General features: G+C 45.8%; 5 protein-coding genes across 7 annotated transcripts in view; 4 read left to right on the top strand and 1 right to left on the bottom strand.

Moving 5' to 3' along the window:
- Positions 1 to 2,103, top strand: part of LOC119403263 (uncharacterized) — a 2,705-nt gene extending 602 nt beyond the window's left edge. The window contains exons 2-3 of the mRNA XM_037670206.2: positions 925 to 1,083; positions 1,711 to 2,103. Coding sequence (XP_037526134.2) covers positions 925 to 1,083; positions 1,711 to 2,085 — 534 coding nt within the window. The 3' untranslated portion in view covers positions 2,086 to 2,103. The remainder of the gene's footprint in view (positions 1 to 924; positions 1,084 to 1,710) is intronic.
- Positions 2,104 to 37,517: 35,414 nt separating this feature from the next.
- On the top strand, positions 37,518 to 50,165 carry LOC119402014 (receptor-type tyrosine-protein phosphatase S-like). The gene is made up of 6 exons (XM_037669048.2): positions 37,518 to 37,620; positions 39,091 to 39,124; positions 39,959 to 40,279; positions 43,954 to 44,265; positions 47,640 to 47,942; positions 49,834 to 50,165. The coding sequence occupies exons 1-6, from the start codon at positions 37,549 to 37,551 to the stop codon at positions 50,163 to 50,165; spliced, it is 1,374 nt and encodes a 457-aa protein (XP_037524976.1). The 5' UTR covers positions 37,518 to 37,548.
- Positions 50,166 to 70,731: 20,566 nt separating this feature from the next.
- LOC119402012 (glutamine-dependent NAD(+) synthetase) lies at positions 70,732 to 105,544 on the top strand. Of its 3 annotated transcripts, none has more exons than XM_037669045.2 (19): positions 70,732 to 70,847; positions 71,463 to 71,553; positions 71,647 to 71,707; positions 72,649 to 72,765; positions 74,234 to 74,287; positions 74,425 to 74,566; positions 75,783 to 75,871; positions 76,664 to 76,781; positions 77,771 to 77,902; positions 78,990 to 79,064; positions 81,225 to 81,349; positions 84,889 to 85,040; positions 86,785 to 86,953; positions 89,813 to 90,055; positions 93,782 to 93,913; positions 94,628 to 94,697; positions 96,444 to 96,572; positions 97,258 to 97,434; positions 99,994 to 105,544. In XM_037669045.2, the coding sequence occupies exons 2-19, from the start codon at positions 71,469 to 71,471 to the stop codon at positions 100,300 to 100,302; spliced, it is 2,379 nt and encodes a 792-aa protein (XP_037524973.1). In that variant the 5' UTR covers positions 70,732 to 70,847; positions 71,463 to 71,468; the 3' UTR covers positions 100,303 to 105,544. The 3 variants fall into 3 exon arrangements, with proteins under 3 accessions (XP_037524973.1, XP_037524974.1, XP_037524975.1); XM_037669046.2 differs by lacking the exon at positions 70,732 to 70,847 and adding an exon at positions 70,979 to 71,038; XM_037669047.2 differs by lacking the exon at positions 70,732 to 70,847 and adding an exon at positions 71,202 to 71,311.
- A 6,163-nt stretch (positions 105,545 to 111,707) lies between these two features.
- LOC119402015 (cleft lip and palate transmembrane protein 1 homolog) lies at positions 111,708 to 135,968 on the bottom strand (the record flags this gene model as incomplete). The annotated part of the gene is made up of 13 exons (XM_049418471.1): positions 111,708 to 113,329; positions 114,297 to 114,464; positions 116,071 to 116,206; positions 117,291 to 117,401; positions 119,434 to 119,609; positions 120,339 to 120,571; positions 122,134 to 122,236; positions 123,596 to 123,713; positions 124,298 to 124,383; positions 128,367 to 128,480; positions 129,422 to 129,584; positions 130,799 to 131,032; positions 135,897 to 135,968. Coding segments are annotated over 13 exons (1,920 nt in total), but the record flags the coding sequence as incomplete, so codon positions are not given.
- A 611-nt stretch (positions 135,969 to 136,579) lies between these two features.
- LOC119402017 (cytochrome c oxidase subunit 7A1, mitochondrial) lies at positions 136,580 to 140,854 on the top strand. Its single transcript, XM_037669052.2, has 3 exons — positions 136,580 to 136,733; positions 137,262 to 137,372; positions 140,636 to 140,854. Exons 1-3 carry the CDS (start codon positions 136,719 to 136,721, stop codon positions 140,774 to 140,776), a joined length of 267 nt encoding a protein of 88 aa, XP_037524980.1. The 5' UTR covers positions 136,580 to 136,718; the 3' UTR covers positions 140,777 to 140,854.
- Positions 140,855 to 144,179: the final 3,325 nt, after the last annotated feature.

Here is a 144,179-nt window from a genome sequence, read left to right as displayed (position 1 = left end):
GCATATTTCTTCCTGTGTCGTTCTGAAATAAAATTAGTTGCGAGTGTAGCGAGGGGTCGTGTCTTTCTTGTCCGCTTTGTCTTGTCAAAGTTCGCTACTTCACTACGCGGTATGACGACCAATCACCAACTAGGCCAGCTTTCACCCCTATTGAACCGTGTGTTACATACGCCAAAGGGGACACGGGCAGACTACTCACGCCTAAAAAATGCTGCGTCGCCATGCGCTTCGACCACTGCACGTGTGTGACTGCTGCCCGGCCGTCACTATAAGGGCAGTTATTGAATTGACGTTCTCTCACCATTATTGAAAAGTCTGAACTCTCAAACGGGCAAACCTGTACCCAGCAAAAGACACTCACAGTAGTCATAGCGGTGAGCACGGTCGTCGATCGTCAACAGTCTGTCCCTTGGTTGAAACGCGTCGACTGTTGTACATGCGTCATCGTGGATTCCAACGTTATCGCTGGTTCTCGCGCAACTAAGTTCCAGCAGGTGCGCACATTTTCGCTTTACGCAGGCAGCATATTGACAAATCATTATAATATTCGATAGCATTCGAGAATGTTTCGATACAGTCAGTCGCGGCTTGCGCCGAGACATCATTTAAGTACAACTGCTCCGGACCCCACGCAATATCACGCTGAGTGCTAGCGCTGCCGAAGTGTCCAGCCCTTTCCCACACTTCATGAACGCATCAAAGGACATTCCTAGTCGTCCTAATCTTACACGTTCCTAATATTTCTAAGGTCGAACATTCCTAATGGTCTTAATGTGGGGCATGCCAAATAGCCCTAATGTATTACATTCAAAATGGTCCTAGTGTGGCACGTTCCTGACGGTCCAGATGTGGGACATTCCTAATGGTCCTGATGTGGGACCTTCTCAATTGTCCTAATGTCTGACATTCCGAATGGTCCGACAGGTGAGGTACGACCGTACCAGGAACATGCTGACCGTACCCCATGGCCTCATGGCGGTCATGGTGAAGAGTGACGATGAGGAGCCCGTGCTGGCTGGCCCCGTTTCGGCACCCCTTATGCGGCTGCTGCTACCACGGCCGGAGGGACCGTACTCCTGGAAGGTGAGCTCATTGGCGTGCACACACACACGTGTTGTGTGTGTGTGTGTGTGTGTGCGTGAGTGTGTGTGTGTGTGTGTGCGTGTGTGTGTGTGTGTGTGTGTTTGTATGAGAGAGAGAGAGAAAGTTACAGTGAAAAGCACCATTTACTCTGGCGTCGGTCCCCGGCCGAAAGCTCAGAATTAATGTTATGTTTTTCACTCTGACATTCTTTCATATAATTAAACCAATATCCACGAATATTCTTTTGAAAAAAATATATATATTTATTATCTAATCACGGGGATCACGAACACACGGGAGTAACAGAAGCGGGTATATTACAATATTCACGAGTAGTTGTGCCGCCGAAGGGCTGCCAACATCTCGCGCAGCATGCCACCTTCTTCTGTGTCTCTTTGTCGCTAGGTTGTCTCCAACGGCGTGCTCGTGTGCAATGATGCCTCATAACAATACATATAATCGCACCATGTACTTTTTGCTTGTTTTGCTGTCGTGCTCACACCTTGTCATATCTTTCAATTCTCGCGTTCAACGTTCATGCTCCCCAACCTCTTTTGTAGTACCATGCCATGGCAGTTTTCTGGAAGTATTCAAAGTAAATAAATAGATGAATAAATAAATTCGCAGGACGGTCATGACCAGCACCTTGCCTACGTCAGAGAATGCTTGCGGTCGGCGCACAACGCCAGCTTGGACGTGGAGGGCGACTCGGCGCTTCTCGAGGAGCTCATCTACGAAACCGCTCTGCTGGGGCCGCTATTCGACGTCTACCGCATGACCATATTCGAGACGTTCGACGGGGACGTGTACCTGCACCCGGATTACGACAACTGGCAGCTGTTCTATGTCATCTGGACCATGACGCACTGCGGCGAGCCTCGACGAGCCGATTTGGTGAACGCTGTGCTGAGGAACTCCGTGCGCTTCACGCGTAGCTTCAACTGCGGCCTCAAGGACGCCATGTATCAGAGAAGGAAGTGCAACTTCTGGGTTTACTGGTGACCAATAAGATACGGGTGCCGTCTGATATGTGCGACATTGCCTGTCTGATGTCACTTTTTTTTCTCACACACATGTTTTTTACCCTAATTTTGTAATGAAATAGTTTGTAGCAATTAATAAAAAACAGTCAGTGCATGACATAACACTTTTATTGCATGTACATTCTAGCCCAGCTGCGAGAGCGAAGCCTGCTAAGAGGGACAGCATGGGTAAAGCTAAGTGGGCGAGAGGGAAGCCTCTAAAGTGGAGCAAGTTGAGCCTGGTATAGATAAAGAGTAGCGTGTGGAGAGGGTGAACCTGGGTAGAGAGGAAGAGAGCTAAGGCGAAGCTGTGGCGGGAGAGGAGCGGGTGGTGTGGGGAGGGCGAGACAGCAGGAGCGCGATTGGCTGTGCCGGTGAAAAGAGTCGACCAACGGTAGAGCGCGCTCGAGCACAGGTGATGCTGGTGAGAGAGGAGGAGTCCTAGATGCGATAACATGGTCCCGCGCGTCGTATGTTCCATGTGCGAGTGAAAGCGTGCGAAAGCATCCAACGATCTCGGCTCAAGCGGAGAGGAAACGCGCAGTGCACCTTCCTTCGAGCGAAAAGGCACATGGAAAATCCTGGAGGGGGGCTGCATGGCTCCGGCAGGAACTGCGTACATTAACCGGCCGGGCGCGGTCGCGCGCACCCTGTCTTGACAGGGATCAACAGGCGATTCATGTGTTTCAAACGAGAGATGGAATGAACGTCGCATTTGCGTTCTGCAGCGGTCGCGCTTTTTCAGTTGCACCCAGTATGATGTTTACCTAGTTAACTGTTAGTTTTACATCATATAAAAACACAGTTTGCTGCTACAGAATACATTATCCGCCCCTTCGGCGAAACTGACTTGTTTAATCACGTGAAGGCCGCAAAGACGAAGTGAAGGCGCATATCGAACACACGGAGACATGAGGCGTGCAGTGGCTTCCTTGCGTTCGATGTGTGTTTCTTTGTTGTTTTTTGGGTCACACGCAGGGTCTTTTCGCCACCTCATTTTTCTCATAAGACATATAAGGCTTTCACCTTAAAGATATACGTGTAGGCGAGCTCTGTTAGCACTGTATATATTAGCAGGCTATACTTTTTTCACAAAAACATTTGATGTTAGCTATATGATTTACTTTAATGAGTAAATAAAACGGCCACATTTCAAGAGTAAATAAAACGCGCACTTGTGTGTGACTAGCAACTTCACGTTAATATATTGACATAGCTTTCGAGACAAAGCATTTAGAGTACTTCCAAGTAGAATACCATGTTTATAGACCCTTTTCGAAAAATGGCGCCCCTAGCGCCGCGCACGCAAACTACAGTCCGCCGCCATTGTGAGGGCACCGCAGCAGACGACACAGGCTTCGGCAACGTGCCAGTGCGTGACATTTCAGCACCGCCTAATCGTGAACAGTCGTCAACGTTTTTCGTAGAGACGGCGTGCTGCAATGGTGCAGACGTGCTGCGTTCCCATGTGCCACCATCGAGGATATCGCGACGAGAACAGCGATAAGGTACGCGATAAAACTTGAACAAACGCACGTGCTCTCTCTCCGTACTTGATGTGAAACGGACGTGCGGAAGGGCGCCGTTTTGTAAACGCGCTACAGAAACGGACGTGCTTATTTCACAGCGCCATGTGTAGCCTTTTACGAATGAATAGTCTTCTCCCGAGTGCCTGCACGCGGTGAATTGCGATAGATTGTTTGTGCAGAAATACTGCGACGGTTCGTAAGGCCAGCCAGAAAAAATAAAAATGAAGTTGCGTACCGTTCATTTAGTAGCGACAGTACTCGCATATCGTAAGCCACGTGTCAACATTTTTTAAACAATTATATCGGGCCAGTTGGTATGGATTTATCTTGGTAGGAAGCGCACAACTTTTACAAAGGACACGAAAGAAGAGACACAAGCGCTTACTGAGGTGCTTCCGCTGCACAATGAGCAACATACCCTTCAACGGGTTGGACGAGCAGATTGGCTCGACTGCCGCGGTTGCGGGACCGTGACCACAGCCAACTCGCGCGCGCGCCCGGACCGAAAAAAAAGGCTCGCCGAAGCTACAAACTTCTCACCGAAAGCTACAAACTACAAACTTCTCACCGAAGGAAAGGAAGGACGTCACTGTCGCGGAACTATGCGACCGCAACCGGTGAAAATCCTGTCTGCCGCAAGCCACACCACGCAACTATTTTCTGGACGCCTCGCGTTGGGTATATTTGTATGCAGCACATCTGCACTACTGCACCAAGCGCTTGTGTCTCTTCTTTCGTGTCCTTTGTAAAAGTTGTGCGCTTCCTACCAAGATGAACATTTTTTAGTACAGACAAACGGGCGTAGGCAGAAGTGTTTTCGGGGCGGGGGGGGGGGGGGGGGGGGCAGCACCACCTTGATCTTAAGTGGGGGCCGGGCAGGCAGATGTGGTTGAGTGTCATGTTGTGATCTGTGTGCCATGTTAAAAAAAATTGGAGGGGGGGGGGCACGGGCCCGGTGTCCCCCCCCCCCCCTGGTTACGCCACTGCATACAAATATTGTCACGTAGTCGTGACGTCGATGAAGACAGCAGTCAGCAGGCCCGAGGTGAAACTGTTTATTTGGCCGAACTTGTGGCCGAGAAACTGATAGTCAAACTACAGCAATACACTGATAGCGGCGGACGGAACGTCGACCGTCGATCAACTGACAAGCGATCAAGCGCGTCGGCTTTTATACAGGCGCTATCGAACTTTCCAGCAATATCGCTGGTGGCGGCGTTATCTCTAGACAAAGCTGGAACATTCGCGTGCGGGGCGTAATCTTAACAAACCGATCTACTACAATCGCGACGCTTCTAGAACACTACTTCGCGGACAGCGTCGAGCGTTGATAACCGTCCCTGCCGGTCAAACCCGAATACATCAAAACAAGACAAGAAGTGGGCGTGGCAATATACCCAACGCGTGGCGTCCGGAAAATAGTTGCGTGGTGTGGATTGCGGCAGACAGGATTTTCACCGGTTGCGGTCGCATAGTTCCGCGACAGTGGCGTCCTTCCTTTCCTTCGGTGAGAAGTTTGTAGCTTCGGCGAGCCTTTTTTTCCCGGTCCGGGCGCGCACGCGAGTTGGATGTGGTCGCGGTCCCGCAACCGCGGCAGTCGAGCCAAACTGCTCGTCCAACCCGTTGAAGGGTACAAAATGTTGCTCATTGTGCATCGGAAGCACCCCAGAAAGACCAACGGAGAGTACTAAGAGCTCGTTCAAGCACGCAAATGGTGAGATTTCAGCGGATGACACGGAGAACTAGCCGCCAACACAAACATCACAGCACTCACGCATTTGACGGTTCGCTTTCCATGCTCTCACGATGGCGCTGGCTATCCCACGCTCCTTTGCGAAGCGAAACTGACGAAAAGCCCACCGTCAGGTGGCGTATTTATGTCGAGGTGGCAGAAAAAAGGCAAAATGGTTAGAGATTGAGGAACAGTTAAACAAGGAACAGATAGGTGTTTATGCGGTTACAGAAACGCACCTTAGAGACTTGGAAGAGCCACCACATATTGAAAATTATGTTTGGGAAGGATGTAACAGGATCACATCAGAAAGGAGAGGTGGGGGGGTTGGAATGCTAATTCATAGCAGAACAAAATGGGAGAGAGTGAAACAAACGTGTTCAGAGCACATGTGGGTTTCGGGCACAGTAGGTGGAAAGAAAACGTGGCTAGGTGTAGCTTACTTGTGGACAGGGAATAACTGCAGAGAAAAGAATCTGGAGATAGTGAAATGCATAAGCACCGATATTAAAGAATTTGGTCATGATGCCGAGATAATCCTTCTAGGGGACATGAACGCTCACATTCATGACCTTGACGGATATTCAGACACCAATGGCAAGTTATTGCTAGATCTCTGCGAGCAACATAGTCTTGAGATAGTTAACGTGGGGCCTAAGTGTGAGGGGCAGATCACGTGGGAAGTCAGTAACAGGCAATCGAGCATTGATTACTGTCTCATGACAGAAGGAATATATGACAAACTTAGAGAGATGAGAATAGACGAAGAAGGCATTAACAGCTTGGGTAGTGATCATAAACGCATAATATTACAAATGGGATATAAAACTGAAAATAAGAACACAGAATCAAAGTTTGGCAGCTCGTATCTAAATGACAAACAAATAACAAATATAGCCGCAAGAGTCGAGGAAAAAGTAGACGAACTACCAGGCAAAGACTGGAAGTATAGTGAGCTGCTACATGTAATCACGAAAGAAATGGAAATAGAGAAGAAAACTATTTGTTGGAAAGGAAAGAAAAAGCCAAAAAGTTGGTGGAACAAAGAAATCCGGGAAGCAATCGAGATGCGACGTCAGGCATCACGGGAGCACAGACAGGCAAAAAAGGAGAAGTGACCACAGGACGAAGTCAACCAAATATGGGAAATATATTTAGAGCAAAAATCCATTGTGCAGAAATTAGTCGAGGCAAAAATTAAAGGTGAAAGTGAACGCTGGATGACAGAGATTCGCGAAAAGAAGAAGGCCGCGCCTAGGATATTTTGGAGCCACCTAAAAGCGCTGGGTAGGAAGTCTGTCACAATGCAACAGCATATGGTAGATGAAGGAGGAAATAAATTGGAAGGATATGAAGCGCTAGGTTACATCCGAAAGATAACAGCCGATTCGTTTAAAAAGGTCCCCCAGGGGATTCCCCCGGTGAGTAAAAGTACGCAAAGGAGTGCAACCGACGAAGATGTAGTACTAGAGAATTTCAATTGGAAGAAGGCCGAAGGAAAAATTCCTAAGCGCACTACTCCGGGCTTAGATGGGGTTCCCGTCAGCCTCATTAACGAACTCGGACATAACACTAAAGAAGCACTGCTGAAAGCCGTAGAAAAGTGCTTACAGGAGAGGGAAATACCAGACAGTTGGAGAAAAAGTAGAATGAACTTAATCTATAAAGGCAAGGGAGAAAAGGATAACATTCGCTCGTATAGACCGCTAACAATTACATCGGTGCTATACAGGTTGGCGATGCAGGCAGTAAAATTAAAAATAGAAGCGTGGGTAGAACAAAATGATATTTTGGGAGAACTTCAGAATGGATTTCGAATCGACAGGCGGTTAGACGATAATCTGTTTGTTCTTACCCAGTGTATAGAAATATCTAAAATAGAAAACAGGCCCTTATACGTAGCTTATCTAGATATCACCGGGGCGTATGACAACGTTAATCAGGAAATTTTGTGGGATATATTGAAGGAAGTGGGCATAGGTGACGACTGTGTACAGCTTTTGAAGGAAATATACCGAGAAAATACAGTTTGTATAGAATGGGAAGGAATAAGTGGCAAGGACAGCGTTGAAATTAGCAAGGGGCTGAGACAGGGATGCCCTCTGTCCCCGCTGTTATTCATGCTGTACATGGCGAGGATGGAAAAAGCGCTAGAAGGTAGCAACATTGGATTTAATTTGTCACACAAACAGGTCGGAGCGATGGTTGAGCAGAAGCTTCCTGGTCTATTTTATGCTGATGATATTGTCTTATTTGCGGACAGTCAAGATGATATACAGCGACTGGCAGATATATGCGGAAGGGAGTGTGAGGCTCTAGGACTAGGATTTAGTGCAACAAAATGTGGATTGATGGTATTCAATGATCACGGAGACCATACGGTCTTAATACAGGGCCAAAAAATACCGAGGGTAAGCGAGTACAAGTACCTCGGAGTATGGGTAAATGAGGGGGATAGATATATGGAAGTACAAGAGAAAGCATCGGTAGCAAAGGGAAAGAGGAATGCTGCAATTATGAAGCACAGAGCTTTATGGGGATACAATAGGTACGAGGTGCTTCGAGGGCTGTGGAAGGGTGTGATGGTTCCGGGGCTTACATTTGGGAACTCAGTGGTGTGCATGAAGTCAGAGGTGCAATCAGGAATGGATGTAAATCAAAGGACGGTGGGCCGCCTCGCGTTGGGCGCTCACGGGAAGACGACAAATGAGGCGGTAAAGGGTGATATGGGATGGACAGGCTTTGAAGTGAGGGAGGCGCAGAGCAAAATGAGATTCGAAGAGAGGCTGAGGAAAATGAAGGAGAGTAGATGGGCAGAGAAGGTTTTCAGGTATTTGTATAGAAAAAGCGTTGACACGCAGTGGAGAAAAAGAACTAGGAGGCTCACCAGTAAATATACGGCTGGCAGTGCGGGCGATATGGCAACAAGGAGCATTAAGCGGAAGGTCAGAGAGGCGGAGAAGACTTATTGGATGACAGCGATGGAAAAGAAGCCGGCTCTGAGTAACTACCGAAAAGGAAAAAACGAAATAAGGAGGGAAAGGTTTTATGATAATTCAAGGGGAAGCGCTTTACTGTTTGAAGCAAGGTCGGGCTGCCTTAGAACGCGTAGTTATAAAGCGAGATTCAGTAACGAAGACGAACACTGTACATGTTGCGGGGGAACTAAGGAAACGATGGAACATGTACTGATTGAATGTGGCGATATTCACCCAGGTATACTTGTGGGCACGAGTCTACAGGAAGCCTTGGGTTTTAGGGACAAGGGAAAGCTGAACACGTCCGCGATAGAAATAAGTAAGAGACGGTTAGAGTATTGGTGGCAGAAGAGTAGAGATAAAGTACAAAAATAAATAATGGGGGGGGGGGAAAAAATAAGGTCATTCTGCCTTAAGAGGCAGAGAGATAGACCGTGAATTCATAAATTTTTTTGGTATAATAAGATAGATTTAATCAATGTAGACAAGGTATTAGGCCAGCATAAAACAAGGAAGTTTTTTTTTCTTTTTTCTTCGAGCATGGTGGCAGACATGTCACCGCCCCGTTATAAAGGGGACGCTCATAGCATCCATCCATCCATCCAGAGAGGCAGCGTTAGGACTACACCAGAGGGCAGCACCACGAGCAGAGTGAGCAGAGCATTCGCGATGCTGCGAGACGGAGGCACGTCTTCATCTCCGCAATTACTCCCGCAGAGAAAAAAGCCGTGGTGTTACACAAGAGGTTGGAGACCAGGGTGTATGGTAGTGCTTTAGACACGCCAGGCAAGCACCAGCATAGCAGCTGCTGCTTGCCATCGCCAGCAGCTGCTGCTGATAATGACAGCAGCTGTGTTTCTCTATGAACAGAACGAAAGTGAGCTCCCCTTTCAGGAGAGCGGTGTCGTGGGGCTTAAGATGGTGCCGTATTCCTGCTTTTGTCAGCCTGCGACTCACGTAGGCAACGACGTGGGGGGAGCTGCCGGGCTTTCGTTGGACGAGGTCGGCGCGAAGCACGACGCCGCTGGCGTTTCTGTTAACGTTAGTAGCAGCTGTCGGGTCGAAGTGGCGAAGAATAGATGAGGAGGTGATAAGGCGATGCGATGTAGCAAGCACGATATTGCATTCGCATGGGATCAGCAGAAGAGCTCCACGCCACCGCAAGAGAACTGGGTCACTGGCAACATGATCGACGTGAGACTTGGTGCGAAGCGACATGATCATTGCGAATTTCGTAGATGGCAGTAGGCTTGAGGAAATCCACGGCTGCATAAATCCGACGTCGTTTACGCGCCATATGAAAGTGAACAACGACACAAAGATGAAAAGTGCACAAGCGCGAATGTTCTTGTTCCCTTTGATTTGGCGCAAAAAAAAAAGGCCAGGCCTGCGCTGAAACCGCAGCACAGTCACAGCGAAAGCTGGAAGAGCGGCGTTTCTGATGATGATGATGATGATGTCCTCGTCTTTATGGCGCTCACCCACAAAGGGGGATGGGCCAGGAACCGGGCGGCAGGATGCTTGAAGTAATCACTAATTATACTAAACACATCTTTAAATTTAGGTTAAAAAATGTAATTGTTGAAGGAGCAAGCGAACAGACTATCGTTTCGGTAGTTTCTAAGATAAATAATAACAGATTTCGAATCAAGATTATGGACAGAGATAAATAGACTAACACGGTAATCTTTTTGTTTCATTGATGTAATCGAACACAGCAGAGCAGACATCCCTGTGGCTATACCCTAACAAAGTGCCGCCAAATGATAAAATTTCTGGAACATTCATTGCTAATCCTAACTTCTTAAATGGCGCTACAAGGTATCTTTTTCTCTGATTAGAGTAGCGGCGACAAAATAAAAAGAAATGGTCTATTGTTTCAATTTCATTGCAAAACATGCATAACGAGGACGCCTTGAGGCCAGCTTTATGTAGGTAATAATTCAATTGCGGAATCCTGCATCTTAATCTGGTGTATGAAACTTCTAATTGGCGAGATAAACACCATTGTTTATTCCAGCCATATCTTAGATGTGCGAAGTCTTTAAATTTATCCAATGAGAATTTGCCTATTTCGCTTTGCAAACAAGCACTTCTGAATCTCAGTGCTGTCGCGTAAGCCGTATGTGGTAAAATTGGGATGAAGGGTCCACTCAGGGCGATTGTGGCTAATGACTCAGCCATTTCGTTCAAAGTTAATCCGCGGTGTCCTGGTACCCATAACAACTGAACTTTTTGTAAGTTTGCCGGTATTAGGTGACTAAACAAACGAATGAGTGTTAAATTTGTTGTCGCAGAAAATGCAGTACATACTGAAAGAGAATCTGTAATTATCACTGCTGTTGATTCACTTGAGGGAAGTTTGCGTAATGCTAGAACAATTGCCAATAATTCTGCTATGAATATAGGAGTATAATCTGGCAGTCGAACCGAAAAAGACCAGTCAAGAAAAGGAGAGAAGATGCCAACCCCCGCCTTTTCCTTTGATACTGATGCATCAGTCGCAATTATATTGCTTATTTTCAGGTGAGCTATATAATCTTCTAACTGGTTATTTAGATACCGAGATGGCATCTGTTTCGCATTAGAAGGGAAAATATCGTGAAATTGTATTTGAAGATTTGAATTAGGATTACCTGTTGAGACAATATGTTTAATTTTTACATTCAGTGGTTCTAGCAATGCTTGTACAAATATAATCTGTGGGGTGTGTAGTCTCGACCAATGTTTTTCAAAGAATAAACTCGGTTCTTTAATGAAAACGTAAAATGATCGTCTCTGAGGCGAATCGTATATCTTAAGGAATGTTTGAACAGTAAGTAATTTGAATCTACTTAACAAAGAAGGTAGTCGCGCCTCCATATACAATACATTGTTAGCAACAAACTTTGGAAGTCCAAGGCACAAACGCATAGCTTCCCTTTCCAATAGTACTAGGGGTCTCATTTTATAAGTTGCGCTGCCAGAAAATAAAACGCACCCGAATTCCAAGATAGGCCTCAAATACATTTTATAAATCATTAACAGCGTATCTCTTCGCAATCCCGTTCTACGGTTACCAAGCTTCCGCAGCCACCCCATTGCACGTGTTGCCTTACAGTAAACTTCTTCAATATGGCATCGCCAGTTTAATGTTTTATTATATATGATGCCCAAATATTTAAGGGAATCTACCTGTGGAATGAGCTCTTGGCTGTAAATCAGCGAGATGTTGACAGGCTCCTTAAAAGAGAACGCAAGAAGCGCGCTTTTCTTGACGTTCAACGTCATATGAATATTTTGAAGCCATGATTCTAGCGTATTGAGATAGTTTTGTAACGTCAGATATAGTGAGTGCAGATCATTATTTGACGCGAAGAAAGCAATATCATCTGCGTACACATACAATTGAATATCCTGATGAGTAGGAATGGAGCTTAAGAATATATTAAACAATACGGGCGACAGCACGGCCCCTTGTGGTACGCCACGTTTCTGCCTATATTTATTAGATGAACAGCCATCTTTAAAACCATAAAATTCCCTTTCTCTTAAAAACTCTGAAACCCACGCTGTTATGTAGTTTGGAAATCGGTAATTTTCCATCTGTTTAATGAGTATCGAATGCTCAACCTTATCGTACGCTTTAGCTAAATCCAGAGTAACTAACGCACAGTATTCTCGCCGACGCCGAGCCAGCTGTATGCGACTCTCTAAATCAACATGCGCACACCATATTGAGCATCCAGCTCTAAAGCCAATTTGACTGGGGTTTAGTATGGATTGATCATCTATATATTTATTTAACCGGACATTCAAAACTCTTTCTATGAGTTTAACCAGGTTAGACGTGAGTGATATTGGCCTTATATTGTCAAGGGCAAATCCAATTCCCTGTTTTTTAAGTATCGGAATTACTTTGGATAGCTTCCAATCTGCAGGTATCCAAGCATTTTTCAAAGAATAATTGACCAGATTAAGGATTTCATTTGGCGATATTTCGAATATTACTTTGATCATTGCAGAGGTCACCCCATCTGGTCCAGGTGCTGCAGGAGCTAAATGCCTTATTACATCCGCCAGTTCTTCTACATTAACCTCATCGAAGTCCTCACCTGCAATTGGGTTCACCATGTATTTTGGCATAGTTGATGTAAATCTATCTTCTAATCCTTTAGCAATATTTTCTAATAATTCAGAGAGTTCACGTGGTGAAAGAATTGTAGAGTCTATATTTTCTGACGGTGGAATCATTTTTCGGGAACGTAAAAATCTAAAAAGCGCTTTTTTATTCTTAGCCCGAGAAAGATAACTAAATTTGTTAATATCGTAGTCATCTCTTGCTTTGCGTACAGTGCGTTTGAAATCAGCGGCTATGAATTTATAATCACACCAATTTTTGGGGCATTGGTTCACTAGCAGTTGTTTCCACGCAGCTTTTCGTTTTCTATAAGCCCTCATACATTCTGCGTTCCACCATGGACTAAAAGATCCTCCTGTGCCCGAGTTTAATTTAAAAGTTGAGTTTTTTAATGATCTTTTCAATACTGCATACAGGCTCATAGCCCTAATATCTTCGTGCATGTCTTTGCGAGCAATCAAAGTAGCCTTTAAGTCTTTTTGTAATTTTACATAATTAACAAATGAGCCAACCTTTTCGGCGAAACATATCCTCGGAAAGTTAATGTCAAAGGTAATAGGCAGATGATCACTATTTGTAGCGCAGTCTAAAGTTTTCCATGAAGATATACTTAAAGAGGAGCTCGAAAATGTCAAGTCTATTGCCGATTTAGACTGACCTCTAACAAAAGTAGCAACGTGCGAATTCAAGCAAGATAGATTATTGTCAACAGCCCATTCCCACAAGCGTCTTCCACTTAAATCTGTTCTGAAACCCCAAGACACGTGGTGTGAATTGAAGTCCCCAGTCAGTAATATGTCCTTTCTGCAGGAAGCTAACATGACGTCTAGGCATCTCGTGTCTTGCACTCCTGCCGGAAAATATACGTTAACAAAAGAAAAAGGAGAACAGTCTGGCAGTGTTACGTCTAATACGAGAATTTCACAGTCAGTAGCCATACACTGATAAGATATCTTGGCTCTGTGACTAAACTTATTTGATACCAAGAAGGCAAGTCCACCTCCTCTGCCAGGTCGATCCAATCGAAATAGTCGATAATTTTTTAGATAAAATTTTTGACCATTTGTAAGCCAGGTTTCTTGGAGAGCAATGAGGTCTGGGGAAAGTTGCAAAGAAATGTATGATAAATCTGTGGCTGCCGAAACAATCGATCGGCAATTCCACTGCAAAATGTTTAGGGAGCCTATTTTGATGCTAGAACAGTAGCTGAAACTGCTTGATCCAATATATCCGTTTTCAAGAAGTCTTTTTTAGAGAGGTTCTCAAAGTAGTCTTTCTTTGACAGGTACTTTTTTGATTTCGACTTATGAGGAGACATTTTTTCAGGGGGCGACCTAGTACGCTTCAGTGTCTTTTGAGAGTCCGCGTCCATATCTGCAATATCGTCGGAATCATCTGTTAGGGTTTCCAGATCAGCTTGGTCCAAGTTTTTGGAAGGTCCTGCTTGAGGAGAGCCAGATCGCTGATGTGCTGTCGATTTTTCCATCTCCGTACGCTTTGGAGTCACAAAAGCCTGAGACTCCTGATCTCTCGTTGATACTACACCAAGGATTTGAGTCACTTGATTTGATAGCATTTGTGCCAAGGTTTCAAAAAGATTATTTGCCAGGCGTTCCATTGCCTTTTCGGTAGCCTTCTCTATGGCCTCTGCTATAGATTTTGCCAAAGATGCATCCATGGCAGCGGAATGACGCGCTGTTACGCCTGCATAGCCTTTTGATCTGTCCTGCAGTTCCGCAACTGCTTCCCTACGGGAGCAACGCCTTCGTTCCACAATTTCAAGAACCCCAAGTTCTCGTTCTCTTGCCACACAGTCTACAGAGTCAGCAGGGTGGGCCTCATTACATAAACAGCACTTCTCTTGTGCAGAGTTGCAATCGCGGCTGTCATGATTCTCGCCACAGATACGACATCTAGCAACTGACCTGCACCCTTTTACGCTATGGCCATATCGCCAACATCTCAAACACTGTAGGGGTTTTGGGGAAAGTGGCTCTACCTTATATATGAGTGGCCATGCTTTAATTTCTGATGGCCTAACTGTTCCTACGAAGGTTACTATCACCGATTCGGTCGGTGATTTCCTGTTGTCAATCATTCGGGTGCACCTGTAGACTGAAACTACACCGGCTACCGAGAATAAATCCAGTATTTCTGCAGGTGTCATGCTCGTATCTACACCGCGGACTATGCCCTTCGAACATGCAAGATGTGCTGGAATAAACGGGCTCACCGGATGCGCTGCAAACTCGGAACAATTGAGGAGGTCTCGAACGCATTCCTGATCTGCAGAACAGCACAGAATACCTCCACGACCAAATTGGCGAACCTCGGTAATCTGCTGGTAATGCGAAGTGGCTTTACGAAGCTCCACTTGAAGCGCCTTTGGGTTCTTCATCGGTATAGTACCCCCATTGTTAGGCACCAGAGCCACAGGGACGTTGCTTACTCCACTGCGCAAAACGGAATCAATAGGCCAATCCTTGGCCGGTATAGAGGCTAGCCAAGGGGAGTGCCCTTGACCAGGAGAAGAAAATGACATCGAGATGGTCTGACTCGCTTGAGCCCAGAAAGACCGATATAACTAGTACCGGTAATAAAATGAGCAAGAAAAACGAAATAAACTCTCAACGAGAAGAAGGATACTGCCGCCCGATCCTAGCCCCGAAGACGGACAGCACGGCAGGAGCGTCGAACGCTGGTCGTGGTCTCTCAGTCCTGGCTCACGAGGGGACAGTGCGCGCTTCTAAAGCCCGTTAAGCTCTCTTGGGGCTACAATACAAGTACACTAGAAATGTACCCACTACGTCATAAATCACAATTTTTGTGAACTTGGGAAGCACCTACTAAGCCATTATTCGTCATTCTGCGGAGAAGCGAGGCACCAGCTACACGTCTGTAAGGCATTATGTGCACTTTGTTGACGCGACGACTGATGACAATGAAGAATTATGGCTCAGCCCTTTGTAGTGGGTTGGAATCTTTAAACGGCCCATCAGATATGTAATTTGCATTGGGTGACGCCCGGTCGCTATTTCCCTCTCCCGTCATGCTGTATAACATACGTTGACATGGGAGAGAGACGGGGGGGGGGGGGGTAAGAAGAACTTTACTGAGACCCCGAGGAAATGGATCGTGCGCTTATGGGCTTCCTTGGCAACCAATACAAGTGCACTTGCGAGGAACCCATTACGCTATAAATTATTGTAATTTTACTGAGACCCCGAGGAAGTGGATCATGCGCTTATGGGCTTCCTTGGCAACCAATACAAGTGCACTTGCGAGGAACCCACTACGCTATAAATCATTGTAATTTTTTAGAAGTAGGGCAGCAGGTACTGTGCCATTTTTCGTCATTCTACGGAGAGCGTTGGTACCTGCTAAACCCATGTAAGGCATTATGCGCACTTTGTTGATGCTGTGCCTGATGACGATGAAGAATTATGGCAGAGTCCTTTGTAATGGGTTGGAAGCATTCAACAACCTACTCGTTGCGCAATTCGCATTGTGTGACGCCTGGTTACAGAATTCGCTTGTGCGACGCTTGGTGCTTATTCTACTCTTCTACCACGCTATATTGCATATGCTAATGTGGTTCCTTCCCGACATGAAGCCCGTATAGGACCTTTTTGCAAAGCAGTTTCAAGCACCGGCATGGCTCAGAGGTTGAATACTGGGCTCCCACGCAGAGGGCCCAGGTTCGAACCTCGTTCCATACTGGAATTTCTTTTTTCTTATTTCGTTTTCTTTCTTATTTCGAGCGATACTGGTTACGGACACCGGCGGCGGCGGACAACTACGGCGCCAAAAACGGCCGGTGATGATCTCATAACAGCTTTCACTGTAAAACGACGTTATGGATCACCGACTCCAACTAGCCCCCCCCCCCCCCGCCCCTCCCCCGTGGTTGATTGAGCCATTCCTCTAGGAACCAACCAACCAACCAACCCAAACAGGGCGTAGGCAAGGTGGGGGTATTCAACCCCCCCTCCTCCCGAAAATTTTCAATTTTGCATATGTATAATGCACGCACACATACTAACGGACGCACGAACATGCATAAAGTATGGCTGAACCACACCCCCCCCTCCCCCCCCCCCAAAAAAAAAAATTCTGGCTACGCCTCTGAACCCAAACCCATACCCATACCCCACGCAGTGTCTGATAAAACGCTGTGCTCGGACTCCATGTGGCATAGGATGATCAGCCTCCATGCGCGAAGCGGAACTTCCTCAGGCCGAGTTGCAAGCCAGCGTTGGTTTGACATGCCAAAACATGCCTAAGGGAATGTGCTTAGGAAGGTGAGCTGAGAAAATCGCGACATCGTCTAGGTAACATATACGCATAGATCATTCGACTCTACGCTTCCTATTGTCCATGAGACGTCCAAGCGTGACGAGCACGTTACACAGGCCATAGAGCATTACGTTAACATCATGCAGGCCGTCAGGCGTAATAAATGCAGCTTCCTGACGATAGGCTTCACTCACTGGGACTTGCCAGTAGCCAGAACGCGCGCAAGAGAGAATACACATCTTTACCTCCATTTAGCTACCTTCTAAACCTTAAGAAAGGATGCCATGAGCTCGGGAAGCGTCCTAGGCCATGCGACCAGCCTTAGCTGATCGTCGAGGTTGGAGCTGGCCAAGGTTCTCTCCCAAAGTTCGTGGGTGCGGTAATGGTTGGGGCGTTCGGTTGGGTTGAGTTGCGTCTAGGGACGAGAACAATACTGCTCCTTCAAGGCAGACAGGGTCATCGTCTACGCGTGGCATAGGATAGCGTCTGCGTGTCATGCTGTTTGAACGATTGTCGTCGACGCAAGAGCGAATAGACCAATGTTTGTTGCGCACGAGAATGGCAGGAGATGCCCAGGGACGGCGACACTGTCGAATAACGTCTTGATGAAACATACCTTAGATTTTATCGTTGATGACGTGTACCTGTTTTGCGGAGCCGTGATATGGTCTTTGACGCAGCGCATGGTGTAAACCGGTTTCAATGTAGCTCTATACCTCCGACGCGCGGGCCAGCAGCTGCGGTTGTGAAACATCGAATAAACTTCGGAACTGGTGCATAAGATGAAGCAGCTCGCGGTGTACGGTAGTTGTGAGGGTATCAACGATGGCACTGGAGAGCATATCCCGAGAACACGTAAACGTCTGCTGTAATGCACTCGCCGTTTACGCTGCACACTACATCCAACTATTCAAATGCAGTTCGCAAGGGGAGCGATGCTTGAAACATCGTCAGAACAACGAACGTCTCCTGGATGGAAATTACAAACGTGTTTTAAATGTTGTGAAACTGCGCAAATGCAACGGAACGCTCCGGGAATGCAGGTCCCTCGGCGCACGGAGAACGCTACCTTCACCAAAGACGGGAAGGGTATCGCACGCGATAACAACGCAATAAGGCATTGGTCAGAGAATAAGAAAAAAAAATTACACCATCTCCCGCTAAAGGGGACCATGGGTAGATGCGAAGCCGGAGCACTTGCACGATCGCGTACCGTTGGCGTTCGTTGGGCATGCTACCGAGCTCGCGTCGTGGAACGCAAAGAGCGACGCTACGCGCGTCGTATCTTCCATCTAGCCTGGCCGTTAATTCTCACAGGGCGAGCGGGGAACGCGGTCGACAGGCGGGCGAGAGGGGGCAGCGTAGGAGAGGAGAGAGAAGGGAAGGGGACGCGGATGCGCTCGAGCTCATCGCGGCGTTGCGCAGGAGAGAATTTCGGCATGTCTAGCCCGCGTTTCAGAGGAAGAGTGGAAAGGGGGAGGGGAAAGTGGAAGTGGAGAGGGGTATGAGAGAGGGAGAGGGTGAGTGGAGAGGGGAAATTGGAGAGGGTAGATGACAGAGGGAATGGAGAGGAGGTGTGTGGAGAGGGTATGCGCATGCGCAGTAAGGGTGGTCACGCCGCACACCACCACCGGATTGAGCTCCGCCTTAAGATACTTCGCATCAAATAAATGCTTGCTAATATTAAATAATGCTCGTGAATAAATGTTCGCTAATACGAGCTTTGCTTCCCAGCAATGGCATACAGCGAAAAAAAACGCATCGAAAGGTATTTACAATTAAGGTACAAAACACTAAAGCGTGGTATGCATACAGCCGGTTTCGCATGAGTTCTGCAGCCATCCAGATTCATTGTACAATATAATGGACAAAAATCCATAGCTGGATCTCATAAGGATGACAACTCGTCGCAGAAATACGTGTTCTAAAATGCTCGAAAGTGGCGTAGAAGTCATCGTGAGCTACAACTCGGGTACTAAATACTAAATTGCGGTATGTGTACAGGGTTCGCGTGGTTACGTTTGATAACAATACGCCCAGATTTCAGATAGAGGGCGTTTGTCTCAGTTCGGTGCACTCTGATATCCCCTCTTTCATTACCCCTGTGGCAAGCATTGCTGCGTGACGAAATCGTCCCTGGATGCGCAGTCGAAGACGGTGCCGAACTCGGGCATGTTGTGCAGCGCCAGCAAGCAATTGGCGCGCGGAGTTAGCGGGCCCGTGCTGCGACTCTGGTCAGCGTCGCACGAGAGCAGGCAGTATCGGGCGAAGAACTCGGCTTGGGCCTCGGGCCACAGCTTCTGCGGGTCCTCGCTGTCCGTCACGGACTTGCCCAAGCTCGCCAGGAGGGCGTCGTACGCGAGCCGCAGACCCTGGGCGCGCAGCACCATCTCGTGACGCTGCCGCTCGCCGCTGCCGTCGAGTTGGCCCTGCAGGCCCAGGCGACTGTGCATTCGTTCGAAGCAGGCGGCACTGATGCGGTACTTGCGCATCGCGCCTCGGGTCCACCAGGCGTCGGAGCGCCGGTGGCCGCCTCCTCCCTGCGAATCGTGACGACAGCAGCGTTTGCCGTTTTATTGCGATGGCAATTATACGGACAGTCTCGGCTGATTTTTGCCGTCACCGTCGCCGCCGTCATGCACCGTATATATATATATATATATATATATATATATATATATATATATATATATATATATATATATATATATATATATAAAAGCCACAAAGAAAAATAATTCAGACAAACTTTGCGACGCGCTCAATCAAGCGGGCGACCTCTCGCTTCGCAACGCACGGCGTTAGACGGTTAGGCCACGAACAGTACCGTCTTTCAGCCTGCTAACGGCGACCTATTTATACACGCCATTTACTTCAGCGTGCTTTCTTAGTCACCACATAGATGGCGCGATGTACGCGCGTGGCGCACTTTAGAGATCGTCGCCCTGCTCCTGTGAACGCCGTTGCTCTTCGCCCTACAGGGCACGGTCGCCTTCGTGAGCTTATCTCGAGGAAAGAAGGGGGCGGTCGGGGGGGCGGGTGAAGCGGGGGTTGTGTGTTTTGTGCTTTCCCCGCGATGTCCACGCTGATGCCACAAAGCGTACGAAGGTCACTTCGCTCGCTGCAGCGGCCGCGTTTGCGAAAGGAGCGCGCTGTTCAAACAGAAATAAGTAACAACTGTGACAGTTAGTTTGCGCTCGTCCTTTGTGTACCTGTTCGTTTTTTTCGTGCGCCCTGCTTTATGTCTGAGGAGTGCGCTTCAAGTGCCGAGCTGTGACGCATGATAGTTCGCGCTCGTCCTGTGTGCGTTCTTTTCGTGCGTCCTTTGCTTTGGGCTCGAGCGACGCGCTGGCAATTTCAAGCTGCTTTCCGTTCTTCGCGTTACATTCCAGTTTGTTGCTATCGCATTCATTGCTTCGCCGTTGCGGGGAAACTGTGACTTTTTTTATAGAACTTTACAGCGAAGCTGTATATCGCTAGCAGATGGGCAAGTGTGATGGTCCAGAGTGCGCAGATTCTATAATGAAGAAGTAACGCTAACATACGCTACATCTAAGGGTCTTCGCGCTTGCACTGGTTTCTCTTCAGGTTTTAATAATAATATCTGGGGTTTTACGTCCCAAAACCTCTCTTCAGGTTTTGTCAGCGTATATAGCTAGAGATGATACCCGCCGCAGCATGAATCGCTACCCATAAAATCCATTAGGTGTTCTTAATGCCCTTTAGGCTGACGTCATCAAACAGTTTCAAGCACGCATCTCTTAAAGGGCCCCTAACCACCCCGAATTCAGAGACGGGGGAGTGGTTTCTTTCTCGCCTTCGCTACCCTTCCTTCAAATGCTGATATCTGCTCCTCGCCACCTATTTCTTAAGAGCACGTTGTTCAATGCCAGCACTAAGCGTGGAGCCTATCAGGATTTCACGCTTCTCGGCTACACGCCGCTATCTTTTCTTGCGCAGTCGAAAACACACAACACGAAGTGAAATCAGTTGATCGCGCACGATAGGCATACGAGTGAGGAAGAACAAGTGGACCAATGCATCTCAAAGCCGGGTGGGAGACAATTCACAACTTATATTTTGCGTATATGGACCAATCGAGAGTATCTACCGTAATGACGTTACGTTAATCACTGTTCTTGCCTCACGCACTGCGCCAGAAAGACGTGAAACGCCGGGAGAGAAGAACGGGCGGTTTTTTTTGTATTTTCACAGGCTGATGTGGGGCTCAGTGGCAGTGTACAATGCTCGATTTTCGCGTCAACGTAACGGGGTGAACCTGGCGTCAACATCTGCCGCCGCTGGCTGAAGCGAACGCTGCGCCGGACTATAAAGGGCCCTTAAGAGTCCCCTAGAGTGCTCCACGCACAAAGTGTCCCTTCGACCAACGCACGCCTTCTCCCAAGCCTCGCAGGTTAACCCACTTCCTCACGCCCGTACCCAAGAGGTATGCGTTGCGCTGTCGCGAGAAGCGTGGGCAGGCACGAGGCACCGCAGACGCTAACAGATCGGAGCGCGGCTCGCTGGCTCTCATGGTGGAAAACCCCTTGAAGCAGTCACTCTTTCCATCTCTTCTGTCCTCGTTAGCTCTATCAGTTACGCCGACGCCAACGGCGACGCCGCTCAACTTAGGAACGGGCGTCTAAGAGCTGCGCTCTAAAGTATACAACAGATGACACGTACATAGACCCCAGCTCGTGACAAACAACGGGGCGCCGCTCGTTTCAGCGCCGCTGGTTACCCTTGTGTACGGAATGCTTGGGCGGTGAATTTTTTAAGGCGAAAGCCTTAGATGTCTTATCAAATGCTAAAATTGACCGTCGGCGTTGGCGTCAACATGAGTGATGCAAAAAATATTTATCCCGTGAAGACGTCACCATATGAAGTCATCATGACGTCATAGATCGCCAAAACTTGTGCCGTTATTACGAGGTCATCATGACGTCATCAGATGACATCGTCGCTTGGTCAAAGGTGGGCCAATCACGGAGACAGTGCAAAACCAGGTGAGCTGAAGAAAGCTTCGAATGCCTCCGATACTGGATGCAGTGGAAAACCACGTTAGGTGCAGGAGTATCGCGGAGGGGGGCAGGGGAGGATCAGTGCATCCAGTGAGAAGAAAAAAAATCACAGCATATCCACGGAGTGAATGATGATGAGTGGGCGAAGCTGCGGAGGTTCATCGGTAAACCGTGAATCTTCCGTGAACTCTGCCCAGTACATCATCACCGACGTGAGATCGGGCGCGTTTATACTAAAGGTTCGATGAGTTATGACGACTTGCAGCTCACTTTAATCTTACATGTACCCTGTGAATTTTCATTGTTTAGAAAACCATTGCTTTAGAAAACATCTGGCGTCTTTCGTTAAGCAGCTGGCGTCTTTTCGTTTTCCTTTAGAAACATCTGGCGTTCTTTCATTTTGCTTTTACAAAACATCTGGCGTCTTTCGTTGGTTTATTTCATCAATCAACGGCGTTTTGAACAAAATTTTTATTGTTTAATCACGCACAGGAGAAATCTCACCAGGCACTACCTTGGAGGTAAAGAATGGCTGCTAATGGGAATGAGAGACAGAAGAAGTCGGCTTTTAGCTAACGCTGCGAATTTTTTATTGTTCAACAACGCACAGGAAAAGTCTCCCACCGGCACCACCTTGGAGGTCAAAGCGTAAGACTGGTTACGCACTACGACTACTACTACGAGGGACGAACGGGTGCCGCCTTAAGGAGCTTCGCCCCTAAAAGATTACTTTCACATCGAGTCGTCCTAACTGAATGCAAAGGGACCAAATCTTAGCGTACCGCTCCGCCCCGTCTCACAATATGTGAACGGTGATCATCGAGCGTTGGCGACCTAATCTACCGTATTTACTCGGACACTAGAGGTGCTACTATCACTGAATAATGCTCGCTATGATAAGGCTAGTTTAACATGTCTCGGCTATTGTCGGCGGTTTGCTGAATGATGGTATGTGACAAGTTGTTGTTTCGCGTGCCACGAACATGACATGATAATGAGGCAAGCCGTAGTAAAATACTTCGGGTTAATTTGGCCACCAGGGGTGCTGGAACGTGCATCTAAATTGTTTGAAATTCGCCCCGATCGAAACTTAGCCGCAGTGGCCGGTAATGGATTCCGCTTCCTCGAGCCGAGCGGCGCCACGCTTCTACTGCTACAGGATGGAACAAGAGAGAAAAATCACGGACATTGCGCCTGCGCAGTGTGCCTTTCCTTTAGAGCCCCGGTTCCCCTTATTACGAACCTACTAGCATCAATGTCATTTCACGAGCGGCAATGCATTCAAAGAGATAACATTGTCTAATAACGACATCCGTACCGTCTCAGTGGGTGGCGAAATCACCGGCGCGACTGCCTCTACGATCGCAGTGGCCAACAGCGCCCCGGCCGTGGCGTAGTTGAAGTGAGCCGGCACACCTATCGGGTAGAAGTATGGGGCGAGCTCATATAGCATCGGAACAATTACGGACGTCGTGGTCCAGGAGTATGCAAGCTCGCTGCGCTGCTCCCAGCACGGGACTTCGAGCTCCGCGCGCGTCGGTGGACTGCGGACGCGAACTCCGTGGACTAAGGCCATGACCTTGATGTATAACTCGACGAAGCTCTCGTTGCGCTTGGCGAGTTCGTTGACCAGTCGAGAGTAGCGGTTCGTGCCGTCGTTCATCGTTGCGGCCATAGACTGCGGTGTCGTTGACAGCGAGAAAAGGTTATGAAGCAAGCCTGAGCACCGCCTTCAAGAGTAAAACGCGATTGCGTAATTGGGCCCCATTCGCATCGACTTCTCATTCGCTCGCCAGGCTTCTCTGCCAGGTGGGCACCTCAACGGTGTCACGAGGAAAGAAACGTCTGTACGCATAACATTTTATGCGTAACATTGGCCGCGCTCAGCTATCGTACAATGCCTAGGTCAAGCAAAATTACGATGTGCCCACATGGCAAATTAGCGAAGAACAAATCAGCGAAGTACGTGGGCTCAATTTCGGCTCGGACCTCATTATTATTTGCATCCATCACGATTTCTCGCTTTTGGACAACGCCGGTCTCTCGCTCACAATCAATAAAGCCGACACCGACACCGGAATTTCTGCGAAACAATCTCTTCACCGCTCTCGCCTTAAAATACTTTCCAGCAATGTCACATTGCACGTCTACGTCTCCACAGTCAGATCACATATCTACAATGCAATACAACACAATGCAATACAATACATACAACACAATGCAATACAATACAATACAATACAATACAATACAATACAATACATTACAGTGCAAGTGGGGTTTCTGCAACTGCCCGTTCAACTCTTTCAAATATACCTTGTATTCCTTCAATTTTAACGTTTGTACTTACCGACATACGTCGGGAAGTAACGACGAGCCCCACCAGTCTGATCCGTTGTTGAGCGGCAAGGCGCATCGGCGTGCTCAGCCACTTGAGCATGATGGCTCCGTGCGACGCCTTCTTCAACTGGTCGAACATGGCCTCTAGAACGAGCTCGGTCCCGGGAACCTGTAGCACGCTTGCCGCGAGACGGGGCCACGAAAAGGACATGGTTCTCTGCAAAAGGTCGATGCAAAACCGCGTCGCATCTTCGTGCACGGACGAAAGCCTGGCCCTCGACAGTTCCAGGGACAGTATCTGGGCGTCCAGATGCGAGGCCAAGTACAACGCCACGTTCTCGAGACCCCAGTTGGAGGTAATCTCGCCGAAGGCTCGTCGAAAGCGTGTCGCACCGTTGGCCGCGGCGACGTCCGACAGGAGCAAACTGTTCTCTCCAAAACGCGACAGCACGCCTAGAATTTCCCTGATCCATCCCGTCGCGTTCACGTCCGGTACGAGGTCATCCAGAAATTCCTTCAGGGGTCCATCGACGTCGCCTTCTTCGGTAGTACCGGAGGAGTTGCGGTCGCCCTCCAAGGCGGCGCTTACGAGGTCGTCAATATCCAGGGTGTTGTTGAGGTCGCTCTGTTCGTACAACGCGGAAAGACGCAGGGTTTCCTCCAGGTCTCGCCGATCGCCGGTTGTCGTGAGCTTCCGGAGCAGCGAGGTGCCGCTCGAAAGCCGAAGCACGGCGTCGCTGTCCTCGGTGAGCAGTTGGAGGACCAGCACCGTGTGGAAACCGACGAGCAGCGAGGTGCGCACCAGTAGTTCGACAAGCTTGTTGTAGCTGGGCGCGGTGCGGATCTCGGCCCAGTTCAACTGCTCCCGTGCCCTTTCCAGCGGGGCCGCCAACGCCGCTGTCGGGGATCTCTCCGACGCGTACCGATGGCACTCGCGGTAGAGAATGCGCATGAGGCGGAAATCTGCTGCGTCACCTGCGATGGCGTCGAGCCGAACGTACGTTGAACTGAGCATGTGCATAAGTGTCCATACACATAAACTATTCGTCGTCCAAACTCGGGCTAGCTCAAAGTGCAATGCACCAACCGCAGCGCCACAGAGAAAGGGAGACATAAGACGGAGCATAAGGTGATGCAGCTGCTTTTGCAAGTCAACTGCTTCCGAGGCCGTTTGGCGCCTGTCTGAGCAGTAGCTATCGGTAACGGCCCGGCCATCCAAGCTTGACCAACTACTTAAAAGACCGCTTGCTTCGCAACTGCTTTTAGTGACACCTGTCGGGGTGATGGCGTTCGAGGCAAAAGCCGCCCTTGCAAGAACATCAAGCTGTAACACTTCGCTGTTTTGTCCCATTGATCCCAACAAACACATATGTTTGCTTTAGACTTTGGTGATGATGCTCTAACAGCGAAATATTAGAGACAGCCGACCACACTTTCCGAGATACAACCGCCCACTAAGTACAACCTCATGGGTACAACCTTGCGTAGTACAACCGCCAGTTGGTACAGCCTCCACAACCACTGCATAATAATACCTGCCGTGGTTTTAAGCGCCAGGATCACGATATTCTTATGAGGCACGCCGTAGTGAGAGACTGCGGATTAACTTTGACCATCTGGGACCCCTCGCTGTACTTTAGATATCGCCCCCATGCAAAAGCGCCCACCTAGGCCGCGAATCGAAACCTCGCCCTCGGGCTTAGCAGCACGACACCTTAAGTGCTAAGCTGCCGCGGCAGGTGCGTCGCTCGAGCAGCAACTGCGACCTTTGCTCATAAGAGCGAGGTCTTGACAGGCGTCAAGACGTATCGCATACGTGCTGTTGTCTCAACGCTTGCTTCGCGTTGAGACGACGGACAGCACAAAAAAGTCACAATTTCGCCGCAGGGGCGAAGCAATGAATGCGAGGAAAACAAGCAAACAAACATTGTCGACACTTGCAGCGTGCTGCTCAAGCACATAGGCGTAACAACTGTGACAGTTTTTAATTCACGCTTGCCCTGTGTAAGCCTGTGCGTTCATTTAGGGCGTCCTTCTTTGTACTTCAGCGGCACGCTGCAAGTAACGAGCTGCTTCTGGTTCTTCGTGTGACATTTCAATTTCTTGCTACCGCATTCAATGCTTCGTCCTTGCGGCGAAATTCTGACTCCTTTTCTTTGAGCCTTTTTGATATACATGCATATATATACATATCCGGGACATGACGGTGACGGCAAAAATCCACCGAGAGCGTCCTTATCATTCCTATCGCAATAAAAGTGCTTCGCTCCCTGGAGCAGCCGTGTACTTTTAAACCAGCATTTTGTAGAGTTACGCGACATCAGATCCAAAAGAGTTGGCTGTTAGCCTTTCTTCATGTAACATTCCGATTCGTTGCCATCACATTCATGGCTTCGCCCTTGCGGCGAAGTTGTGATCTTTATTTTTTTGATCAGGTTTTGAAATTGTCACGTGACGCTCCCCTCTGATTCTCTTCCTAATTGGAACACAGCCCAGATCGAGCGAACTTCAGTGTCAACATTCCGCGCCAACGCGGAGGCATTTGAGTATTTCTGCGACCGGAAGACGAGTGCAGTGGGCCGCGTTAACCGCATGCGTTCACTTCCTCCCGCGTTCGGGCGGCGTCCTGTATGTGCCGCTCGAACGCAGCTAGGACATCGGCTCAAATGAAAAAATTGAAGGACACTTTGTAAATTCCAAAGTGGGTTCGCCAAAAGCATGGGGCCATTCGACTGACTATGCCATGGTATCGGTGGAATCCACATTCTTGGGGCGCTTGTCCGAACCGCTTGCCGTGGAATCATCACCGGGCTGCTTGAAAGCCATCCGACTAACTCGTCTGGATGCGGTGTCCAGCGGCGCCGCCTACGGACGCCACCTCTGGACGCCGCCGCCGCGTTGCGGAACAGTTGCGACACGCGCGTTGGAAGGAGCAACGCGCAACTGTTGCTATGCGCCGCTGCGCCATCACCTGATTGCTGAGAGAGTGTGAGGGGGAGAGGCCACAGCCGGCATGGCTTCAGAACAGCGCAACAAGGAAGACGAAAAGACGAAAGATCACATGAACACAAGCGCTGGAACACAAGCGCTATAGAACACAGGCCTTGGAACTGTGCCACCTGGCACTTTTCCAGGGCACAGACGGACGGACGGCGGACACGGCGAGTAGGAGACATTAAAGGCTTTCGCCTTAAAGCCGGCTTGATTGGCGGTGAACAGCTCTGTTTTGGCCGCCGCCCTCCGGAAGGTCGCCGCCGCCTCTTCGTCGGGAAATCGCCCCATGTGGGTGGGCTTGTGGTGACGGTCGCGCGTGTTCTTGTTCACGTCTGTGTAAATGGTTCCAGACGAAATACATTTTGTGGTCTCACGTACAGCATCGACATCTGTCTGCCTGTTTCCACAAATTATGTATTTAGTCTGGAACCATTTACACAGACGCGAACGAGAACACGAGCGACCGTCTCGTGCTGGTCGCTTCGTCGTCGTCGTCTTTTCCTAGTCGGATTCTTGTAGCCCGCGTTAGTGCGCTACAGGCTTTCATAACGGAAATGTTGTTCCTACCTTCCGGCTTTTCTTGGCTCCGGAGAAACCCGTTGATCCTGGCGACGGACGCCTCGACGCTGTCACGGTGAAAGCTACCGCCGTCCCTGCCGCGATCGACCCACGAGTCGCAGACGTAGCCGTAGAAATTGCTGCACGCGTCCACGCTGGCGTTCAGCAGGCCGGCCAGGTAGGCCCGCGCCGCCAAGCACTCGGCCGTCACGCAGGCCAGCGGCGACTCGCCGGGCTTCGCGTAGATGATGAGGGCGACGGCGGTGACGACCACGGAGAACATGACGGCGCACACGCAGATCACGACGCCGTACACGAGGCGCTGTTCGCGCCTGTCCACTTCCGTCAGGAACAACACGTTCATGGCTGCGCGCGCAACGCCTGCCGCCATCAGAGTCACGAAGAGGTGTACCGTATCAAAGCTGGGAGCTGGGCGAGTTAGGTGGGCATCCATCGTTAACAAAGAAACAGCGCGAAAAACAAATGCATACGTGATCTCAGTGCATTATGTGCGTTCATATTTCGGTGCTCTATGAGCAGTTATATTATGAGTGATATACGTATACGTGTGTGCGCGCGTGCGCGTGTGTGTGTCAGTAGGCGCATATTTGATATATGCAGTGTAGATGAGTGTATAGTTTGTGGTTACGCGAGTGCATGAAGGTACAGTTTAAGATCAGTATGTTCTAAAGAGTGCTCACAGTTGTTTGAGGAGTACCATGCGGCACATGTGCCATTAATGCTCTCCTGCTTCTTGACTTGTCATGGAATTAAAAACATTGATTGATTGATTGATTGATTGATTGATTGATTGATTGATTGATTGATTGATTGATTGATTGATTGATTGATTGATTGATTGATTGATTGATTGATTGATTGATTGATTGATTGATTGAAATGATAAACAGAAGCGCTGACTCGCAACTATGTTTATTTCGAAACAAACAGGATAAATGGGATCCAAGACAAAAGTAAAACAAGATGAGCAGACAAGACCTATCGCACGTGTACCGGGTGCCGAAAGTACCAATATCAAAAGTTGCCGTAGCTTATTACAAATATATCCCCGAAACACGGTAGTATATATGGCATCTTTCTCTGCGAAAAGCGTATCGCTGTTTGGGTGATACAATTGTCACCTTCCATCGACATAAAGAATGCTTCAGTTGTCTGCCTAGTATGTCGGGTTCTGTGCCATTCACGAAGAGGGCCACACATGAACCGTTCTGAGCCGTGTATTTATGATACTAGCGGAAAGCGTAGATCCCGAGGCAGTACTGGCAGCAGTATAACCATGCAATGCTATTAGCAACATCGAGCAGACTGACGGCAGAGTGTCAGCGTTGTGAAAGCGAGTCAAGAGTCTCGACGCGCTAGCTTGCACGAGGACAACCGTCAGCGCTGTGAAAAACGCAGCAAGCGCCCGAGCGCGCTTCCTTGCACGTAGGACCTTCTTGGAAGGTTTCCTACGTAGCCTGATGAGGCATGCGCCTGTAGCGTACTCTGACTGGAGAAAAACCATAAAAGATGGTTGATCCTTCTGTCATAGGAATCGGTATAACACGAAAGTGAAACGTGTCATTACAAAAGTAGTTGATTGCGTTAGTGCATTGGTATATCAGAGCTTGTATAATGTCTACTGTTTGGAAGATGTAGCACCGCCTGATGTGGACGCAGTCACGTTGACGCCTAGTGGCACATCTCCGTACCGACGACTAACGCCCATGATCATGATTTAACGCTTGCTGTAGCTGAAGTTCTTAACATATACGTGGCCACCGCGTATGGTGAATCCCGCGCAAATATGGCATTAACAAGCACATAATAAACACTGATACTCGATATGCACTCCTCCGAAGCGTCATGAAACGCGAAGAGAAACGCTACGCGTGTCGCGTCTTCCCTCTAGCCTGGCAATTAATTCTCACAGGGTGAGCGGAGAACGCGGTGCGAGAGCCAGGCGAGCGTGGGGAGCTATTTTCCGATATGAATGGATGCTATGAGTGAGGCTAGGGCTAAAGCCGCCACAAGGAGGTTTAAAAAGAATTCTGGAGTGGAAGCTCTCGCAACGCCTTGCCAGCAAAAGTGAAGCCAGCTTTTGCCCACCAAAGAGCTCGGAAACATGCTCTCTTCAGGTGGTGCCCACTCAGAGATCAAATGACTTTGATCTGTTAGTGTAAATACTACGTTAATTATGAAATAAAAGATCGTTGTTGCCGATAAAAGTAACCCGTCGAGAGGAGTATTGGCGATTGATCTTCAATAAAATTTGCCATGACTTTGAGGCTTATTTGCGAAAACTAGTAACACAACGACACTCTTGGAGCAGCATCTGACCCCTAAAAGTTGCCATATTAAACTCGGCTTGCGTGCGAGGAAAACGCTGGCTTTCGTTCGCCAAACGCCGATGGTTCATCGTGCCCCTACTAAGATGGCGGGCGCAGCTGCCATCTTGTGGTGGATACGGCTTCACTCTTCCGAAGTAGTCGCCACTCCAGCAATTTTTTGTTTAACCTCCTTGAGCCGCCACCACAAAATGACACTTCTATTGGAAACGCGCCGAATGGGACAGTCGCAGCAACGGCGCGTTTTTTTTTTTTTTTTTCCGAGCCTGATGGCACACATGTCACCAGCCCGTTATAAAGTGGACGCTCATAGCATCCATCCATCCATCCATCCAAAAGCACTGCGAGAGGAAAGTGTGAAAGATAAAAGGCGTGTTCATGTTGGCTCCGGTATGTGTCTGGCGGTAGTTCAGTGGGCTAAACGTCCGTCAGCCATCGTCGCGGACCGAGAGGTCATGGGTTCGACTCCTGTCAACGGAACTTTTTCTTAGTTTTTTTTCTTTGCCATTTGATGGCATTCATTTTGCTGGCGTATTTCATTGACGTAAATACGTCAGGAAAACCTTGGTGGACCCGGGCATAAAACACTTTCGTGTTAAAATACAGCATAGCAGTACTCGCTGACTGCTTCGCATGAAACCGATTACCACAACGCGTGGGATCTGCTGAATTTTTTAGATGTGGAGCATCTTATAGCGGAGTTCAATCCGGTGGTGGTGGTGTGCGGCGTGACCACCCTTACTGCGCATGCGCACACCTTCTCCACTTCCCCTCTCCCATCACCCTCTCCACATCAGCTCTCCCCTTCGCTTCCCCCCTCCCCTTCCACTCCCCTCTCCCTTCCCCTCTCCACTCCTCCTCTCCCTGCCATCTCCCCTCCCCTTCCCCTATCCCCTCTCTCCTCTCACTCTCCACATCACCTCTCCCCTTACCTTTCCCCCTCCCCACTCCCTTCCCCTCTCCACTCCTCTTATCCCCTGCCATCTCTCCTCTCCTCCCCTTTCCCCCTCTCCCCTCCCCTTTCCCCTTCCCTCTCTCCTTCCCTCCCCCTCTCAATTCCCCCTCTCCACTTCCCCTCTCCCCTTTCCCCCTCACCACTCCACCTCTGAAACGCGGGCTCTACGTTGGCTCTACATGCCGAAACACTGCTTCGCATCGCATCATGGTCCCCTTGAGCGGGAGATGGTGTGATTTTTACACAGCTGCTGTGGAACTGCGGTGTCTCTCGACCTCCATCATTCCACTAATTGCTTCGCACACTGCAACACTTTCCTTTAAAGAAGTTCGCGATCAATATTTTCTGTATATTTTTTGTCTGGACCATTGCTGCACTAATCAAATTTCGTTTCTCCGCACTTTGTAGATCGAAGGCGCCGTAATTTCGTTCCCAAACACGTGGGTGCCGGCGGTGGGCGCGCTAGCGCTCGTCGCTGTTGACCTTGCTTCGGCGCGACAGTGACACTGACAAAATCAACGCCGAACGCGCAGTGCTTGTGAGCGTGCAGGCGACCTGAGCCAACCACAATAGACAAGCTGCCGCTTCGCCTTCAACGACCCTGTGTCAGCCTTTGTACCACAGCTCCCATCGTACAACTAGTGCAGCTAGTATTGTGATGCGTCCCCACATCGTGATCAGCAACATCCGGTAAAGATTCTTCAGCCATATTGGTACCATGCACAAACGTCCCTGAGGCTCACCATAAAAGGACCAATGACCCGTGGAGCCGAAGCCATCCTTCCGTCGGGGACCCGCGGGGGAGGGCGAGAATGTTTCGCTTGCCGGTCCAGTATGGCTCGCCGTGTCGTCCCCTTTCCTTTTCTTCGTCGTGCCTAGGCTTTGTTTCTTGACGATTACGCAAGCCGTTTGGGCTGAGGCCGGCAGATGCGGTCCTGGCATATTGGCTGGCGGCTGGTCTTGATGCTGAGCCCCCTTCCCTGTCCCTCTGTTTCGGTGCGCCATCTTGTCGCCTTCTCGGGTGGATGTCGCTGACGGATCGACCGGCTGGTCATTTGAAGGGGCCGAACTCGATGCCTTCCCGCCATGCGACGAAACCGGAGCGACCGTTTCCTCAATCACTGCAGGAATGGCAGTACCAACCGGTGGCCCGTTTTGAAAGGTGCTCGTCGGTGCACCAGTCGTTGCATCGAATGGCCTACTACCTGGAGCGTGAGCGTTCGATGCGGCCTTCTCCGCTTGCGGCACGTCAGCAGGAGCTTGAACGTGGCTACCCGCGACGACAGCAGGACCATCGGATACCGCATTCGAGGTAGCCTGCCCTTTAAAAAAGTTGGATGAGGCGGTGACGCTGGGGCCAATGGTCTTTTGTGTCGGCGGAGCGTCGGCCGCGGGATGGTCTATGGACGCCCTCCCGCTATGCCGTGTTGATGACAAAGAGTGCGGGCGATCCTTCGCGGAGGTATGGTCGGATGTTGTCCCGGCGACCTTTGCAGCTACGCGTGGCCCAGTGGCAGATTTGGCTTGGTCCTGTGGCGGGGTCACGGCAGGTGGCAAATGAGATGCCACCGCCGGTCCACCTATCGAAGCCGTCGATGCTGTGCGAGGCCTACCCGAAGAACTGCTTACTCTGGATTTGGCAGCATCTTTCTCGGCGTGTCTTTTGGTGGGCACGTCCTTCTCGGATGAGCTCTTTGATCTGACAAAGAAAAAAAAACGTGTTATTTAAGATTTGCAGTGTTAGTTGGCTTACTCCCTGTTCCAGAAAGACGGTAAGAAACATAAGCCTGGCAGAGTTAACTGTCCCTCAAAACCACGAAGCTAAGCTTAGACGGAAGGTACCAGGTGAGAAACTAAAAGTGTTCCTTACTATCGTCAGAGCCTGTACTTCCAAACCCTAATACACTAGCAGGAATACATTACATTACTTAAATGTCTGTGTAATGCGTGTACAAGTAACGCGTATATCTATAAAAGATGTAGAGCTTCACTCCTTTTTTCCTAAATGACCAGTGGTGAACTTATAACAATGGAAAGACGACTTTTTTTCTTGCTGAATGACTTTGATGAAGTTGCTCCATACAATCCAATACAATCGATTAAATACAATCGATCCCGATACAGTCGACTGAGAAGTAAAAGAAGAAAATTGCTTTCGCCTTCGAGTCGTCTTAGGCGAAGCCATAAGAGCGCGAGAATTTTCGTTGTGGGACCAACAAAGAAAAATTTCCGAACGGGTGCGAACTCTTTTCAGATTGTTAACGCCAGCTCACATGCACTTTTGTTATTCCCCTGATCTCAAAAGAGAAATGAAACCGGTTCATTGTCTTAATGGGTTTCAACGCAGTACCGCATGTCGAGTGCGCAACGTCGGTCCTCACCTGGCTACGTCGTGGCTCGGCTTTCGCTTTGCGTGACCACCTGCAGCCCCGTGCACACCTTCGGCCGCCGTCGACGGTCCAGTAATCGAAGACGTTGACGCCCTGTGTGTCCTCCCCGAAGGGCCGCTCGCTTTGGTAACGTCCTTCTCGGCGGGCGCTTTGGCGGCGCCCGTTTCCTCCTTGGCGCCATCCTGTCTGTCCTGCTTCTTTTTCGAAGATGACGACGACGACGACGACGAAGTTTTCGAAGAGCTACTTCGGCGCTTGCCCCCGACGCTGCTGTGCGCGGACCGACGGAGCGAGTGCGCTGCAGCACTCGCGTTGACGGCTAGGTTCGGAGGCGTCTCTTCACCGTTCGTGACGCTTGGCCTCTTCGATGGGCGCGACTCCTGTACGGATCCGGCGGAGGCTCGTCGACTCTCACCGCCGCTGCCGTCGCTGAAGCTGCCCAAGGATGAACTGCACCGCCTCGAAGGGGTCTCCGTTTGGTGAACGGCATCGATGCCGGACTTGTTAGCCGGTGTGATGACGCGTACTTCCGGTTCGGCCACGATGGAAGCCCTCCGGCCGGTGTGGTGCCTGTGGCTGCTCTTGGAGAGCGAGGACTTGTGCCGCTTGCCGCCCGCACCGCCCTGATGGGGGCCCCCGTCGTTCTCCATGTGGAAGGTCAAGCCGGCTGCTGTTTCTTGAACACGTAAAAGCGGAGCCTTGATCGCGGCACGAGAACCAGCTTCCTCGCGATAACGTGAGAACACGCGATGGTAATGATGTTGATGATGATTGCTTGCATCACTGGCTAACACCCACCCTGGGGGGATTGGCCAAGAGAGAGAGAGAGAAAACGTTTATTGATGAGTGGCTAGTTAGTGAACGTGGGAGGGTCCTTTATTCAAGGAACCCTCTGGCCTGGACCGCCCTTGCAAAGAAACTAATAAATAAAAGTTGAAGTCCTACGCGATTAGCGCACACACACATTGAAGGATTGGCAAGAAATAGATTGTGTTATATAACTGGACATATATAATTTGTGTGACTTCTGAAAAGACATTTTTAATAATATATATAAATTAATAATGGTAACTTAAAAGTTTAGATAAAAGCCGTTTCGATTCAGGTAAAAAATTTTCAACAACGGAGAAACTGCTGTTTTCTCTTCTCCACGGTAAATGTCACTCGTACCCAATACTGTGATTCGGCGAAGAAATGGTTGGATTACTTCAAAATATCGCGGTTAAAATTTGTAAAATTTGTGGGCTGCTATAGTCAAATAGTATTTAAAACTAAATGCCGACTTATCGGTAATACATCATTTGAAGCCCATAGAGTTTACGGGGGCATTGTTTGAGACTCTATAAAAAGTTCCTTAATGGCGAAGCGAGCAACCCCGGGCCTATATCCCATGTAGAGCAGAGGCTCCAGACGAAAGAATAACCGGTTCTGTAGCTTCCAGGTCTTAATTCTATTTCGAAGATGTAGTTCAACTATTCTTCTCATGGAATATGGGAAACGGTGACAAGATAGAAAGAAATGGCTCCTTTTTTTTAGGTAGCGCAGAAGACAGCAACACAAGACAACGAAGGCCACCGGACAAGGCGTTCTGGTCTTGTTTGTCTTGTATCGCCGTCTTCTGCGCTACTCTAAAAAAATTAAGCTTGACCAAACATCGAAGTGGTGAATCATTTCATCTTAATCACATAAAGAGCAGAAGAGGAGTCCGCCAAACCTGACCTGCGCAAATAAAAATTTAGGGGACGCAAAGGGGTAACGTCAATTCGTGATGGCGACCTGCATTACCCTTGAGCTACAAAATTCGCCAATAGAGGGCACTTGCTGACAATTATTAAATGCGAAGAATTTCTTAGCGAACCAAAGGCACTTTGACCGTTTCTATCTATCTATCTATCTATCTATCTATCTATCTATCTATCTATCTATCTATCTATCTATCTATCTATCTATCTATCTATCTATCTATCTAGACGGGCGCTCTCGCGATTGCCTTCTAAACTTGGTAGGCTCCAAAATTAGCATAAGAGGACATGAGTGTCTGACGAAGACGATTCACATTAGGGTGACCTGATGCGCGTTTTGTCCACTTTAGGGAGCGCACACATCGAGGCACACTAATTCATATGTCATGACATGAGTAACGTGACTGCCTGGCACGTACGTCATGAAACTCTTTGCACCAGTCGAGTGTGGCACATATCCAATAACACGGCCCGTGGTATACGGGCATGCGCCAGAGTTGATTCGCTGTCTATGTCTACCCAGGGTTACTGAGAACAGGAGGAGGAAGGAAAGAAACGAGAGGCAGGAAGGTCAACCAGACGGGCGTCCGGTTTGCTACCCTACACTGGGGGGAAGGGATGAAGGGAACTTAACGCGATAGCGCCAAGGAGCCCCTGTCGCAGAAAACCCTGTGTGACAGAAAAGCCCCCGCCTCAGAAAATTGAAGGCTATCAACATTTTTTGGCTTATAAGCAGCCCAACGTCAAATTTCCGTTAACATTTTTTTGTTTACCCCAAATTTCTATTTAAGTGAGTCTCTATTATTCGGTGTCCACTTTATAAGTGTTTAAACGCAGCGAAACATGATTGGCACCTCTATGTCGTAGTCAACGGTGCGAAATTATCCCTATACGAGCAGCCCAGAGCGAGGCAATGTAGGTCCAATGCTCCGAATCGTGGGGTTTTCTTCCGGTAGACGGATCAACATCCGGTGAAGCCTTCCACGCTGCTTTCAAGTGACGTAATGGCAGAATATAAGTGCCCAAGATCTCAATTTTTGTGTTAATTATCTTCTGTTTGTAAGCTTTAGTTTTAGTTTTTCCGGCGCAGTATATGTTTCCGTTCTTTGTAGTTCATTGATACTTCATATGTACTAGCACTCTTCTGTTTCTGTTTATTTGATATAACAACCTCGTGTACACTGACGCACATCAGTTCTATGCTGTCATGTATGCGTTCATTATTAAGACTATTCACACCCGCCGCGGTGGTGTAATGATTATGGCGCTCGACTGATACCCCGAAAGGCGCGGGATCGAATCCCGGCTGCGGCGGCCGCATTCCGTTGGAGGCGGAATGTTAGAGGATCGTGTACTTATATTTATGTGCACCTTCCCGGAGCCCCCCTCTAATCGTGGTTTTGGGACGTAAATCACCAACAATTATTATTATTATTATGATTATTATTATTAGTAGTAGTAGTAGTAGCAGTAGTAGTAGTAGTAGTAGTAGTAGTAGGAGTAGTAGTAGTAGTAGGAGGAGTAGTAGTAGTAGTAGTAGTAGTGTCGTATGACGGTTTATTAACAAAGTACTGACGACTTGTGCAGTCGAAGTAGCGCCGGTCCAACAGGAACGCAGATCACGCGCACAGCAACAGCCGACCGAGCGTGGCTTCTTCCTCCTCTTCACTACAATTGTAGTAGTAGTAGCAGTAGTAGTAGTAGTCGTTGTAGTAGTAGTAGTAGTAGTAGTAGTCGTTGTAGTAGTAGTAGTAGTAGTAGTAGTAGTAGTGGCAGTAGTAGTATTGTGGTTGTTCATTGCACGTAGTACGTCTTCCTGGGAGCTTTGTAACTGCTGCGACACGTGCGCCCAGCCCAATCAGTCACATGGACATTGACCCGAATCAAGACAAAATAACAACATAACATTAAAAGAACTGTGCGTGGGGTGAAGTCACGGGTAGATAAGAAGAACGGGAAAGTGGGAGTGTTGCGGCAGACAAGCGCGTCTGCTACCGCGATAACTGAACTGGGTCGAGCTGCGGTTCAGGAAGCGAGCTGAAAACAATAAAAAGGAAACAGGATTGAAGATTCCTTTTGACTAATGTTTAATTGCAGACATCAAAGATCCCACTGTTGTGCACTTAACTGCACTACTAAAGATAGGCACATACACTATAACAACATTACCCGACATGTTAAAAAAAGCATTTGGCACAATCGTAAAATCGATCCATTCCTTTGTATTTCTTCGGAAGGAAAAAAAAAACGAAAAGAGGCTTCACTTCAAGGGTTCTTTAAACGTTGAGTAACAGGAAATTCGGCTTATGAACTTGAATAGACACTTCCGTTTGGTTCGCCGGAAGTTTGGATGCCGACTGCGCTTTCCTGGCGCCCCCGACAGCGACTCTCTTCACGACATCTTCGACGCCAGACCAAACAGTATACGTCGGTCTGGCAAATGGGTTCGCCTCCTTTTATAGTCATTGTAGTGCCTGTTATTAATGTTTTCGTGATCCAACGCGATGCAACCGTAAGTCGTTTCTGTTTACTCTTAGCATGTACAACATCCCGCCTTGGCATAGCTCAGCTGATATGGTGTTGCACCGCCACGATCGAGGTTGTAGGTTCGATTGAAGTAATAAAACAGCCGTGTTCAAAAGCACCCGTGTACTTAGCTTTCGGTGCATGTTAAAGAACCCCAAGTTGTTAGCATTATTCCGTAATCTTCCCACTTCGACGTGTTCTATTGTGATATCGTGGTAATGGCCTTTTAATACGCCAGAAGTTGATTCTGTTCACGTATGTAAATACTTGTAACCTCATATAAGAGCAAGCTGGTGACAAAATGTCTGCAAGACTGAATAAGTCGTTCAAGCAGGAGCTAAGCCACTCAAGGAGGGCATTAGGCAGATAACCAGTCATATGCTAGTATTTACCTGCAGTAACCAGTAATGGCATTTTTTAAAACCTTTTTTTTTTGCCCTCGCCCAATCTTATTCAGCGACGGGTCACTGCTAAGTAGAATATTGTTAACTGTGATTTGAAATTTATTCCCCAAAACTATCTCTTCCAATTATGAATCCAAGAAGATCATTTCGGTGATACCAAGATAGAATAGAAATTAACCTACCCTACATGAAAAAGCTAGATATCGCATTTTAGTGCACTTTGGGATGCGTGTGACAGCGAAACATGTAATCAACAATAAGCGTACACGGATGCAAGTACTGTACGCTTGATTGCCTACTTACAATTCGCATAATAGATATATCTTGCTGTTGTGGCAACAAGATCTATCTAACATCTTGCAAGCAAAGAGAGACGAACAACAAATAATCAGAATGTTGATGTTGCTGGTACAACTCATTCTGTTTGTTGTAAAATTCTCAAGTGTTCTATCCACTCCCTCCCAAATTTTTACCAGCGTATATGCCCGGCAGGTCAATGACATTGAAGGGACACTAAAGAGCAAAACGATTTTTCTCGCATTAGTAAAGTAGTCTTCCACGATACCAAAAACACCACGCTTGGTGCGAGAAGACGCTTAAAAGCGAGAAAACGCGCAAAAAGAAAATACAAGTGGTGACGCCATCTTGGAATTCCCGCACCATTTGCCGTGACGTCACATATTTTTGACGGCGCCTGCTTGGGCCTACGTAGTTCCTAACCGGCTAAATCGAAGTACATTGTCCTCTGAGGGGGCCAGAGACTTGGCATAACGAGTTTGTGGAAATTTCGTCGGGCCAGTGGCGCAAAAATACGTTAAATGCTCTTTGAAATGTTTTACGTCACGAATTACAAAGTTCGGCGCGAAATTTAAAAATGAAACTTCGAACTTGCTTTTCTCCTCTAATAATAAACCTATGGTGGTGAAATAAACTACACAAGTGTTCTCGGAGCACACTTTATCAATCTAAACCAATTCATTGTTTCTCTTTAGTGTCCCTTTGATAAGTGAATACTAAGATGCTTTTTTTTAAAGCATTTTTCTTTTTTTTAGGTACCTCCACATGGCGAGTGTGTTCCAAACTCCGGTAAGGTTGTTTATGATTTGCCAAAGTTTTAATCTTTCCTATGTTAATTGTTGCTCTGTTTTAGTAGGTTACTGTTTGCCATAAGCCTGCTAACGCACATCAACAGCTGCTGCTGACTACAGCCAAAGCCTGCTAAAATTTGTTCCGCTACTTTTCTTATGTGTAATGCATGTAATCCACTTCTCTCGGTAAATCATTCGGGCCTTGAGGGTAAATAAATAAATAAATAAATTATATGCTACGGCGGCGTAGACAGTCCGGTTAAGCTCGGTCTAAATTTGCTTGTTTAGCTACAGGTACGTTACTGACACCTTATGTGCAGAGCCATTTTTTTATCCTCACTTCGGCGTGTGTGTGTGTGTGTGTGTGTGTGTGTGTGTGTGTGTGTGTGTGTGTGTGTGTGTGTGTGTGTGTGTGTGTGTGTGTGTGTGTGTGTGTGTGTGTGTGTGTGTGTGTGTGTGTGTGTGTGTGTGTGTGTGTGTGTGTGTGTGTGTGTGTGTGTGTGTGTGTGTGTGTGTGTGTGTGTGTGTGTGTGTGTGTGTGTGTGTGTGTGTGTGTGTGTGTTATGGATCCACCAATACCAATCATGAACTTAGTGTGGATTCATAAGCTGTCCACTTGTCAGTCCTAGTTGGTGAAGTTCAAGGTAGAGAAATAGACCACTGTTTACTTGCATCTTCTATGCGGTCTTTTCGAGCTTTTTTTTTATCTTCTATAGGAAGGTACGAGACGGCTGATTAGCTTTTCCAATGCATCTGAGGTTTGTCGCCTAATGAATAGAAAGAATGAAATTAGATATCAATGTCACATTGAACCTCGGACTCACTCTCACAGTTCTTCCGGATGTGACCAACCTGACCCTGGTATCAACCGAGAACACATCGTTCACGGTGTCCTGGGAGCGTCCCAAGGATGACTTCGACTATTATCGAGTCGAGGTCACCGGCAGCAGCAACGACGACTCTGATGACGGACCGTATCGCGTCGGTTCGTGCGCGAACGGCTCCATCGTCGATGCACACAAGACGCAAGTCACCTGCGACCACATTGAACCCTGCTCCAACGTCACCTTCAGAATACGCACCTACGCAAAAGGACCACCTGAGAGGGCATCTCCGGGTGTTGCGATGGATGGCATCTTCGTTCCTGGGCAAGGTGACGTCTTGTCTTATTAACGCGTGTCTTAAATATATAGTACACTGTGTATCAGTGCTGGGCAGTATCGAAGATTCATGTATCTTAGATACCATCTTAGATACTCTTTGGGTATCTTATATCGGTATCGCGATACTTCTCGCAAGACGTATATCAGTATCTGTATTTCCGATACATTGAAGAATGTATCGTGTATCTTAAGATACAAGATACTGCGATCGCACCACCACCGTGCGAAACAAAAAAATTGCACCGTCTCCCACTCAAGGGAACCATGAGGGGATGCGAAGCAGCATTGGGGGCGCACACCAAGTTTCAGTTACGTTCACTCGGCGTTTCCGTTAGTGTGTGAGGTTGGTATTCAGCGTTTGTGTTATCATTACGTTGTGTTTGTGCGTTGCTTTCCGTTAGCGGCAAGTGAACGAGTGGCGCCGACATTGACGTTACAACTCATCCGAACGGGAGCGAAGCGAGAATGACGGAAGCCGGCCGAGCGCGCGCGCTTATATACACATGAAATGGGGGAGGGAGAGGAGAGAGTGGGTTACAGGCTGTATTTGGCTGCGGCGCGGCTGCATCACGTGGGAGGAGAGGCTGCGCCGCGGCTGCAGCGCGGGGGAGGAGAGGAGAGAAGGCGACCGAACACCTGCGTAAAGGAGGAGAGTGGGAGAGAGAGTAGGCGCAGGCGCAGTGGAGTGCGGCGCCACCACCACCACCGGACACAGCCCCGAGCAAAAGCTGCTTCGCATCTAATAAACGTTGGCTGAACGCCACTTCTCAAGATGATACTGTTGCCACTAAGTCACCAGAATTTAACTAAAGGCAGTGACATTTATTTATCTTTCCACCAGGTTTTCCGAGCGAGGATAGGCGATGAGTTCTGAGCGTTCCTATTGGTTGAGCAGAGTTACGTGGTGGCGCTCGCGTCATCTCGACAGGCAAGCGCGCAAACGTCTACGCCCAGCCGACTTTTTTGTTTTATCGTTTCTTTGGTCTTTTTAGTTTTGCCAGTGCCATGACACTTGGAACTTAGCCACTGTCCTGTGCCGCGTGCTCCAGTGCGTGTAACATCTTTAGCACAGATTCTGATGGCGCTGTACTGTCATTATCGAAGTTTCGCTCGCTTGGTGCTTCGTTACGAAGTCTGAAGAATGCAATAACTGTGGGTTGCTTCGCGTCTTGTGGCTTTCACACACATCGGTTGTTTGAAGGATCTCGTGGTGTAAGTTTGACTTACATGCAGTGAGATTGACTTACATGCAAATAAGATTCTAACAGCTATAGCACCACCGGTACCGATGCTGGATCTAACAGAACAAGCATTCATCTAACAGGCGCTATCTTGGCGTACGTCTCTTTTTTATTTTATTCAAAGAGTTTTTAAAACCATAATATGATTGTTAGCACAAGTTTCTTCTTAGCTGTCCTCTTTTTCCATCCATACATCCCTTATGTATCTCTATATTTTTTCCGGTCTACTAACTGCAATATGCCTTTAACGTGCTTTCAAGGTAAGCTCTCTGCTTTATTCTTACTTTCAAGTGTCTGCGTCATTTCTGCTACTGTTTACATACTAATATTCCACTTGCATTCCCTGTTATGTAAAGGCGATGTTGAGAACAAATATATAGCAAAATCCGAGTGCGCCTGGAGTATACAGTAACGAAAATTCTGCTTACTACTAAGTAACATAGTGAAATTGAGTCTGCGTTATAATAACGTAAATCATTAGGAGCCATCTTAAATATGTTAGCAAAAGTATTCGAGAAACATTGTTATACCAAATGCTCCGTTTTTCTTGTGAGGAAAACGCAGCATTATATATATATATATATATATATATATATATATATATATATATATATATATATATATATATATATATATATATATATATATATATATTTGTTTTCCTTGTTTAGGCTTCCCTAATTTCTTTCACTGTTACTAATCACCGGGTAATCGCACCTATAAAGGGCAATAGTGCGAATAGTGGCGCTGCCCTGCGGTGCTTTGTGCAACTGCACAATACGCCGGAAACGTTTCTGAGCTGTACATGTTCTTGGTGACGTATACCTGTCCGGCCATCCATTTTTGCGAAAACAGTAATACGTTTACGGCCAAGGCAGAACTCCACAATAGTATTTGCGCCATCGTGCGGAGGCTTCTCATTCAACTTCTGATGATTAGATGGTAACCCGCTTGCTGGTAGGCAAGCAGAGCAGCTATTCTGATCAATTACAAAAGCGACAAGCAAAAACCCCTCTCAGCGAAGTGTATAAAGCACTGCAATGTTAAGCATCTATAGCAACGCCGATAAGTTGTTTTAGAATGAAACTAATATACCTTGAGCAAGAAGCACACAACTTTTGAGATACTAACACATTTTTTATTCAAATGAAACAAAATTGGTCGCAGTTAATAAATTTTCAAGCGAACATCTTTGTGCATGGGCGTTTAGTGCTACATTATATAGAAATATAAGAACCTTGAGAATGTATCGAAGTATCTTAAGTAACAATTGGAATGTATCGTATCGGATACAATCACTGTTGTAGTATCTTGTATCTGTATTTCAAATACTTCTTGTCTGAGTATGTTGTATCGTATCGCGGTACAATTTCAAAGTATCTTTGCCCAGCCCTGCTGTGTACGCCTTAAGTACAGATAGAGAAGGACATGGAGGAAGAAAAGGCTTGGCTGAGGTTTAACTCTCGTAAACCTATAGTTATCACAAGCCACAGTTATGCATTGCTTGGTTTTGCAAGGAATATGGGCACAGGTGGCTGCTGCAGTAGCTTCGATCTTGGCACGCTTCCTGACTTGATAATCTTCTGCATGACTTGCAAGAAGGCTAAGGCCGCTCCAATAACCACATTTGCGCTGTGGACTGGATGCACGTCTTAGGGTTGCCCTAAAGTGAGGGGACTATATCCTCCCCTCCCCAACTTACCATCGTCACTCAATACTCTTTTGCTTCCCTATCCCCCTTCCCCGGGTAGAACTGCAGGCCAGAGCAAACTATCGCTCAGGGCGACCTCTCTGTGATTCTGTGAATAAATTCTCTCTTTCTCTCTCTTTCTCCGTGACGTGCTTCTGCCCTCCCTTTGCTCCGGTGTTTCAGCAGGCAACTTTGCCTCTGCTTGGGATCTCGCAGCTTGTCGTCTATAGCTATATCTACTGGATGATTGCATTCAGGCTGTCGCTCGCACTGAAACGCACTTGCGAATGGCGGTAATGAGCGACCAAGCACCGCCGAAGCCGCCATTAAACCGTCGCCTAGTGACGTGGTACCATAGCTGCTACGCCCCTCCGCAGCGGATCACGCGGCGTGACTTGCAGCGAGAGAGATACAAGAACAAAAGAGCAGCATCTGCGTCTGTAGCGTCCGAGTTGGCCGAGAGCCACCATTTCGCAACCAGTTAACCAGGATTTTACAAGCTATTGATTTCGTTCTACAATCGTCTTCGAACCTTCTTTAATACAGGGAGGTATTTATTGCTGTAATCACTTATTTCTTCGATTCCTGTTGTAGTCGTTGTCGTCGTCGTCGCGGTTGTTGTTGTTGTTGTTGTTGTCGTCGTCGTCGTCGTCGTCGTTGTTGTTGTTGTTGTTGTTGCTGTTGTTGTTGCTGTTGCCATAAACGTTTTTTCCTTCGTCCATTGACGCTACAGGCCCAGGCACTCCGAGCAATGTGCTCATATCTTGGTCGACGCCATCGCTAAGTCGGCTACATTGGAGACACCCTGACGATGTATCTGGCAACATCCAGGGATACAGGGTGAGGATATGCCAACGGTACCGGTCGTGTGACGTCGAGCAGGAAATGGCCGGTTGCGAGGAGCATCCCACGTCAAGCAACGAGTTGCACTTGGATACAACGCGAGGGACACAGTACTGCGTCCTGGTGAGCGCAAGAGTGCGGTGCGGGGGACAAGTTATCATGGGCCATCCAGTTGTTGCGGAGGTCATGGCGCCCTTGTCTGGTGAGATGGCGTCGTCTTATTGCTTCATTGTTTTAGCTATTGTGCGATGTCATTGCACGTTAAAGAACACCAGATGGTCGAACTTTGCGAATCCCTCCACTACGGTGCGCCTAATAGTCATCTCTTTTAGCAACAACATGTAGGTTTAGGCGAGTCGGTTCATGATGCGAAAACTAGAAGCAGCGCGAGAAAGAACGACGACAAAAATAGGAACACACACAAGAGCGCTAGCCCTTTTGTGTGTGTTCCTATTTTTGTCGTCGTTTTTTCTCGCGCTGTTTCTAGTTTTCCAGTCATCTCTTGGTTTTCGCACGCAAAACCCCAGGTATTATGATGTTTTAGCTATCGGACCGTCAAATGGCCGTTAGCTCGGAAAAAAATCGTCCGTGTGCGTAAATATGAAGCCAACGGCGTATGTGTGGCGATGAGAGAGGGAAAGGGCGACGACGGTGGAGCTATGACGCTTATCTACCACGCTGGGTTCCTCTCAGATAACGGAACTGAGAGCCAGGCCAGATTGTTTTGATTCAATTTTGAATTGACTTCTACCGCGCAGGATACAACTCGGACGACATAGAAGCGCATACAGCCAGCGCTAACCCTCAGATGAGGACAACGCTGGGGTCAACTGTGGTCAGTTGAATCTCACCTGGTTGACTCTCACCTGCTCTCACATGGTGACTCTCACCTGGGGTGGCTCTCAATTGACCAAGTGACAATCAACTGACCAGGCTGATTTGGTCAAGTTAGAGTCACCCCAGGTGAGACCAGGTGAGAGTCACCTGACCTCAGTTGGCCTCAGCGTTGGTCTCAGTTTAGGGTCAACACTGGCGGTGTGGGCTTCTATGTCGTCCGAGTTGTATCATGCGATGCACAAGTCATTTCAATGACGTTACTTACACACTTGCTAAGAGGTCATCTGCTCTTTTATCTCTTAGCAGATCATCTAGCGTGCCTTTCGATGTGACTACCATTGGTTCGCTACTCGCAGGACACGAAACTGCATGCGCGCTATGAGCGGGACATGGCATGCCTGATAGCAAAGTGCCGAACTGGTGTCTTCAGGAAAGTAAATGCAAACGAGCCGTATAACAATTGCTGTTGTGGGACAAAAATATATATATAATTTTGCAAGTTGTGCGAACTGTTTTATAGCGAAGCTTTGTATTACCAGGACCAACGCTTTTCTTCGCACGCGTGGACATAAATCCTTCTCTGAAATTACACATGCAAGATTAAATGATTTTGCTGTCTTTTCAATATCTCGCCAATTACAAAAGCTGCATATTCCCGGCGAAAGTGTTCCAGGAACAGAAAAGCACCGGAAGAGCCATTGAAATTATTCGATTTAACAAAGCAGAAATCAGTGCAAAAAAAAAACACATGATGGCAGTGCGCGTGAGAACACTGCAAAGGCCGTAGCGTTCACCGCAGGCATTTCCCGTGTGCTCAAAAACCCGCCTAGCAACGAATTTCACTTGCGTTCTGACTATCATATCGTCAGGCTTCGGTGCCACCATATTGGGCTGTATACACTTGCCATTTTTTTATCTTCGACAACTAAACGAACGGTGCTTCGTTCGACGCATACGCATTTAATCGGTTGTATTGGTGCATTAGACTTTCATGGCCTTATCAACTTGCGTCGCGATATACAAAAATAGGAAAACATTCGCTTAACAGCCCAAGGTGGCGACGCCCACGTGTCTTACGCAAAATCGTGTAACAGAGAGTTACGACTCCCTGTTATCAGCGTGAGCACGATGGGTAAAACGCACTTATATAGTCTTGCACTGAATCATTTCATGAAGTGCATTGCTTAGTCGTTCAACGCTATACGTCACACTGGTCGTTCGGATCAGGTGATGGCCGTGCTAGGCGTGGCCAACCACCTTGGTAGCGTGTATTAGAGCATAATCCTTCTTTTTAATAGCCGAGATGTTTAAAGAATTTTCGTTCCGCCGTTTCGCGTGACCAGAAAACTAAGCTGCGCCTAGAGCGTGCAACGCAATAACTCGACCAGCGCGCACTCTCTTCATCCTCTTCTTCATCTAGGATGGACTATAAATAAAGACAGTTTGCTCTTGGCGACGTACATTCGAGAAAGAGGATAGTTACAGTACATTTTTTCTATATCGCCTAGTGATTTGGCGGATAATAAGGACCGTGGCCAGCATATCCATTGACTTTGACACGATAGATGTGCAATGTAGGCGTTTTTTTCAGTGCGTGTGCCTCCCGTAGGTCGGCGAACTCACTCATGAGTCGACTCACTCAGGCTCAGATCGAGCCGTGAGTCGGAGTCTGAGTGAGTCCGGGTGAGTAACACTTTGGTGAGTTTTAGTCCGGTTGAGGAAAATTTCAGCGAGACCGAGTCCGAGTGAGCCCTAAGCGCAAAATATATTTCTTGAGTGACTCTGAGTGAGCTCCACACTTTTTTGCCGACATATGGTTCTATCTACACAACTACATCTTTGATATCAGGCTTATGTCGGCTCACGTTTATACTCACGTCGACTCAAAGCACTAGTGTTCATACACCAGCTCAATATTTATTGATCAGAGGCGTGAGTCACGGAGGGGGGGGGGGCAGGTGAACGCCCCTCCGCCCTCCCCACAAACTCTTTCACAGGTAGTTCTTGATAAAAATGTATCGTGTGAGTCATTTCTTTCAATAAAAAAGTGCCCTTACTGGACTGCGACCACTGATAACTCATATTTGAATGTACGAGATCAAAAGGCGCCAAGTAGAGCACCATTTATGCAAGATATTGGCGTTGGCACCATGGATGAAAAAGCTAATTATGCGCTAACGGACTCATGAGTCGATTCATCCAGACTCACTCAGACTAAGATGGAGCCGTGAGTCTGAGTTTGAGTGAGTCTGAGTGAGTAATATTTTGGTGAGTTTGAGTCCGAGTGAGTCCGGCTGAGAAATATTTTAGTGAGTGTGAGTCCGAGTGAGTCCCGTTGAGGAAACGTTTGCTGAGTCTGAGTCCGAGTGAGCTCTAAGGGCAAAATATCTTTCATGAGTGAGTCTGAGTGAGCTCCACATTTTTTGCCAACCTATGGTGCCTCCTGAAGAAAGTAAGAGAGAAGCGTAGAATAGATAAACAGAAGGAAAAGGAGAGAGAGAAACACAGAAATAAACAGGAACAGGAAGAGAGGACCTCGCTAATTAAAGCCACACTAATTAAAACCATATTAATTAGGACCTTGCTAATGAACACCGTGCTAATTACGACTTGCTAATAATATAGGTCGGCCACAAACTCTGCGCCACTAGTCATGCTGCTCACATTTTGTTTTAAGAGTGTACACTGCTTTGCAGCGCCACTGACGCGCTCATCGTTACTATTGAAATATTGTCGCAGCCTTTCCACGTGTGACCAACCTAACCCTGGTATCGGCTGGGAACAAATCCTTCACGGTGTCCTGGAAGCGACCCCAGGAAAAGTTCGACTATTACCGCGTCGAGGTCAGCGGCAGCGGCGGCGTCGTTAATGTCGGTTCGTGCGCAAAGGGCACCATGATCGACGCGAAGGAGACGCGGGTCACCTGCGACAACGTCGAGGACTGCAGCGATGTCACCTTCAAAATACGTGCCTACAACAGAGGGCCACCTGAGCGTGGATCGTTTAATGCAGCCTTCAAGGACGTCTTCATACCCGGCCAAGGTGACTTTTTTTGTCTTATCAACGCTCGACTTGAAGGGGCCCTGTAATCCTTTCTAACATGGTGAGAAAATGCTACTTACGGGTTGCCGGGGCTCCTGCGAACATGTGAGCCAAACATTACTGCGCAGCATACGGCATGGAATTTACAATTAGATTTCGAGAGCTAGAAATTGCTCGCTCTCCTCTCGACGTATGATGTCGTATACCACCAATCAACAGCGTCGTATACCCAAAAGCACGCGGACACGGCCACTCGCTCATTTGAGTACCGTGAGCTGCATAGTTCCCGCAGGCGCCACGGCGTGCCGCGACGTGCCGCGACGTGCGCGCGCCGCGCTCTACAGCGGCGTGCTCGAGAACACACTGAAAGTGAGCCGCGCCTGCAAAGAAAACCAGAAAACAAAGTGGTTGAGGCCATAATAAAATCTAATTGTTATTCTTTCCTATTGTATGTACCCCACTCCTGCAATAGCCCTGCATTGGGCTGCAGTATTTGAAAATAAATAAATAAATAAATATGGCGCGCGATGACGAATGGGCGTAGCTTCTTGCCCATAATCATATCGTTCTTCATAATCGTATCGTGCTTTCGGAAATATAATTCAAGAATTCAGTTTAAGTTAACGCTAATTAGTACATCTCGAAAGTGGGAAAAAGATAGCCGCAATAAATGTCGGGCGAAAGTCAATCGCGTTGACTGTAAGCGCAAACGAATAGCAGAACGCTTTCAAAAAATTATTCACATTATGTAAACGGAACGACTGTGTTTAATTAAGGCGTACTTGCTGGTCCATTGAGGAGGAACATTTAGCCAAAGCCCTGGAGGCCTGAGCTTTCCGCTCCGGCAGTTACAAGTGGAGGGAGGCGACTGCGGGAAATGTAAGGGGGTGCAGTACAGCGGTGGAATAATTAGTTGGTCGGCTTAAATCGTTGAGCGGCCCGTTGAGCGAACACAATGAAGTTGTAAAAAACACATCCAGCGCTAAATGTAGTTAAAATGCAGCGCTAATGTCATTCTTGTGTAGCGATTGGTGTAGTTACTAATTCTGCACTAAATGGAGCTCCGCTTCTATGAAACCTGAGAAAGGGCATAGCACGGGTACCCATGCGATTCCTGTTGCGCTATTGTTAGTCTCTGTCTATGAATGATCTCTCGCGGGAGTTCGTAACACCGGCGCCGGAGAAACACCAGCGACAGGAGGAACCGCACGCCTGGCGAGAGGCGGTGGCGCCCTCTGTTGGGCGGCGCGAGTATCAGCCGCATGTTTGCGAATCGTTTTAAGCGATTTTAAATTAAATATTGCGATTACATCTTCGTTATTTCTGTTAATTATATAATTTTAGACCTTGTTCGTTTATTTTGACCCGGTTTTGAGCATTGCTATCCTTGTTTTAGGCCTGCATCGACCACTTAATTGTGAGCGTGATCACGCCACGTGAGATCTACGGATAGACGACAAGCCGGACCTCCAAAGTCAAGTGCTCCGCACTTCAAAAAGTCGCACGTCCTACGTCTGGTGACGACATGTTGTGCAGTCACCGTATGACGTCATAATAACGTCACAGACAGCAGAAATGTGCGTGGTCGTCATGACGTCACGTGATGACGTCATCACATGCCAACGTCGCTTGGTCAAAGATAGCCTACCTCGGAGGTAGTTCAACAATGAGTGAGGTGCAGAAAGCTTCAATTGAGGCGGGAGGAACAATGCAACGGACTGCGAAAGTCAGGGTAATTTAATGCGAGTCTCTCGTTCTGCGGCTCGTTATATGTTGCGCGAGGTCTGGTCCTTGATTGTATAACTTAAGGCATTAAGAAATGCGCAGGAGGCTTTCGCACTTTAAGTGTTACAGAAAGTGTAATATGTTCCCGAACTTTTTCGCCCTACAGCCGCAGACTCACCGAACAACGTGCGCATACTCGGGATATCGCCATCTCTGAGCCGGCTGCAGTGGGAACCACCGGAGAACATATCTGACAGTCTTCGTGACTACACCGTGAGAATATGTCGCTGGTACTGGCCGTGTGACGCGAAGCCCGACTTGACCGGTTGCGTCGAGCATCGCACGTCGAACAACTGGCTTGACTTCGAGACAACGGAAGGAACATTTTACTGCGTCCAGGTGAAGGCAAACACACGGTGTGGTGATCAAGTCATCATGGGTCTTCCAGCCCCGAAAGAGGTCATGGCGCCCTTCCTTGGAGAAAAAGCGCATAAATAAACTGTTTCAAGTGAACTGGGGTTCGGTCTTTTTTTTAGCCCTAGATGAGTAGCTACCTCTTTCGAGCAAAGCACACCTTCCCCGCTTCTTGTCCTTCACGGGTTACTGAATTGCCCGTGTTGCGCATTTTGAATTCCGCCATCGCTATTACACGAGAGAGTGGAGTGAGACGGGATGCCTTGGCGTTCTATGGCCATTGTAGGCTTTGCGCCCTTAAACCTCAATAATAATAAAAACAGGAGATGAGGAAACAAAACGGACGCCGTTGACGCGCGCAGAATGGCGCTACGAAGTCGTTCGTTTCACACGCGTAGCCCAACTGACGCGGAGTTAACACATAACAGTGATACAGGCGAAATACAGACTCGCTGAAGGCGGGGGCGCGCAGGGCAGACTTAGTTATGTAGCCCAACAGTGCCGCACTTCCTTTCTCGCTTGACCAGAAGCGTAACTTGGCAGGCGTAAGTTGGCCACTTGGGTAGGCATGCAGCTCCAGCAGCAAAAAGCCCTCGAGGTTCTCCAGGGGTGCCATTCTGGACACTGTCAAATTCCGCCATATTGTTAACTTTTGTAATGCCGCCATTTTCAGCCAATCAGAGAGCCCGTACCGACCCTCTGAGCCAATCAGAGTTGGCAACGTGGCGCAATTTGACAATGTAACACAGTAAACGGTCGCCACGATCCTTTTCTCCTATACCACTTGTTTCGCTCTAGCGAGTGATAGCATTGATGGAATTCAAAATATGCGCCAGGGTAGCCGATGATGTGTTAGAATTCGCACAATAACGAAAATAAAGGGGAGAAGTTATGTTAATTTACTCGCCTATTTCGTCAACCTCATAACTCAGTCAAAATAAACACACTCGCTTCGACAAATACTCCGCGTAACGCACAACGTTCACTTAAGGCAATTTTTTTAACCGTATATCTTTCAGCGTGCATCGACAGGCACCAAACGGTTTCTTCACAACTTTTATTGGACATCCATAACTATAAGCCCAAACTTGCATTGTTTAAGAAATCGTTGTTTAATCCAGTTTAATAATGTCTTATCTGTCCCACATGTAAAAATGAAAATTTAAGCGGTATTCGTAGTTGTAAAAATACTAATTCTGAATCCATTAACAAGGAACTTGAAACGTTCGTCACTCACTACCCTGATGATTCCTACTCCCCAAACACTTGAAAAAATAAGCGCGGAGGATGACGCAGCGCGACGAGAGCAAGCTAGGACCCCAAAGGAACGAATAACACGTGCAGGACAAATTATTACTAATTGTTACTGATTGAAGAAGTTGTTACTAATACTAAAAAAAAAGAATCTTACTAACTCAAGAGGTTGAACGGGTCAATTTATGAACAAAAAATAACGTAGCTAACCAATAAGTTCCGCATACTCATCTTCACACATTCGCAAGAACTCTGGTTGACATCACACCTGAAGCACCTTCTGAAATATAAAAAAGTATTTCGATGCTTCAAACGCGCAAACACTGAAAAGCGTTGGATGGCGTACTCCACTGCTGACTAATCTTACAAGAATTGAAATTTCGGCAAGCTTGTAGGTATTGAAATGACCTTGCGCTCTGACACAGAAACTCGATAAGGCTTCTGTCGGAGGGGGTGCGCAGATCTGGTGTCGATCTTGTGACGAGTGCGTGTGTTGGGCGCCTGAGGTCTGTGCGACTTGTGTGCAAAATCAAATACTTTAGCCTGCCTGGCCAGCAGTGTAACCAAGGCTTTGCGCTCATGCGAGGGAATAGACTTGCTAACCATTTTATAAAATTCGTATTCTGTTGCGGAGACATCAGCATAGTCCGACTTTGCCCAGGCCCGTGCCCTCACCTCGAAATTTGTTCTCCCATGGGATACAGAGCACAAAGTGACACTAGACCACACTTCCCTACCCGACCCCATTCAGATCAAGGAAGTGTCCCCCCCCCCCCCCCCGAAAAATATTTCTGCCTACGCCCCTGGCTCCAAGTGCAATACAATTTTCTGGCAAACCAGTTCTCCATGCGCTTCGTGTTGTTCATTAAGGGGTATTCAGACGGGAGACAAATCCTCGGGGGATAAAGGCGGAGCCTAGTGAGGTCAGCTCGCGAGAAGAAGTCTCCACAAATGCCCCCCCCCCCCCCCCACGGACGAGGCGAATGGAGGGGGAGACCAGTGTTAATAGACTACTCTGGTGGCTTGTATCACCCGTTTGACGAGCTGCTGTCGACGAGCTGCAGACGACCATACAGCTGCACACTGGACACCCACTGCCGCTCTCTGCAGGAGCAAGGGCAACAATGTGGCCAAACAAGAGCCCGAAATTCCGAAATATTCCCCACCGCCGGGGGATCGTTTGTCCTGTCGGGGAAAAGGTCCCCGTGTCCCCCGAGGAGGCGCGGGGGAGGGAGGGGGGGGGAGGTCGCGCCCACTCACTAATCCGTGACGTCGCGGTCACGTGATCCCCCATTCCCCCCGTCTCCCCCGAGGATTTCTCCCTCGTGTGAATACACCTTTAATTCCAGCCGCTAGCCTTCTGGTTCGCTCGAGTGGGAGAGCTATCACACCATAAAAGCGTCGCGGTCCGGGTTCGAACCCCGAAACCGGACGAAATTTTCGCGAACAAAGAAGCATTTCTTTCTGAGAAATGCGTATGTATTGCCTTGTGCCCCCCGAAATTTTTTTCTGCCATGGTATACAGAGCACAAAAGGACACTCGACCACACTTACCTGCCCAGACCCCACGTCGGATCAAGGGCGTGCCCCCCCCCCCCCCCCCAAAAAAAATTCTGCCTACGCCACTGCCCTCTGGTATTAGAATTAACAAACTCGGATGAGCAGTTAACTACCCATAATTTAGTTTTTCCCTCGGTAAGAGACACAACGCAGCGTGACAGAAAGATGTTTTCCTTCACGCAACGTAAACGCAACGTCTCAATGAAAATCCCAGGAGAACTCAAACTCGAGTCGGCATTCGAAGCAGCAACGAGCACGCTGGCCGTAGACCATGCCGGTAGAATAGCGTCTTTAACTACAGTGGCTAGAATACTAGAAGTGTGATCACCGCCAAGCGGTTGCAATGGGAGGTAGTGAAGCCGCCTTACGATGTTTCCGCTAGGTGGCGCGCGCTGTCGTATACACGTCAGGCTCTCAGGCTGAACACGCTGCAACTCGCCGGTCAAACGTGATTCTTTTGCTTGTTTACGCTGTTCTTTCGTGCTGCATTTGCTGGTCGGACAGCCTTGTCATGTTTACGTTATGTCTTTTGTGGGGTGTGTGCCACGAGCAGACGTCAGAGCCACTGTTTTGTGCCTAGATGCTCAACTGGGTAGAAATCGTGCAAGCAGAAGCATTCATTGCTTGGAGTCCCGAAAGACGACCATTTGTTCCAGCCTTTTGGAAAAGAATGCTGTCGTTCCAATCGCCAAGATCCAATCGAAAAGCTATTCGGCATAATTCGTCAGTTATCCGGGTGCAATGATCATCCCACATCGACCCAGTTCCTTACTGCCGTGAATTCCCTTAGCTTTTACAATTTGGTAAAAGCAGCAGGCACGGACAACTGTGCAGGTGACATACTTACGTCATTAGTTGGAACTGATGAAGTGGCCATCCATGTCTACAATTTACTGGACACTGGAAACCTGGACGAATGTTCAAGTCTACTACAGGCATCGACTCTGACCATGTGTATCCTGTGCAAGTCAGTGACTGAAGACTGGTGTACTATTTGGCCGGCTATGTGGCACGGAGGAAAGTTATGGCAACGAAATGCCGGGACTGTTTTGAGCAGCTGCTCACATCCCTCGAGAACGGAGATAAGGATCTTGCGTCATTCACAGCGTTCTGTGATGTTGGAGGGCTTTTGTACCTGTCACCGGAACTGTTTTCATTTGTGGAGGCACTGGAGGACACATTCACATTGTGGTTCAGTTATAATAAGCTCCAAAGGGACAATGTATAGTTGAACTTCCTAACTCGATGCAGACCGTACCATCCGTAGGGTGCGACTTGCACAAGCAAGACCTGACGAGCAACATATAATGAAGTTTTTTTGTTCTCACACGGCTTCACTTCTTCACGAAACCTCTAAACAAACAGAAAAGTTCTGCAAGAGGAAGATAAAAGCACCTCAAGCTTCGAAGAGCGATGTTATGTGCATCACCCTGTAGTGTGCTAGCTTTCTTCCCTACTTTGATGCCTCCCACTTTAAATAAAATGTGTGAGAAGAGTGAAATGCTCTCCGATTTTCTGTGCGGTTGTTAATTGAAATATATTTCCAGTGTGAATACGCAAGAATAATTAAATCCTTAAGAACTATCTCATGCAAAATGTTAAGTATACTGTATAACAACATGAAGAAAATGAATATCAATGTCATAGTAGCATTTTTTCGTGCTTCTTGAGGTTGCGTATAACCTTGTGAAATGGCAATCCCCTCAAAATGTTAATCGGTTACATTTCTCAGCATCGAGGAATGATCACAAGCAGTGGCAAGCTTAGCTGGCCGCGATGTTTGCGAATGTAAAGCTTCGCTTATGATACTGTCCGTACGGTCATAGCATACGGTGATAATGTTTGATAATATCTGCCGCGAATTTCATTTATTTATGAGACACTTACGCCCAGCAATATAGTATAGTAAATTTACGGCACAAACAAAACCATATCCGCCACAAATCAGCCTTGACATGGCAGCTTCGCTGCAGCGAGCCGAGCGAGCGACGTGTAAGCTACAACCAGCGCCACCTAGACAGCGCCGGTCGAGGCATCGGTGGAGAGCGTCAGCGCAGGCGGCGCGGTCTTCACACTTCCCTATTCTAGCCACTGTACTTTAACTAAAACGAGGCTGTCGTTGTCGATGCAGCCTACGCCCAGCTAAACGCCCAGCAGCCTCGCCCAGCAGCCTACGCTGAGGCTGCTGGGGGAGGGCGGACAACAGAGCCTCGCCTGCCCCGCATACGACGGTCGCACGGCACTATAGGCTTCCCAAGCAACGCTTAGCGGCGCTGCTGCTCTTGACAGGCAGCGCCATCTCTGGCAGAAAAAGAGAAACTGGGGCGTGATCAGCGAACGCTTTCCCTTCTCGCCACCGCGTTGCCGCTCGCTTCCGTGCACGTGCAGAGCTCTCGCGGTGCACTTGCGGCGTCTCACAATGTACCGCGTGCAGTGCGGCTTCAAAAGGATCTTCAAGCTTGACTGGCACTTCCGCAAAGCGAACTTGATAAAATGAGGAAAGCTCGTCAATCACGTTAACGGTGAAGAGCAGACGATCGACGACAACCACGCCCGACTCAAAGCGAAATGCATTTCCCAAGTCGCGATTACACCGTGTAGGACGTATACCTCGAGGTAAGTCTCATTCTGTCACGTTAAAGATGAATAATGGTCCACATGCACTCCGAAATGAAGCCGTACACGCTATCGATGTTCTGCGGCGTGGACTACGAATCATATGATTGTTGTTTTGATATGGCATGCTTACAGTAGCAGCCGGGTACTTTCGTGAACAAACGTTTGCGGCGTGCAAAAAAAAAGATTATACGGCCATGGCACTGCTTCCTGAGAAGGTTAGAGTCAAGTCCTCCGTGCCGCTGGAGAATCACCCGCCGATTAAGACGCGAGGCAGCTAGCTGAGCTTCAACCACTGTGAAGCAAGATGAACTGCTCGCCTCGTTTTTTCGGCTCTCGCGTCATGCTTGCAGTCTCCTTTTATGATACCGACTTGACAGGCGTATAAAACCTGTTGCGTGAACGCGGCTAGAAAATCGCACAAAGTCAGAAGGTGGTTAATTCAAGGTTGCAATTGCAAAGCATGTATGAAGTGCCAGTCATATTTAGCGGCTTAAATATATATCACCCCAATAAAGTGACAAAAACAAAGCAAACCTGCAGAACGATGTCAAAGCTTGCTGAAAATGCACAGACGTCCGTTCCGGCGTGATAAAGCAGCCTTCCCGACGCGTGAAATGCAGGCGCCGAACTTCTGACAATGTGCGGAGTTCAGTTGAATTCAAGCAACCGCGCAACGCTAACGGTATAACGCGAATGTGAACGTTCAACAACGACGGGTAGGTCTCACGAGCACGGGGAATCAAAACACAAAGTTGCTTCACCTACAACCGTAACTGGACTTTAACAATGCGAGAAGACAGCGAGTAATCATTACTGTAGTCGCTGCGTGCATGCGCCCCGTTACTTACCGATTCAGGTAGTCGGAACGAACGAAAGCGATGAACTCAGACAGCCAAAATAGAAGGCGAGACAGCGCTGTCAGCTATCCACGCTTGCCGCCTTTATTTCTCGTGCGACACACCCGGGAACCGATACAGTTTAACACGTGAATCGTGTGCCTTGTCTGCACTGTTGTGGCTTCGGACCACGCTTGCGCTTCCGCCATCGTGGAAATGCGCAGCTTCGCACAGCAAGCCTCTCGGTTCAACGTGCCGAGCTGACGGCCCCACAGTTACCCGCACCGAGAGAAGAACGCGAGCGCACGTGCGCTACCGCTACCGTGAAAGGGGCCGAGTCGGCCGTGCGACGGTTCAGTGTTTTCCGACAGAGCCGCAGCGCGGCTGGCGCGGCGCTGTCGTCGCGCCACAAACTTGAGCTATCTTGCATTTTATCTTGGGTTCCCTCCAGGGATAACGTCATGCGTGGAATGAGCGAGCACTGCGAATTCTGCCTTGAACGCCTTGCCAGCCACACAGACAGACACAGTGCACACACCTACTGGACACAAAGCCGTGCCGCTCACTGCTCGAAAAGTAGCAGGTTTGTCCCAATAAAACATAACGTTGCGGCCAAGTCTTTCCTTCAAAACTAAAATCATTACAGAAACAGTTGCACCGGTGTCTACCAGAGCCATAGTGGGAACATCGTCAATGAGTACGTGAACCTTGTTATGAAGCATGGAAACTAATGAAGGCATGCTAGTGTGCAAAGCGGTACGTCCAGCGACCTCACCTCCGTCGGCCACGCCGGCTAGTTTCCCGGTGGCGGAGATGAAAGCCGCGGCCGGGGTCGGGGAGATGGTGACCGTTGCTGGCGCGTAGTAGGTGGCGTCAAGCTCCGCACAGGGGCAGGCGAGTCACTACGGATGTTCGTCCGGTAACCGTGCGGCCGGGCAGTTGAATCCGAAGGCCGGTAGGTGTGATCGGGCTGTTGGCTTCGCCGTGGATGCATCGCTGGTCGTTCAGAAAACGTCGTGCGTGGGCGACGTCGCGGTGGGCAAAATCGGGCGATATGTCCGCGAACACCGCACACTGGTTACACACGGAGCGTTCCCGAGGCACATTGAATGCTGCGACTTGGTGAGGATACTCAGGCCACTGTTGCCTCTAGGACACAAACGAAAGCGTTTGGCTGTTGCAGCTATAACTGCTGCGGGGCGCATAAGACAACTCGACGTACGTAGCCGTTGGTGGCGGAGCCCTCAGCCGTGGACTGCGGTTGGAGTAGCTGCACTCGTCGAAACTCGCAGCATTGATGCTTGTGGATGGTGTACTACACTGCGGGTCTCCAGCTTGCATGGGAACAGAGACATAGCGACGCAGTTCCTCACGTACAACCTGACGAATGGTGGAGGAAAGGTCGGCAGATAGAGAATTTTGGCAGACATCGATGATGGCAACAGTCGTGGCGTTGGCCAGACGTCCTAACTTTGATGTGATGCGCCTCGAAGATTCGGTAGTGTTTAATCGCGTCGACCACACATTCCAGACTCTCCTTGCCAATGAGGAAGTGGTAGACGTCATCGGCGATGCCCTTGAGTATAATGCCCACTTTGTCTTCTTTCGTCATGTGGGCATCCACCGACTTGAACAACTTCAGGATCTCTTCAATGTAGGTTCTGCATGTCTCACCGGTGACTTGAGCCCTCTGCGACAACGTCTACTGGGCGCGTTTCTACTTCGTTGCTGGGTCTCCAAAGCATTTCTTAATTTCCTCCACAAATCGGTCCCAGATTGTCAAAGTCTCTTCGTGGTTCGCAAATATACCAGCCCGCAGTGAAATCTAGAAATAGCCCCAACTGAGACAGCTGGCTAGCCGCATTCCAACTGTTCGATCGGCTCACCCACTGACAGTGGCTTAGCCATTCGTTCACGTCATCGCCGGGCTGCCCTGTTTAGGTCTGCGGCTACGTGTGGTGATGGCTGCTGGTTGTCTCCGTCCGAGCTCGCACGTGAACCTTGAGGTAATGGTGCCAAGCCCACTAGTCGACGGCTGCAGCGAAGCTCGTATTGGGGGGCTGTCCCCTCTTCATTTTTTTAAGGAGAGGCTCGGCCCCCCCTCGGCAGGTCAACTGTAACACTGCGGCACCCATTTGACAAGTGCTTTGACAAGAAACAGGTGTCATCGTACTGCTGAATGCGATTCCCCCAGACACCGCACACCATGGGTCACCTCCAGGCCAGTAGCCAGGAAGAGGGCCCCCCCCCCCCCCCTAAATTGTTATGATACATGGCGCTTTACCGAAAATAAATAATGAAAATAGGTGTTTTTCTCAAATAGTCAAGGCTTTCAGCAAGTGCCCCCCCCCCCCCCCCCCGAAAAATATTCCTGGCTACGGGCCTGGTCACCGCCATGTTCGACTAAGCTTCTTGGCACAACACACTTTTTCACGAGGCACCTGTGCGTGAGGCCACCTGCTCGTGAATCAGTGAAGGTTCACCTTGGTCTCTTTAGGTTAACAGTTAACCTTCATTCGTTTAGTTGTGCATCACGAATCTGTTGTAATGCCAAGGACGCACGTAGTACACCTGATTTTATAAACAAGTAGGTGTGAAAAATAAAATACAGCATTGTCGCGCCTGAGGTTCTGAGTGCAGTGAATGAAATGTTCTGCGTTGCAGCTAGACTTATTTGGTTTAAGTGCGCATATCTTTATCCTTTGATATCCCAAGTTATTTTTGAAAAATTATGTCCAAATTCCCCTCTCATTAGTGGTTGAATGGATCGGCGCATTGAGTAAACACGCGAAATACACTCTGAATGATATAATTGTTTGTCTAGCACTCATAAGCATTTGTTCAATTCTAGAGACAGTTGGCTTGACTTCACTGTGATCGCACCAAACACAACTGCTATATTTGTGACGAAACTGACTTTCACCCAGAATAACTCTTCATATATATATATATATATATATATATATATATATATATATATATATATATATATATATATATATATATATATATATATATATATAGGTCGCCACCCTATGAGACCCCCCCCCCCACCTCCGATGAAGGCAGAGTTTAGGCCCTGGGCATATGTTGATAATTCCCGTTCACTTTTTTTAGCACACAAAGAGAACAAGGACGGAAAAAGAAGGGCGCTGTGTCCGCATCGTTCTTTTCCGTCCTCGTTCTCATTCTGCCCTAAAAAAAGTGAGTATGATAAAGCGTTGCTCGAATACACCGACGACCGCTGCTTGGGACATGCACATCATCGCACCGTATACCATGTACCTCGTTGCGGTTGAACTGACGTCTCTGATGTAACGTGAATGCCGACGCCTTGAAAGCCCACGATATGGGCACGCACAACTATTCAATTTACACAAAGACGTCGATTCACCTCGTAATGCTTCGACCAAAACGAGAAAGCCGGCACATGCAGGCTACTACTGGGTGACCTATTCGCATGAAATTTATTCCCAGAATGAGAGGGAGCTCCCTGATTTTTTTAACAGCGAAGCTGCTCTTAGTCGAGGCTTTCATGCCCGCCGCCGTGGTAAAGCTGAATGCATAAACAGGTATGTGCCACAGAAATTGGGTGAACCCCACCACTCACCACTGGTTCACTTAAAATGAAAACTCGTCAACAAACTGCTATGTGCCACTGTGCGGCCTATGAGAAAACTGTCATCATCATAAGCGGGTATGTGCCACAGAAATTGGGTAAATCCCACTACTGACCACTGGTTCACTAAAAATGAAGAACACTCGTCATCAAACGATCAGAAAACTGTCATCATCATAAACGGGTATGCGCCACAGAAATTGGGTGAACCGCACTACTCACCACTGGTTCACTAAAAATGAAGAACACTCGTCAACAAACGGCTATGTGCCACTGTGCGGCCTATCAGAAAACTATCATCATCATAAGCGGGTATGTGCCACAGAAATTGGGTAAATCCCACTACTGACCACTGGTTCACTAAAAATGAAGAACACTCGTCATCAAACGATCACAAAACTGTCATCATCATAAACGGGTATGTGCCACAGAAATTGGGTGAACCCCACTACTCACCACTGGTTCACTAAAAATGAAGAACACTCGTCATGAAACTGCTATGTGCCACTGTGCGGCCTATCAAAAACTCTCATCATCATAAGCGGGTATGTGCCACAGAAATTGGGTGAACCCCACTACTGACCACTGGTTCACTTAAAATGAATAAACTCGTCATCAAACGATCAGGAAACTGTCATCATCATAAACGGGTATGCGCCACAGAAATTGGGTGAACCGCACTACTCACCACCGGTTCACTAAAAATGAAAAACACTCGTCAACAAACGGCTATGTGCCACTGTGCAGCCTATCAGAAAACTGTCATCATCATAAGCGGGGTTGTGCCACAGAAATTGGGTAAATCCCACTACTGACCACTGGTTCACTAAAAATGAAGAACACTCGTCATCAAACTGCTATGTGCCACTGTGCGGCCTATCAGAAAACTGTCATCATCATAAGCGGGTATGTGCCACATAAATTGGGTAAATCCCACTACTGACCACTGGTTCACTAAAAATGAAGAACACTCGAAGAGGCAAGACCTCGACGTCCCCACGTGGGAGACCTAGGCCGAGGCGCTTAAATTGCTGGTTGACAATAAAGTTTATTTCTCTTCCTCGTCATCAAACTGCTATGTGCCACTGTGCGGCCTATCAGAAAACTGTCATCATCATAAGCGGGTATGTGCCACAGAAATTGGGTAAATCCCCCTACTGACCACTGGTTCACTAAAAATGAAGAACACTCGTCATCAAACTGCTATGTGCCACTGTGCGGCCTATCAGAAAACTGTCATCATCATAAGCGGGTATGTGCCACAGAAATTGGGTAAATCCCACTACTCACCACTGGTTCACTAAAAATGAAGTACACTCGTCATCAAACTGCTATGTGCCACTGTGCGGCCTATCAGAAAACTGTCATCATCATAAGCGGGGTTGTGCCACAGAAATTGGGTAAATCCCACTACTGACCACTGGTTCACTAAAAATGAAGAACACTCGTCATCAAACTGCTATGTGCCACTGTGCGGCCTATCAGAAAACTGTCATCATCATAAGCGGGTATGTGCCACAGAAATTGGGTGAACCCCACTACTCACCACTGGTTCACTAAAAATGAAGAACACTCGTCATCGAACTGCTATGTGCCACTGTGCAGCCTATAGAAAAACTGTCATCATCATAAGCGGGTATGTGCCGCATAAATGGGTAAATTCCACTACTCACCACTGGTCTACTAAAAATGAAGAAGGCAACAGTTGAAGCTTTCTTGTAAACCTGTGTATAAGAGTGGTACGGTCAAGATGCCATAAGATATATCAGAAAACTGTGATCACCACAAACGGGGGGGGGGGGTGCACCCCCCCCCCCCCTTGCTACGCCACTGCAGAGAGGAGAAGTTGTGCCGGCCTGGCGCTCGTTGTTGTGGGAATTCTATTCTTGAGAAGGTGCCCCCTTTTCTTCCTCCAACTTCTTTCACTCTCCCTTTCCTAACAACGCTCAGTCTCTCTTTCGCTACTTTAATCACCCTTCACCGACTCTGCACGGGACGGTTGAGGCGTGTTGCATTTGCTATCCCGTGTTTTTTTTTTTTTTTTCTCTTCTTCTCTATCCTAGGATCTCATCTCCCCAACCCTCTTGTTTCCCCGTAAGGGCAAGACGCTGGATTGCACACATCGCTGACATCTCTTAGCCAGAGAAGGTTGTGGCTGAACACTTCGTTCACGAAACAGTCTTCTTCATGTCGCCGTTTTTCCGGCACTCCCAGCGCAGCTTGTCGCTTGGCACGAAGTTTCTCCTGCGAGAACTCAAATGTCGAAGGTTCTTGAAACGATGCACCTGCAGGCATTTGGCTGCCGAAGTCACTTGAACGTTTTACAGAAATACCTCGCCGTCGTCGTAGGCGCGTAGCTTATTTTATTCTTTTTTTAATCTTTACTTACCGTACACAATTAGCAGCTATTTCCGCACTTACCGTCCGATATTACCGTCGCTGCCCTAACTTGCTAAAACGTTCCAGTCTCACGCATGGTCTCGCCTATCACTCCTTTCTTACTCTATTCTTTCGCCGGAGAGTTATCGCGGTGCGCCAATACGCACCAGCTGCAGTTTTTTCGGACTACAGTTCTAGTGTTCTTTGTTTTACGTTGCGCTGCGCGCAAAAAACACAGTGCTTCGTACAGCGTAGGAGTGAAAGGAAATGTGCGGCATTGTCTTTGTTTGGGTCAAGGATATCCACTCTCGAACTTTGCGGGAAACACCGGTGCGCATTGACAAAGCACATGCGGCTGGAGACTGTGGCGACTGCTCCTCAGTCCCGTGATTGTCTAGGCGTGCGTGTTGCAACCCGATCGAGTCGTATGAATCTGCAGACTGGTACCATAGTTGCCTCTTGACCCGTCCCGCCAACACAAGGTAAGCGTAGGCCACGCACAAAGATATAGCCTGAGTTTAGAACTTTAGATTTCATATCGTCACCATTTAATTGTTTTGTTTTGGAGTTCAAGCAGACTTGAAACGTCACCTATCGTTGCTAGCTGCAGTACCTGAGAAACCAGTCACGCAAGTAATCAGCCAAATATATCCCGCAATTTGTCCTCATTGACCCTTCCAGAGAAGCCAAGTGATTCGCCAACTGTTTAGAGTGCATCTTTCTGCCACCCTTTTAACGCAGTTACGAGGAATAAACCAATATCCTATAGAATCCGCTATAACATTATGTATCAGTGCCTGAATTAAAGTACTTTTTGAGTCAGCATATTTCTTTCCACATGACAAAACTTCAGCGTATGCTTTTCTAGACATGTTCTGTTTACAAAGAATATGAACATGTATTGCTTGACTTGGATGAAGGAAAGACAGCCAAGGAATTTGTACGGACTGCTGGGCGAGCTGGTAACTCATCTTAATGCCCCCTTCTCAGAATGGTATCGCCCGAGCTGCAAGGGGCCGAAGGCCCCAAGCTCCAGGCACGACGCGCGCATCGGGCATCGAAGTTATCGGCCAGTCTGGAGAGCGCGTCTCGCGGAAGGAGCCACGTCTGGGCTTCCCCGAGGCACTTCCCGCACTTCCCATTCTCCGCACGCGACAAGTGCCAGCCCGGTGTGCTGGGAAGCTTCAAAGGTGCAGAAGCAATGTCACAAAACCTGAACTAATTTTCGTAAAGTACAAGCGATATGTCGTGCGCTCATATATTACAGCATTTCTTGCTCACTTTCAGCCCGATATAATGTTGCTACGCATCTTGTGATTTTTTTTCTTTCAATCACAAAGTGGGTAGTTTCCCTTTTTTTTTAAGGGTATCCCGCACAAAATCCCCTGCAAAGCTAACGCAAATATTCGCAAGCACTGTGCCACCTGCTAATCTTCGTCGTCTGTGATGCTGTTGCCGTTTTGCTTGGTTGTTGCTGTCTTCGTTTTCGTTTTGCGACGTACGCGTGGAGATGGGCAAGTGGCACAATATTTGCGATCTCCTCTGTGCACCACTCATTATTATTCGGAGAATTTTCTTTACATTCGTTGGTTCCCCTGTTAGTAATTTAAATACTCATGATAAGTAATTTAGACATTCTCTAAAATAAATAGTTTGTCTTGCAACCGGCGCATGCGCAGTTCCGAAACCTCCTCCCCACGCTGACACGCAGGGTGTCGGAACGAAATGTTTTTCGTTTCGTGTTTTAGTTTCGTTCCACCGCAAAATGTTCCGTTCCGTTTCTGTTCCGGAACGAAAAAAAATGTTCCGTAACGGTTCGTAACGGCTTTTTTTTTGTATGCGAACATTGGAAGTAAAGGTAATCATAAAGAACATTGGATTTGTGATGCAGTTACTTGCCCTCCTCTTAGGATAGTGGGACAAGGGTAAAACACCTTCTTCAGAGGAGGGGAAGTAACTGTACCACGAATTCCTACCAACTATAGCACAAACCAGTATTAATTTCAAAGTCTTAGTACTTATTTTCTCAAAAGACAAATACGAATTTTTTTAGTGGGCTCAATGCTTTATGTCAAGGGAGTGAGCACGATCTCAGAAGCACCACGTCATTGAGTGTACTTTCTGATGTGCGAGACCACTGTTCTGATAAAAAGATCGCCATGCATGCGCGGAACACGCAGCACAGTCACAACGAAAGCTGGAAGAGCAGACATTGTTGAGCCTTTTGGAGAGTCTCTTGGGACAATAATACAGGTACACATGCAAGGTACCTACTACGCCATAAATCATCCCAATTTTTCTGAAGTAGAGAAGTTCCCGCTATGCCATTTTTCGTCATTCTTCGGAGTCTCGTGGTACACGCTACACATCTGTAAGGCATTATGTGCACTTTGTGCTGTGACTGATGATGATCAAGAATTATGGCTGAGCACTTTGCAGTGGATGGGAAGCAGTGTTGCGGAATTGGCGCCTCCATTCCATTTCAATTCCGTTACGGGGAATTAGAACTTGCCACAATTCCAATCCTTTCAATTCCTCGGAATGAAAAAACTTAGCCCATTCGCACTCTGGGAATGGCCGGGCAGTTCAAGTCCATTCCTGTAATTGCTCAACGTAGGCAAGACATCTTGATAGTTTTATCGAGTTAAGAATAAAGCTGGTGTCATCAGACGCATTAAGAGCTGCAGAAGTACGCAAAACACGTTACCAAGGTAGAGGGATAGTAACTAGGTGGCGTATCTCGTGCAGTACAACCACCCTACTAATTCCCATAGGGGCAGTTCTCCCGCTACCTATAGTATTTGCATGGTCAGCATGTTTGAACGAATGGTGGTGTTTTAATATTGTTTATGCTTAAATGTGTTAATGCTAAAATGACGACTTAGCGTATTTTTATGCTGACAAAAGTAGTGTTCAAGAAGACTAAGCAGTTTTGCCACGCGTCTGGAGTGGTCGTGAATATGGAGAAAATTAAGATTTGGTTTATGGGGAATAAGACAGTCTAGATCTGCTGGTATTAGTTGGAACAGTGCACCGCTCGGGCACCTTGTGCCTTTGTATCGAATACGGAACACTGGGCCGCACTGCTAGTCAGCACTCAAGCTTGTCAAGCGCGCCTCGCAAGCATGGATGGGGTGAGGAGGACTTTCTGTGTTCGCCTGCGCGCAGGTATGCAATGTCTTCCTTGTCGTACAAGGTATTTACTTCTGTCAGGTACTAAACTACTCCCGAGATAAAGATCAGGCTGTGCATACAGTATTCGCCACTTTTGTGTGGGGGTATCGATAACGCGCAGGGGTAACTTGTTTCTCCCTTCGGTATCTGCTGGGATAATGCATTTGTTTGTACACTAACTTACGCCTCGGTTTCTAGTAGGCGCGTTACTTATAAATGTACCGTGCTTGTAATCAGCCAAGCCATTTTAAAAATACTGCTTTATTGTTAATTTCGAGGCTCTGACTTACTAATGTTTGGAGTTTGAAAAACAGCACGTAGACGAAAACGGGCTCTATTTTCGGAAAAATACGTAATTCCATTCCCATTTCATTCAGTGCAAAAGGCGCTTAATTCAATTCCCATTCCTTTCCAGGGTCGCGAAAACGTGGTATGATTCCGGAGTCATTCCGATTCTGGTGGGGCAACTCCTCAATACTGGTGGGAAGCATTAAACACACACTCTTTACGTTATTAGCATTGTGTGATGACTGGTTGTTATTTTACTCTTCTGCCACGCTATATTACATATATTAACACGATTCCTTGCCCGACATGACGCCTGTATTTTGCGAAGGAGTTACAAGCACCAGCGTGGTACTGTGGTGGAAGACCCGACTGCCATGCAGAGGGCGCGGGTTGAATTTTTTCCTATATCACGCGATATATTATATCACGCGATATTTCTCTTATATCACGGACACCAGCGGCGGCGGACAACTATGGCGCCAAAATCAGCCGTTGTGATCTCATAACAGCTTTCGCTGTAACAAATTTCAGCGCCGACAATGCCCTCTCTACGCTGGCTTGCGTGACAGGCGCGCAAAAGTCCACTTGCGTTAATATAAACACCTCTGGTTGCCACTGTTTTCGTTTTTTGCACAATATTCCTGCCTGCGGTACGCGCTAATACTGTACCCTGAGATATGCTCACATTGCATGAGTTCAGTTGCTCCGGATTGCGAAGTTTTCTCGTGAACCGAAAAACGACTGAAAAAATTTCGGTTTCACTCTGGAACGAAATAATAAAGTTTCGGTTACGTTTTCGTTCCGGTCAGAAATATCGTTTTTTTTTTCGTTTTTCGTTTTCGGTTTTCGTTCCGTTCCCACACCCTGCTGACATGTGTGCCGCCCCTGGTCCGGTAATCATAAACGCAATTTCTTTATCGGTTAAAACCAGTGACGGTTTGTTCTCCTTGTTTCTTTATCAAGAAGGCTAACAGCTCCCGCTAATGACTTGTCCCATTGAAAGGTACAGTGAACTCTCACTTGTACGAACGTTAGTTTAAAGGGGTCATGAACCACTTTTCCAAGTAATGATCTAATGGCCTCAGTATCGGAGTGTACTGCCTCCCGAATCGATTGCCGCAAAAATTTCTCGAATCCGTCAAGAATCAGCGGAGTTACGGGGGTTTGGCGCACGCTCCCAGCGCTTTCTCTCTTTTCTCGTGCCGACGAGCGCACTGGAAGCTAGGCAGGGAGGGATGGCATGGGGGAAAGAAGTTACGCCAGCGCGCGTCATGAAACGCGATCGCTCTCCCGCTGTGATTCGCTTGCGCGAGTGCGGCTAGTGTACTGAGGAGTGCGCCGCCGGCAAGTGGCGGCACCCCGCGGCAAGAAGCGCATCTGATCCGAACGCCGCTCTCGATTTACGTCGGCTATCGGCCAATAGGCATGCTATGTCTCTTGCGACGTACAGCGGACAGACGCCCCGCCCACCGACGAGAGTGAGAACCGGCCTCTGTTTGAAAAGAGGGTGCCTGGGGAAACGGCAACTTCGCGCTCCGCTTGTGGCCATTACGCGGCGCGCACGACTGTAATATTTGGCAGAGCAGTTCATAGCCGTGTCAGATTTCCGCAGGATGTGTTTTTTCAATCAGCCCAAGGTGTGCTTCATGACCCCTTTAACGAATATTTCAGAATAGCGAACTTTTTGAAAATCCTTTCAGTTAAACGAAATTCAGGATAAAGAATACTTTAGTTCAAAGAACTTTTTCTGCGGACCCTGGTTCCTTCTTGCGATCAATTCAATGAAGTTTTGCACTCTGTAGCACGGGCATAGCCGATGCGAGCCGCCCGCAAATCACCCATCACTGTACCCACGGCGGTGGTGCAACATCGCTTGTGCATGCAGCGCCGCCGAGGCAAAGCGGCTGTGCGGCAGACGAAAACCAGCCACGCGCGCTTTAGTACCTGCACAGAACAGAACTATCAGATTTGGACATTGTTTCCAGCGTTCGTCCAGAACTGAAAGTAGAAGAGTGCGACGAAGAACTTTTAATGGCTGAAACAGGTTCAAATCATGTATCTCCAGCCGAGAGAAAGTTGCGAGACTTCGTGTCACAATACAGCAAGCTGTGGCAGAAGCAGTGCAAAGAAACGTACCTATCTGGACAGCTTTATCTCTTCTTGCGCTTAAAGGGGCCCTGCAAAACGTTTTCAGCATGGTCAGAAAACGCTGCCGATCGGTAGTCGAGGCTCCCGAGAACACGCGAGCCAAACATCATAGCGCAGAACGCGGCCTGGGATTTACAATAAATTGTCCAAGTCAGCTAAAAAGCGCTTCCTCTTTATCTCGACAAAAATGATGCTTACGGCGTCACTGACACGAGTAACACAAGTTCCACGCCACTGGCTGATTTGATCATGGCGCGCTCGGTAGTTACTGCGGCCGCTACGAGAGGCCGTCACTTGCGCGCGCGCGCGCGATCGCACTGAAAGTACGCCGCGCGTTCGAAGGAAAAAAAAAAAAAAGCGCTGAAGGTCCGAGGTGCGCCTGACGCATCTTCTTCCCCCTTGCCCCCCCCCCCCCCCCCCTGCTTAGCTTCCAGCGCTTTCGTCAGGACGAGAGAAGAGAGAAACCTTGAGGGGGAGCAACAATAGTACAGTGTTCTAGAAGGTTCACTGTAACAATAGCGCACCTGCCGCGTCGCGTCTTCGGCGCCATGATCTTTGGCCAAATGCATTATCCTCGTACATGTGCTGTCAACGCGGGCTCAACGGCCCAGCTGATCCCCGAAAGGATCATTTGACATATCGGTCTTCAACATGTAAAGTCCTGCGCGGCCAACAGGACATTAACTTTTGAAGTGCAAGCGTGTGCTCATCATTATTGGTGGAATCCTGATGATGGCGTGGATAGAGGGAATATGGGATGCACCACGACCTGCTTGTTTAATCCGGTGCACCGGAGAGCGACGCGCCTGTTCACTGAGATCTGAATAATGTAAATACTTGTATGAAGTTTTCCTTGTTATATCAACTTGTCCTGATGACTACCCCAGCATGACAACGACCCGTGTTCGCACCAGTGGCGTAGCCAGGGTGGGCACACCGGGCCTGTGCCCCCCCCCCCCCCTCCGAAAATATTTTTCCCAATGGAATACAGAGCACAAAATGACGCTCAACCTCACTGATCTGTCCAGACCCAGTGTCGGAGGAAGGAGGTGCCCCTGAAAAAAATTTCTGCCTACGCCACTGGTTCGCACCGGCCACGCGACACCATTCCTAACAAAGGCTTAGCGCAGCAAAACTTGCCTCTATGTTAAGTGTGATAGCCCGTAATTTGTTTTAATTCTTCTCATTTATTACGATATTAGAAAACCGAATAGAAGAAATGATCGGGACCATTGTGAACGCAAATTAACAGTATTTGTGCTGTGATGGGGTTCTTGTGATAGTGGTAACTACTAAAAACAAGAAAATCAGGACGCCCCCCCCCCCCCCCCGTCTCCGCTTGTACTTCAAACAACTCCCCCTCCCCTAAAATGATGGCTGGATCCGCCCCTGTGCGGGGATTTTATTCTGGACCAGTAAATCGTGTTCTGGACATTGTCAAATTCCGCCATGTTGGCGAATTCCGCCATTGATCAAGTATGATTGGCCCGGGTGGTTGGTACGGTCTCTCCGATTGGCTTAAAATGCCGCCATTGCGAAATGTGACAAGGTGGCGGAATTTGACAGTGTCCAGCACGGAGGAAGGAAAGAACTCCGTGGTGTCCATGGTCACTTAGCAGTTCAGTACCAACTGCGCCGTACAACTTCCCGGAAGCATTGGACGCTTCTGTTGCTGTGCAGTTCTCTGCAAATCCATGGTAGAGCCGGAATCTGCAAAATTACGCGCATTTTTTCTTTGGAAAGGGATGGTGCTGCTTTCGAGAATTGGGTGTTGGGTAAAGTTGAAAGTCGGTGTTTACGCTCGTCGTTTGCTTTGGTTTTTATCCCCGTCTTAAGAAGTGGTGCTGTTTCCCTTGATTTATGCAACACGTACGTGTCCAAAATTTGACGTTACTCAAGTTATTTCTCCTTCCATCTTTTTGTGACCGCGTAAACGGGACCACCCACAGCAATGTCTCCAACGAGCGCTGTCGGCATCTGTTCAAATAAATTATAAAGAATCAGGCAGTTTGATTATAAAGCGGCTGTTATAAACAGATCATACATTGTTATTTCAAGCAACGTCCAGCGCCTTTTTCGCATACGTAATTAGCACGCTTTCTGTTCTGGCCAAATCACTTTCACATTTTTGTTTCCTTATACTAGCGAGCCCAAGACTCAAGGCTGGTCGCACAAAGTTCATTCGATTCTCTCTTATGCTACTGAAGCTGCCTTGTTATTTCAATCATTGGCCAAATTTTGGCACATGCAGTTTCAGTCGGTTGTAACGTTCTTACGTTGTATGGCAAGCGGATACCCTGTTTTTTCCGTCTCGCGGTGTGAAAAATACGCGTGCGAGAGTCACGCATTGTCTTCCAGCACCATGGCTGCATTGTTTTCTCCACCCTATTTGGCGCTTCTGTTTAATTTTTATTTTTTTCCTCGCATGCCGGGCGTCGATTGGGTTTCCACCGTCTCACCCATTGTTCCTGGGAAGCGCGAGCGGGCGCCGCTCCCAGCAAATTGTGAGACGGAAACGAAACTACGAATTGGGAAAGTCGGCACTCGTGGTTGTCGTTTTCCTGTGACAGCCTGATCTCAAAGCAGTGAGTAGTTGACGCCTAAATGCGCAAGGTATCGCAGGTGAAATTCCCGCGTCCACCGTACTAGAGGTTACTTATGAAGTAAGAAAGTGGGGGATTAGTATTTGACCAATTTGACTCGTTGAATCTGAGGTAGCAGTGGCGCCATCTGTAGGAAGCGACTTGAACCTCGCCTTTAATGGAAGCGTGCTCCCTGGCAGCAGTCGCTTCGTGCTACGTTGGAGCGCTTTGAAAGTAAACTTTGCAGCTAGAAATACCGGCATCGCGTCTCCCGCATCGTTGATCACGGCCCCGTATTACGCATTCGGTGAGTCTGACACGTCCTTCTTCGTGTTCAGTTCGTTGGCGGTGTTCTGAATCCTATTTTGCATGCGGCGTGCTCGAAACGCACGCTTCACCGGCTGCACAGCTGTTTTCGTTTTGGATCGGAAAGAAAAAAAGAACCCGCGCTTGCACGGGCGCCGCTCAGCTGCTGTTTGAACTAGTCGCGCGCGGTAGGTGCGTCCTATTTTGTTGATTTCATTCCGTTTTTCCGCGGTTAGCTCATTGCGAACGAGACGGCCTGCGGAAGTGGGCAGGGCAGTTTACGGCTGCCCGTGAGCGCACCGTCATTACGTCCTGGCGAGATACAACCTTGCTGAAGGCCGCGTCAAGGATTCTTCGAAACCAATGCGGTGCAACCTTGACTCGCGCGCAAATTCTTGAGCCGAATGTCAACGCGTGCCGCATACACAGCGCGAGGGACGAATATAGCTCTTTATTAATCAAGGCGTGCGTGAACTTTTTGAAACCTCTGCATTTCACTCGCATCTCATGCCTTGCTACACTTGTTGCTACTTTCCTTGGCTTGATTTTCTGTTGGTTGTTGTGTTTTACACTTGTTCTATTCACATATACATGTCGATGGTTTCTTTCTTTACAGATCGCAATGGGACGCAAAGTGACCCTCGCTGTGTGCACGCTTAACCAGTGGGCGCTGGATTTCGATGGAAACTACAGGCGAATTCTCAAAAGTGAATACACCATCCTCTCACTTCGATCGGTGCTTCCCGCTTTTATTGTCACTGCCTTCTCTCTTTAACGTATAGTCTCTCTCTTTTTCTAAGGTATCAAGGAGGCGAAGGCGAAGGGCGCTTCCTTCAGATCAGGCCCTGAACTGGAAGTAACGTAGGTTTTTTTTTTTTTTTCTTTCTTTCACTTGTTGCATATAGAGCTCATACGTATATGGGATGCTGCCGCACCACCTCGGCGAGAATGCAAATGACCGTGTAATAGCACCAGAAATAAAATGAATTTATTACAATGCAACAAACAATTAGTCTCCTGTCAAAGCTAGAAGTGAGACTGCCACTACGAACAAATGCAGCATGATGTGTTGTTAGCTGAAACAATGACATACTGAGTGAGTTGCATGTTTGGCAGGATGCAAAAAAAAAATATATAGATGTATCGTCAAGTTTTACATGCCAGGACCCTGATGTGATTATAAAGCATGGACCGGAAAGGTTGTGACATTGCTTGCTAAAGGTCAACTTATGACGCAAAGACGCTGACCGATCCTTGTCATTTTTGCCCGTTACTTTGTTCTTGTCTTTGCCTTCATGTTAACGTGTATGTTTGTACACAATTGAGACACTCATATTTAAATGTGTTCGTAAGACATCTGTGAAACATATACACAATAACCTGAGTGCCAAGACAATCGAAGGCTAAGCGGCTATTTCTTGTGGTATGTAATTGTCGACTAATCTCAGTTGGCCTGTTACTACCACCTGCGAATTGCCTAGCTAACTTTGGCTGTCGTAGTGTAAGTAGAGGTCGTAACACAGGCATGCCTTTACAAATTACAGTTATGTCTAACTTGTATTCTGACTATTTACATCCACAAAGTGTGAGTGTGCTTTGGTATTTGTCTACCAAATCTGTAATATTAGTGCAGGATGTTTGTATTTTCACTTTTATTGCAAAGAAGTAATAGTAATAAGTGTTGGGGTTTTACATCCTAAGATTGCCAAGAAAGCGATGAACGAACTGTAAATTAAAAAAACTAGATGGCTTTCATTCATGAATTGTTGGTCCAGAATTCACAGCCGCGTTCATCTTTCCAGGGGATATGGATGCGCCGACCACTTCTACGAAAGCGACACACTTCTTCACTCTTGGGAAGTCCTTGCCTCCTTGCTGCGTGATCCAACATGCGAAGGGATTATGGTCGACATTGGCATGTAAGTTGACGCACCTTTGCCACCTTTTTTTGCCAGTGTCCTGCATTCTAGCCTTTATATTACAGTGTAAAAACGGTGCAGATGCTTGAACACCACTGCAAATAGTGAATACCAATGCATCTAACTCTTTACTGTGCAAACCAATGCTTAGAAATTGAAGCAACAACTAACCTTTTCGCTGTCACTGACGTACCGAAACGTTTTCGCGTTTCTCCCCCGCAGTGTCACTGACGTACTGGAATGTTCTTTAGTGTGCATTCAAAAATTGGCGCCAAAGCACGTAGATGGCATGATTTAGCGTGATTCTACTGGTTGCGCCATCTCGAATCTTTCTAGAAGCACGTATTTTCATCCCTGTGTTTGTACGTGTGTTGAAGAGTACGGAGTGACCACGCCCACCCTTCATTACTGTGGGGCGTGGTCGCTCCGCATGTGCTACTCTCTCAAGCTGAGCGACCACAAGGCGCGAGTGCATTACGGGCACAAGGGTTGTTCTGCCAGGGTTATTGTATGGGGAGGTGGGACCAGTCAAGCTGCCTATATGGAGCTTCTATCCCACCATCCTTGCTGTGTATACATGTTTTGTAACTATGTGGCAATAAACTTCAACTTCAACCTGTCACGGGTTTGCAGGGCTTTTTTTTTTCTTTTAATTTATTCTGTTTGGCGTGTTTGCTGCAGTGTATCAAGTTCAGAGGCGCACTCCGTTGCCTCTCCACCGAAACATGACTCGATCGCTCCTTTCACTCGCTTATTGAGGCCTCGCTTGCTGATATCAGCAGCAAACAAGGTTGTTGCATCCCCTCTCCATCTCTATCTGTCATCTTGACTTCAAAATGCACCCTTTCTCTGCGTTTCAAGCTTCCCTCATATTTCCCAAACCAAGCCGACACTGGGGGTGTGTTACGGTCAGAAACACCCAACAGTGAAAGGGTTAAGTGACTTCCATTAAGTTAACTTCCATTGAATCTCCATACATACTTCCCTATTTCTCACACACATTCTAGATCAACCAGTGAAATCCATGTAGGTTTGTGATTGTACAGTAGCATAAATGTTTCCCGTACCACCTGTTTAAGGAGGTGTGGTATGGGCAACAGCATATGCAAAATTTTACTTAAAGCAAGTGCATTTTGTGCAGTGCGACAACTTCATAACAGTGATAACTTAGTGAAAGTAGTCACTGGCAAAAAGTAAAACGGATAATCATATGGATTTGTGCAAGGGCCTTACTCTTGTAAGGGCCGCACCTGTATCTAACTTAGCAGCCCAGAATTTAAAAAATAAAAAGCTCGTTCATTGGCAATTAGTGCCTTGATGTCACATGAGGTGAAAATTTAGAGGTGAAAATTTTAGAGAATGCGGTGTGGTACCGCTTGGTACCACACCGCGTTCACACATTTCAACAGATCAATTAAGGATATCTGCCATAGTATTTTAGTCCAGTCTTTTTTTTTTTTCTTTGCAGGCCTGTCATGCACAGAAACGTCACTTACAACTGCAGAGTCATCTTTCTCAACAAGTGAGTTCCCCGAGGCACCAGAGTGAAAACGAATTTCACTCGGACGAGCCTGAATTACTGTTTACCTTATGCTTCGCACAGAGAACTACTCGTTGTCGTTTGGGTGATTTCCTACTGAAAGTTTCCTGATTTCGCAGGAAAATTCTGCTGATTCGCCCCAAGCTCATGATGTGCGACGACGGCTGCTACCGCGAGTCGCGCTGGTTCACGCCGTGGCAGAAGCCTCGTCGCGTTGAGGAGTTCTTCCTACCTCGCATGATCTCCGAAATAACTGACCAGGTTTGTTTTCACGCCTCTCACGTCCTTCTGTGTTTCCGAAAACATCCACGTGCATTGAGTTTTCTTCCTTGCAACATGGCCTCAAAAGAATGGTTCATTGAGTTAGTTGGTAGTCTATGTTCTTGTGACAGAGAGTACAGAATAAAGTAAACACGAAGATGGGAGAAAGGAGGACCATGTTTATCCTCCTTTCTTCATTCTTAGTGTTTAGGTTATTTTGCACTGTTCGTCACAAGATAGCTTCATTAAAGGGACTAACGACCAATCTTCATGCTACCAGTGTCTCTTTGGTATAACAGAAAGCTTGCCAATCATTGCGACCAGTCATATCATGGTAACATGTCAAACACCATGGCACATTTTTTATCAAAATTTTCCATCTGCTATAGGGATAGTCATACACTGTAGGTATGCTGGAAATAGCAGTAGGTGAGGTCGATGTTGATTATATGCTGGCATTGGCAGGCTGTGCAAATATGCAAATAGTACTATTCATGTAGGGCCAGCATCCATTTGTGGCAGAATTAGTCAGTGGCCCTTCGAATCTCACAGGGTGTCCTTAGAACTCCATTTAATCGCAAACGCACACGAGTAAACAAAGGTCCCCAAATGTGTTGCCGTGCAATGATGGAAGCCCATGGTTTATCACAGATATGTCATTTCACTCGTTGCCGTGAAAGTATCATCGCTTGCCAACTTTTCAACTTCCTTGTGAACTTGTGAACTTTTTTTTACCACTTAATATGCTGACAATAAAGCATGAATGAGTGTATAATACAAAGAGTGCAATATGTAACCACCATGTATGGTAGAACTAAGTAACAGTCAGCTGCCCACACTACTTTAATTACCTGCATCACACAGTATTATGTCTTCTGGCAAGATGACATGATGTACGTATCGTATTTCGCTACTTTTTATCGCCATTTAAAGGTATATGGTAATTCCTACTTAAATTGTGAACAGTGTGATTGATGCTTATCACTATATAATACATGGTCAGTCCCTGGATTTGTTGTTATCCTTTACAAAAGGGCAAACTTTGGGGAGTTTTCACTTCTTCCAACATCGCACACCGCATTGTGAGCGGTTGTCAGTCCCTATAACCGGGCCGTCCATGACTACAAATGCTGTTGGCTGCTGAAACAGCCATGAATGCAGAGGCTGCTCCAGCTGGTAACCTTGATTACGTCGATCGCATTGTCAAATCTTACAGAAAGTGGTGCCAATCGGAGACGCTCTCATCTCAACGAAGGACACGTGCATTGGATTTGAAATTTGCGAAGAGCTCTGGAATCCCCTGAGGTATTCAATCGCAAACACATCTTGAAGCTTCAGAAGCCAAGTCTCTACAAACCTTTCAGTCTTTGTTTCTTGCAACCCACAGACACATACAGTTTTTGGGTTTGATGCTTAGGTTTGCCAAGAAAAACATTGCTTTTTTGTTTGCTCGTCGAAAATTGCCATGTGTTCCTAAATTTTCAGACTGTGAGAATCATGCTTCTTACTTCAAGCGCATATGCACAGCTTCCAAAAAAAATAGTTAAAAGTAAAATTTGTGAAGTGAAATTTGTAGAAGCTAGAGGATTGTGTACTTATAAACACGCTGTTGCAGTTTACTATTATAAATATCAACCACTAAATGCAGCAATGCATTTCAAAATGCAGAACTGTAAATATCGTGGAAGCTGCAAATGTAAAGAGGAAAATAGTCTGTAATTTGCAAGTGGCTAAGCAGTACATGTTATTAGCAGAGAACCCTGACTGAAAAAACTTTAAAAAGTGTGAAGTCATACAAACTCGTTGCAAAATAGTCTGCAAAGCTACAAGACATTTCATAATATGCAATGCAAATGCAGTGTGCATTTTCATAAAGTAAGGTGAGTGGATGATGACTACATGAATACGTAAATTGAAGTTACAGGGCTATCAAAATGCCTTTGATGTCATAAACAAGCTTCGTGCATTTGTGTGCTGGCAGGCAGCAGGAATGGATCCGCTTGTAAAAGCAGGCAGCACAATGACTTTGCTGATGTTTGGGATGCTTATCACTTAATAAGAAGGAAAACATATTTCTTTCATTCAAACGGACATCAGTTCTCACATAATGGCTTCGCTGGATGGCGCCGAGATCATAGTCAACGGGAGTGGATCTTATCACGAGCTACGAAAGAACTACGTCGTCTGTGACAGAATCAAGTCCGCTACGGCAAAGGTGAGCATTCTATATCCTGAACCAACTGCTCCGGCAAGTTGTTAGCCATTTATTACATAAATTAACAGTTTAAAATTATGTTCAAGTGCTGCAGCAAACACTTCTTCGGGACTGTTCGCATACACAGCAATACCTTGTGTGTTAAAACTACACTGGCAGCTTTTTCTGAACATGTTACCATGTCAGTCGATTACCTTTATTAGTGATACTGTAAGGGAATACATTACAGGGAAATATGCAGGAGACCCCAAGATTACAAACCGTAAACAGGTTCTCCTATGTTAATAACTGCATTAAAGAACTAACATAGCAAACATATAAAAAAGAATTCAAGAAATAAGACACATTGCTATAACCACACAATGCTAAGGTACGTTCAGAAAGAGCTGTCTAGCATTGCTATGGAAAGGTTCATGAAGTTCTACTAGGAAAATAACCATCTTTTGTTACTGTTTTCACGGTGTAAATTATGTACAAACTGTGTTCCTGGATGATTAGTTCTGATGCTTTGTACCTTATAATCATATTTCGTATTGTGTGGCATGCTTTTACTTGCATGTTCACCTCTGTAGGTATGTTTTTCTTGCTTCTGCAATGAGGCGTATATGGCACTGTGTTTTTCATGATATGTTCAGGGGGAAGCTCCAATTACGAAAGAGCCCGTGTTACTGGCTAACACCGCAATGCCTTGCCAGGTTACGGCCATTCATGGTTAATGAGAGTAGACCTCATCATGCTTGTTATATTAATGAACTCCTAGTGATAGTTATAGTTTTTTTTATTGTATTCTCAATTGTCCTTTTTCTCGATGGTGACCGAGTGCACTGCCTTCTCAATCGCTTGCTCTTGCACTTTGCACATCGAATACGAGTCGAGGCAATTTACATATCACATTTTTATGCAAATTGCTTTTAATTTTAAGGTGCCAACAGATCTTGTTGTGTTGGATAATAAAGGCTTATTTGGTTTTGCCATCTCTTCTTGGATAGTGTGGCGGCATCTACATGTTTTCAAACCTGAGAGGCTGCGACGGTGAACGGGTCTACTACCAAGGTTGCTCGAGCATTGCCATCAATGGCGAGTTTGCTGCCATAGCCAAGCAGTTTGCCTTGGAAGAAGTCGTAAGTGTTTGCGAAGCTACTTTGCCTCTCTAACACTTGATGCCACAAGTGGAGCCTCGTGTTAGCTGCGTGAAAATTCGCAGTCCCTCCAGGTATTGCTAAAGAGAGCACAGACTGAACGCTATGCTCTCTTCAGGCGACGATGTCATGCGATCACATCATGACTTGACGTCACTGGCGATTTCACAAATTTTAACAACCTGCAACGTCACGTGATGGTGTCACGGCATGATGTAATTGATGATGTCACGTAAGGTAATTTTGGTGCTGGATGCCGGATTTTTCCACTCATGAGATGTCCAACGCTTTCACCTTAATAACAGTATGGGTGTTGTAAAGATTGCAATCTCTTATAGCCCTAAATGGATAAAAATCTATTACACAATAGCACATGTTGAGAGCAATAGCCGTCCACCCGTAACTTGATACACTATCAATTCCTATTGGCTTGCCTTGCATCTTACCTATAAAAGATATGGCACTAGCATTCAGTGACTAAGCAATATACCCAGATAATGCAGACACTGTACTGTTAATACTGACTGCTCAATGGGTTAGGCAAATTCAGTGCTGCATTTCGAATTTATTTTTAATTCGAGAGAATTAATTAAAATGTAGTAGTATGGACGACGTATTTATACCACTGCACAAGATGCGCTTGCTGTTGTATGGTTGTGCTTCTCAAATGTTTTATGTAAAATTATGACTCTTCTTGGGTCAAAAATGCATTTTTTTGCATTTTAATAGTTCATTATACGAACACAGCTTGACCTACCATGAAACCACAGTATAATGAACGTGGATATAACAAATTATGGACATGACAAAATCTGTGAAAAGTTGTCTCCCCACTACTACTACAGTATTGCGGATATATGTTTATAACGAATATAAGACAGAACAAAGCTATTCTTGGGTCATACTCAACCTTGTTATAACAAAGATTGACCTACGTTTCTCTTCAGCGTTTCTTTGAAAAGAAATACAGTATGGTTCAGCTGCTTGTAGAAATAATTGATTTGAAGTTCAGCAGTGCTGTTTATTTGAAGCGAAGCTTAAACGCAAATTTTGTTTTTGTATTCAACAGGAAGTCACAACTGCTACGTTAGACCTGGAGGATGTCAGAGCATACAAAGTGAAGAACAGGAGTCGAACATTGAAAGTGAGTGTTTTTCTATCTTCTGAAATTATAAGCTTTAAGTGAATATTTATTGTAATAAACAGAAGCATTCTACTTTCAGGTGGTTTGCGTGCAAGTAAGCTCATGTGTGCAGTATCCATTGCCAGTTTCTATTTAAATATTCTTTTGAGGATCGCAAACTTCTTGTGATTGAATTTGGTGCCAACACTCAAAGGCCAGCCAGGACAAAATCTTGAATTACGCAAAGAGATTATTTTCAGATGGTGCATTTTAAGCTCTAGGTATAATGGACACATTTTAAAAGCTAGCAAAAATGACTGATTGGGCGAGTTGGTGCTTCATGTTACTTAAAAATACGAGCGCGCAACTTAAACAGGGACTTCGGAAGACAAGGACAAGCGCATACTATCAGCTGAACGTTTATTTCGAAAGCACTGACATATATATATATATACCGACAGACAGGGAACTCATGTTCTTGGAAAGCGGCACATGCTGCAGAGGTTAACTATTTTCTGCAAGGCAATGCAGGCTATGGTCAGGTGTGGCAGTTATATCTTCTATTCTTTATCTTTTGTATTTTCTTCGCTGTGTTCTCTTATTGGCTCTTCTTGCGAAACTTCTATCTGTCGGTACATGTATGTCAGTGCTTTCAAAATAAACGTTCAGTTGGTAGTACACTCGAACCCGGGTATATCGAACTCGCCAAAAAACGTTTCTTAGTTCGATATATGGCATAATTTGATATAGGCCCGCTATAGGATTTAATGACACAAAGGCACATACCAATAAGAAAAGTACTTTATTAATATGGTGGCTTACTTGCGTGCCCTACTTTGGAACAAAATAGTCCTGGATTTTCTTCCATTTCAACAACTTCGCTGCCTGCGACAGCACGCACGCCTCCACGTCGTCCAACGAGTCGGAGCAGCCTTCCATATTCACGCAATAGCCCCGGACCAACGCAAGTGCACTAATCACTTCGGAGGATGTAGGCAACGGGCCATCGTCAATTTCCTTATTGCTGTCGCTTTGGCTCGTGGTCGGCACAACGTCTGCAACGTAGTCCTCATCTTGTAGCTGGCCCATGATGGCGACATCATCGTCCGCACTGACGAACTCGTTGAATGTCGATCCGTACGTGGCGGCAACGTCGGACTTCTTCTCACCGCGCTCGACTCGATTTATGATTTCGAGTTTCGCGGCGAACGGCAAATTCTGCCTCTTTGCACAAGCCATGACGACAGCGCGCCAAGAAAGTTCACAGAGCGCCAACAGGCAACACCACCAGCACGGACCACGCTGAATGAGGACTCGAGGAAAAGATGCAGCAGCAGGCGCGCAAGCATAAAGAAAGAAAAAATGGCGCTCACTTGTACCGCCTCCGCGCCTCGTAGAAAGCATGACGGCCTCTGATTGGCTGTAAGCGCTGCGAGCAGGCCAGGATCATTTTTTTGCAGGGGGGTGTTCGCCCATGCACAGCCGGGTCTAAACCACTTTTTCTATGGTGGCGCCGGCAGTTTTCCCCGCCACTGCGAGGGAAAGCCAACTTGCTGGGGCACTTTTGAGGCACATGGTTTTTGATATATAGGTTGTCGTTGCTATTTTCGTTCGATGTAACAGTAACTTTTGCTATATATCCTCAATGTAAATTTACCGTGTTTAGAAATTGTTCGATATATGGGATAATTTGATATGAATGGGTTCGATATAGTCGAGCTCAACTGTATGCGCTTGTCTTTGTCTTCCGAAGTCCCTGTTTAAGTTGCGCACTCGTATTTTTAAGTAATTTGCAAAAATGGACATTTTGATACTGAAATTGCACAACTATACCATGGTACTGCAGTAACCAATATATCGTACGTGAAGTGTGTGTGTGTGTGTGTGTGCGCGCGTGCATATGTGTGCCATTGTTTTTGGGGACCATTCGCAAATGTAGAGGTCACAGCAAAATTTGGACGGGGACAAACAGCGCTAGACATGGGACAGCGCTAGACATGGCCCTGTTGTTCAGTGAGAGAATGACAAACCCATGTCTAGCACCGTCCCGTGTCTGCCGCCATTTGTTCTCGTCCTATTGATGTACCAACCAGACCAGTTAGGTGCAATCCTGGAAGGAAATTGGGCACATTTTCACCGGGAAACTGCTCACTCAGTGACTGCTCTCGGCCATCATTTCAGGGGGCAGAATCGGAAGGTTATCCACGCGTCGTTGTCGACTACTCTCTCTCCAGCACTGCCGACATGGCCGTCCCACCCAGTCCGATAATCGAATGGGCATTTCCAACACCAGAGGAAGAGATTGCGTGAGTATCCAAGACATGATTATAACAATAATTCTTTATTGTCTCGGTTTACAGTAGAATCTCGGTGATACGAAACCGGCTGACGCGAATTTAGGTCTGATACGAATTCATAAAATTCCCCGGCCAACTTTCATTGTGTTTGATGTGCCGAAATTCAGATGTTCCAAACACTTTTTTTTTACATTGCGATGGTTGATACGAACTTGGTTACTAAAACCACCAAGTGACGGCCAACAGTAGTGCGCTACAGAAGTACGCGTGCGGCGAGTGCACGTGGATTGAAAACGGAACTACCCTTTTCTGCAACCACTGCACACGAAGCTGCAGTCGCTGTCAATGCGATCATTGATGGCGGCTACGTAGCTCTGAAGCTATGCGTCTTACGCAGCACTAGATTAAAGGCAATAAAAGGCACGAAGCGTTTTGGTATTCCTGTCATTTACTTATGACTGTGGTTGAGTGGACTTCGACACTTTAAGTTTTCAGTTTGATGCACACGTTCGCGGCAGCCAGCTGCGCCGTCCCTTGTTGGTCCGTTCGCGTGTGTCCCAAAAAGGCATACGCGAGCTCTTTCTGTGGTAATAAATGTTTTGTGCATATATCGTGGTTTGAAAATGGATTTCGCTAGTTTTTTGGTGATACAAAATTTTGCGTGTTATGAATATCTTCGGTCCCCCTTGAGATTCGTATCACCAAGACTCAGCTGTATACACAAATAGTAGGGATGGGCGTATAATAAATTTGAGGTTCAAAGCGAATTCGAAGCGGATTGTGATTTGGTTTATTAATTTTGAATTGGAATAGTTCGAATATTATATATCACATTGAAAGGAAAATTGAGCATTTTCGTTGTGACCCAACTATCTTGCACATTATTCTTAAAAATTGGAACTAGGCATTTGCAAATGACACTTCTTTGGTTCAAAGTAAAGGAGAAGTAACTTTAAATAGTAGCAAGATTTTAATAGCAGTAATGTGCAAGTAATAAGCGTTAAAATATGTTACATTTTAAAATTTAGTATATACTTAGCATGTACAGGCCCGTATCACAAGGTTTTAAACTTAAAGAATAATCTAGGTGAAGGTAATATGTACATTTATTCTTGACATGTAGCTTCACGGCAGTGCGGATTTTCCCTGGGTAGGTAGTTTCATGCCATAACACCCCCACGCTGCAGTGAAACCATCTTTTCAAGGGGTTACATGCGGTTAAATATACGCCTATTTCATTTGGAATACTTTGAAATTTCAAATAATTTAAATTCGTGTTGAAGTGAATTCGAATACTGTAATATTCCTTCGAATATTCGAAGTGCTCAAATGTTTGCCCATGCCTACAAAATAGACAACAGAAAAGTAACCTGGAACTGTCATTGACTTGAAATTAAGCCCTAACCTAAAGAAGAAAAAGAAAAAAAAGTGTTCGCTCCAGAAATAAATTGTCAACTAATTTGCGAGCTTTCTCATTCAAAGTAGACTGTCACTTTATGCTGGATTGAAACGTTTAACAAGGAGAAAGAGAGTGTAACAGCTCAGTGCTTTGCTACACAAAATAGTGGCGAGGCTATGAATTCCATGCAGCGCAAGAAGTGATGGGGGCTGTGAGTTTGGAGACACTACTGTAGAAACCCTCTTATATGTTCCTCATGTCTACGTTTTCCCGCATGTAAAATTTCTAGTATCCAGTCCCAGCAACGAATCTAGACACCTATGTATTAGAATCCGCTTTTCACACGTCGTTCCTGCAACGTTCCTGCTTGATACATTGTGAGCTGTCACTGCAGTGAGAGGTGCGTCAATGAGTTTGGTGATGTGTATTGCCACAAGGCTGTGTAAGTGCTCAAAAAGGGTCTGGTTCTGGTAGAGGTGCAAAAGAAATGCCAAACATTAGGCATGTGCGAATACTCGAGAACTTCGAATATTCGAACGAATATCACAGTATTCAATATCGCTTCGACACGAATTTAAATTATTCGCAATTCAGAAGTATTCAAAATGAACGAATAGGCGTATATTAGACCACATGTAACCCTCCTGTAAAGGTGGTTTCACTGCAGCGGAGTGCTATGCTGTGAAAACACCTGTCCAGGAAAAATCCGCACTGCCGTAAGGCTCTATTTGAACGTTAAAGGAACCTATTACCCTCACATTGATTAATTATTTTTAACTGTAAAGCCCGTTATACAGTATCTTATGTGATCAAATAGTAAATTTTTAACGTAACATATTTTACCGGTTATCACTAGCATCCTACTGAAATTCATATCCTGCTTTTATCCAAAGTTGCTTCCAGTTCACTACGAACCAAAGAAGTGACATTCACACGTGCCTTGTTCCAATCTTTAAAAACATTGTGCAGTTTAGTTGGGCGATGACAAAAATTCTCATTTTTCTTTATAATATGTAATATATACTATTCAAGCTATTCGATTTGAAATTATTTGTCCAAGTCACCATTTGCGCATCCCTACCAAACATCCATCAAAGACTTCTTTAATGAATAAGTTCTTCTGAAGTAGAGCTGTGTGCATGTGTCTGTTTTATCATTTAGCAGCACTTTTTCACAATTTTAACCGCAGGATCGCATTATATTTGAACCCCTTTATAAGAGGCTCTGCGGTATGAGACAATTTGGGATAAGAGACACCAGTGTGCCTGCATTGAAACGGGTTAATCTGAAAATGAGAACCTGGTACCCTACTTACAAGAGACACCTCATATGAGGGACAAGAACTGCTCCTCGGAGCATGTCTCTTATAAAGGGCTTCAACTGTACAAGTTTCCCTGCAGGTTTTTTTCACTGTCCCACGAAAAACGTGTTAGAGAGGTTCTGCTGTACAACTGTAATGTTGCAACAGATTGAGTGATGGTGATTATGCAGGAAGAGTGGAACAGTCGTCCTGTTCAAATAAAACAAAGTAAATGTTTTTCTGTTAGCCTGAAACACTATTACAAAACCTGTGTTAATGTTTAAGTATAATTACAATACAATATCAGCTACTTCACCTACGTGGACACATAAAAGCTGTTAAAATTGCTATTTTGTGCATATAAATTGCCATGCATGCTTAGTTCTTTATTTTATCTGATCAGGTTTCACCCACAAAAACTGTTAACACTGCTTGGCACAGGCCACGCCACAAGGTTTGCGAGGCTTTGCGATTGTTTCAGGTTGTTCTGTTAAGATTACACGAGCACTAGCAATAACGCTGGAAGGTTTGATCACCGATGTGTGAAAGACGATGCATTCCGCCGACCGACGTCCGCGTTCACGTTTATGATTATAGAGCAAGTGTTCCTTGTACCTTGAGTCTTTCTTTTACTGGACACAAGTTTGTCCAATAAAACATTTCGTCTAGTACCGGCTGCGTTTGCTTCTTCACCATAACTCCTGCATGACGATATCTCCGTAATTTTATATGTGTGGACCCAAACTAGCTTGATGCTAAGGACCTACATACTTCTGATGTATTTATCGTTTTTTGTACCTTTTTGGCAAATAAAATTCAAATTCAATTCAATTGGGTATCAATGCGCAGCTTGGGACCTGCCTGCTGGCTTTGGGACTACCTGCGACGCAGCGGGCAAGGCGGGTTCTTTGTCCCGCTGAGTGGCGGAATTGACAGTGCCAGTGTCGCAGCAATCGTGTTTTCCATGTGCCGCATGGTCTGCGCGGCCGTGAAGAATGGCGGTAAGTTAGGCTTTAAGTCTCGGAAGCTGCACATGTCTACCGTATGTGCCCAATTTGTTGCCCGGAAGTGTGCGTTGCTTACCACTGAAAGAATTTCTGGAAGCATGTTCATGAATGTTGATTTGCTGTTATTGTTTTGTTTTCTTTTCTCACTCCTGCAATAGCCTCATTGAGGCTGCAGTATGTAAAAATAAAAATGAATAAAATAAATAAATAATAAATAAATTCTAAAGATAAATTTAAACCTGTTTTCTTGAAGCATCCAGAGGAGACAGAGATTGAAGGAAGGCAATTGCCTCACTGAGGTTAAGAAGGGTAGAAGCGCACTGAAGACGAGCACACAATGAAGACACACACACGCACACACATCTTCATTGTGTGCTCGTCTTCAGTGCGCTTCTACCCTTCTTAAGCATGGAATACCAACATGCCCACTTTACCACTTTGGTGAACTCACTGAGGTCTCTGTCCCCGCATTTGCAGCAACACAGCACTTTTGCTGTCTGAAGCTTCTCTAATAAAAACTGAAATTTTTGGCAATGAAAAGTACAAGAACCTAAGTCAATGTACAGAATAAAACAAAAAACGTTGTATGTCACTCGTCAGAAACGTACACTGTTGCATTGTGTAAAAACACTCAGGTGAAAGCATAAGCGTGCAATTCCGTCAGCATTGGAAAAAAATTAAACATTAAAAAGATAATTTAAATATTAAAAGGCCTGTATAGTTTTTTGACGTAATCAGATTTAGGTTCCAATTCAGAGTAGCACATGTAAACAGCTAACCTGTACTGTACTCATCGATCTAAATGCGAAAATTTAGGGCTAAGTGATGCATACTTTCGTTTACACTGTCTACACTTGGTGTCGTATCGGCGTAATTCTGACTCGAACACTTACATTAGAGCCAACATTACCTTTAGTGGCCAGATTTATAGCAACATGACGCGGTTATCACGAGCAGTTGCTCATAGCGGTTGTTATAGTACTAAAAAAACGTCGCATTTCGATCCGGGACTACTGTGCCTGCTACCAGTTTTTAACAGCAGAGCTGTTTAAGCTTTTCGTTCGGCCATTTTGCGTGACTAGAAAACTAAGCTGCACCTAGCGTTTGCAACACAATAACTCAGCCGGCATGCGCTCTCTTCATCCTCTTCTTCATCTTAGGATTGACTATAAATAAAGACAGTTTGCTCTTGGTGACGTTCATTCGAGAAATGAGGATAGTCATAGGACATTCTTCTACATTGCCTAGTAATTTGGCAGATAATAAGGCCTGTGGCCAGCACACATATTGAGGTTGCATTGCCTAGTAATTTGGCAGATAATAAGGCCTGTGGCCAGCACACATATTGAGGTTGACACGATGGAAGTGCAATGTAGGCGTTTCTTCAATGCGTGTGCCTTCTGAAGAAAACGAAAGAGAAGCACAGAACAGATAAACTGAAGAGGCAGGAAAGTGAGAAAGAGAAAGAAACAGGCAGGAACAGAGAGAGAGAGCACCTTGCTAATTAATACATGTTAATATGACCATGTTACTTAAGATCATGATAATTGAGAATATGTCAATTGTGACGTCGCTAATTAAGGCCTTGCTAATTAAGACCATACTAATTAAGACCCTGAATTAAGATTTAGGTCCGCCACAAGCTCTGCTGTTAGTCCAGCCTTGCACTGCTAGTGCAAGCTGCCCTCATTTCTTTCATTATCCGGGCGTTCTCACGCGCTGCTGTGTGTTATCTCAGATCCGGACGTGTTGAGGGACGCCAGGCGCATAGTGGGCGACCCCGAGTACGTGCCAAAGGAGCCACGAGAGCTGTGCAACCGGGTCCTCGTCACATGCTACATGGGCACGGAGAACTCGTCACGTGAAACGCGAGCACTGTCCAAGGACATGGCCAACCAGATAGGAAGGTGAAAAGAGAATTCGTCTACTTTTGGAGAAAGAAGTTACAATATCACAGCGTTGACGGAAACGCTGTGCCCTATGTATCCCATGTTAAAAGACGGGGCATGCAAACACGCATGCAAGAGAGAAGTCAGGACAACACAAGCGTCAACTAACAACTGAAAAGGCACACAGTAAGGAAAAAGAAAGAAGTCGGCTCTTGTGTCCATGTTTGCACGTCCTGCCTTTTAACATGAATGCCTACCAACTAGGTCAGCTATCTGTTATTCTAACCTGTATATGTGTTCTACCAGAAATTTTATTTTACATAAGACTAGGTAAATTTACATAAGACTAGAAATTTTGCATAAGACTAGGTAAAGCAATGTATGTGGTGTCTCTACATTGCTACGGTAAGCAATAATAATATATAGTAATTGTTGGGGTTTTACGTCCTAAAACCACAATATGATTATGAGGGGCGCCATAGTGGAGGACTCCGGAAATTTTGTCCAGCTGAGGTTCTTTAACGTGCCGCTAAAATCTAAGTACACCGGCCTCGTGAATTTTCGGCTCCATCGAAAATGCGGCTGCCGTGTCCGGGATTCAACCCTGCGACCTTCAGGTCAGCAGCCGAGCACCATAACCACTGAACCACCATGCCGAGTGGCAATAAGCATTGGCAGATGCAGCTTTGTGCTTAGCGGTACATAACGTCATGTCAGCCTTCACTGCATTGCAATCTAGTTTGTAGGCTATTTGCCTACGAATGACATTAAGTATCACACTACAAAAAACAGCATAACACATGTGATTTGTTTGCATTGCACCTACAGCATCATCCCGATTCTGAGCTATGATTTTCATTTTCTCACACATCAGTTTGAAGTTATCGCAACACCCTATTGTTATAACTAGACAGCCAACAAGAGAAAGGCATCAATTACTTTAAAAACAGAAAACTCCTACAGAATATTTGACTTGTCGCTATCACATGTTTCGTGTAACTGATGCCTTTATCTGGTTAGCTGACTAGTTACAGTAGAATCTCGGTGACACGAATTTTGGTCTGATACGAATTCGTAAAATTTCCCAGCCGAATTCCATTGTGTCCAGTAGGCCAAATTTCGAATGTTCTGAACACTTTTGTGCATCGCGACAGGTGATACAAAATTGGGTACCGAAACCGTCGAGCGACGGCCGAGAGCAGTGTGCTCCGGAAGCTTCATAAGTATGCGCATGGACGAAACCACAGTCGCTATCGACGCGTTCATCGATAGTGACTACGCAGCTCCACAGGTACCTGGCTAACGCAGCGGTAGATTAAAGGGACCAACAACTGGCCAGAACGGGTGATTAGATCCTGGTGGAAATGAAAAGGCCGTGAATTATAGTGACAGATTCCAGAATACTTTTCGTGATCTGAGTAGGATTTATATTTTTAAATCGCGTTTAAAAGTAACAAAAACCGGCATGTCGCGCAGCCTAGCGCGAGCGCCATGAACTAGACGTATGCAGTCTTAAGCACTTTGTTGTACGTAGCCCAATGCTTTTACACGCACCAGAACGAGGGCTGAAATTTTGAATATGTATGTTATTGTCGAATCCCGTTTGTTTCTAAGGTAAAAGAAGTAAAGCATGAGATGCAGCGCTGCTTTTGTGGCTTCCAGTGAAACGGAGGCTGCGGCGCGTGCGCGAGGCGTCGGGCGGCGTTTCCCGCGTAGCTCGACTCTCATCTGCTCTCGTCGTATCGGACCTTTGAAGAGTAGCACGCGAGTTTGCGCTGCTGCTCGCAAAACGCCATCGACTTACTGTTCTGTGGAGGATTGCTACCACTTCATGAACAACACTGCTGGTGTATCCTACCACTTGTTTCGTTTTCGAAGGCTTAGCTTGGCTTGGCTTGACTAAAATGTGATAAAGCGACCTGTGTACGGCCAAAGTACTTCTACAAGAAGCCCCAGAAAAACGCTATAACTATTGTAGAATAATTTAATAGGCTAGAAAGCAGTAGTCGCGGCGCCACAGGCTTTGAAAACGTAACATTGCCTTTTTATACTTAGGGCATATGTTGTCACCACTGCTGGCGTATAATCGCTATCGCGCTCACCTCTCACTGTTTGCAGCATGTGATATTAAGACTGCATAATCGCTGCAGATCGAAAAACTCTGATTACAAATGTTTTACGGCGTTCTCCGCGTTACCACTCCGTGATTAGAAGCTCTGACCGGTAAGCTTCCCGTTGCACTCAAGAAAACGGGTACCGCAAAAGTTGGTTGTCGGTCCCTTTAAAGGCAATAAAGTTGTAAAAGGGCACGAAGTGTTTCAGCGTTCCTGTCGTTCGCCAAAGCATTGATGCACGCGTTCGCGGCAGCCAGCTGCGCCATCCCTTATTGGTCCATTCACATGTGTCCCAATAAGACATACGCGAGTTCTTTCGACAGAAATGTTTTGTGCATATATGTACTTTGATTTGAAAACGGATTTCGCTGATTTTTTGGTGATACGACATTTCAGGTGACATGAATATTTTCTCTCCCCCTTGAGATTCATATCACCGAGATTCTACTGAATCACTTTAGGGTGTCATGATTTCTGGAAGCGAAGTGGTGCAGGCGCATGGCTAACATTATAAATATGTGTCCGAACAATAAAAATTCAGTTAGAAGTTAACGCTTCTGTGTGTTGCATTCTTTTAGTCTCTTGTTCCAGAAGTTTTTTTTACGCTAAAGAGGAAGTCATGGATTACTAGCTAGCATGAACCTGCTCATTGCTGAGTCATTGAATTCTTTAGGGTGCTGTTCCAATATCGCTCGTGCCACATTTTGCTGTTACTGCACAGCGCTGCGGCAAAATAAATTTGTTTCCCGTGTCTTTGTTTCAGCTATCACATGACAGTAGCCATCGACGCGGCTGTGACGGCCATCGTCGCGATCTTTTCGACACTGACGGGCCGCATTCCCAAATTTCGAGTGTTGGGCGGCGGTTCGCGGGAGGACCTGGCTTTGCAGAATGTCCAGGCCAGGCTACGAATGGTTCTTGCCTACTTGTTTGCGCAACTCATCCTCTGGGCTCGAGATCGACCAGGCGGTCTGTTGGTCCTAGCCACCGGCAACGTGGATGAAGGGTTTGTAGCCTTTGCAGTTTGTTTATGCGTTCAACGAGTTTCTGCTTATAGTTGGTTACAACCTAAGGATAAATATCAGCTCCACCCATACTCTATCACAATACCACCCAGAGAGAATTTGCATCGACATTTCCTCCAATCACATTTACCCATTTCCATTTCTTCAAGCACTTTTGGTGTGATTCAGGTAGTTGGTGTACCCATACAGACGCATGTTCATGTTCACTGGTTTCAAAGAGACATTAAAGAGAAAACCGATTTTTATCGTATTAATAAATTGCTTCTTCACAATACCAAAATCACCACATTTGCCGTGAGAAGACATTTGGTAAGCGAGAAAACGTGCGAAAAGAAAATGCAGATGGCGATGCCACCTTGAACTTCCTGCACCATCCGCCGTGACGTCCTACCGTAAAAACCAGAATATAGGTCATACCCCCTACTTCTAACTACTGAAAATCGAGAAAAAAAAAGTACATGGAACGGCCTATGTATAGGAAGGCGCCTTTACCGTGAAGCAAATGCAATTTCGAATGGTGCGCAGTGAAAATGCCATTTATTTACACGTGTCTTTACACGTAAGTTCCACGTGGCAGAAAGCCAAAAAATGGGCTCGAGCATTATGCTCGTGAAACGTCACAACCGTTTTGACAGCATTAATTTGGATGCGCTTTGAGGTCCCTGGCAGCAACCACGACGCGAGCGCAGCTCCAGGTTAAACTGTGCAACCTTAGTTTCCAGCTCTAGATGTACACTGCGGTCTGGCACCGAAACAAAGTTTTCTTCTGATCGCTCGGTGTCCTTATGTGATCCTTCAGCGTCTTGCCAGTAGCGAATGCTTCTGTGATGCACTCGATCTGCCCGCTGATAATAGCCATAGTGCCGCTGTAACCAGAGCTGCCGGCATCGCAGGAAGCAACAAAGAAACAGTACACGGCGAGATAGGAGCAGCGAGAACACCCGTGCAAAGATAAACTTTCAGTTACTGTTTATGACTCACGGCTCCCGCTCGCGTTGGCACACCTTTCACTCACTTCAGACCAGATTTCTTCGTGCCTTCGCAAACTCGATTTCTTGAACTCGTTTTCTTGAACGCTGCAGCGAACTGTTATCGGCCACCGGTCGAGAACAAGAAAAAAAAGCACCTTGGAGCTCAAATAGAATCACAAGACAACAACAAAAGCGCATAATGAGATCGCCCTTGGCACAAGGGTGGTAGTAAACAAAGCAACGCCGATGATTGCGATAGCAATGGAGGCAGTTAACTTCAGTTGCCCATTGTGGCCAGACTTGCGAAGTTTTTCTGCCAATGACTGGTATATAAGACGGGGGTCGATTTTATAGGGCTGTTTCCTGAAAAAAAATTCGACCTATATTCCGGTTTTTACGGTAGATTTTGACGGCATCTATTAGGACCTACGTCATTCCTAATTGGTGAAAATGAAGTGTGTTGTCCTCTGAGGGGGCCAAAGACTCAGCATGTCAAATTTCAGGAAATTTCGTTGGGCCAACGTTGCCAAAATATGAAAAATACACTTTGAAATCTGGGACGTCAAGCACGGAGGTTTCGGCATGAAATTAAAATAAAGAGTTTTACCTTGATTCTCTCGTCTATTATTAAAGCTATAATGGGGAAATTAACGAAATTAGAGTTTTCAGAGCGAAATTTATCAGTCTAAATCGATTCATTGTTTCACTTTAGTGTCCCTTTAAGTAAAAAACTTGAATGACCTGGCAGATTTCATCAGATTCTGATATCACTGCTACGTGAGAGAACTTAGGAATGCAGCGAAAAATATTTTACGTGCATGAGGTTCGCTGAATTCTTTGCACACATTTGGCCCGTTATTTTACCCTTTGGTCTGATCTTCAGGGTTGCTTTTTTACTTTTTGCTGTAAATTACATCAGGTATGCATCTTGCAATAACACTGAGTTGTTATAAGCGATATTAAAATAGCTGGCACAATACACGTAAACAGCTCACACAGAGGTAGACAAGTTTAACGCGAACAAAACGTCACCCGAACGTGAACTGAACATCAGCTGAATTTTTAAGAAGTTGAGCATATTAAATGGAAATTAGTAATCAAACAAAGTGCCACTAGTAAAGGTGTGATCATAATAGAAGCCCACACATGCATGCATTAGATATCAGCAGACATGAACTTAATGCAGCCATACTGTGGAGGTAATAAATGTCCGTAAACGAAAGTAAGTTAATTTTGCTGAATGTTTAAAATATGTGTTAGAGCAACCAAAAAAGAAACAGTTCGCTGGTGCCATTACAAAACTGTAATGTAATCCTGCATGCTGCTTCGCTACAGACATTGGCTGAAACGACATCCGTGATACATTCCTTCATACTGCCCTGCACAGTGGCACCACTGTCGCCTGGGAACAGTTGGTTGAAATAAAACATTACCACTCGTATTTCATGTTTACTTCTTCATATCCAGTCATGTGTTATAAATCCATGGTGTTTATATTAGGGGTGTGCGAATATTCGAAATTTCGAATATTTTTCGAATAGTGTTTGCTATTCGATTCAATTCGCACCGGAATCTTACTATACGAACTATTCGAACTTCCCAAAAACAAATACTGTGAACGTCCGATTGAAAGTGACCCCTTCAGATTTTTAATATGCTTCACCTCATTACACTCTCGTATTGCGGCAAAGCTGCCTTTCAAGCTCCGTTACGGTCGAACTTTGCCAAGACACAGTTAATATCCGATTAGAAGTGGTCCCTAGATTTTTAATGTGCTTCACCTCATCACACCCCTGTATTGCGGCAAAGCTGCCTTTCAAGCTCTGCTACGGTCGCAAATGTATTAACTCAAAAAAACGCTGGTTCCAACATGGAGATGAAAGATGTGGCAGAGGTGGGGGCTCAACTAATGCTGTTTTGGACCTGAAATTTGGGCAGGAAGTCCGAAAAATCGGACGCCGAAGCTTTTTAGCATCCAAAATTTCAGATGTTCTTATATATCGACGTCTACGAGGCAGATTTGGAACTCCGGACTTGAAGGGAGCGCACCCTTGTCCGCCACATCAGTTGGGCTTCCACAGAAGTTGAAAGAGGAGGAGAGGCTGAGGAAATGGCATCTTTGCCTATCACGTGTAAAGTGTTGTCGGCAACACTTTGGTTGCACCAAATCATGCACATAAATACAATTCGGCCTCTAGATTGCCTCATTCTTGATAAGACAACTACGAAACACCACCTCGCCAGCACATCATCAACCTAGCGAAAAGAAACACTTTCATGTTGCTATCTCATAAGAACATACCTAGAGATTCTTTGCACCTTTTTTCTGTAATTTCACTTCGAAATATTCGAAAAATGTGAGAAATATTCGAAAATTATTCGATTCGATTCGCACTCAATCTTTATTATTCAAATTCGCTTTGCACCCAAAATTTTGCTATTCGCACAGCTCTAGTTTATATTGAGGACAATGTTACTGTCCAGCACTGTGCATCTTGTGCTCTCTGCAAAGAGACCCAGTCCAGTGATGCTGTAAGTACCGAAAAACCAGTCAACCGCAAATTAAGCAGGTTTAACAGTTTTGTATCAAAAAACGGTAGACATACAATCGCATTGCTGCAGGTGGAAGCAGCTGTAGCAGCCTCATTTCGTTACTCGTACACAGTTTGTTTGTTTTTTAGTTGCTCGTGTTTAAAAACCTTCACCTTGGCAAGCCTGCCGCGTCATTTCACGCAGGCTCCGTGGGTACCTGACAAAGTACGACTGTTCGAGCGGAGACATCAACCCAATCGGGGGCATCAGCAAAGTTGACCTGAAGCGTTTCTTGAAATACGCCTGCGAAACGTTCAAGCTGTCGGCACTGAACGAGTGAGTGGTTTTACGTGTTGCATGCTTACTTGAAATCCAAACAAGTATTTGAATCTTTGTCCATGTTTGTTTGTCTTGTTTTGTGATTGTTGGCAATATTCTGACAACTAGCATGTAAGAAACAAGGAGTAACCAGTGCTACACACTGGCACCAACATCTCCTTAAGGGGACATGGCACTTTAAAACTTTTTTAAAGTTATTGATTGATTTTTATGAAACTTGCTGAGTTTATGTATTTCTGTGCTGATTTCAAATTTGCAAATATTTTTCTAGGATATTGTGTAGTTTTTAAAATATCAAACATTCCATGTGCCTTTTGGGAAGCAAGATTTTTTCTGAACTGAGAGAGTTTCAAAGTAAATCATCATATCACGATGATCTGGAATCAGAACTGTGTCCAGTACAACAAAAATGGATGTTCGAAACCGATTTGAACAATAATTGTGGTATGTAAAAACTGGAATTTCGGTCACGAATGTTTTACGTACCATAGCTACTGTAAAGAATTTTTAAAGAATTTCTAAGATCGGTGTCTTAAATATAGTATTTTTTTGAAAGGGAGACGGAAATTAATGTTAAGATGGTGGCTTGTGCAAACGTTAACTTCAGTCACACTCCTTGTTCGACGAGTTCTCGTCATGCTTACCTGAAGCGCTTCTCACATAAAGAGCACACGAGTGTCAACACCTAGTGGCTGTTTCATATCGTTCCAGAATACTCAGGGCCACACCAACTGCGGAACTGACCCCACTGAAAGACGGACACACTGTACAGAGTGACGAGGTGCGTTTCATTATCGTTCCATCATCGTAGAGTTGACTAACAAACTGACCTAGGGTTCAGTCCACTGAAGAGTTCCTTTTCTTTTTCTAATATCTCTGTCGAAAATTTCTGTAATGAAGGGACACTAAAGTGAAGCTCTAAGTCGGTTCTGGCTGATAAATTATTATTTGTGAATGCTGTTATTAATTTTACAATAATAGTTGTGTTATTAGTGGAGGAAATAAGGGTAAAAGTTCCTTTCTTTTACCCTTATTAGAAAAAATTGGAACGCCCTATGTCAAGTGTGACGTCATGGATTTCAAAGCATCTTTCCATGTTATCTCATTTTTGCTCAGTGAAAGTTCCTGAAATTTGCCTTACTTAGTGGTTGGCTCCCTTAGAGTACAATGTGATCCATTTTTACCAAGAAATAATTATGCAGGGCACAGCAGGGGTCATTGAAATCTACGCTGTCACAACAAGCTGGTGAAAATATTAATGGCATTGAAAAAAAAATGACCTGTGATTACAATATTCCCTGATACAAAATTTGAGTGCAGCCGTACACGCGTTTCTGTTTCGCGGGTCTCTTGATGGCAGCAATAAGCTTCAGTGGCACAAAGACCTGTGGACGGTTGAAGCGCAGCACAAGAATCTGTGCTTCAACGGTGAAGATTGCAAATACCATGATGCCATCTCGTAGCCCCATGCAGCACTCTGCTTTCCTCCTCACCCTTTCACCATGCACTCTCCGCACTCACTTGCATCTTTCGCTGTACTCACTTCCTTGGTTACGACGGACGAGGCATGAGGGACGCTGAACGCTGTCGTGGGCACCTGAGAGCTGCGCTTTTTAACCCTTTCAGACGCCACCTATGAAGAACTGTCTGTAAACGCATCAAACCAATACAACGTTATTTCAAGGCACTCGATATTCTATCACAAGAAAAATAACGTCATAATATGTTAATTTATGTGTGTTATAGTAATTATTTCCAATTAAATTGTAATTCTGGATTGTTATTCTGGAGTTGTTCGTGCCTTGTTTTTGCATAAATAGAATCAAATCTCTGGCTTGAAGTATAGTGCAAATTCGTTTTCGGTTATGTCCATGCTGAACAAAAAAAAATATTGTACTTTAGACAAGGCTCGCGGGAAGTGGCAAGTCGAACGACTCGTCGAATGTGGTAGTGCCTTCAGCAAGGTGATCATATGCAACAGTATGCTGCAAAATGAAGTTAAATGAAGATACATTCATTATGCAGGAGGTTCAATTCATCCAAAGCTCAATGTATCTTGCTCTTTCTTAGTCCCCAGTCAATACAAATAGCAAATGCAAGTGGTATACACAATCGTGTACATAGTGTCTGAAAGGGTTGAGAAGAAAGCTAAACAAATGTACATGCATGACGTGCATGGGTGAGGGTTGTCAGGTTGTATACCTTTTTAATTTTGTGTAACTACAGTGCTAACGTTTCTGGAATGACAGATGCTAGTTCACTCTCCTGCTGGTCTCTAGTTCTATGTTTAGTGTTGTGAAACAGCACTGTGAGAAAACTAGCCATATACTATACGCAACAGCGTGTAAAATTGGCCTAGTCGGTTTAACTTCATTGTAAAACAGCGCAAAAAGATGAGACGCGAGAAAGACGACCACACAGGACACTAACAACTGTTGTTAGTCGAGCGCCTGTCCTGTGTGGTCCTCCTTCTCGTGTCTCGCCTTTTTGCGTTGTTTTACAATGTGGCCATATACGATCTGCACAGGCTGACATGGGGATGACGTATGAGGAGCTCAGCACGTATGGACGACTGAGAAAGCAGCTCGCCTGCGGGCCGTACTCTATGTTCAGCAAGCTGGTTCACCAGTGGCAGAGCAAGTGGACACCGTTTCAGGTAAGCAGCTTTGGGGCTTTAACCCCCTCGATCATTTTGATATATCGAGAATTTTTTTTTTTGCCCCAGAAATATTCTTTGTCTTTAATTTCATATATTCACTGTCTTTCTTAAATAAAAAAAAAGTTCTTGATGCGGAAAAAAATTGTTGAAGTACATAACAAGTTGTGAAGAAGTTTATTGTTGCTTATGGGCAGAGACCACCTACCTGCCGGTAAGCAACAATGAAAAAAAGAAGAGGTACTCATTGGAAACTTTCGTCATTTTGACAATTGTTTCACCGTTCTGACAATGTTAATCATTCTGACAATTCTGACAATGACAAAACGATTTTCCACTACAATGAATCAAGAATGCTCACGTTTCTTCCACCGGACACCATTTTCAAAATAATGTTGCCAAAAAAAAAAAATGTGACACAGCAAATGAAGGATAAAGAAATTGCCAGGTCAGCCCTGCATCTGCTGAGTGACGCAATAACTGTCCCGCAAACGAGAGTGCCTCACTCAAAACGCTCATGGGGAGATATCATCACAAGAGGACTATCTGCACTCATCGAAAAGGGTTTGTGGACAGTTCAGCTAGGACGAGCTGTGCTTTTCCAGAATGGCTCAGGGGTTAAAGCTGTTCTCATGTGACATCGTCTCCTTTTTTTTTCTTCTTTCATTTACCTTTTTTGCCGAAGGTTGCCGAGAAGGTGAAGCACTTCTTCAGGACGTACTCCATCAACCGTCACAAGATGACCGTCATCACGCCGTCCTACCACGCCGAGTCGTACAGCCCAGACGACAACCGCTTCGACCTCCGGCCGTTCCTCTACAACCCCCTGTGGTTGTGGCAGTTCACCCAGATTGACGCGCAGGTGAGAGCAGGCGTGTTTTCCTTGAAACGCGTGAGAATATAATCTGTTCTACAGTTTGTTTGCCCGTTGGCTTCATATGGCTGTTGTTCCAACAGACCACCAGTTGTGAAAAGCTTTATTGGTATATTGTTCACGCTGTTACCAAGGTACCAGCAGTTATCTATTGTGCAGCTAAATTTTGGTACCTGAATATCATCTGCAACATCGAAAACTCTTATTCATTCATGCCTTGAAGATGTTAACGGGCTTGTCAACACAAAATGCTTCACAATCTGCTTGTGAAGCAGTTTTCTTGATCCTGCTTAAGTAAAAAATGAAAAATAAAGCCGATTCAATTAAATTCATAAAGCATGTAGGTCCAGAAAATAGAGAAACAGAAAATAGTAGTGGCTGTGTTGTTCGAAGTTGAACACTGGGAATTGTCTGACTGCTTGCATGGATACTCAGAAGTTGTGCTGCGAAAAGTCTACAAGTGCAGCATTTGGTATATTGTTTAAATTTAAGCCTGCAGTTCTTGTGTAATTGTGTTTATTGTATGGAAAGATTATAGGGCACCATGAAATATGTTGTAAAACTCATTAACAGTATGCTTTTAATTTTGGACAAATGAAGAGGAATCTATCGAGGCGCCCATCTTTTGCTAGGACAGAGAGATAATTATCTCTCATGAAAATCCGGAGAGGTTAGCCTGGCTTGTCGCCTGTCTTGCTACACCAGGTGTCGGGTGATGATTATGGTATATACAATGATCACATATGCACACAAATAGTACGTACAGTCACAAACGCACATATATACTTAAAAAGAGTCATTCACAAGCTTTGGTTAAGCTGAGTGTTCCTCAAGAACGCCAACAGCGCTTTTGTGCTGCGCATCGCACAATAGCTGTCTTGCCACAGGCCGAGAAGGTGCTGCAGCTCCAAGCTCGAGCTGTGTTGCAGATGAAGTGCTGCCTTCAGAATCTGTTGTTCGGTGTCGTAACGGGAACAGTCGCAGAGGACGTGCTAGGATTAACTGCATGAAGCCAACAGAAAATGAAGCCAGGGAAGCCAGGGATAGCATAGGGGGAGTTGATTGCCATTCCTAATTGGTGTAGTGATAATTAGAAGACAGAGCGAAATGAAAGTGAATCAATGGACAACTTGGCACCAATGGGGATTGAACCCACAACCTTCGCGTTACATGTGAAACGCACTAGCAGTTGAGCTGAGGTGGAGGCTGTTGCCCCATCCACTTTGGCGGGTATTTATGTGCGGGTAACCGTGGGTGTGTGAGCCAGCGCCACTCGTGGCTGTGGTTGTAACTGTAGGTCATTCTTTCACTCAATGGTGGCCTGCAGCTTATGAACTTTACGAGGAGTCAGCTGACCAATAAACTCTCGCACACTACCTGAAGGCACCTAATGGCATCAATACACTCTCAACCTGAAATGATTGAATGAAGTGGAATCGATCAAACGGCCCATTTTAGTGAGACACAGTGGTGCACAGTTTTACAGCAGAAGCTGTTATGAGGTCAAAACAACAGCCGATTTTCGTGGCGTAGTTTTCACTGCTGCTGCCAGTGTCCATAATCGCTACCGTGCACAATGAGAAAAAAAATCTTTACAGGGAGACAACACAATTCATCAAATTAAAGGACACCTTGTAAATTCCCAAAGTGTGTTCAGCGAAAGCCTGTGGCCATTCGGCTGACTGTGCCATGGTATCGGGGGAATCCACATTCTTGGCTGTTGCGCATTGATGGACAGACGCCTGCCGCAACACGCGTTGAAAGGAGCAACGCGCAACTGTTGCGTGTTGACGGACGGATGCAGCCACCGCAACGCGCTTTCGAAGGAGCAGCGCACAACTGTTGCTATGCACCGCTGTGCCATCACGTGATTGCTGAGAGAGTGTGAGGGGGAAAGGCCACAGCTGACACCGTGCGAGGGCATGAACGGACATACGGGTGGATGGACGGACAGATGGCGCAAGTGTGAGACTTTAAAGGCTTTCGCCTTAAAAAGATCCAGGATCAAGCAGGATTTGAACCGAGGCCCTCTGCATAGCAGTTGAGCATTCTACCACAAAGCCGCGCTGGTGCCTGAAACTCCTTCACAAAAAGACCCTATACAAGCATCATGTCGGGTAAGGTAATATACGATGTAATATAGCATGGTAGAAGAATAAAATAACAACCAGGCGTCACACAATGCAAACTGCGTAATGAGTCGGTGGTTTAAAGCTTCCCACCCATTACAAAGGTTCAGCCACAATTCTTCAACATCATCAGTAACAGCATCAACAAAGTGCACATGATGCCATACAGATATGTAGCGTACCTCGCTTCTCTGCAAAATGATGAATACTGGCATAGTGGGTACCTCCCTACATGGCAAAATTATGATGATTTATGGCACAGTGGGTACCTGGGAACTGTACTTGCCGTAGTCGCCCCAAGAGAGTTTACAACGGGCTCTAGAAAGGCTGCTCCTCTAGCCTTCGCATTGACTGTGCCACGTGCTCCGCACAGGCCCGGCGATTGTTCATTTCGCCATTCGTATGTTTCACAAAACAGGTCAAACACCTTGACCTGCTCAAGGACAGCCTTTCCACGAGCACTGCTGGCACCAACATCACTTGGAAGAGCAGTGGTGGCGTCCACGAGAGCTTCAGCGAGAAACCCAGCGACTCGAGGAGCGGCCAGCAGAGGGCGCCCGAAAGCAAGACGTCTGACACGCCGTCGGGAGACCTGGGCATATTCGTCTCCGGCGGTGGCTATCGGCAGCCAGCCCTCGAAGTCTGCAACACGTCGACGAATCTGCCGAAGTGCTTTGCAGAGCCGCTGGACTGCGGTGAAGTCAGGTCCAGGATATGGCTGCTGTGATCTTATCGGACTCTAGCCAAAGTGTTCGGCACCGCTTTCTTCTTTGTGCAAACGACTTTGTTTAGTCATCGAGTTTTACGCGACCGATGCAGAGCAGTGTCGTGAAAGAAAAGGGACGTAGCGGAATCTGCCACATGCTTGAAACCATCACCTCATTTGTAATGCTCTTCCATGTGTGGGTGCTATGTTGCAGGCGTTGTTCCATAGAAAATAATCCGAGAATATGCATTCAGTGGCTCACATAGGTTAATAGGCACAAGAGCTAATGATGTATTCTGTTTAGTTACATGCAGCACGACTGAGTGGAAGACAGAAAACACATAGGAGTGCTGTGTATGTGTCTCCTGTTTCTCGCTGTGTGCCCGCTGTCTTCGTCTCAGTCACCCTGCACGTAACTAAGTATGGGGCAACTCGCCCAAGCCAAGGTGCTACTGCAAGGTTTCCATTGGTCACTGCATTGCTGCGTAAGAACTCACCCTAAACCTTGAATGAGGGCTGACGTCTCCTCTGTATTTCAGGCATCGAAATCTCTTTAGAGGAAAACGTGTTTGCTTTTGCTGTGCCAACGAAGTGTAGCACATGGCTTGCATTTCGTGTGTTGATCACACTGCAAGAGATAGTGAGCTTCTACAGAACTCGTTGATTAGAAACGGCCGGCAGAAAATGCGAGCTCACCTTGAATCGACCAGGCGAAAACAAATTGTCTGCTGGGCAGCAAACCAAAAAAAAAAAATGTCGAAAAAGAAGCCTGCTGCAGGTTGAAAAGCAGAATGTATAGTAAGAAAACATTACCGTGGACATTTGAAGCAAGGCGTTGATCAGGTTTCGCGAGAAAGATGAAAAAAAAAGTGCACCAGATTTGGGTCACTACACCTTCACTGGAAGCAGCGAGTGCTTAGCTGATGCGTGTGTTCTTGTAGTCATAAAACCTGCGTGCCTGCCAGCTTAAGTTTGTAATTAAGATTTCAGTTGAGGGTTCAGTCTTGTGGCAAGTTCTTGCGCTACATCTCTTAATTTTTTTTTTTGCTCCTGTGCACCGAATCATCTTAGTCATGATGTAGTATTACCAGCACACTCATATCGCCATCGTCATAAGTTCTTATAGGCAAGACTGTGGTCTTGTGTGTTGGCCTTTGCCCTCATCTTTCTTTCGTTTTCTTTGGTGTGCAAATGACTTGCCAAAAGTTGGTGTTTTCTTTTTTTGCAAGAACTCGCACTGTGATGGGAAGCAGATGCGGGACTGATATGGTAATCAGGGCGTAGTGGCAAGGCCTTTTGGGCTTATCTCAGAGGTGCTAAAGTGTGCGGAAGAAAGTACAAGTTGTGAAGATAATGGCAACGAGTGATATCAGTTGCCCTGGGTCCCTGTGCTTCTGCCTTCATGTTTCACAGCTTGTTTGCCCCATTTTGCACCTTACAAATGCTACCAAGCCATAATCGCTTCAGTCATGGTTACATTGAGTCCAAGGCACTTCAGCATTTCTGCGCATACAACCCGCCCCTGCATATAACCCACACCCCGAACAACAAACCGCAGAAAAAACTGAAAAAGAAAAAGAACATTTCCGCGCGTTGCCATAAGGCCACCTTCCTTGCCATACCAAAAAAGTAGTGCCGTGAGGCCACGTTGGACACCGAAATAGGCGCACCCCGACTTTAGCTTCGAAATTTCCTGTATATCTTGTGCAGGTTATACACGAGAAAATGCGGTACGACATGCGCTGTTCAGAGCAATTCAGGCTTGACAACACTTTCTGTTCATCAAATACTTGTCGTTCATGGCAGCAGAACAAAGGTACTGTTCTTTGTCTCTTTCGAGAAACCAAGAAGATAGTTGTGGGTTTCACTTACAGGAAATCATTCAAACAAGGTGAAACGAAAGCGGACGGGGCGATGAGTGCATTACATTGTGGTTCCAATATTTCTGAAAGAATTTCATCGTGACAGTGCTTTTTTTTTTCCTAGCGAACTCTGTCTCTTCTACCTGTGGTTGTTGTTCTGTAGGGCAGTGCCTATCGGTTCTCGTTTTTAGACATTCATTTGTTGATTAGTACTGCCGTCTTTTTTCATCTCGTTTGTTCATGCCAGCTGTAACGCTGATTCTGTTCACACAAGATTACCGTGTGTGCTTTTTCTAAACGAATTGCCATCTCACTTAGTTTGGACTGTGGTGCAAAGCATCCACGAGATGAGTGCTGGTGTCTTGAGAATAGGTAGTCGTCATTTATTGGTGCAGTTAATTCAACTGCAGCATAGTAAAACTCAGGTGACGCGTTTCCCATAATTCACAACGAAGAATGCAAATGGAGTCATTCTGCTCTGCTTGAATGAAGCTCACTCGCAAAAGTTTCAGCAGGGGGCTACAGAGAATTTGCAACAAATTAAAGTGTAACAAGCATTGCACTGCTCAGGACAACGAATAATGGCTCTCCTGGTTAATCCACTGGCTTGCTCACGTTCGGACTTGAGACAGTACCGAGCAGATGCATTTCACCTTACGCACACACGGGAGCAGCACTTACCTGTTTTACGTGGGTACATTCTTCTATTTAGTACACTCGGTCTGTTTAACACATACTCCCATATTTCTTGAGGAGGAAGCAAGCCATTCTTGAAACTTATTGGTCTGTTTTGCTATGTGGCACTAGCGTCGGAGCAGTCACACCATCTTTCGTTGTTGCTGTGTATACAATTCGTCATAGCTGTGTAGACAGAATGAAGACTGGTATTGCGCTTTCTTCTCATTGCATACTGCTTCAATTTTTCCACTGAAGAAGATCTACCTCCTATATGTATGTGGCACCGGCACGTGTGACTTAAACTTCCAATTTCTTATTTTGTGTAGTACAAAAATAGGCAAGTGCTGCACCCGGGCGCATCACTAAATGGAGCACTTTATCTGTGCATAATGTTAGCACCAACAAGCCAGCTGTTAATTAGGGAGGGTCGTTTGTACTTTTGCCTTCGGTGACCTGAGCAACAGCTTTAGTTTGAGGTGCCTTCTTAAATATACTTTCAACAGATGCACTTAGGTTGTCGCAACGAAACTGTAATACTCTTGGCACTAAGAAAGCTTGTTTTGTCTTACTTTTTTAGTCAGATTTATCGCTTCCTGTGGTCCTTGATAATGCACATGCAAGTGTATACAAACAGAAAACTAACATGAGCTAGCTGTGGACAGGGTGCACCTTTATTAAAAGCAACTCTGTTTTCCTCAAAGTGGTTACATGGCTAGGCTAGCAAAGCGTTTCACTCCAAGTGACGCTCCACAAAAGCAAGGACATGCATTGGCAAAATTTTCGATTGGCCGAGCAGTAAGAGGCCCTAGTTTAGAAGGAAATAGACGAAAACATGTAAACAGGCCCTGTTTTAAAGTCTTCATGTCCAACACCCTCAAGATCAGTCTAGTGACATGTGCTGTCTATATGTCTAACATCACCAACCCACTTCTGTCGTTTATATTGAAGTGAAAGTAACAAGGGCTAAGTCAGCCTGATGGGTGATGGCTAAGTGTGAGGGGCACCAAAAAGAGTGCATCTTGGCATTCAAAACTCTGGAGCTGCAATATATTTTATGAAAGTCCTGGTAAATAGCCCAGCAAAGAGTTCGATAACTTTCAAGCTTAGTTAAAGCTGCTGCTCGCAAAGACTTGGCACGTGTGTTTATTATTTTAGCATTACATTCACGGTAAATCATAATGCGCTTGCATAAGGAGTCATGGTTGCCGGAGTTGTATTCAGGCCATGCAACTTTAGAAGCCGTGTTCTCATTTTTTTTTAGGCAATGAAAGTCATTCTACAGTACCTGGTATAAAAAGATATAACGAAGTGAAGGCATATGTGACTGCGTATGACTCAAAGATGCATTATTTTTTACATTGTTTACTTTTTTTATAGCACCTTATGCTACTCTTTGCCCTCTGGTATTTCAAGTATCATAATCCTGACATAATGTCAAAAGTTGCATCAGGTTACACATCGTATTAATGGCACATCACGTCATATTTCCTAAGCTATCCTGTGTAATGAGCCAGTTTGCTCGTACCAACTAGTTGTGTCAAGACCTTTGAAGGTTTCTGGGTCCATATTATAATGTATTTAGCCAGGACTTGATATTTTTTCACTAGCAATGTGGAGTGTGCGTGTAAGCACACGCTACACCTACACTGCACTCTTCTCATCCATGTCTCCTTGTCTGGTTTGCACTTATTCTCGGAACGAAGCACTTGAACATTTTAAAAGCATACAATATGTTAAACACATCATAATTTGCAACACGAGGCATGAGAACTTATTTTGCACGAAATCGTGTGACATAATGTGTGTTTCTTTCGACAAAAGATTTTCGGCAGGCATGTGTTCATCAGCATGTGGTAGTCAATTTCAACATGTTTCCATCAGTGGCCTTTTTTCAAAGGCCGCTGATGGATTTCATCAACTTGCAAGTGTGCTGTGCAGAGTGCGTAGTTGCGTGCAACTTCGTGAAGTTGCACATGTGAAGTGCTATTTGTTATTTGTGCTGAATTGAATTGTTGGCGGCAAAGCCAAATGCATTACTTAATGCTTAGTCAGCAGTGTCGCATACTTCAGGCCTTTTCAAACTGGAGTTTTGGAAGTTTCAAAAAGATTGCCCATGGCACGAGACTACGTTGTATTGCCGTGTACTGCTGTACTTTGTATCGTTTACAGAAAATTCTGACATTCATTATCACACTTTCATCGAATATTAATTTTGCAGAATTCAGCATGACCAACAGGTTATCAGTGAGCTGTGCTTAAATGCCAAATGCTGACGATAACGCATCAACGTAAGTTGATAAAGCCTTGTGGATGTGGTCGTTTGCAGTGCAAAAACATTGACACATGCCCCACCGTTTTGACAAGAACGAAAAATTCAGTCAGCACAGAGTATTCCAGGATAAGTATTCGTTGGGTCATGCAACTGGTCAGGGAAAGAAGATAAAAACCTCCAGAGGAAACTGGCTCTTGTGAACAAATTTTATAGTCCATTGTTACTGCAAGCTGCAGCGAATGACTTCAATTTTTCAGCATTTAACGAAAGTGAAGCGTAGAAAAATATAATGTTCTTACTTTTTGAAGGTGCATTTTAAGTTGCAGCAGTAGTTTACATCAACCTGCAAGTAGCTACTTCAGTGCAGCAGCTGTGGCACTAAGGGTCTTTTTTTTATGTCTTGTTTTGTTGTGGCTGAAGGAGAATAAAGCCATTTTCTTGTTGAAAGTGATTCCCTCATTCTTTACGTGTGTGTTTGTCTGTGTGTACATAACCTATGCCTTGGACAACAACGGGTAACATGCAGGTTAAAAAAGGCTTCCCTCAGTGGGGATTACCCAAGATGTACTTAGCACAGCATTCGTTGGGTTTGTTGTGGCTGTCGTGTATGTGTGTTGTGGGAAGAGTGATGCCTGCGTATGTGCATTGCATCGAAGTGTGCATCTGTATGTATACACACACATTACACAGTCAATGATGTGATAGCTGCATTAAACTACGCCTAATGGTGAAACCTGTTACATCGTGTTACATTTTGGCAAAAATCTTGTATTTTTTTCTGAGCGGGCGCCAAGGTGTCATTTTTGCGGCGTTTCGGAGAAAAACAATACGACATGCACTCGATGTAACTAACTGATCGATCAAAATTTAAGTGTGCAGGTTTTTTTTCTAGTGGTCTACTACATGTGTGTAGTCAGATACAACTTGGGAAGATGGGAGAGGCGCCACCCAGGTGACCGAAGTGTGGCACCCGAATGCCTCCGCGACTAAAGCAATGGTGTCGCTTATGTTCTCGGACGTTAGGGTCACCGTCCATCCGGCTCATGACGTCAATGTAGAGCGCGCGCTCATTGGTCTAGGCTTGTATGCAGCCCCTTTTGACGTGTCCGCTGCCTTCTGAAGATGTAAAGGACCATGGAATTGATTCACCAGTAATTCTAGATGATAATGTTTCCTGCCGAAAGGGGGCGGGGGCTGGGTGCATTCTTGTCAGGCAATGCCAGCTTCCCCATACTGTGTAAATAAAGTTTTCTCTGACTACTACTGTCTCATTCTGTGACATAACATTATTAAATCGAGTACATATAGTTTTTAACTGTTGCGAAGTTAGAGAAATGTATTAATAACTCAAACCTCGATATGACGAACACGGATATAACGAATTATCGGTTATAACGAAGTAAAGGAAAATAGTCCTGTCATTAGATACAGTGTTGTGAATGTATGTTTGTAACAAATTTTTTGATATAACGAAGTTACTTTCATGTCAGATGTGACTGTTATAATAAGGTTATAGTGTAGTGCAATTACAGCTTTTTATAAGATGGCGGCCTCTTACTTGATTGATTGCATTAATTACAGTGAGCAGTATGTGTATGTGCTTGAACAGACTATATTTTTTTCGTAAAATTGGTATTACTTTGCGTTCTTATCAACTTGAAGATGAGATCATGCAAAGCGCTTGTTTTGATAGGTACTGTGGTCAGGATTTATCAACTATTCCAACCGCCACAGACGCCTGCATGAAATTTTGCTGAGAAGACACGAGAGTTGCAGCATATCTGCACTGGTGTCTTGGTTCTGCTTCTCGACTGCAGTAACAGTTCATGTTAAAGAACTTTACAAAGCCTTCAGTTAGCACAAATTTCGTTAAACATAGTGAACATCTCGGGCACAAAGGACCTGTTAATTATTAAACCCTGTATTTTGTCCCCAAAACTGCCCACAAAACAGCAGCCCAACAATTCTCTCCATCAAGCACGCCAACATTTTACCAAACAACATGGGCCTAAGTTGTACTTAAAGCAAGAACATCATTAGAATAGTTTTTCGATGGTAAAAAAAATGCGTGGAATATTTACGCAGCTTGCACTTTCATACAGTAATTAAAGAATTGGAGAAAGCCTCATTAATTCACGAATATGAGCTGTATTGGGAGGCAAACACGAGGGGGGCGACGGTGATGGGACTGACGAAACAGAGTAGCGTGCAAGAAAACGATGAGCAGCAAGTTAATTTCATCTTCTGGAATATTATAAACATGCATTCATGCATGCGCATATGCATTTCGTCAAATGTGGTACAACTGTTAGATATTAGTGACATAACTATTTGGGTTCCAAAATGTGGGACTGGTAGCTGCTCCAAAAGGCTCAATTGCTGCTCCAAAGCGCTGCTTTACGTGCTCCAGAAGCTGCGCCAAAATGGCTTCGATCAATCGCATCACTGCAGAGTCCTACATTTCACATTCCTTCATGCACATGCATTCTTCCTTCCTTCTAGCATAGCTTCCACACTTCATTGTGTTCTCGTGTGTGCATGTTTTATTCCAGTATACAAAGTAATGAATCCATGGGTGCTAAAATATAGCACATAATTGTTGGTCGTCGCCGTTCCATAACGGCCGACCATTGTCAAGCATTGTTGGCTGCCAACGTTGGGTAACGCAAATGCTGTCTCAAAAAGCCTTTTCAGGCAGGTGGCTTGAAGCGTACTAACAATGTGTAGGCCAAACGAGACTTTCTTTGAAACTATCATTTCCTCGGCACAAACCAAGCACTGCTAGGTTTCCAGAACACTATTTCAACAATCTGCGTCGACTTTTGTCTTTAGCATCTCTTTAACCCTTTCAGACGCCACGTATCAAGAACTATCTGTAAATGCGTCCAATCGATACAATCTTATTTCAAGGCACTCGATATTATATTGCAACAAAAATAATGCCGTAATACATTTATTTATGTTATAGTAATCACTCCTAATTACTTATTAATGAAATATATATTTATGCTGAAGCCATTCATGCTCTGTTTATGCATAAATGGAATGAAATCTCAGGCTAGAAGTATAGTGCAAATTCGCCTTCGGTTATGTCCATGTTGAACAAAGAAAAACTATGCTTTTGACATGGGTTGCGGGAAGCAGCACGTCAGACGACTCTTCGAATATGGCAGTGCCTTCAGCAAAGTGATCATATGCGAAAGTACACTGCAAAATGAAGTTAAATGAAGACAAATTTATTATGCAGGAGGTTCAATTCATCCAAAGCTCAGTGTATCTGGCTCTTTCTTAGCCCCTAGTTGATACAAATAGCGAAAGCAAGTGGTGTACACAATTGTGTACATAGCGTCTCAAAAGGTTAAGCTGCGTATTCTACCCCTGTAACAGGAAGGGTCAATGCCGGGCCACAGGTGAACTCAGTATTGCACTATAAAGAGCCACTTTTATTTCTACTACGAGTTGACCCGGTGTTCCACTATCTTTAGGATCTGCTTCGCATTTTTATTTTGGCCACAGACAGACTGACGAATGGAATATTCAGACTGACTCTCCAGATAATGCTACCTACGCATTAAGAATAATGGCCCGTTCTAGTCTGGGATGGTCTTTTACATGTGCTTCTTTTTTCTTCACTTTTTTGTATTTTTTGCGTGCATTTATTTTCCACAAAACCAATACAGATTTGTGGAGGGCGAATTGGGAAAAAAGCGGCTCATTACCGCTTGACCAGCCCCGAAACCCTTACAAACAAAAAATAGCACAGGAGCAGCAGAGCGGAAATACAGTTGAATTTATATATGTTGAATTTGTACGTGCAAACAAATATTAATGCAAGAGCATACACTATTACCAATATTTGCTTGTACAAGAGTGACCTTGTTTTAGACCAAGTACCGTATTTTTTAGCGTATAACCCACTCTCGCGTACGACCCACAGCCGCAATACCAATGTGCAGAAAAAATAGAGAAAGAAAAAGAACAGATCCCCACATATTGCTGTGAAGCTGCCTTTCTTGCATTAACGTGATGCAGGGCCGTTAGGCCGCCTAGCACACGGCTGTTCGCGTATAGGCCACGACCAGACTTTAGCTCCGAAATTTCTCTATATTTTGTGTGGGTTATGGTAGAAAATATGGTAAGTTCCTAGACAAGGCTAACTTTCTACGCCCTGGCATTTGCAGAATGTTTAGGGCCCCTTACAGGGACACTTAAGGCAAAAAAAAACTTTTTGCATATAAGTAAGTTACAATTTCACCCAAAATACCACTCTTACCACGAGAAAACACTTAAGTGAAAAAACACACAAAGAGAAAATGTTTGCAGCAATGCCACCTTGAAATTGCTACATCGAATGCCGTGACATTATAGACTTTGGCAGCGTCTGCTAGGTCATGCCTAGTTGCTAATCAGTAAAAATGAAGTACATAGTCCTCTTAGGGGGCCTAGTTTCTGGAAATTTTGTTGAGTCAATGTAACCAAAACACAAAAAAAAAAGACTTTCAAATCCGTGACTCACACACGGAGATTTCGGCACAATATTTAAGAATGAAACTTTCACGTTTATTTTCTCCTCTATTAATAAACATATGATGGTGAAATTGCCGACATTAGGGTTCACAGAGTACAATTTAGCATTTAAAACTAGGGGTGTGCGAATATTCGAAATTTCGAATATTTTTCGAATAGTGTTTGCTATTCGATTCGATTCGCACTGGAATTTTACTATTCGAACTTCCCAAAGACAAATACAGTCAATGTCCGATTGAAAGCGACGCCTACAAATTTTCAATATGCTTCACCTCAGTACACCCTCGCATTGCGGCAAAGCTGCCTTTCAAGCTCCGTTACGGCATAACTTTTTCAAGATGATGATGACAAACTTTATTTATGTACAGGCAAAGCTCCTGTGGATTGCCCCCTAGGGGCCTTGCTGAAGGTCGGGGCCCTTAGTCCAGGCCTCCGCTGGCTCTTGCCATCCGCTCTGCTCTCTGAACGAGCCTGATCTGGTCGTCGAGGGCCGGGCTGGACAGCAGTGCCTCCCATTGCTCACATGAGGTGTTCATGTTGTGGTGTTCAAGGTCGTATAGTGTGCACTCCCACGTAATGTGGTACAGGGTTGGTGTGGCCCCGCACCATGGGCATTCATCCCTGTAAGATGTGGGGTGCATGCGGTGTAGTGTGTGTAGGTTTTTGTAGGTTCCGGTTTGGAGTCTACGCCATGCAGTGGCCTCCTTCGTCGCAAGCTTTTGATGAGGTGGTGGATACCGTAGGCGTCGCCCTCTGTGGTAATTCAGTATTGTGGCATACTGGAGGTCAACTGGCTCCGGGTCCGCTGCAGTCGACGTAAGGAGCGCTCGGTTGTGTACGAAGCCTCGAGCTGCCCGGTCGGCGTGCAGGTTACCCGTGATGCCAGAGTGGCCTGGTATCCATATGACGGTCTGTATGTAGGAGTCGTCCTTGCCTTCCCTTGGTATTTGTGCAAGGACATGTGCCGCAGGCACACCAATTCTGCCCTGTAGGAAGTTCCTGCAGGCCTGCTGGGAGTCTGTGAGTATTGTCATCGGCTTGTTTGCATGCAGGCCATCGCGGATGGCAAGTGCGATGGCCAGCTCTTCGGCTTCTACGTCCGATTGGAAATGGTCTCGAGATTTTCAATATGCTTCACCTCATCACACCCCCGTATTGTGGCAAAGCTGTCTTTCAAGCTCCGTTATGGTCGAACTTAGCCAAGAGACAGTCAACGTCCGATTGGAAGTGGTCCCTAGATTTTCAATATGCTTCACCTCATCACACCCCCGTATTGCGGCAAAGCTGCCTTTCAAGCTCCGCTACGGTCGCAAATGTACTAACTCAAGAAAACGCTGGTTCCAACATGGAGATGAAATATGTGGCAGAGGTGGGGGCTCAATTAATGCTGTTTTGGACCTGAAATTTGGGCAGGAAGTCCGAAAAGTCGGACGCCGAAGCTTTTTAGCATCCAAAATTTCAGATGTTCTTTATATCGATGTCGTAGGCAGATTTGGAACTCTGGACTTGAAGGAAGCACACCCTTGTCCACATCAGTTGGGCTTCCACAGAAGTTGAAAGAGGAGGAGAGGCTGAGAAAATGGCATCTTTGCCTATCACGTGTAAAGTGTTGCCGAACTTTGGTTGCACCAAATCATGTACATAAATGCAATTCGGCCTCTAGATTGCCTCATTCTTGATAAGACAACTATGAAACACCACCCTGCCAGCGCTTCATCAACCTAGCGAAAAAAAAAACACTTTCATGTTGCTATCTCATAAGAACATACTTAGGGATTCTTTGCACCTTTTTTCTGGAATTTCACTTCGAAGTATTCGAAAAATGTTTGAGAAATATTCGAAAATTATTTGATTCAATTCGCACTCAATCTCTATTATTCGAATTCGCTTCGCACCCAAAATTTTGCTATTCGCACAGCTCTATTTAAAACAGATTCATTGTTTCACTTTAGTGTCCACAGGCACAAGAGATCCCTCGAGGTGTTTTATTGAGAAATTGAAATAATGGCCTCATTTAAGACACTCAGCGACTATGCAGCTAACACAATACGAATGTTCAAAGGAAGAAAACACAACACAGAAGCCTGTGGCATGGGGCTTGTTTTTAATTATGCTGTCGTCGCAACAGTGAACATGGGTGTACAAAAAGATGCATCAAAATAAAGGACTTCAACCGAGTTTTAACAGAAAAACCAGGTTCTGCATGAGGAGTCAAGCATTTTTTTTTGGCATTCTTTTCTTTACACTACATACAACAGATCCTATGTACACAAGAAAGCATTTTTTAACCTGCACTTAAAGCGGCACAGGTGCATCGTCGAAACAAAATGCAAGATTCTTGACAAGGGAGATCAGTGTGCTATGTATATTTAAAATCGTGAATTTTTTATTTAACTTTTTTTAAACATTTTCGAGGGACATTCAAACACAGCAAGCAGGATTTCCCACAAAGGACTATGGCTTACAAATCAATGCTGTTTGCTAACCTCTGACTCCTAACACACAATATACATGCGTAGTGTGTCAAAAACACTGCAGAAAATCTTGCAATGTTTTGAATGCCCCCATGGTTTAGCCGTCTTTAGACATTCGTGTAGGCAGCTCTGCTGCACTACACAAGTGCACCCGAGCGTTTTACAATTCTAGTGTTAAAAGTACAACTTTCACGCACATGCAGTTGAACGTACAAAAACTTTTTTTTTTCGTGTTCATGCAGTTTCGCACAAATACCAACTGTTTGCAGTGCTTCACAAGCTGAAGGCAATCGCCGTGACCACTAAAAAAAAATTTAATTTGAGCCAATTAGAACAGAGCGTGGAACGGCAATATCTTAATGGCACACTGTAAATTACTCGAACTCATTCACTGACAACACAATTCCGTTTCTTTCTTGAAATACTGCACGATTCACTCATGTCAGAAAAGCTCCACCATACGTCTTGGACGTCAAAAGCTTTTACCATCACATGGCTCTCATTAGTATTAAACTCCAAACTAATAAATCGATCAGCGAAAAAAAGATCAACAAAACAAAGAAGCTAAAAGCAATAAACTTGTTTTCATTTTCAATAAAACAAAAAAACTTTTACAGTCTTAACAAGGCACAAAAATCAATGTATTAAAAAAAACATCTTAACATCACAGTTCTGTGCAGAAAGGTGTTCCTTACTTTTTTTTTTTTTTACCGGGGATGACACTAGGCACAGTTTGTTTTTAAGTTCACAATGCACCACCGCTTTCGTTCTACGTCTCCACTGCAACATGTTTTTTTTTTTCAGTCTTTTTTTTTATGTGTGTTACTTTACAATCACGAGGAGAGGCTTCTTGGAACACGAAACACCTTCGCTCTAGCCAAGGCAGCAATTCTCTCAGCTCGTGACTTTTTTTTTTTTTTGGCAAATGAACACACTTTACATAATGTAAAACAAGGAGTCTCTCGCAAAGACAAAAGACGCAACCGAACACATTGAGACACAACTAGGATGCGGTGACGGATGGCGGGATCACTCGTTCTTCTTGAGTTCCTCGGGTTTTTCGGACGTGGAGGGGTCTCCGCCTTCCGTTGTCGGAAGCGCTCCGTTGGGCTGCTCCGCAGCAGCTGCCGCCTCCACCGCGGTATCGTCCACCGCACTCGTCCCAAACTCGTTGACTCTCGTCGGATCCACGCGGTAGATCCAACGTTGGTACAGGAATATTAGGAAAACAATGTCTGCAAAAAAAAAAAAAAATGTGTTGCGCAACCCTTATTAGGCGATATGGCCCAGACTACCACGACGCAATGCAATAATAATGTAATAATATCTGGGGTTTAACGTCCCAAAACCAATATATGATTATGAGAGATGCCGTAGTGGAGGGCTCCGGAAATTTCGACCACCTGCGGTTCTTTAACGTGCACCTAAATCTAAGTACACGGGCCTCAAACATTTTCGCCTCCATCGAAAATGCAGCCGCCGCGGCCGGGATTCGATCCCGCGACCTTCGGGTCAGCAGTCGAGCGCCATAAACACTAGACCACCGTGGCGGGGCCACGACGCAATGCAACCATGATGTGCAGCTGTATAGCAAGTATGATGCCTCTGAGCTGTCATCATATGCTAAAATGATAAATGTCTTGGAAAGTGCACTATAATACAAATTACGCAAGCACAAAGGTGTTCGTCTGATTTTCAGTGCGATGTGTTTCCCAGATACAGACGAGGGTTGCCATAACCAAGTTGCATTCTTGATGGAAATACCTTTGTTATATTTGATACTCACTTTAAATCTCAACACTGCTACCAACATTACATAAAGTTCGTTATATCCAATATCTCACAATATCAGAGTTTGTTACATAGAGGTATAACTGTACCAACCAGCACACCTAGCATCAAGTTGTTTAGTACCACTGCATTTGGTTGCTGCACTAGTTGGTTGATAAGTCCTGAAGTGAAAAAACTAGCAAACGATTTTCTAAAAGATTAAAATATGGTTGCTTATCACACCTTATTTTTATACTACATCTCATATGCAAACAATATCCGAACACAATTTTTGGAAAGGATTTTGCCCCACGCAGAGAGTGCAAACTATTAGTGCAAATCAATGCAGTGTTTACGCAATTGCAGTTTTACTAGTCTAGAAATTAGGAATGACGAATAAATCGCAAGTGGTAATAAAAATTCCCGGCTCACCATCTCTGAAGCAGCCGAGCCGATACATGGTGGGCATCTTGATGACGAAGGCGAATATGTCATCGATGAAGGTGTTGAGAAACTTGTACGTCAGCATACGCCACGGTAAGTGCGCCACTGACTTGAGCTTGTAGTTGATGAACAACTGTGGTGTCATCATGATGAAGCCTGCACACACACAAAAAAAATTCACCAACGATTACAATAATTCACCAACGAACGCGAATTCTAAGCGGAGATGTGTAGTTTTTTTTATTTTGGATAAGTTGAGGCAAACAATTTGAGAGAGACATGTACGTATGTACAGTTGCATACCACTCTTTTTATTTTCCACAACTCACGCAGACAAAGTGTAGCGCAACTGCCTGCCTCGCTAACCGGGAGACCGCGGAAGGCAGCGCGTGGACGCGTTCCACAACAGCCGCTTTATTTCCATATATGGTATCGCTGGACGCCCTCGCCGCATACCTTAGTGATGACGTCATCGGCGACCGCACAACAACGCGCACTACTGTGGCACCACGCGTGGCCACCGCAGAACCTGTTGTCTCACCACTGTTGTTCCCTCCTTTTCGCGCTCTCCTCGCTATCGCCATCTTTAATCCTCGTTCACTCTGCCGCTCAACGCAGGAATGGGCACCTAAGAGCTGCACTCTAAGAAGAACTGAAACCCAGGCGATTCACTGTTGATTCATACATGAGAACACGATTAACTGATTAATTCAATGATTGCGTTTTGCTCTGAGGGCCAGATATGGTCAAAGGGCACCATGACATAAGCAAGAATTGTCAATGTGTTATTTCTTATTGCGAGCGCAGTTATATGGACACTGCAGGCACATTTTTGCTGTCGTTTGGCACCGCGATGTTCCATATAAAGTCCAAGTCAATAACATAGCCCCGTGCGTCGTATTTTTATTTATTTATTTACAACACTGCTACTCTCATTCGAGAGCGTGGCAGTTGGGCAGTACAATGATTTTCAGTACAATCAATAAAAAGAAAAAAAAAAGATAGTGAGAAAGAGGCGAATGAAATCAAAGCAAAACAAGTCAGATAAACAAACACTAACATTTGTAGCGTAATTACAGTGTATGTGGGTTACCGAGAAAAACAAAAACAAGAAACACGATATGTACAGTATACAGTAAGGCAAACAAAATGCTGGTTAAAGAACGGCATATTCAGTGGAATACATACAAAAACGCATAATACATGCTAGTCCTATGTCCTATGTGTCCTGTGTGTGAGCGAAAAATTGTCTTCTTTTTTTCTTTCGCTAGAAAATTATGCAGATTTTCAGGTGCAATCATTACTCAAGGTAAAAGTTTTGGGAGAATTCGCAGTACGAAGAATTCAAAGAAATTGCAGGTCGGAGTGCTCGCAGTGGTTACTGCGATGCTAACCAAGGAATCAAGTTAAACAAGGACTATTTTTGTAATAAATGCAGACATTCACTTTACGTTGCGAGAATTGCTCTGCAGAAAGCCCAGCACGTACATGCAGGATTGCGAAAACTATTCTAACTATTCGGAAACCACTTGCTTCTTCAGCTATGCTTAATGGGCACTAAAGGCAAATAATTCATACTGCACTCATAGATTGGTAGTGGAGTGTCTAAAATGTCAGATTATCAACAGCAGCACTTTAATAATCAAGTAAGACACAAAATGCGACTCTGGTGGGACATTCTGCAACTTCATACCAGGTGGCAGAATGTCATAACCACTGAGACACAAGAGCGTGTAGATTCAAATGCATCACTGGCACTCACCGAATGTAAGCAGGAAGCCATACATGACACCGAGCACCCAGGAGTACCAGCTCTTGTGCTCGAGGTACATGAGTGAGTAGACGCAGTAGGCCGCCAACAGGGGAAACAGCGCCCACGATAGGTACTTGAACGCCATCTGTAGAATGCGATTCGCAGATTAATACGAGCAACAGTTGCAGAATTGAGCCTGCTAGTACATCACTGGTGAGTTTGGAAATATTGAAGATTGGAAATATGAAAGAGCACAGGAATTTTGCAACATGCAACATCATCAAAGCTTTTTTTTTCATGGCCAGGGCATGCATTGAGCCGCTTGTGCGGCTGTATTTTGTTTCAATTACAGTCCATTTATACTGAAGTGGCATTTCATTATGCAGTAATAAAAATGTTTGTTATACACTAAGCTTTAAAGGGCTCGTAAACAGGCTCAGACTTTTTGTTTACGTCTCCTAAACAAGCTCACCATTTCGTGCAGACAGCTGGGGCAATCACATTTCATGAATATCACAACACTGCGCGCCGCGCAAGCGCTCCATTTCGAAAAACGATTCCCGCGCCCCTCTCCAGCGCCTGTCCAATCCTCCTCGTATGCGAAGTGACTCTTGTTCATGGGCAACATTACGTTGCGCCGACTTCGTTGATTGGTCCTCTGCACTACGAAACGGCACCTTGGCCCTGTGGCGACGTGGGTTTGGCTGCGTATTTACCGCGCTTCTTCACCATGCCGCCAGGGGGACCCTAGCACTGCTTTTACACGAGCAACACGTGGAGGAAGCCCTGCTTGGTCAATGGCAGGGTGCCGATGACGTAATCGTTGACGTCGTGTTACATCGCCAAAGTGGGCATGGTCACAACCGCAGGCTACGTCTACCCCTCTTGGCTGCCGAGAAGGGTGGCAAGGCCGAGCGAGCAACTGAAACCAGCCAGAGCGGGTCGTTCTATACCCCATAACTTCCTTATTACAGCACTTATTCGCAAAATTCTCTCGGCAGCACGTTCACATCGTACACGTACGCAGTTATCGCTTCGTCAAACATTTTGGACCGCGGGGTTGTTTACTGGCCCTTCAAAGCATCATTACAGGAAGCGTTCTATAGAGAAAGCCTTTAAGCAGGGCTTAATAATGGCGGAGATGTCTGAAGTTTTGAATGTAGACAACGCTGAGAACATTTTCAAAACTTGGAACATGCGTTTGCAGCAGCTAGGATAATAAGACTGACCATGTCATATTCCCGTGTTGAAGATTCCACGTAGGTGCACTTGTCGGTCATGCGAATCCGCGGGAACATTCCAAAGAGCTTGTTTTCTCTGTCCACAGTAATGTTCACCACCTGCAAAATAGTGCACACCAATTAGAACGCTGCAAACCCCTTGAGAAAAAAAAAAACAAGAGCTAGCCAGGCATGCTGTATTTTGACAACAAAACTGAATGATTCAAACTGAGCAGAATGACAAGGCCACAAGCGATAAAATTTCTGGAACGAACATGAGTTTACATACGTTAAGCATTATTCCAAGTTTGGTTAAATTAACGTGAGCTTCAAGTTCCAATAAGCTGCAACAACATAAATGTCATACTCAAATGCTTTATATACCGTGCTTTCATGCATATAAGCCCACCCCTGCACACAACACACACCCCCCAAGTACAACTCGCGGAAAATTTTTTTTTAAGTCCATGTACATTACCTGCACATTTCAACCATGCAAATTAATTTTACTTCTTCATAGGAATGCCCCCTCTAAGAATGCTCCGACATTAGAAAAACTTTTATTTTCGGTTGGTTTCAGGGGAGACAAGGGTCCTGAAATTTTTTTTTTTGAATTCTTTATTGGACTGAGATTAAGCTTGCTAAGTTTATGCACATGTGTGTGCAGATTTCAAATATGCAATTATTTTTCTAGTATAACATGTAGTTTTTAAAATATCAAACATTTCATACGCTTTTGGGGAGCACTGGTTTGCCTAAACTGAGAGAGTTACAAAGTAATTAAGCACAACAGAACGACCTGGAATGAGTACAGAGGGCAAGAAAACAAGAATGGGTGTTCTAAACCCATTTGAACAAAAGTTACAGCACGTTGAACATTCCAACTTAGTCTACGTCAAGCTCACATTTCAGCCACAAATATTCGACATACCACAACTTTTGTTCAAATGGGCTTAGAACATCCATTCTTGTTTTCTTGCACCCTGTACTCATTCCAGGTCATTCTGATGTGCTTAATTACTTGTCAACTCTCTCAGTTTAGGCAAACTATGGCTGCCAAAATGGTACCTGGAATTTAAAAACTAGATATTGTACTAGGAAAAAAAATTGCATATTTAAAACCAGCACACAAATATGCACAAGCTCAGCGAATTTCATTTAAATTGGTAAAGAATTTTAAAAAATGTTTTCAGATGCAGTGTTCCCCCTTCAGTCACCAGTGTAACCCTCCATCCTCGCCTACGGTCAGTTTCAGCTGTAGTTTCCACCTTCCTTGCATTGCCGAGAAGCTACCTCGCACAACAAAGTTCACGTATAAAGCTGTACCCAAACGACAGACGTGATCGCGGACAAATCAGTCACGTGGCATGAATCGGAACACTCCACAGCCAACATCTGCACAACAGTGGAGGAATTCACATCCCAACTGTGATCTGGGCCTCCACTGTTTCGCGCAGACCGCAAGAACTGGTGAGGTATGGTCAAGCGATATGCAATCTGTGGGCTCAGCTCGTGATTTGGTTCATTACTGAATACAGCTTAACCAACACCCCGACTTTTGCTCTCAATTTTCTCTATACAATTGCCACTTGCGTTTATTGCTTTATGTTGATGTATTCGGGTTTCACCCATAAAAACAGCAGTGCTCGGCACAGACTGCACCACAATGTTTGGGAAGCTTCGCGACTGTTTGAGATGGTTATGTTAAGATTATGCACAGGACGCGAATAGTCAAGTTTGTTCAAGAGATTACGCGAACACCAGCGATAACGATGGAAGGTTCGATGACCGACATATAAAAGAAGACGCATTCCACCAATGATCAGATTATTCCACGTCCGCTGACAGTGCTTGCCGCTATCGGTGTACAGCGTGTATTGCTTGTAGGTTGACTTTTCATTTCCTGGACACAAGTTCGTCCGAACAAAGAGTTTCGTCTTGAACACACCTACTGCTGCATTTGTGAACGTCAGGACTACATGACAATATTTTTTGCAGGTTATATACGAGAAAATACGGTAAGCTAGGAGTGTAAGGGATATACATAAAGAATAAGCTATCCGTTTCTGGACGCACAACAGCAAGAAGCATGATCAAATAGGACAGAAGGTCAAGCAAGACGGACATGTGGTCAACACCGGGCAGTACACACCTTGTGGATTTTCCAGATGTCAATGAGCAGGCCAACAAACACCGAGAGCCGCACCAAGGTGTTGGTGTCGTTGTCCAGGATGTAGAGGAGCACCACAACGGACTGGAACACGTTGAAGAACACCGAACGCACCGACAGACCTTCCAGACTTTTGCGGTTGCGCCAGAACTGGATGTCTGCGGCAAAGGAACGTGCGAGAAAGTCAACGAAATGTGATACCACAATTCACTAATATGTGCATGGAACATGCAGAAAGATATACAGGAGATCCGAAGTAGCTTGACCACGCAACAACACCGCCTCTACAAGGATCTTGTTGGATATTTAATACATGTTGATGAAATACAACTGAAGGATTCCGTCAACTTCAGAAAGGACAGGAGGTACGGACGACAGAATGCGCACTAAAGACGGGCGTCTGTGTTGTGTACATGTTCCGTCTTGCTACCCTAATGCGATATCTGAAGTTTTGGATTCAGACTGAGTAACGATACTGCTTGAAAGACTTTGTGTAATACTTATTACCCAGAAATTCGCGAATAGGAACTGTGATACAGAAACAAATGTTATTACGCAATGTTAAGGTATTTCATAGAGGATAATCGAATGATAGAGAGTCATCATTAGGTACAATTGATAACTCCCAACCAAGAATTCACTCCAGACTGCCTAAAGTACAGTAGACTTTCATTAAATAGAATCCCAAGGGACCGGGGGAAAATGTGCTGTTTAACACGAGTGCCATTTACTGAGAGATGAACAGAGGTGCAGATTTCAACTACGAAAGCACTCATATTAGAGGTAGTTGTTCCAATTAAGCAGCAATTTTGTTTAAGAGATTTCCAATTACTGAGAGTCTACTGTATCACGCATTCAATGCCAAATGCCCCAAACCGCTTGCTCACCACTCTTGAAGGCCAGGAACTCGAACACGCTGTGCAGCAGGGAGACGACGACCGTGACGGCCAGCAGGTAGGGAGAGGTCTCGAGGAAGGCCTCCTTGAGAGAGTCCTTGTCCTCCTCGGACTCCTCCATCAGGTCCTGGCCGAAGAAGGAGAACGACCGCATGCCCTGCGCCACGTACAACTGCCACCGGAACATGCTCAGCGGCTGGAAGGTCAGCTGGAGGTCAAGCCACCTGGGAACAGAAGACGGAGAAGCCTGACGACGTGGGGGGCACAAAGGTACAGCCGGCCAAATCTAGCTATCATGCCTAGCAGCAACTCTTTTGTGCGTCAGTGCCATATGATTGAACGAAGTAGCTAAAAATTGTTCTGGGGCATGCACTTGCCCTCACCTTTACTGGAGCTTAATTCAGTCATATGGCGAAGATACGCAGAAAAAATCATCGCTCGCGAACGATAAAGATTTGGGCGACTGTACAGTGGATCCTTGCTTCTGGCAGAGTCGCATCTAACAAAGATATGTTAACAAAGATATGCAATGTTTGTTACAAGCATATGAGCTATCGTTGACTTCTAAGAAATCACTGATGAGCCTATGCTTAACTGGATGGTCAGCTGAAGGTCAAGCTACCTGAGAAGAGAGGGCAGCGAAACCTAACAACATGACAGCACAAATATTCAGTCAACCCCCATTATATCGAAGTTACACCTGGCAAAAAATACATTACTTAAATTCGACATTCATTATACGAACACAGCATTTCTTAGCAAGTCGATCATTATCAAGACTATGCAAAAGAAACGCAGGCGTGAGAGCTCCAATGGGTGAAAACAGCTAATGATGTTAGTACTTAGCCAACATGCTAAAACTTGCATTTTAGATGCGAAGCATCTCTTGCTCGGGAGTATGTCCCGCGGCATGGTAGTCCGCACTCACACTACACATGCGCAACTCCCCTCCTTCCCTCTCTCCAACAGCTGCGTGTTACTCTCTCCACTTCTCTCCTAGCAGCTGCTTGCGCTTCTCCTGTGTTCTTGCTTCTGCTCTTGCGGCGCATGCGCTACTCTCCTCCTCTAGTCTCCTCTCCTTCAAGTGGTAGAGCGCTACGCGCGTTCAGTGCAGCGCATGCTTCGGTTGACTCCTCTGAAATGCGGGCTCGACATGCCGAAATTCTCTCCTGCGCAACGCCGCGATGAGGGCCAGCGCATGCGCATCCCCTCCCCCTCTCTCTCCTCTCCTACACTGCCTCCCTATCGCGCGCCTGTAGACCGCGTTCCCCGCTCGCCCTGTGTGAATTAAAGGCCAGGCTAGAGGGAAGACACAACACACGTAGTGTTCCGCTTCGCGACGTCGGTAGCATGCCCAACGAACGCCAACGGAACGCGACCGTGCAAGTGCTCCGGCTTCGCATCGCCTCATGGTCCCCTTTAGCGGGAGATGGTGTAATTTTTTTTTTTTTCAGCCTGTGCACGTGTGTAAACAGTAGCCGCTGTAATGCAACTTATTTTCCAATTATCATGCAATTACGGCACATTTCAGACACTTGAGCCCCACACATATTATAATTTTACTACAGTAGAGCCATTAGACGGAACTTGAAGGGACCAGGAAAATGTGTTTCGTTTAACAGGAGTTTTGTTTACTGAGAGATGAACAGTAGTGCAGAATTCAATTACGAAACCAACCATATTAAAGGCAGCAGTTCTTTTAAGGAGATTTACATTTACTGATAATTTACTGTGCAACACTTCCTTTGTTTTCTTTAATCCCGAGTTTCAGACCTTTGGTACTCACTCCGTGGTTTCATTGATGGCCTGGTAGTCTCGAATGAGATTCCAGTAGTCGTTGATATACACGATGGGGTAGTACTTTCCTGTGGTTGGTTCAAATTCGACATCTGAAAGTACACAAAGTTTTTTTGCAAATCAAATTTCACGCTGCCTTTGCTGGAAGCGTCGCGCTGCTGCAGTAGAATACCGATTGTGTGTCACTGCCTTATACTGCTGACTATCAACAGTAAAATGAATCGCTGTCATGCCCGGTGAAATCATCATTATCAGCTTATTTTGTCCACCGCAGGACGAAATCCTCCCAACATTCTGCAAGTGGTCCTATCTTGTGCAAGCAGATTCCATATTATGCCTGCAAATTTATCAATTTCATCGCTCCACCTAACTCACTGCCACTCTCGGATGCGTTTCCCATCCCTTGGATGCGTTTCCCATTCCGTTGCTCTAACTGACCACACATTACATCTGTCCTACACATTAAGTGGCTGGTCCGGGTCCATTTCTTTCGCTTAATGTCAACAAGAATATCCGCTACCTCTGGTTGTTCCCAACCAATTCTGCTGTCTTGCAATGTCTTGATGTTATTCCTATCATATTAGTACCACTTAAATGAATGTCGATCTTTAAGTCATTGATCGCACAGCCCTGTGTAACCCACACATTGTGCCGTCAATCACACTCTCAGTTGAGGGGCACTTCATGCGACAGTATGTGATCGCAGCATGTGCTAACTAGTAGGCATATAATCAACCACTGTGTCTTAAGCAGCCAGTGTATACATTAGACTCTATGGAGACTACATTTCAAACAGTATGTTCAAAACAGGTATGTAACAACGAGGTTTTACATCTGGTCGCAAATGTGAGACGTCAGCTAAGTCTAGCCTCTAGCGTTCATAGAGAATCATGTGCTAGTGACAGAACAAAACATAAGATTTTATGTGAACATGATGCATTTCACAAAACTTGCCATTACACCACAATGCATGTACAGACAGGTCCATTGCTAAAGGGAACACTTACGTGCAGTGCAGGACATGTCCGGATTTTGCCCTCTTGCAAAAGCATAGTGGCTTATAGGACTTGCATAAGACTACTAGACTGTAGACTACACTAAGACTACTAGACTAGTAGACCACTAGACTGTACTACTAGACTGTAGTCTAACGTATGGCACTAGTCTACAGTCTTTTCCTATGCACAAACTATGTTTCCAGATCCACTTGCAGTTGGGGAACCAGCAACATGAATGGTGCTCATATCAGTGTACTGTACTGTACACTCCTACTGTGCAGACACATTTGAACTGCACGAAGAAGACAACACGTAAGAACATAGAAACACGCACACACACGATGTTCTCACGTGTTGTCTTCATCGTGCAGTTTAAAATGTGTCTGCTGAACTTATGAACCCACTAGCCCAATGACATGCCATACTCCCACCATGCAGACATATTTAACTCACGCTGGTCGACGGGCATTGGCACCTGACCCTGCGTCCACGGAGTGTGGTCAACTATGATGTTTACGGTCAGGTTTGGGTGCCAGTGGGACAATATTTCTTCTTTCATGGCCTCAGCTTTCTGCGCAGACCGGAATAAGAACATCAAGAGAGCAACAGAGACGGCAGGCAAACACATGCAGCAGCATTAGAGGCAGCAATGACGCTGCCATGTCTTTGCAGAGCAGACTAATGCTGATTATGTAATTATGACCCCAGTAATTATAACAACTGTGAAATAGTCATAACTACTGGGGTCATAAAGCTAGAAACCAATTTTTTTTTTTTTTACTAATGTGCACCGTCTATGATTCAAATGCTATCAACTCATTGATGAGATGGTGATCTGGGTAAACCATTCAATTAGTTTGGGAGGTTTCATTCACCAAAACACATGGGCAATCAGAGATTGTGTAGCAGAAGCAACATAATTAGTTTTTACAATTTTCGGTTCTTGAACATTAATTTCATTCTAAGCATAAGAGCATAATGACCCTTTATTATGAATGTGCTTGGCATAAATTTGGCTAAAATTACAGTTAAGGCTACCAGTTCAGATTATTAATGTTGTACTACCATTTTCTTAGCATTTTCTATTTTTTTTGCTTCAGCAATCTTACCACGTGCTAAAAGACTCTACGGATACGGTGAAAGTTTAGCACGCACCTCTACCATCTCTGGTGTAGCAGCTGTTTCGCCAGTGAGCAAGTTCTGAGTCCGCTTGTACCGCAGTTTCTTGTACTTGTTAAGCTCTATGAACAACAAGAGTCGGCACATTGCAGTCCGAAAAAAGAAAAAAAGGCACATCGCAGCATGGCACACTTGTTAGCCCACGAATATTAAATCTTGTAATAACCCATGGACATGATATCATCACGTTATGACAGTGGGAAACTGAGCATCGAGAGGGTTAGGTAAACATTTAACTTTTAATTTGGTGAACTTGTGCCCTGAAAAATAAAAGAATAAAAACACTAGAGCAGTGGCAGCCTGTGCAGTCGTCGGATGTTGAGAATCTTACTCTACAGGTCATTGGATATTTATACACACGTCACCATACGCTCTAGCGCAAACACTGATGCTTGCGTAGGTGCTACAATGTACGTCACGATTTCCATAGCACATATACGGACCCTGATTACAGGCAAGATTATTCCGCTACGAAACAGACAATAACGTTCGAGAATATTCAAATACATGATGGTGAATTGGCAAGTGGACTTGCCAACCTGTCGATTCACCATCATGTGTCTTTAGATCGCTGTGTCTTAGATCGCTTTGACTTTTTCCAGTGAACTGTGCCTTTAGATCATAGTCACGTATTCCAGGGAATTGCGTTACCGATTTCGTGCACTTTAGGACAGGGGTGGAAGCAGGCTTGAGTCTTTTGGAGCAGCTCAAGGAGCAGGAATAATGCTGTTTTGGAGCAGCTTTGGAGCAATGCAAGTCAGTTTTGGAGCAGATTTTTAGTGTCAAACATCATTCTTAACTGAATTTGTTTATTTCTGGTAAACACCAAAAATTGCAATGGTTTTTACTAAACACGCAATACTGATGAACCGACCAGACTTACCACAAATTTTGAAAAAATCCTTAAAATATCACAGCTGTCACAGCAATAACTAAGAGAAAACAAGAGATAGGCTATGTTTTGGACAACTACACTTGACTAGACCTCAGACGAGTCAAAAACGTTCATGTTAATAAAACACCGCAGCTGACATGAACAACTGAAGACTAGAGACAAGCTAAAAAATGTTAGCTTCATTCTAAATCCACTGAGACTCTATAAAAATAAATTTAGAAAGCTTATGCTCATGTCATTAGAGCGCCACAGCCGACATGAGAATCGAGAGGAAAATTGAGATCAGCAACACACTGTGTGACCAAACCTGACTAAACTTCCCAGAAGTTTTTTTTAAATGTTCACATTGACAAAACACAACTGCCGATATGTACAAATGAGAAGACAAGAGAACTGAAATGCTCCCTTCGATTGCGATAACAATTATGTGGACAATCTTGGCGGATTTTTGCTGTAGCTGTCATCTTCGTATAAAATCCAAATCAATAACATCGCCCCGTGCATAGTATGTGCGAGTAAAAGCACACAAGCGCTGGCAACGAGCGGCCATCTTCGTCAGCCAACGAGCGGCCATCATGAAACGAGCCGGCCATCTTAGTCGCACGGAGGGTGCATGTGATAACATCACTCCGTCGATTGGTGCTCAAGAAGAGAGAAAACACCCCACCCATCTTTTGTAGGGAGCATGAAGCGATGCCAGGAGAGGTGAAGGGGGGAGGGAGCAACGTCGCCCAAGCAGCAACTGCGAACTTTGACCATACGAGTGCGGTCGCTAGCGCTGGCGCGTACGCTATCTCGGCAGGCATCAGCAAACGGCCAGCTAACTTCGCATTGGAACGCCAAACATCACAAGCGGCAGTATTCCCTTACACCAGCGTTTTGCAGTTACGCGAGATCGGATCCAAAAGAGTTAGCTGCTAGCCTTACTTCGTATAATGTTACAATATCTTGCTACCACATTCAATGCTTCGCCCTTGTGACAAAACTGTGATTTCTTTCGCGCCTTCACCGTGACAGAGCGTGCAAGGTGATGACAGTGATGATGATGAGGAGCTCGTTTGGGCATGCCACGTTGCAGACGACAGCAGCACACGAAGGCACCAAAGAACACTTGGGAGCACTTTTGGCGTAGTAATGCATTTTGGAGTAGGATGGCGCAGCCGAAGCGGACTGGCGCAGCGTGCCGCAAATGGCAAAGCACTTCCACCTCTGTTAGGTACATCCCTTATACTAAATGAAAAGTTAGAGTAGTTTGCTACAACACTGCTGTTCTGTTGTCTAGGAAATTGAATGAAAGCAATTCGGCAAACCAACCATTTTTTTAGTAAAGCTTGCAAACAATGTATAAACAAGTGAGAGGAGATAGCACAAAAAAAAACAGAAGAATATGCTTCACAGCCAAACTCAGCGAGTCATAAGCATTCAATGATACTCAAGTGCATTTCCCTTAATACCAATACAAATACAGTCGAACCTACTTATAACGATCCCGCATATAACGATCTATCGGTTATAACGACCATATTTGGTTGCACTTACGATTTTCCTATGCTAACCATTGAAGCTGCGTCCAGATATAGCGAACATTTCTCAAAGCCTCCTACTTTTACAACGAACACTTCAGACACGGTCGCGGTAAAAATATGGCACATACCAAGCGAAAAAAAGTTAAAACATGCCTTCTAAAGCGTGACAGGGGCGCGCGCTCGCGCGTGCCCCGCTCCAGTTTATTTGCGACTAAGAACCCCGATCGGCGAGCACCGCACGCAGATTTCGGACGCTGCGAGCGAGGTCGCTCACTTTCCAGGCGTTTCTTCAGTGGTAGAATGGCAGTGAAGGAAAAAAAATAGTGGGCAGCATGAAGCCTTGCGGTCAGCTTTCGCACAGTAACCTTTCCTGACGCCGTTCTCTGCAGCTATGACTGTCTACGATGAACCAAACAATGCCTTGGAACGCAAGAAGTGATAACCGCGATAACTTTCCATCGCAAAAAGGTTCACTGAGTCTCTAAACTCGTCGACGCCACAATGTGCCACAAAAGGTCGTCCGTCTTTTCGGTAACGGCAGAGACTGGTCGATCGGTGATAACGATTTCCGCGCGATTGCGGCGATGCCTTCGCGGATAAGCACCAGAAAAGAGCGAAGGCGAGGTGGCGGCCGTCGGTTGAACATGCAGTTATGACTTATAGCCGACAACCTTATATCACAGTCATCTGTAGATGTCTGCTCGGCTGCGCGTGTGGCGTACGCCGTACACTGTGCGGATTGACGGCGGTACGAGCGCGCCATGCTGCCGTTCGCAAGTTCGCCGCTGCCGCATCGTGCGAGACCGCTTTAAAGTGCGCGTTGCTTTGTAGAAACGAAAGTAGCTCGCTGTTGTTGCGCGGCGCAGGCACTGAAAAACGTCGATGCACTGACAGCAAGCGTATACTGCGTGTTTGACTAGGTGAGAACTCAAGTGCGCCGCGCATCGTCGTGCAGGGCCGCGAGAGCATCGCGGAGACGTAGAGTGCGCGTTGCTTGCAAAATGCTTGTTTTCGCCACGTTGAACGAACAGGCTACTCGCCGCACCTGTGCACTGTCCGGAGTGAAGCAAGCACGAAGAACGTACAAACGCGCGCATACGGCATACAGCAAGCGGGCCGGCAGTAGTAGGGAGTTTTCGAATAGCGTACGCAAAGCTTTGCGTTGGCTTTTTGCACAACTGCGCATGCGTCATACGCTAACCGCTTGCGGGCTACCGTGAAGTAACGGAAATAGCGGGCCGCTAACGCTAACTTAGCGTACGCTATTCGAAAACTGCCTAGTGACTCCGCGACCCGAGTAGGCGACGCGCTGCACGCAAGTAGCCATTCGGTGAAACGGTGTCAGCTCATTGCAAAGGCGGTTAATTCACTCGTGAGCACTTGACGACGCGAAAAGGCTTAGCTCGTCACCGAAGGGGTTGTTAGCACTTTAATAAAAGTGCACAAAGAAAAAAAAAACGGCTTGGCCGCTAAGCGCCCGATTTTAAGGGCGAGTCCATATACAACGAACTACTGATATAACGACCACTTTTCGCGACACTTTCGAGTTCGTTATAAGCGGGTTCGACTGTAATTGGTACTTGTGTTAACTTGTATGCAAAGGTCTTTTTGTCGGCATACTCACGCTTTTTGCGGTATACGGTATGTGTCTGGGAGTAGTCCTTTCCTGCCTTGGGATCGGGTGAGTAGCCGTTCAGTACAAAGAAGACGTGCAGAAAGATGGTGCCGTTGTTTTTCACTCTCTGCAATAAGCGCAAAAGTAAGTGTCCAACTTTGTTCGACTGCCCATTTCGTAACAGCAACGTGAAAATGTCATCTCGCCTCATTAAGAGAAAAAAACTCACAGCGCAAAAAGCCAAATTTCACGTTTGATTGCCTTTTTCATGCTGTTAACGGTGCAAAAATAGCAGTGCAGATTAACAGTTGGCATGAAGGCGAGACCAAAAGCATGCACACCTCTACAGGTCAAGCGCCTCACAAGCTACAGGTCTTTCTTATGGCTTTTTCTTTCCTTTCCTCGAAATGACGGACTTATAAATACGAAACTCCTCGCTGGCGTCAGCTTGTGACAGGCTGTTCTCGACTCGCTTTATAAGTAGGCGGCTTTCTTTCTCACTGTCAATGCACGGTAGCGCTTTTCACAGCTCCCAGGACAACAAAACCGAAGTTGGCGACATTGCTGACAAACACCTTTAATTACTTAGGTTAACTTAGGTTAAGTACTTAGCAATTTGTTACATATTCATCTCTTAGGTTAAGTACTTAGCAATTTGTTACGTATTCATCTCTTCAGGTGACCCGCACGAAGAGAGATAATTGAGCTAACTGGCGCGCAGTTCTTTGAAAATCTCATAAGAGAGAGATTAACTGCCGTCTCTCGAGCTGTAGTATGAAGCTACAAGAAGATGCCTATGTATATGTATTTCCTAGAAGGTTTTGTAGTTGAAGAAACCTTCTTCCTTGTCCAAGGAACCATAATTTTTTCATGCTCCCAAATTTTCTTCAACATTGAAGACTTCCACAAAACTAATTTGCTGAGTCATGCCCTGCAACAAGCTAATGTGGTAAATATTTTAAAAAATGCTGCAGATCTAGTGCTACTGTAAGCACCGTAGGCGTAACATCACTTTGAGAACTTTAGGAGAGGTAATAAAATAGCCAAATTAAAATGCGGATGACTTGCCTCCGATGGCCTAAACCTCATGTTCTTCGTGTAAATGGAGTCTCCGTTTGGTCCACCGTACCAGTCGCCGTACACGAGTCCTGGCTCCTTCCAAACCAGAGCTTCTGGGTCATGAAAGCTGTTAAAGGTTGAGTCCTCGGAGATGTACATGTACATATCCTGCAGTTGAAGAGTTCAGAGACGAACAGACAAAGTCAAAAACTAAGTTCCAAGCTACAATAGCAAGACACTACAGGTATGGGTAACAAGAACTGCTTGAAGAGGTTAAAAATGTTTGAACATGGTTGTCAATGGAGCCAGATTCCGACAAGCAGACTTCTCTTTGTCAAGGCAGTTGAGAGTCATTGCCTTGACAAAAACAAGTGTACTTGTCAAAACGTGGGCTACAGCAACATGCCCTGTTCCAGGATGTTTCACCTCTTCAAGCTTCCATTCTCCCCTGAACTTCTACTTTAACAACTGCTAGTCCAAGACTTATCAAACAGCAACCACGAGGCAAGTTGTTAGCACCAGCAATAAAAGTAACATGCTAAACAGTTTGAATGTTAAATTGGATGCTGAAGAGAAAGATAATTTTAACTTGTATCAGTAAATTACGGATGAGAACTGTAAATTCTCCGTAATAACTGTAACAACTCCGTATAGTTAATAATAACTTCGTTAATTGTGATCAACTGTAGCGTCGTCAAAATGCGTCCCCAAAGTTATAAGAAACTAGTGCCGCGCCGTGGCACTCGCAAGCAACTGGACACACAATCACATGCACTAAAAGTTACGCGAGGATTAGGAACGCGCTTTAACTGGAACCCTGACTGCAGGAAGGAAGGAAAATCACTGAGCCGTCTCTTTGCTTTAGTCAGTACTGTTTCGCCTTGCACCATCAGGGCACTGCTCACATGGGAGCAGTCAGACAGAGAAGGCATTGTGTGAGAAGTCCAACAAGGGAGCAAGACTGAAGCCCCTACACTACCCATCCGGCACAATGCAAACATTGGTACCGACGACACCGACAATACCCGCAGAGCCAGCAAAACGTGGCAGAGAGCCCGACGAGTCACTAAGTGTGTCTTACTGATGACGATCTTGCGAGGTGCTCCTGCTTGCGTTAAAACCATGTTAAAACACTCGTTCGAGGCAACATTCGTTGTTAACACTTGGTCACAAACAACTACATATGCAGGAGAAGCAAACGAAACAGACATCTGTAGTCTGAAATTCTGGTGTCGGTGACCCTCTAGCGAATTTCATACACATCATCATCAGCCTGACTACGCCCACTGGCAGGGCAAAGGCCTCTCGCACGTTTCCCCAGTCAACCCATACACAATCCCTCATACACATACTCGTGGCTACATTTGTCAGAGACATCTTACCATGACCGTTCCATTTGGGTACAGATTAGACGATTGAGGTGTAGCCCCCGGAGGACCGCTCCCGCCACCCGCGTTCTGATTGGCCGGCTGGCCTCGAAACCAGCTGGTCATGAAGTATATGATGGCCGCACGAAACAGCAGGCCCTTGAAAACTGACCAATAGGAGAAGGCCGGCTGCTGCTGGGGTGCCGCCTGTTGCACATTTTCCTGGTTTTCATTGTTGTTTGCTGGGGCCTACAGGAGGGAAAAATGACATTTAAAAGAACTATTCAGCTCTCAGTAGTGATCTACATTATCCCCTAGAGGCACGACGTGCACATATGTGGACATAACTTGTTTTCACCAGTTCTTTGGAATAATGGCCAAGTAAGAGCAAGATGCATTGTGCATCTTAATTTTTTAGAGCAAGAAAACCCAAGGATGCAAAAGAAGAGACAAGGACTCATCCTCATGTTCCCTTGAGCTAAAAACATCCCCTTCGGCCATGAATTATAACTATCTAAAGATGTGCGAAATTCACACAACATAATTCCAAGGTACTCGATATTACATCCCATGAAAGAAAATGAGGCAATACATTGTTCTACGCAACTTTCAGCAAATGATGTTAATTAGCATGCAATTAAATATCTAATTATTATGCAATCAGTCACCTTCAATTCTTGCATAAAAGGAATCAAATATTAGGCTTAAAATGCATGCCCAGTTTGTTTGCTGGTTTTGTTCGTTTCGAGCAAAGAAAATAATGCTCTTGACGTTGGACCTGCAATGCGGCACGTCAAACGATCGTCAAACACATTAATGTATCCAGCAAAGCGATCTTTTGTAGCAATGCCCAGCACAATGAAGTTAAATGACCGCTAGTTGACCACTCAGGAGGCCTGTACAAATGTGCAAACTGCGTTTTCAAGCCATTTGAATGAACACACGGCGCGTGACGCTCCTCATTAGTTCATGTGTACAACTGTACACACCGCCGCTGAAGAGGATATGCAGTATCAACTAGCCCACCGGTCAGTTTTATTATACATCACTCATAGGATGAATTGAAGCTGCTGCTTGGTCAGTATGTCTGGACTTAACCTCAGCGTGCTGCGCTGCAGCCAATCACTTTGGCGAAGGTACTACAATGTTCAACGGGTCATTCAACGTACAGGTCCAATGTCAAAAGTATTACTTCTCTTTGCTCCAAATGAATACAACCAAAAACAAATCGCTCATGCATTTTGTGCCTAAGATCTGATAATTTTTATGCAAAATGAAACGTAACTGTCTGCATAATAATTATATAATTAACAAGATGCTAATTACAATTATTTAATGAGACTCGCACAAAAAATCCATTGCCCCCTTTTCATTCTTGGAATATGATAATGAGTGCCTTGAAATTACGTTGTGTGAATTTGACATATTTGCAGACAGTCCATCAAAATTTGTGCCTGAAGGGGTTATGTAATGTACAGCAGCCAATACAATCTTCCTAACCAAGTGAAGGACATGCAAGCGACCGCAGCATTACTGTCAAATCATGCCATAAACGGCACATCAAAAGCCAGCAACGACAAAACGTAAGACTGCACTAAAAGCCTAGCTGCTGATGGTATAGATACTCCTGCAAAATTTTACATTTGAAATATGAGCGAAAGCATCACAGAAAGCTAGCAAAAATATCCGGTTTTTAAATGCGAAGCATTTCTTAGCGAACCTTTGGCACTTTGAGCATTTCTATCTACGTATCTATCTATCTAGCCGCCTACGTCTGGGTGCTCTCATGATCGCTTCCTTAATTTGGTGTAGACCAAAATTGGCATGGCAGGGTAAGAGGATTTGACGAATATGACTGACGGGTCATGACATGAATAACATGAAAATCCCGTCGCGCACACCGTCATACCCTTTCCTCCAGACACGTGTGGCACATATCCGTTTACCACATGTCGCGTTGTACGGGTATGCGCCACAGGTGATTGACAGTTTATATCTACCCAGGAAAGGCGAGAAGAGACATTGGTAATTTAAGTGAGAGAGCGTTAAGAAACCCAACATCAACAGCGTTGACCCGACGAATAGAAAGAATAACAATTAGGATTACAGCAGGAATCGAACCCAAGCATTCTGCGTGGCAGTCAGGTATTCTACCACAGAGCCACGCCAGGTCTGTAAATTAGTTTGGAAAAACGGCCTATGCAGGCGTAATGTAGGGCGTCAATTGTGTTTGTGGCGCTGGCTATCTAATTTTGCAATAAAGCAATAAACACAACATATGTACTCCGAGGATACAGGCATCATATCAGATTAACGTCTGTGGTTCTAGTGTTGGCTGCGCTTTTATAGCAGTCTAATAAACATTACATTCTTATTCCTATGATTCAGCAAGCTCTTTCGTAGCATTGCTCGACCTCGGAGGAATAGATTAACGAAAGTTACGTATGATATTCACATGACTGCACCATAAAGTGCACTTAGTTTCGATAATACTGACGTATTTACTCTAACGTGAGGGCTGACATTACGGCGGACCTTAAGTTACCCTTTAAACGCCAGTGTTGTCGACGTCCGTGGTAAGCCCACAATGTGCACACAGCTACTAGACTTACAAAAACACGTCGATCCACCTCGTAACGTTTGGCTCAAAGCCATAAAGTACAGCACAGAAGTACTCGCTGACTGCTTCGCATGAAACCGATTCCCACAATGCTTGGGATCTGCCGAATTTTTTTTTTTATGGCAAAACTACCTTTTAACGTTGCCACTGGCGCTAAAAGGCCATAGGTCATATTTTTACCTTGTATGCAGGCTCGTTTGACATGCAGCCAAGCCTAAGCACGTGAGTGTTCTTGTATTCTATCCCTATGCAAATGTGGCTTCCGCGATTGGGATTCACTACTAGTGATCTCCGCTGTATATGGTATATATATGCTCCTCAAATGTGCAGCAACATTTCATTCTACAGTCAGAAAGAGGGGATACTTCGATAAGAATGTAGAACACCATGTCACCCTGATTCAGCAGTAAACCAGAGCGTAAAATTTCGTTAGCTGCATATGGCATTCCCATTATCATTCTTATACACCTTCTTTTAATGACCGATTGTTTGAGAACTGATTCAGAGAGACTTCCCTGCGAACTCTTTCCACTTAAATTAGTGATGCCTCACAAAGCAATATTTTAAAACTTTAGTATGATGGACCCAAGTTAGGTGCAAGGGTGTAGAAGAGCACGGTAATTTTACTTCGTCCAGGACGGCCAATAAAATTTCAGAACATTACAGCATAAAACACACGCTAACAGCCGCTGTTACCAAACATTCGGGCTCAATAATCTACAGCTGTGGTGACAGACAGGGGTCCATTTTTGCGGCAACATCATTTAGCAGGGCAGTTCACTCATGGTAACTGCCAGATGGGCTAGCAGAGTATTACGTTGGGCAAGGTGGTGTATAGCATAACAGATTTGTGGCATGAACTGAGACACAAGGGAAAAACCAAGTAAAAGACAGGATGGGATTCCAGACCTTAAACTAGTTTATTTTCTGCAAATCACCCAAACATACCTATTTCCAGATATGCGCACAAATAGAGGGCGCAGCACATGGGACAGCACTATCTAAAAATAAACATCAAGACAACACAAACACTGGTGTTTGTGTGGTCTAGATCTCTTGTGTCCGTGCTTGTTCACCGACCTTCTGTTATCACGTCCCCAACACGAAAAGTTAGTGGGATGCCAAATGTTCGAGAAAGCCATGTTCTCACTTTGCCTAGGAACATAACCTCCAAAGAAATGCTCCAGTCTGTAGATGGCATTGCAACCTACACACTCACCGGGTGGATTAGAAGCATTACACATTAATAGAACAGAGATTCGCATTTGTTGCGGAGCCAACGTCCTGTGAACTTTCGATGTTGGATGTACCCCTTCATGTGAGCTGCTGTGAGCCTTTCATTCCTTGGACATTGTGTGTTGGATATGTGACCACAAGGAAAAAACAAAAACTGACACACCTACACTACTTTCCCAGCAATAGTAAACTCTCCACAGACTACAGCACTGTAAAGATACGGCCTTGAACGCGAGGAGAAAGCAAGGGGCCATTTCAATTGGTCCCGCTTTTTTTTTGTGACGTCACATCCACCGCGTCATGTTTTTCCGCTGGCAGCGGCGCTTTATGCGCGAACACCTGCGGCGCATGACTGTACCAACGTGCAGCGTCGTGTGGTGGAAGCGTGGATGGAAGAATTTTTTTATTAATGTTACTATTTAAAACGTTAAGCGAGCCACCACGTACCGTGGCGCGTTCCTAACCGCCGCTCGCGTACACCAACGATAATCTGCGAGAAATGGGACCGAGTACGAAGGTCACGCGCGCAGAGAGGCACCACGCCGTTTTTTTATCTCCGCTGGTCATTTTCCTTTATGGTGCCGATACAAACTACGCACATGATACCGTACACTGATGGCGCGTCGATTCTAAGGCGCAAAAGCCAAAAAAAAAAATTGAAGAAGAAAGACTTTCACGGCGCGTGCACGGATATTTCGAAAGGAGGCCTTGACTTAACCTCGTACTACAACCGCGACTCCGGTGAAAAAGAGTTTCTTTTTTCCTCCCGCCAATTCATACTTCGCCGTTGTAGAATTCCTGCAAACGATGCTCTCTTATTCGTTCGTTTTACGATGCATGAATGGGCCACTACCGCTCCGGATTCCGAGACCCTCCTGGGGGGCATGGCCCACTGCTTCACGGCGCTTGCTACTGCACATAACCGGGTACTATTTGCTTTGCCCTACAGTGTAAACGCAGGAAATGAAACACCTGCCGTGCCGAATTAGGAGCGAGCGCTTCATTATTGCCCGTACAAGCGGAATTCCCGTTCGCCGACCCCGCTCAAGCACTACGGCCGAATCAGGTGATTTACTCGGGTACTAGACAAACTCTGGAAGCAGCGCAAAAACCGGCACTGTATCCGAGCGATGAAACAGGCACAGAGGCCTCGGGAAATCGAAAGTTGACCGCCGATTAGAGGAGAGAAAAAAAAAAAAAACATATGGACGGGGCGAAAGGGAGCCCAGAGTCATAGTAAGAGGAGTTGCAGCTCACCGCATCCTGAGCTTGGTTCGAAACTTGGCCGTTGCTCGAGCGTACGAGCGCTCTGGAGTTCACCTGTTTCCGTCATCGCATAGGCGGACTCGTGGTTGAGGCAACGGGGCTCGCTCTGACTGCCGCTGGGTGAAATTCAGAATCGGTTTGCGACGACGCGAATGATAATACCACACAAGTCCCCAGCCGCGGCGGCGATTCACGACGAGCGAGCGAGAGCGACGATCGACCCTCGCCCAATGTGGTTGGACGACTTTTGACATTGGGCCGAAGAAACCGAAATATATGCAGTTAAAGACATGGCAGTCATGTTGTGTTTAATTCTAAGTTCACCTTCAGAAGTGCGCTTAGTTAATTCAAACACAGTAGAGAACAAATGAAATACAGGACACAAGACGTCGAGTGCAAAAGTGGAAACTAACCGCACTTTTAAAGATGAATAACCACCAACTTTACGTCATGGCGGCCATGTTTGAAATTAAGGTTTCTACTTGCAATGTACAAAAGCATAGCCTCTAAAATTTTCAGCTTAGACTCAGAGAGCTGTAGCTTCAGGCTTGACACCACCTTAGAGCTTTCCTCCCCATAAAACACCAAAATAAGTCAACAAGCCCTCACAACCAACTTTTTTTGTTCTCTAAAACAGGATATTTTTTAATTCTGTTTACAAGATTTTGTTCCCTAATTTTCAGTTGTGCGCGCTTAGCTTGCCCGCCGTTAGGGCCGCTCCAGTTCTCCCGGTTCCTTGCGTTGAGGGCAGAGGACGTTCTCGAGAAGGACGAACAGCGCTACAAATCGCAGATTCGAGGCTCCAAAGCTGCCATGAACGCCGCTCGCGTAAGTATTGACACTCTCGAACGCTTAGTAGAGTCCCATACTTTGCAAATGAGTCGTGGTTCCCATGCCGAGCGCCGCACTGACGCTCTACAAGTGCCCTGTCGCATTGCGTAGTCGGGCATGTGCCCCTTTAGCAGCCGGCCGTGCAGCTTGCTTTTCGTTTTGTCAATACGTACTCATGAAGACTGTGAACGTCAGTACTTGTACATTCCATTGTAATAGATTCCACTTTAGCTTTTCCCGTAGCGTATCGACCTTCCTTTCGGTTCGAACGAACCTCACCGCCATTGTAGGCGGTGGTGATTGTTCCAGTCTTGTGAAGGCAGTTTCTGTATCTCGTTGCATTGAAAACTTACGATCGCTGTGTCGTACGATCACAGTACGGCGTCGCGGGCATTGAAATCGTGAAGAAAATACCTGCTTCATGCGCGCAATGCGTTTTGTTAGCGTTGATTCTGAGCAGAGGTGTCCCGCAAGCGTTCTCACATGCACCCTTCATTTCTTTTTTTTTCTTCTTTTTTTTTCCAGGCTGTGACCACGGTCGCCCGACGGGCCCCGCAGTTGACGACCACGGCTGTAGCCCCGGCCAGGAAGTACAGGACGCTGGCCCAAATCAAGGAGCTGCAGAAGCAGTTCAGCGTTAGTTTGATTAATCCATTCTAGAAATTTCTCATTCGAATTCGTCATGAAGGCATTACGGTGGTGGAGGAAAAGTATAAGACATTACTTATTCATTAAGGGACGTCTGCAGCAGATGCTAATGCATTCAAAAACACATTACAGGGACGGATACAGAAGTTCTCGGGAGGGGTGGGGGGTCATGCATTCAAAAATTAAAAAGGGGGGACGGGTGTTCAGGACATTCGGACCCCACCTCTGCATCCGCCAATACATAGTAACCCAAGAACGATGCAGGACTAGGTGCTCTGATGTAAATAAAACATGAGCTGCATTAGTAGAAGTTCTGTCCTGAAATAAAGGAGATTGGGTATAGAGGACACATCTCATTTTGCAAAATCGTTGAATTCACCTGGTATTGTTCATAATGAGAACTTTGGATATGGCCACCCGGCAAGCCAAGCAATCTTCATGTGTTGATAAGTGACTTGGAAGTCCTTTTCTGGGATCCCGTCGAGCACCTTTGTTGAGGTGCTCAACAGGATCCCAGAAAAGGACTTTGATCTCAGATCGAATCACGGCCATAGTGGCTGCATTTTCAACGGAGGCGAAAATGCTAGACGCCAGTGTACTTAGATTTAGGTGCACATTAAAGATACCCAGGTGGTCGAAATTTCCGGAGTCCTCCACTACGGCGTCCCTCATAATCACATCGTTGTTTTGAGACCTAAAACCCCAAAATTATATTATTATCTGTTGAGGGTCTCAACTACGCCTCATGACCTTGAGGTGATGTCTCATAACATAACAGAAGTATGCCATTGGTCTATTCATGCTCTTTGCTGAAAACCTTGGCACATAGACAGACAAAGGGGTCTTATCCATTCGTGTGAACTAGTTACGCATAAGGTTCCAGAATGTCATATCTGCTCTTTCAACATTGTCTGGAAGTTCATTTCATTTGATGTATTTTATTACCCACGGTGCCAATAGTCATTACACTATTGAAGGTGGTTATACAAGTCAAAGAACAGTGCAGATAATGGAAAGCTAGTTGATAAGCTATGCAACGTAGATACGAAAAATACAATTAAGCAGATCTGTCTACAAGATTTCATTACTCAGGTTGAAGAAACTTGTGTACCATTTTGTCTACAAGAATGTTGTAAACTTATTGTTTGACACTGTAGTTTTCAACTTCATTCGACAGTCTGTTTTGTTCATGTATGGTACAAGGGAAAAAGAACGTTAAGAGGAACTTCTTTCTACATCCAGCTTCATCATGATCAGCCCGACTGCACCCACTGCAAGGCAAAGGCCTCCCATGTTTCTCCAATTAAGCCCGTCCTGTGCTTGCTGCAGCCACATTATCCCCATGAACTTCTTAATCTTATCTGCCCACCGAACTTTCTGCCTCCTCGTCGCGCGATGGCCTTCTCTTGCAATCCATTCTGCTACTCTTAAATGGGACCCCGAAATGCTTCTTGAAATTTTGTCAGCCATTAGGCTACGGCATCATCAAATCATTCGTACCATAAGTTAAGCAAAGCACCTTATCTTAAGGCAGCTACGGGCAATTATATTGTTACCCTCCTCCTCACCACTGCCTTGCCTCTGTAGCTCATCGAAACGCCCAGCCATTGCTGGCGACAGCAGCGCACATGATGAATTGAGCTGCGATACCCTCTCCATGGCCACCGCGATCCACACCGGCACCGTTGGGCAACGGAGGCTAAGCATCAAGGAAGTATATCTAGCTAAAAATGGACGAACACGGGAAACGGTGAAGGAGACAGGAAAGCGGTCTTCTTCACCGTTTCCTGTGTTTGTCAGTTTTTGGCTGCCTATATTTTCATGATGCAATGCACCAGCTAGCCCCACAAGGAGTTCTACTAAAGAGGGGGTCTCAATTCACCTCAGCTAGTGGGCCGCAGTCACGAAAATTTACTCCTCCAAGGGCCGCGACAGTGAAGAAGGTAGGAGCGGTGGGGGGAAGGCCCTTCTCATATTATATATGGGTCATTTGTAAAGGGGATTCAGCACCATGACTAACAGCATATCGATACCGAATTCTGTCTCCAAAATGACTAAAATCTGGACGCCGATCTTGGTTTTGTTTCACACATGGTGACCGCAGGGTGACCGTCTCATGAAAACAATGCTTAAGACCCATCATGCCTGCATAGCTCATGAACATTCTTATTAAAAAAAACATGGTTGATCCCTTCGTCATAGGAATCGATATAACACTAAGGCAAAACGTGTCCTCACAGAAGTAGTTGAATGTTTATTATACATTGATATACGAGAATTTGCACAATGTGAATTGGCGCTTGGCAGCTAAGTTGAAAACTCGTTTGGCTTAGCCACTGCAGTCTGTAGCGATTCACATGTGCTAAAGTCGTGTAATAAATTACGCAATTGACACAGAGAGCTTCAATCAGTCTGCAAATGATGCTTGGGACTTGCTCTACCGGCTCAATGCGTTTATATAAAATTGTCAAAACCGTTTCAGGGTCCTTTATAATGATCAGCGTTTATTTTGCCTGCACGCTACATGCCCTGCTCATGCCCATTTCTTCTTTTAGGTTTCTACTTAGATATCCTTGACATTTAACATTATTTACATGATCGATATGAGGGGGTGCAGTTGCGACAGATATCAGTCTATGCTGATGCACGTTTTGGAAAAGTAATGTTAGGACGAAATACTAGACAGAGTACTTTTCCGCATTTCTGTAAGCTTCTCATTTGGTTCTGTCAGAGGTTTATTTATTTATTTATTTATTTATTTATTTATTTATTTAATAATACTGCCAATCTCTTCAGAGATTATAGCAGGGAAGGCACATGAAAAATACTACAGTAGACTCTCAGTAAACGGAAATCTCTTAAACGGAACTGCTGCTTAAACGGAACAACTTCTTCTAACACGATTGGTTTCATACTTGGATTCTGCACCCCTGTCCATCTCTCAGTAAACAGAACTCCTGTTAAACGGAATACATTTTCTTGGTCCCTTCAGGTTCCGTTTACTGAGAGTCTACTGTATATGTTTACACAAGAGAATATATGGTTAAAATCACAAAAAAAAGTCAACATTACATACAAAGTCATACATTACACATTGCGATAGACGTATACACCATAAAACAATTTTAGTAACAAAATAATGGGCGAAATTATCGCCAAAAATAACTGAAAAGCGATAAGGTATACATTCGTAAACATTACTCAAGACTAAGTGAGACTGCCTTGCCCCCCTTTTTTTTTCTCTCTTGCAGAAGGACGATGGCGTGCCAGTCTACCTGAAGGGGGGTCCATTCGACCAGGTCTTGTATCGATTCACTCTCGGATTGACCGTGGTCAGCCTCAGCATGTGTTTCTACAACGTGTATCGGCTGATTTACAGGCAGGCAAAGTGAGGCCTGCACGGTGTGCGCCTTGGCGTTCTCAAATGAGTGGCGAAATCTAGGCTAAATAAAATTCAATCCATGTCTTCACCCATAGTCGTGACGATGTCGTTCTGCCTGGTATGGGCCCAAGAGGCTAGCACATACTATCTCACGAGGTCGCTACTATGATATTATGGCTCGCTCACGCCGGCGATTGACAGAAGTCGCATGTCCGACCGCGATCTGTCGCCAAGCAGCGAGTCAAGGCGACCTACATTCACACCCATAGGCATGGCACCCCCTCCCTTTCACCAGGGGGGGGGGGGAGTCTGCCCCATAAGTTTAGTAAGTCGGACCTGTCCCGACATTGTTTAAAGAGCAGGGTTCTGGCCACGCAGAGTTCTTCAATCATACGAGTTTCGAAACTCCCCATAGGCCCCATGCATCAAAATCCAAACTCTTCATTGGCCGTAATTACGGGGTCTGCTGATTGTGGCGCCATCTCTTGACCAAAAAACAAACTAATAAATGCTCGCGACGATGCCAGCGCTGCGTGTGGCGTTGAGTAGCTTGCAGGGGTGGCGGCATGGCAATTAGTGTTTTGTATTGCTGCTCCCAGATGGCACGGCAATCTGCAGGCCCCCGCAAAATCGGCCGTGGGCATGTCCGGTTTTCGGAACGCAGTTTCGCAACTGGTATGATTGAAGAACTCTGATGGGGCACGCAGGTTTCTGATGATCGGGGGCCGAAGGCCCCCGATATTGCATTCCGAGAACTGTTGATTTCCCATCTTATCTCCAAGAAAGCCAGGGACCAAAGGCAGGCTATTGTGAGAAGCATGCCATCACGTAATTTTCTTTTTTTTTCATCCAGTGTGAAGCATGTTGTCTTTTTTAGAATCTACCAACAGGGGCAGAGGCGCTGTGATGAAACATCCCCCCCCCCCCGAATGTGGAATCCCGCTCACACCTATGTTCACACCAGCGGTTGCTACAGCGATGTACCGTGCTGATTTTTTCTGCTCACACCGTGATCACCTCGTGAAATAAACCGGCGCATCTGATTGGTTCACAAGCTTTGCGGCTGCAGTCATCCTACTGCGAAACCGAGCAGCAAGCAAAGCCACCATTTGCAACTGGTCATGCTGCTTCAGGCAGTCACCAGCGTGAATGAGCCCTCGGTATTTTGTCTAGAATGTTGCCTTCAGGTTCTTGCATACGAAACCACAACAGTGTTAAAGGGACACTAAAGGCAAATATTAAGTCGATGTTGATTGTTGAAATAGCGGTGCAGAAACCTCGTAGTGCTACTTTTATGCCAAGGAAGTGCTTATTTTGAAATAAAAGCACGTTTTGGTGGTCCGCATCGCGTTAGCGCACTTCAAATCACCCGCCTGAAATCCGACTTTCGTACGTCACTGCTGCCGTGCCCAACGTTGCCCGCCTTTACTGCGCGGCCGCCGACACTAGTAGCAGCAGAGCGAAAGAGGCGGGACCCACAGCAGCAACAACGGCCATTGAAGCCATCGAAGCTTGCCGCAATCGCCGCAATGGATGTGGTTGGAGAACTTGACAACGAGACATTGGCTCGCGACGCTGGGCTCCAATTCAGCGACTTGAGCCCCGATGAACGCGGTATGCTGCTGAGGGCTCGTAGTGCCAGCGTCGTTGCATGCGGCATTTTGTCGAACTTTCTGTCAGAGCGACTTTCACGAGCGCTCAAAACACACGCGGCAGTACGCGATCGCGAAACTACCACTGAGACGCGACCGCGTGAGCGAAGCAGGGCGCCGAAGCGCAGTTCGGCAAAAACGGAACCTTTGAATCACGCGCGCCCTTCCCCATGGCAACGCCAAAGAAGTTCTTTTTTCCATGAATCTAGAACTACAAATGGGATATAAAAATGAAAATAAGAACATAGAATCAAAGTTTGGCAGCTTGTATCTAAATGACAAACAAATAACAAATATAGCCGCAAGGCTCGAGGAAAAAGTAGACGAACTACCTGACAAAGACTGGAAGTATAGTGAGCTGCTACATGTAATCACGAAAGAAATGGAAAAAAGAGAAGAAAACTATTTGTTGGAAAGGAAAGAGAAAGCCAAAAAGTTGGTGGAACAAAGAAATCCGGGAGGCGATCGAGAAGCGACGTGAGGCATCACGGGAGCACAGACAGGCAAAAAAGGAGAAGCGGCCACAGGACGAAGTGAACCAAATATGGGAAATATATTTAGAGCAATAATCCATTGTGCAGAAATTAGTCGAGGCAAAAATTAAAGGTGAAAGTGAACGCTGGATGACAGAGATTCGCGAAAAGAAGAAGGCCGCGCCTAGGATATTTTGGAGCCACCTAAAAGCGCTGGGTAGGAAGTCTGTCACAATGCAACAACGTTTGGTAGATGAAGGAGGAAATCAATCAACGTCAGCTATCGGCCAATAACAGCAATCTTTTGTATGACTAAAAATCTGTTGTTTGACGGCCCTCCGAAGATTAATCTACGGACCTCTGTATGCATGAAGAGAGAGAGCGAGCGGCAACTTCGCGCTCCGCTTAATTGCGAACTCCCACAGGGAAATTTCCTCGCTCCTAGCCTAGCCAAAGACAATGAGCTTCCTGAGAAGCTCACGTTAGCTAACATTTAATTTGAAAACCCATTCTTGTCCATAGACTGGTTTGCACGACTTCGTATTTATGCGCGATGGATGAGTGGTATTCTTGTGAATTGCAATTAATATGCCAGAAAGACATGTTGCAGGCATAAAGAATATTAGTGAGTAATTATAAGAGCAGCGTTCTAGGTTTCGAGAAAATTGGAGCAAGAAACGTATATGTCATTCAGTTTGATAAACTAATTGTATTAATTCACAACGCTCGTTTTCCATCTCTCGAAAGAATTACAGAAGCCGCGACATATCTTACGAGCCAGCTTTTTTGCATGTGGGATTCATGTCTTGCTCGTGGCAAAAAAAAAAAAGCACGTTTAGCAGGAGCACGTGAAAATCAAGGGTTAACAAAGCGCAAACGAGGCAGAAGCTGAAGCCTGGTGCACCGTTTCTACAGGTGAAATTTTTTACAAGTTTTCTACCTGTAAGGCGAAATAACAACTGGACCTACCTTCTCTTAAACTTCTCCTCTATTTTGCCCGGGCCGGAATACAGACACTTCCATTCAGTCTTGCTCGATCGTGCTTTGTTCATCCAGTAAGGCGAGCAATTTAAGATAGATAGATAGATAGATAGATAGATAGATAGATAGATAGATAGATAGATAGATAGATAGATAGATAGATAGATAGATAGATAGATAGATAGATAGATAGATAGATTTTTTTGCGTACGGTTTTGCATTTAAATTGCTCGCCTTAGTGGATGAACAAAGCATCTATCTATCTATCTATCTATCTATCTATCTATCTATCTATCTATCTAGCCCT

This window comes from Rhipicephalus sanguineus, chromosome 8, assembly GCF_013339695.2.
Source record: "Rhipicephalus sanguineus isolate Rsan-2018 chromosome 8, BIME_Rsan_1.4, whole genome shotgun sequence".
In the NCBI taxonomy this organism is placed as follows: Eukaryota; Metazoa; Arthropoda; class Arachnida; order Ixodida; family Ixodidae; genus Rhipicephalus; species Rhipicephalus sanguineus.
This window is presented reverse-complemented; position numbering and strand designations above follow the sequence as displayed.

Coding starts and splice junctions, on each gene's coding strand:
- LOC119402012 (XM_037669045.2), top strand. CDS start 71,469: ATGGGACGCAAAGTGACCCTCGCTGTGTGCACGCTTAACCAGTGGGCG. Junction 79,065..81,224: donor ACAGGAGTCGAACATTGAAA/GTGAGTGTTTTT, acceptor CCATCATTTCAG/GGGGCAGAATCGGAAGGTTA. Junction 96,573..97,257: donor GCAAGTGGACACCGTTTCAG/GTAAGCAGCTTT, acceptor TTTTTGCCGAAG/GTTGCCGAGAAGGTGAAGCA.
- LOC119402017 (XM_037669052.2), top strand. Junction 137,373..140,635: donor AGCTGCAGAAGCAGTTCAGC/GTTAGTTTGATT, acceptor TCTCTCTTGCAG/AAGGACGATGGCGTGCCAGT.
- LOC119402014 (XM_037669048.2), top strand. CDS start 37,549: ATGGGTTCGCCTCCTTTTATAGTCATTGTAGTGCCTGTTATTAATGTT. Junction 39,125..39,958: donor CGAGTGTGTTCCAAACTCCG/GTAAGGTTGTTT, acceptor TCACTCTCACAG/TTCTTCCGGATGTGACCAAC. Junction 44,266..47,639: donor GGTCATGGCGCCCTTGTCTG/GTGAGATGGCGT, acceptor ATATTGTCGCAG/CCTTTCCACGTGTGACCAAC.